Here is a 142,891-nt window from a genome sequence, read left to right as displayed (position 1 = left end):
TCCGCTTTTGTGTCACTCTGAGTGGTTCTACTTCCAATGTCTTCCCTGACAGCAGCGGGACATGTATCTGGTTGATGGTTAAAGTTGTTCTAGCTTCACTTCAGGACGTTTCACTTTGAGGATGATTTTTAAAAAATGAGTTAATAAAATGCTATTAAGAAAAGAAACCTGTCGAAACCGCGACGAGCCAACGAAGAAGCAAATTTCTGTCTGAATTTTGATTTTATTTTTTTTTAATGCAAATGACCTCAACATTTGCACAAAGACCGATGCAATTTATTTGAAAGCAATTTTAATTTTCAGACTGCAGCAGGTGCAAACTTTGGGTGCCTGCAAGCGCGTGTACGTGTGCGAACGCGCATCCATGACTGTGTGTACGTGTATGTGTATGTGTACGTGTTTTTGTGTGTGTGTGTGTGTGTGTGTGTGTGTGTGTGTGTGTGTGTGTGTGTGTGTGTATGTGTGTGTGTGTGTGTTAGTGGGGGAGCGCGCGCGGGGGGGTGTGTGGGGGGGGGGGGGGGGGGGTCAAAGTGGCACAGAGCAGGGATGCCCAGGGTTTAAAGATGCTCAAACATACTGATAATAAAGTGTGTGAATGAAATCTTCATGTAATACTTGATGTTCATGATATGAGAGTAATTAGAGCAACATTTGAAACACTATCAGCTAATTTCACTTTTCATCATACAATAATTTTGTTTCTCAGCATAATTTAAACAATTGGTTTCTTGTCATTTGTTGTCACTTCCATGGCCCACTACTTATTTTATTTCTCAGTATTGTCTCCTTAAAATGTCTTTAAAAAAAACAAAAACTTCTTGATAACTTCTGAAGATCTCTAAACTGACACAATAATCCATGAGTCACTGCAGTGCATTCCATTAATGTGACTGTAAATGAATAGTGCATTACCCTGATTAGTTCTCATAGATAAACATCATGAACAAGAACTACTTTTTCACATTTTATTTTGATAATAACTGGGCTGTTGCATTTTTCTGAAGCAGCTCCTGTCTTGTTCCTTAATGTTCATGCTTCATGCATCAGCTACACACATCAATAATAACTGTCTTTACAGCACTAAAATAAAAAAACAAATGCCTGATTTCTAATAAATCATTCAATATTTGGGGTTGCAGAGAAATTGAGTGTACTCTAATCTACTTCCCTTAATGGGTCCCCTGGTGGTACTACTGATGAGAAACTAATTACATGCTCAGCTGGAAGGAAATCCTGATATAACAGCGGGCCCTCTGGACCGAGACAAGGGAAAAAAAAAAAAAACCTGACCCAAATCAGAATACTGCTGTTTTGATCTTGGATCCTTTTGTGTTTTATCGCCTGATATGAGCATCTTTAGAAGTTTTTGTTGGATGCCAATGTAAGTTAATGTTGAGTTTTTTTCCACTTTCACACTGACAAACACAAAGGAGAGACCTTTCAATCTACATAAGTGCTTTTTTCTGTTTTTTTTTTTTTTTTTGTGGAGTTATGAATGACACAATAGAAGGCAGGTTTCCATTCTGTCATGAGTACAACCCTGCAGCAAGCCAAGAGCTACCCTGTGTGTTGATGGTTTTATTCTGAAGGGTGGGTCAGGTCAGTGAAGACAAGCAACAGAGTGGCAAGTAAACATAATGGGAGCGAGTTTGCTGTATCACTCCCCCAACACAAGCAATCTTTGACTGCAGAAGTAGTTCATGAAGTCACCTTTCAGTTCTGCTGTCTTGACGTTATACTGAGCTTTTTTTTACTCCCACTTACCTCAACTACTAATGTGTTTTTTGTGTTATGGCAACTCATCGCAAGTCAAACAACGTGGTTCCTTTTGGATTGCACTCAATATGCCTGCATTGTCTCCCCCGTTTGCAAACAGTGTGCTAACTATCTAAGAGCTATCGCTTCTGTGAAAAGCAGCCTGGGATGTTTTACTGACAGAAGCTGCTCAACTTTCCTTCAAGTGGCCATCGGAGCGGCATCACGCTCACCCTCTGCACCGCAGCAGTCTGCGGGGATACAGATCTGCACTAAGACAGGTTCATGTCTGTCTCTACTCGACCTGCCATGACATAGCCTGGCTGCACCCGCCGCCCCACCACCTCCTTTTCTCCTAGTCCACCCCACCTTAGAAGATAAATACCTAGAGGTGAAAGCTTGCCGCACATTCCTTTTCCCAAACATATTCTCTTGATGTCAAAGTCGGCTCCAAGGCCTCAGGGCCCACGAGTAAAGTGGTAATTCTAAGGCACCCTGCTTGGGCTTGCTGAAATATGCATTAAAACCTGCGCTGGATACACTTAGATGAGAGGGGGGAAGTCTGTGCTGAGACAAAAATTCAATGTCATATATGTTTTGCTTAAGTATTTATTTGTAACAGTTTTCACTAAAGTGAAACTGCGACAGCAACGTTACTGAAACCCTCCGTTTCAGTTATACTGAACTGGTCAGAGGAGATAAATCGACTTTACAGAAGGAATTAAAGAGGTCGAAGTCAAGAGCACTCAATGAATGCCTAAAAAACAAAAACGACACAGCAGTTAGGTTTAAATAATTGTTGCTGGTATCCAACAACATCATTCTTGATGCATTAGTGCCTTACAAAATCATAAATCATCCCTGGTGGAACATGCCCGGCCTCATCTCACAGTCCATTTCCTAACACAGGAAAAAGTGGCATGGATTACTCAGCCACACTGAGACAGACACAGAGACGCAGCCTGAGTACACTGACTCACCATGACTGTGTGGCACGGTTCAAGAGGATGACCTGGCAGAAATGCATGCAGTTTGACCCTTGGAGTCATAATAAGTTCTAATCATTAAAGACTGAGGAAACCGCTGTTTGTCAGCTGCTGTTCCTTCTGAATATGACCACTGACCTGCAGTGGTTTGAGATACATCTGGCTGTATTGTACACAATCTTTTTCAAAGATGCATTAGCTAAAAATTTTACATTTTCTTTCTCTGTCGGGCATGCTGAGGTGTTTCAAGTCTAGACTGACAAGGGACCAAAAAGATGCAGACCTGCAATACGTGGCTTTGCCATTGAAAACTCTCAATGATGGACCTCAGAGAAAATATTGTATAATACTTTCCTAGCATTTCTGCTCTGTCTATTTTATGTGTTGAAAGCAAGCCTAGAGAACACCTGTACCAGTTTGGGCTGCAGAGTCAGCTTAATGGTGGGACTGACGTGCGTCAGGTGGATGGATTGACAGGGACCAAAAAGAGGTCAATTTATAATAGAAGAGCTCTTGTTTACTGATGGTTGTAGCAGACAAAATGCAGGCAAATTTGATTTCCTCTGAAGTCGTTTTCAACTTGCCATTGCTCGCTCGCTGGATGTCTCATTTATGATTAACTGGAGCGGTTTAGTCTGCAGAAATTAGGCAAGAAATTCTGTTAAAACCAATGTGATGCATTACTCTGACATTTGCCCAAGGGAAATAACAGCGGTTCACTTACCAGGTCAGCTGATGGCTCACAAACACCTTGACACCCGACAGATGACATTAAAATGTAATAATCAGCCTTAAAGTTTCAAAACTTAATTGAGGTATTCAAGGTCAAAACGTTGAGAGCAATCAGAAGCTGTCAGCATGGTGTCATTTAACTGAGGAAATGTTCTTTAGACTGTGAGCTTTAAAAAAAAATCACCGCCTGAGGGTGAGTGTTAGGAATTTTGGTAATCTTGTTGTGATCAGCTATTAGTTCTTGAACAACGGTGAACAGGTCAGCAGATAGTGAGCTAATCGAGCAGGAAAAACACCACACACCTGCTCTGGAGCTGCCTGTATGGAAATGCTACAGTAGCTGTTATCAAGCTCATATCACTCAGGGGAGGATCATCAGAGTGCTCCTGCCAGTGTTCAGTCGCTAATAGACAGTTGATGTGAAATAAGGACTTGTCTGGATTGCCAACAAGCTACTTTGTAGCTACTCCGCAGGGCATTTGCCAAAGATAATAGGAACTCAGCTATTAAATAATTTGGCTCCTCTGTGACAGTCAGAAAGAGTCAAAATATTGATTTTGGTAACTTGTAACTGACGGCAAACACTTCAGGTCAGTGGTTCATGTATTTATAGACAATATGTAATTTATTTATATAAATCATAATTATAACATTTGGATCAAACCCATTAACGACTATTATATCCACAGCACAGGTTGAGGCACTAAAATCAAAGTGAGGATGCTTTGAGGAATAATGCCATGAATGGGTTTTAACACTATTAAGATTTTATTTGTTTCTTTTGAGTCTTTTTCATGCTGCAGAAATACTTTGGGACAGATCAGACCCCCCCCCCCCCTGATGGTTTTATGTGATGGATAAGAATCTAAACTAAACCTTTGAGCAGGGCTCTATATATATGTGATGCGGAAATACCAAAAGATTGAGGTACGAGCAAAATACAACAAAACGTCTCTTAAAATTAGTCAAGTTACTATGCAGTGGTACAATGGATGTGCCTTTTCTATGATTACTAGTTACAATAAGTCCTAATTGAGAGGACACAGAAAATAAAGACAGAGAAAGCAATAGAGGCATGAAGACAGAGAGATGTAATCAGTGAACCAAGTTTGCACTTGTTGTATCCGAGAATGCCTTCCTCAAAGGCAAAAAAAAAAAAAAAAAAAAAAAAGGAGTGGAGGTGGGGGGGTTCTGTGTTACTCTTAATACACTCTCTGAAGTTTCAATATAGGGTTTGCACTCTTATTACCCTAAGCTGAAGGCCTGTTAAGTGTGCGGGCAGTTAATAACAAGGTGCAGTTTTCCAAGTTGTCAGCTTAAGGTCTATGAAGACCTCTGGATGCATTGTGGACTTTCATCTTAAACAGAAACACTGCCTGCTCCTTCGGTGGCAGGGCTGCAATTTCAATACACAAAGGCCAGGTGTCTGCAGAGAGGATAGTGGAAGGGATAAAGGATGGATGCCTAATGGTAGCATCTGATACAGCAAATAAACACACACAATCAAGCAGACGTAAAATTATACTGCACCAGGAGGGAAATTGGTCTCCCGCTTGAGGGGTATTATATCAATAGATGAAGACCGAGACAGATAAGAAAATAAGATATAATTACGGAAACACACTGACAGTCTCACTTCCTCTCCTCTTGTAGGTCACTAGCAGTGGGCCACCAGTACTCATCACTGGGTACTCAACCTATCCTTTGTGGCAGCATACCAGGTCTGGTGCCCAAGCAGCTGCGCTTCTGCCGGAACTACGTGGAAATCATGCCCAGTGTGGCTGAGGGGGTGAAGATCGGCATCCAGGAGTGCCAGCACCAGTTCAGAGGCCGACGCTGGAACTGCACCACGGTCAATGACAATCTGGCCATATTTGGGCCAGTGTTAGACAAAGGTAATGTTACACAGCAGACTCACGGGAGTTCTGAGATGCTTCTTTTCTGTTGTCAGACAGAAGGTTTCAAACCTTAGTGTGCCATATCTCAATGGTTTCTTTAAGGCTGGATTCCACCTGGACTGGCTGTGATATGGCCGCCTTAACCGTTCACAGACAATGCTTCCACCTGACGCGTCGCAGCGCATTTCACAAGCGTCTGTCTGCACGGCTTCCATCAAAATATCAACCTAGTTTACTTTTAGCTGCGTCAAGCTGCACAAAGCAGATCAGCCAAACAAGTAGTCAGACACAGGAATGGCTTAGGGAATCCAGTTAATTTTCTAAATAAAACACCTTGTGCAGACTCCTGATTGTACATCACATCACTATATCAATGTCAACCCTACTGGTGTTTTAAATAGGAGTAAAAATATGTTTGCCTCCTGCTAACAGACACGGTATGTGAATTATGAAGATGAAGGTTTTTTTTAAACAACTAAAACACAGCCAACTGTAAATACTTTATCTGCAGGCTACACCACAACAAAGTGGGAGATAAGAAGACAAGTAAAACAGACAGAGAAGAAACTATTTAACAATGTAGCACACTTTCCCAATTCAGAAGCACAAAAATCACAGCAAAATGACCAAACAGGAAGTCAAGAAAATTGGACGAGCAAAACGTTTATCTCCTTGTGGGGTATGAACTTGTAGGGAAGACAGAATAAAACCACATCACAGATTAGATGTTATAGACCCTTTGCCCAGTGGAATACATGGATTTTCCTCAGTTGCGCTAAACAGAAGCTAAAATCTACCAACTAAATTCTCCTTTTCCCAAACACTTCACAATATGTAAAGGTCAGGCAAAACTAGCTGCTCACATAGGTGGTATTTGTAGTAGTGCTATTTGCCCATTAACAAGCCATAATTCAGTAACCACAGTGAGAAGCAGTCATAAACTTACATTAACAGGAAAATATGACAAACATTAGAGCAACATTCTGCAGAAAATGAGCGTACATAGTTTCACCAAGACTCAGTTAATCATGCTTTTCCAGAAAGTATGTCTTGCATTTAGAGTAGTAACTTTGATGGTGTTGTCTGACCCCAAACCCCCCCCCCCCCCCCCCCCCCCCCCCCGCATTTGTGTTTGAGGATGTTATACCCTCTGCAAAGTTCATGGACGTCTTTGGTTGTTCAATAAAAAATAACAGTGACTTATCGTGTCTCTATGCTGATAACTCTCCCATCAACGGTCCTATTTTCTCTGTCTTGTAATGGCATGAGAAAAGCTGTACTCCTCGCCTGCATCATTCATTATGCTGAATCAAATCCTTCTTTAAATAGACTGTAGACCGAAAAAGCTCTGAGGGGCCTGCATGCATGAAATAATGTACACAATTACCCTGAAGTCAAGGGAGTTGTGTCTTGTTGGAGTTGTCTTTAGGAGGGGATCCCCTGTGATTGCTGTACTTTCCTCTGAAGTACCTTACACAAGATTCACAACTGAACTGAGTTGTGAAATTTTTCTAGAATACGTTTTTTTCCATTAGATTATGCGATAATGACTTTCAGGTATGTGTCTGGTCTATTCATGGGCACCTACAGAAATCCCCTCTGTCCTATATACAATTTGAAAAAACAAGCCACAAAACAATGACAAATTATCTATAATTCCATATTTGAGTGTATTCAAGTGTGGATGTGCTTGATAAAAACTAACAAACAAGATATAACACGTTAACTAGTAAGCTACTAAAGTGCTGGTTGGCAAATTTTGCTGCTTTCAGACGGAGAAAGACTGGCAGTTTCCCTCTGTTTCCAGCCTTTGTGCTAAACTAAGCTAAACCAACCAGCTGCGAGCTTAATTTCTATCTTTCAGTACTTGCAGTCATTCTCTAAGGCCTTGAGAAAGTAGAGCAGATGCTTTTTTTGTATGTTTTTTTCCTCTGTGTTGCTTCTTGCTGATTTTTAAAATGAATTATGGGCCTCAAAATCAAGAAAGAGTGCAGGACAGAGTGGTTGAACGTCCGGATGTAAATTTGTCACCTTTACAGAAGATTGATGCAAACACGAGGAGTCGGAGGGGGTCAGTCAGGGTAATTGCTTTTAATAAACTCTTGAGCCTGTTGATAGAAGATGGTTGAGCTCAAGTAGGTGGCTAACGATAGGGGTTCTCAATCCTGACCCTATTGTGGTACAAAATGCCACCACATATTTCCCATTGCCTTCCCTCACAGGCCTAAATTGCAGGGGTACTTACTGGAAAGAGAAGGTAGCTACTGGGCTTTAGTAAATCATTTTGATTGGATTAAGGTCACTCGGGCCCTTCATAATGTGAGAGGTCAAAGTGGCTGGATTAAGTGTCTTTGTCAGAGGCCAAGGAGAGTGGCTCAGGGGCTCAGAGGCCTTTGATAGGGCTTAGTAGGAGAGGGCTTCCATTTCATTGGATTTGATTGATGCTAGTGTTTGTCTGTGCAACAGGGCCATTGTCCTCACTGGTGTCTGTTTGTCTGCAATTCAGACTGTTTTGTGTCGGTTTCCTCCTGCCTTTTTTTTTGCTGAAAGGGAGAGTGAGCACCTTTATCTGCTTCAGAGGCTTAGTCACTGACAGTTAGCTCGTCGCTGCCCATGTAAACCTCATCTTCACTACGGGCATTAGAAGTTTTACAGAGGTGGATTAAGATAGAGTACTGGAAGAATGGAAGATGTGGAGCTTTAAGGGAAGACAAGTTTTGTGAGATGAGTTGAGACTACAGCTAAAGGAACAAAATAACAACTGGAAAACCATTATAGGTTTTGCTTTTACAAACATACAAAAGCAGGAACATGCTCACGGCAAATTTGATCATACATTGGCTTGACCACACCAACATTTTTTTTTTTTTGCATGTTTATTTGTGTAGGGACAAGTATGTATCATAAACAACGTGACACACCACAACATGTATAGCCTACGCTAATTCACTTCAACAACTCACAACATATTCACAGGAGACAATCCAAATCATACACTCAACTATAGGTACTGTATATACAATCAAAACACAAAAGTTAACGAGAAATACAGACATTATATGACAAATTGCGATAAAACCACACCATAAAAAGGAGCACCACATCATTCATGACTACATGACTGGTCCCTCTTTAAAAACTGTTTCAGTTTAAGTTTTAAATGGTCCAAATCAGGATCCAGTTCGAGTTCGGTTGGCAGAGAATTCCCCATGCTGATCCCCCGGAAGGAGAATATTTGACAGAGCGATGAGATGTATGTAAAGGCAACTTGCAATTCCCGCTGGATGCTCCACGTGTTACTGACCCTGAAGCTCTGAGTGGAACCACAAGGTCACTGAGCATCTGAGGAGCCTCATTATTTATGCATTCATAGATGAGTTTAAGATTAAAAAATTATCAAAACTAAGAATATGGCAATGATGTGATCTTATCGGTTTCCGATCAAAGATTTTGATTCGATTGTATATCATCATAAGAGGTTTGGTTACTGTAGATGCTGCTTGTGACCAAGAGGATACACAATAACTTAAATGTGAAAAGATCATAGAGTGCATGAAACAATTTGCAGCATGAAATGGTAGACAGACTCTGATAAGTCTAAATGTAAGTTTGCTTTTGCAACCTTACTCACCATTTTAATGTGCTTTGCAAACATTAAGTTGGAATCTAATATGAGGCCAAGATATTTGACCTCCAACACCTGTTTACTGCATTGTCCATTCATCTTTAAATTTAAGTCATTAGCTTCTATTGAGGACTTTTCAAACCATGCTGCTATGGACTGTAAATGATATGCAGCTGTTTGGAAACTGACTGATAACTGTGTCATCTGTGTCATCTGTATACATCTGAAAACCTGCTTCTAGACATGAATGTGGTAAGTCATTTATACACAAACTAAAGAGAAGTGGACCAAGAACGGAGCCTTGTGGAACTCCTGTGTTAGGCTTTAAAAAAGATGATTTTTCATGATTGATGACAACATATTGTTCTCGGTTGGAAAGATAAGATCAAAACCACTTTCAAGTTTTATCAGAGAAATACAATTTAAAGAGTTTATAAATAAGAATATCATGATTTCATTTGCCAAATGCCTTTTTAAGACCCATAAAGACTGCCCCAACTACTTCACCTTTATCAAATGATGATTGAAGCTGTTCTATTAGAAAGCAATTCACAGTCTCTGTAGAGTAACGAGGTCGGAAGCCAGACTGTAAAGGACTGGTGATGGAAAGGTTGATGAGGTGAGTTAGAGGTTTTGCTAAAAGTGTCCAGGTAAAAGAGGTATTTTGAGTGACTAGTGGCAAGTTCATCTATTACTGCAAAGACATCAGTCTGATTTGTTTGTTGTTATGTAAAACTGGTGGTACCTGTATTTTTTGGGGGCAGGTATCTCTACACTGGGAGCTTTAAAATTACTGGCAAGATCCTCAACTGAGGAAACGAAGAAAATATTAAATTCATTGGCAATTTATGCATTGTCAGAGACGAACTGATTCCCAATTTTAAGGTTACAGATTGTTGTCGATTTACCCAGCAGTTCTACTATAATATTTATTTGCTTCCACATAGCTGAGCAATTTGGTCTGGCCTCTGTGATCACTGTAATATAATATTCAGCTTTTGCATTTCTTAAGTCTTTAGTTATACGAATTTTCATTTTCTTTCTTCTTCATGTTCTCTCCCTCACACACGTTCTAAACCTCTCTCTATGTTTCTCTCTCTCTCTTTCCCCACACCCCAAATCACGAGCCCTACCTCCAGGCTACATCTGCGTCAGCACTCATTAATTTACATTAACTAAAGTGTCAAAACATGCACTGCTGGAATCTGCCTGTGATGAAAGGTAATAGAAAGCTGCGCAGGTGTTCTTAGTCCACAGAGCCGATCCCAGAGCTGTTTCGGCATCCTTGGTATTTACTGAACTCCTACCTACTATATGGGTATAATCAGGCCGCAGTTTATGAGTCATATGATAGAAGTAGTGAGTGCAACTTTGCCACAAAAAGTGGACAGTCACAATTTCACAGGTGTTACCGCCCATACAAGTTTAGACATGCACAGCCAGTATTCTAATAGTAACCATTACAGTAAAATGACATTCATAGGAAACTCCTGTTACGTAATGTGTAAAGCATGTTAAGTTTCATACTATTATAGCTCTAGCTTATCTAACGTTCATTTACTTTAGGTACGTCTGCCCTGTCCAACAAGCTTTGTAGACCAGGAAATACACCTAATAAATTAACCTAAATCAAGTCCGATGTAAACTAACCAGGAAAAGGTCAGGGGATGTGGGTTACGACCTCTGACCTGAGGATGAGAAAGTGTAACTATTTAGGATGAGCTAAGAGGTCTCTGCTTTTCATGGGACGTATGTCTCTCCATGCTGGGGGAGGGAAGCCAGCACACCAGTATATCATTAACTCTGGGCAAGAAAGAAAGAAGGGGTGTGGTAAATGGAGTTGATGGGGGGACCTTAGCCCCACTCCCTGCTGGGCACTGCTCAGAGCACAATATCTTCGCAACCATGAGATTAAGCAGGAGAAAAAGTGCTTTTCCCCATTCACACGCCCTTTAGATTGTTTTATTAAACCATTTGAATAGGGATTTCCCTGTCTGCCGACAAGCGGGGTCCAGCCAATGCATAGTTCTCTGTTGCTATGACTTAACTTGGTCCCCACTAATCACTAGCCAGGGCAAATTTCATATAAAATATCTGGAGCCATTGTGGGACTAACACAGCGTGACAGTGGCAGCACAATAGGGGATTCAACCCCCCAGCAGGTTGTAGGGACCACTTGGCCAGCCAGGGCATGGCATAGTTTGGTGGAAAAGCATTGTCCGAGAAGTGTCCTTAAATACCATAAATTGGTCATAAAACTAAGAAAAGAAGTGGAACTAATGCCAGAGGTGGTGTCTCTTGGTGACATGCTATTACAGATGTACTGGCCCCAGATGTTGACAGCATGTTATATGAAATACCAAGCATGATATGTATTAATGCAATGTTTTGAATAATACCCGCTAATGACTTTTCGCTATCATGTGTAATTGGCCCAAACACACACCATATTTAACATATACTTGGGTATTGGCACCAGATTTACAATGCAAGGTTGAGGTAAATATTATGGCCTATGTCTTGGTTAAATATTTTTAGAAACATTTTTTTGGGGGGGAAATAAAGTGATTTAATGAACTCAGAACTAAGAGCTTGTAGTAAATGGTGAACTTTTCTGAGACTGTCCTTCTATAAAAAATGACCCCATATGTCTTCTTTGCGGAGTTACATTTTAAAGTTAAGCAACCCCTGGAGGTCGTATAAATAACAGCAATCTGGTGTCCTGGCGAAGTGTCGCTGTTCAGATGACGTACGTAAAATGTGAGTTTTTTCTTGTTAGGAAGAGCTGGGTTGGGTGGATGGTTCGATACAGCGGCGGGCTTTTTGCTTCCCGTTTCCAAACTCCAGTTGAGACTATTTAAAAAAAAAAAAAAAAAAAATGTCAACCATAAAAAAAATATAAAAAAATTAAATTGCGTTCATTGTTGCCACAATGGCAAAAGTTGCATATAGCTAGGTCCAAGAGATCGCTGTTTGCCTCCTGTTTCAACCACTCTCTGTTTACTGTTGCCACGACAATGATGGTTGCATAACGTTTCGGAAGTATAACGCACAACACAGTTCAAGTCATCAGCTAAACCCAAAGCATTACCGTTCGCTCACCATAACTGAGTTTTTAGTGCCTGAACTTCACCAGGGCCATTCATTTAGGGAACACTCACACTGTGAACAGATCGGGTCCAGTCTACATCCAGGACATGGTCAAACCTTACACCCCAGCCCGTTCACTAAGCTCTGCATCTGCCAATCGGCTTGTTGCTCCCTCACTGCGAGCTAAACACTACAAAATCACGACTGTTTGCTGTCCTGGCTCCTAAATGGTGGAATGAGCTCCCCAATGACATCAGGACAGCAGAAAGTCTATACATCTTCCGCCGCAAACTAAAAACACACCTCTTCCGACTTTACCTTCAATAGGTAGCACTTTAGTAGCACTTAAAATGGCACTTACTTATAGCACTTTAAAGTTTGGCTTTCTTGAAGAAAATTGTGCTTTCTTGATTGTTGTTGTTCTGAATTTGTACCCTCATGGTTGAAATGCACTTATTGTAAGTTGCTTTGGATAAAAGCGTCAGCTAAATGTAATGGTTTAGGGGACTTGTCAAATTTTCTGCAGTGTCAGTAAAACATTTATAGCCTAATGGATAGAAGCACCAGCTCTTGAAATAGGTATTTATTTGCTTGTCAATGTATCTCGTATGATATGTATCAATGGCTATGTATCATATTATAACTATCATGAAAAATACTGACCTCCATTATTAATTGGGTAGTTCATTCTCCCAGTATTTTAAGAACATCAAGATAATTTCTACAAAATTGTGGCCATATCACAACGTATCTATGACCTTAGACACCTCCAAAATTTTGTTTTCTAGGTTAGCCCATCAGGTCACACACAGAGATGCCAGTACATTTTTTTCCATTAGTTAATTTCATCCCAAGATAATGCTTTTTCCCATTTTCACTCCCCCACCCTCATATGCTCTGCAGTAAGGTCACACTTTCCAGAGACATTCCTTTAAGGTTCCAAATTAGGTCTAGATTCTTCAGCTATTTTCAGAACTAATGAAGTTCTGTGAACTAAATTAAATTAATGTCTATGTTGATGATAAAATGTTTTATAGCAGAAAAGAACTGACAGCCAAGTATTATTTCAAATGGTTATGATTAGTTGCATATGCAGGGTGACGTTTTTTTTCGACACAAATTTTCGTTACAGATCAGCACCTAAAACAGAATACATTTTATAAATAACTTGCCATTTTAGATTAATGTGAGTCCAATATCCACTTAATTTCAACCATAGTGAAAAAGTTGTAAACATAAAGCTCACTTTGTCGGTTTTAGATGATGCATGGTCATATGTGATTAATCATTGCAGACAGTTTCCTAATGTTATGATTTGCATTTTGCAGTCTTCAGTTGCCTTCACTGCCATGAAAATACAACAATATAAAGTAAAATGATATGCATTGGAAGTAGAAAGTGGGACTCAAGGAAGGACAGCAAAAGTTCAGATATATTGTGAACATTAGTAACCTCGTACATACACAGTAGTGGTATGAAATGGGTGGTGGAGGATGCCAGTAGACCTTTTCTCTTGCATCATTGTTTCTAATGCCCTTTAGTCCTCAAACTGGTTGGAACCTGCTGTAAGGGAGGAGCTCCTGCTCCCTTTAGCTTTATATGCCTTTCCTCTTTCTTTTCTTTCTTTCCCTATCATTTTTGTTCTTTAGGCAGAAACATCTCAAACATAATGAAACACATGCACACACCATCCCAGATTTCCCTATTGCTCTGTAACCATCTCTCGACATTTCTTTACTCTGTTTCATTTCATATTTGCTCCTTTTTTTTTTTTTTAATTTTCTTGCTCTCTCCTCTCTTTCTTGTTTTTTCTTGTGATTGTGCAAGACCATACGAGTACATATTTTCTTCAACCTCCCTGTCATAATGAATCCTGTTAAAGCAGCTGACAACGAAAGGACACAAAGAAAGTTTCTCCCTTTCATACATGCAGTGTCCTTTAGGATGCATATCGGGTCACTAAAGATTCATTTACATGTCGAGTCTATGTGTTGTCCCCTCAGTGTGAGGCTGTTTCCTAACCTTTCAAAAGCTTAATTGAGTCTCTTAATTATAGGCCTGTCAGGCACGTCTCTTCCTCTCATCTCTCTGGAAGATCCTGATCCCTCTGACTCATCACTTAGCTATGTCAGACAGAGACACAGAGGCCTTGCTGGCCTTATTCAGAGACAGGACGATTGATGTCTGGGCTGAATGAACCCACACAGTGGTACACTTTAGTAGATACAACCTAAACACATGCATCCAACAGTAATAATGGACAGAGTATGAGTAGTTTGTTTGATTTTGTCTTGTTACCTTAGGTTCAAATATTTGTGAAACATGTATTCATTTCAACAGGTGGTTACCTACATTTTTGTAGTAATTATAGCTATAACTTTTCTATACATTTAATCCTGACAATAATCATTAGCATGAAGAAACCCATCTAGTGACAATCAATGAGTTATGGGCTTCTGCAAAGGTGTTTCTCTGCAGGACGTTGCCCTCCATAATTGTTTCCAATGGTATACAGTATGACTGTGTCTCATTACATCGGATGGCATACTCATAACAATCAAAAAATGTAGTGTAAAACGCTGGTTACTTCTCACCCTTAATGCTCATCGTCTTAGCTACGTAGCAAAAGGGGAGGAGCCACCAACATATTTTCAAGCTGCTAAAATTGGTAAACCTAATGCAAATGTAGCTGTACAAATCCACGCAACATTTTTCACAAAGTACAAATACACTGTAGTCGGACAATAGCCATCAGTATGTTTATTGTGTCCGGGAAACAGAAAGCACTAAAATACATTCATTTTCTACTAACATGACGAAACAAATTCGGCAGATATGTTAGCAGCGATGCATTCAAATGTTGTGGTCGTCATTTCCTGTAAGTGCACAATGACCTAGTGCGACTTGAGATAACACTACTGTGTCCAAAATCATGCCTTACGCAAGTAAGTGTACTAACATGTAGAGTACTTATGGAAGAACACAAACACAGTTTATGTTTTACGGGTCTCTGTGATTCTCTTTCCAGCCACTCGAGAGTCAGCTTTTGTTCATGCTATCGCTTCGGCCGGAGTGGCATTTGCAGTGACCCGTGCCTGCGCTGAGGGTTCGGCCACCATCTGCGGATGTGACACGCGTCACAGAGGCCCCCCAGGTGATGGTTGGAAGTGGGGTGGCTGCAGCGAGGATGTGGAGTTTGGGAGCATGGTGTCCCGGGAGTTTGCTGATGCAAGGGAGAATCGCCCCGATGCACGCTCAGCAATGAACCGCCATAACAATGAGGCAGGAAGAATGGTTAGTTATCTTTAACCTCTTTTTGCTAATTGTGTTGTAGCTGTTGTTCTACTTTATTACCAAATTGCTTTTTTTTGTTTTTTTTACCCTTAGTCCCTGAACGAAAACATGTTTCTGAAGTGTAAGTGCCATGGGCTCTCGGGCAGCTGTGAGGTCAAGACGTGCTGGTTGTCTCAGCCTGACTTCCGAGTCATTGGTGACTATATGAAGGATAAGTATGACAGCGCCTCTGAGATGGTGGTCGAGAAGCACAAGGAGTCCCGTGGATGGGTGGAGACCCTGAGACCCAAGTACAACTACTTCAAACCCCCTACAGAGCGTGACCTGGTTTATTATGAAAGTTCACCCAATTTCTGTGACCCCAATCCTCAGACCGGCTCCTTTGGCACCCGGGATCGCATTTGCAACCTGACATCCCATGGCATAGACGGATGTGACCTCCTGTGCTGTGGCAGAGGTCACAACACCCGGACTGAGAAGAGAAAGGAGAAGTGTCACTGTATTTTCCACTGGTGCTGCTATGTCAGCTGTCAGGAGTGTGTGAGAGTCTACGACGTTCACACCTGCAAATAGAGACGTGGAGTTTCTCATCTTTTCTCACCAAAACTTAAAGACTTCAGTAGGCAGGAGATCAAATACAGGTTCTTACCGACAAGACGTGAGAGACTGCAAAGCTGTCTCACCTGTCCGTGGACACAGACACAACTGCCTTGTGTTTTGTGCTGTGACGCTACAAAGAGCCAGCCTCTGCCTAAATCAACTAAGACGTTTGAGTAGGTGTCAACATCCGAACGCATCACCCTTATGAACAATGATGGTGGTGACGACAACAATAATGTTGATATCTCTAGTGACGACGAAAGAGGTTTCATGTACTGATGTAGGAAAGGAGAACTGTTGGCTAAGTGACAAACACCATATTGGTGATTTTTTTTTTCCGTGTGGTCTAAGTAGTTTCTGTTGTTGATAATAGCACAGCACTGGCAATTTTTTTGAGTCCGTGGAGCAAACAACAAAAAATGAACTTTTTCTTCAATGTTTAAACATCAATTTTTTTTTTGCAACAAAAAGTAACATTTATGAGCAATTTACATGACCAGAAACTCAACAGCATGCGTTTGCAACACGTTGTCATCCCAGGACGTCAAATACGGCCGTTTTGTACCAGCTTGCTGGCGTCTCAAACATACGCACTGGGGGCCTTGAGTTTAGATAATAGACTGTATATAAAAGTGAACATAGCTTCCGGGTCTGAAAAATGACACCAATGTCGAAGTGCCTTAAACCGCAATACCACCGAGTGCCGCTATGGGTTAGATTTAAAAACGCTCTGACTCCGTAGATTCCCATTCAACTTCTCTTATGAAATGCTAAGTCAATAAACTTATTGTTAGGAGTGTCTAATTGATTGTCATCAATTAGATATTGAACCTCAAAAAGCTGTATTTTTAGGGGCGTGTCTGTTTGATTTACAGTCTTGTAGTGCAGTCAGGTTTCAACTATCTGTGGGCAGGTGACGAACAAAATCCAAACTTAAGGCTTCATAACAGCAGTTCAGAAACTAATGGGTGCCGTCACTTCTGGTTTCCGCTTGGTCTACACACCAAATAACTTCGTGAAGTTAGGAAAAGATCATGGTTTGGGTAAAAAAAAAAAGAAAAAAAAAAGAAGCAATTTTACATAAGTAACATTACGTAAGTAAGTAAGTAGTAAACTACTTTATGTAATTTATTATACTTGGAAGAAATCCATGTTGACAGACTTGAACCGGTCCCCCAGGTGAAACTCCTGTGTTTGTTCCATCCAGCCACCTCCCCCTATGTAGACTTTCTCCCTCTTTCTGCTCTGTCACATGACCTTCTCCTTCTACACACCAACGGCTTTGACAAAACGTCAGTTTTTGACACCCTGGGAATGGGAACGGTCCTGCATTCTCCTCCTCGATATTACTAGTAGGTATGTGTAAATCTGAAAACTAACATGACCGATGTGTGCGTGAGTATTTGTTTCATAGAGTTATTGATGTCTGGGTAAGAATGCACTTGCACCTGAGTGAATGTAGTTCTTTGCTGTAATGTGTTTACATATTCTCAAATTCTTAAGCTAACGAGTTAATATCCGCTTCAAACAACTAATTGTATCCGAGAGTAGACATGAGCCACATCCCCTGAACATCAGCAAGACAAGAATATACACTGTCTGCACATTTCCTGAAACCCCCGAAGCTTTTTCTAAAGAGCAACAACACGTTGAACAACATCGAGAGTTGTGACCAAAGACAAGAAAAGAAACCCCGACCCCCGTAAAGTCTGTGATGGTCAGAGAGCTGTCAATGAGTCTGAGAGGTCAGCACTTGTGTCCCGTTGAGAAATATGAAGCATGTTCTCCTTGTTTTTAACAGTATTAGCAATGTCTCATGTGACTCGGTGTGTGTGTGAGGGGAGGGGCAAACTGTTATTTATAAAAGGGATATTCCCCACTATATTGTTGTGTCCTTTTTAATATTCCTTTATTTTGATGTTTGATCAAATAGAAGTGTACCCCTTGGTAAAATAAAACACAAATGGCAAACGAACCGCAAACAAAGCTGTCTCATAAGCTGTGTGTTGTGCAGTATAATTTGCAGTTGCTGTAAAGTTATGACCAAAACCTGTGCATGTGATGATTCTCAGCTGTGGCTTCTTGTTTCCCCAACTAAACAGCAAGCAGCATCACTGAAACTATCAATATTTCCCTTATTTTAATGCTGCTAAGATAATATGTGTATGTATGTGTGTGTTTAGGTCCTTACGTACAGTATGTCTTTGTCTGTCTGTGTCAAATGTATAATCTTTGTATGTATTGACTCTTTCTGTGAAAGAAATCTATTATATGTAGTTTGGTAAAAATGTGAAGTTTGACTAATTCTTGCATACAGTAATTTCCATTTAACCAAATAGACCAGTTTGAGTATGTTATTTTAGTTGATTTTGTAGTCATGCTAAAAATCAGGGCAAAGATGATTAAAGTTTCTTTCCCTTAATTTGAGAAGAAAAACAAAACGGTATTTATTTATTTGGAAAGTGAAAAACTACTGAAAGCTGAGACAGAAAGTTGCATAATGTTTATGAAAATGTCCATATCGTTTCACTGAGGGCCTCCGCTGAGGATGAATGTGTAAAGTTTCTCCTAAATTAATGTTTACAGCCAATGTAATGCTACTGTATGTCTCAGGCATGTATAGTTCTCAGATTTTATTCGGAATTGCCCACCCATGATTACATCAGGTCTGAAACTATTAATAAACAGTCATAACCAGTTTCACAGTCATCTTTAATAAACTACACAGCAAACATTGTCAGTACAAGATCTGTTATCTTGCATTTATTACTGTACACTTTATATGTGAGTGATTGCTTGTGTGGACAATTTGGTTATGCTCTAATTTTTTTTTTTAAATCTTTAAATCCAAAGTTTTGTACAAAGTAGTTTGTGCGTTTTTATGAATTTCTAAAATTGGATTGTTTTTTTTATAATTATTTATTTCGTGTTATGTACATATTAGTAAGTAAAAGTATATATTTGCAGAAATACTTTTTTTTTTTTAAACAGTGTTGTGACTTGTAACGCTGTAGCCTTTTTACCTCATCTGTTTTTTTCACTGACTGCACACAGGTGTTGTTTGTCCCACTGCCTGTAGTAGATTTCTAAAAGTTAACTCTGTAACACCAAAATAAAATGACATAAACAACCAAACTCTTCGTTTGTTTTTGACAACTGAACTTTACATGTGATTTAAAAAGAAAAAAAAGAAATGTTGACTTTTGAGAATCATGAGGGTCAAGAAGCCCACGGATAGGTCAGGCCACTGACCAGGAAACTCAGACACTGCTGACCTAAAGGGCGACCCCTGGATACAGAGAATGTTAGATGTCTAAAATGTGGGCATAAATGTTGAACTTGAATCTGACTGAAAAGTATAATGCAAATAAGTAAATATTTTTGTCCTGTGTCTACAGGCACCAAAGACCTGAAAGAAACTGTCAACTTAAGATTTCGGTTATCTACAAGAGCGACTTTGCATTTTGGTTTGGGATGATAAAAGTAAAATAAATATAACATGCAACCTTTTAAAGCTATAACTTTGCAAGAATGTTTTCCAAAAAAGAACACAAATGTGTGAAAAAAAGATATCTTCTTTTACTTTTAGTAAATCATGTGTTTGGTAGGAGTGATAAATGCTAAATAGATATCTGTCAGATTCAGCTTTGGAAGGGTGTAAAGTAAAGTTGCTGCAGAGGGGAATCCAGTGATGCTCTGCAAAGGCTTGTAATAATATCGAAAAATCACAGCATGTTCTGAAAACTTGAATGCATCAAACATGTTTCCTGTGCAGAATTTGCAAAAATACTCTCAGGTTGAGCAGAATGGCAATGCTACAATGTATGTGGAATTTTTATTAGTTCCTGGTTGCAGATCACATATGGAGTTAGCATTTTTGTGTACAGTACTTAGTTTTGACTGCTTGTGGTGGAAATTTTTTCATGATCTTTCCTCGCAGGAACTCTTGCCTTATTTTTCCCTGAAACATGAGGCTGAATTAAGAGACATGTAGAGCAGGGGTGTCAAACATACGGCCCGCGGGCCGGATCCGGCCCGCCAGGGGGTCCAGCTCGGCCCGCCGGATGACTTTGCTAAGTGTGAAAATTACAGAAAGACATAAATTGCATTTCTATGAGAATATGGAGGTTTATGAGTACAAACGTTTTATTTATTTTTTTAATCGATCCAGTAATTGCTTCAAAAACAGCGTAAATGCAACGTCTGCTCCGGAGGCAGAAGCGCTCGGTGCCACAGACAGCCGCGCTCGCTGCTCGTTTTGTGACGGGTTTGACGTCAAACGTGTCACAAAGCGAGGGAATCTGCAGAGGAGAGCCGGGGCAGATAAACAGTGGGCTGATGTCTGAGTTTTTGGTCTTTATGTTTCTAGTTTATTGTAGAAAGACCTTAAAATCGGGTTTATCATCCAAAAACCTTCACCAATGATTTAAACAAAGAGAAATATTGTCGTTATGTATGCGTTATTATGCTATGATTTTACTGGTCTGGCCCACTTGAGATCAAAGTGGGCAGTATGTGGCCCCTTAACTAAAATGAGTTTGACACCCCTGATGTAGAGGATATGTAGACTTGAAAAAAAAAACTGTTTATGTCATGAACATTTTGTCTCAACATTTCGTTTCAGGTAATATTATGGGCTTATATAATATGCTTATATTTTGAAAGTGGACAGTCACGGTGACAGGTGAAAGAGGAGAATAATGTTCAGCAAAATGAAACAAAGGTCTTTGGCCCAAACTGACAGAGAATAGACATAGCAAATGACCAAACTGTCAATAAAATGGCACTTTGCACACAAGAAAAGTTTGAATTATTTTTATGTACATCTGTATAATGTCTTGTAAACAAATTTAAATTTTCTCTTATTTTGACTATATTTCACAAAACTTTTTTAACGAACAGGCAAATGAATGATGTAGTTTTAAATCCAAAAGGCCACTGAATTAGCCAAAGATCCTGTCTGCACAATAAAAAGACAAAAAAACGTCTCAACTTCCTGCAGACAATATAGGTGCATTCCAATGATTTTTTTTTTTTTTTTTTTTTAAGCACAGAATGGAAACTCTAATCACAGTCACATACCTAGTATATGAATGCGCTGTCAGTCATGAACACTAGTAGATTTAGGCCATAATGCCCAAACATGGGCAATGGATTTGTCATGGGACGAGAGAAGAAAAAATACGGCTGGACTAATAATTTGATTCCTTTGAGCGGCTGCAGAGGCCAGCTGTGCTTTTTGAGAAACAATAATAACAGAGGAAAAAAAATCGTAGTGATGAGAGTTAAGAAATAGATGGAGCTTTGTCAAAGAGAAAGACCTGATCTCAAGATAGATTAGGGGCTGGGTGTGAATAGAGCCCACCAGTGCTACAGCTCAGCCGCTGGACCCCTGATAGTCTTTGAGCCCTGCAACAATGTCACCACCAGAGGCCAGGTCTCACTGCTATCTAACCCCATTATCACACAGAAAGATTGATACACACCCCCTCCAGAGTGGAAGCACCACTAAAAGTGATACCCTTCCGCTCTCATTCATGTGGATTCATTAGTCTGCCCACCCCCACATCAAACTATATTTTAAGCTGTCTGCCACAGTTTGTCCAACGAGTAGAACTCATTACTTGGGTGCACTCATTCTCCCAGACATTCATAAAAATGCTGCGGCATTTAAACCCTGCCTCATGACGGGAAATGAATAAAGACGTGTTGAAGACTCTGTTGTGTATAAACTCCTGGGAGCCAGCCAGATTCAGGTTTGGTTTAGTGACTGGGAGGGTGTCAGCAGCTCATTCCACACCTCGACCTTTGACATTTTTCACACCATCTGAAAGGGTGAAAACAAGTACAAAACATGAAACAGATCACAGGATGGACGGAAACTCCGGCCCTGCAGCAACGCTGTGTTTCAGCAGAAGGAAATGGGCCCTTCCCTTCAGCCAGACCCTCCTCGCGGCTTTGTCACCCAAGTGAGATGAACATTGTTAGCAGATAGTTGCCAGAGGAGGCTGCAGCGGCTACAGTGAGAGAGATGGCATCCTGACTGTGAGAACTTTGATGCGACCAGACTGCAAGTGGCACCACCCAATAACCATATAAATAGGAGACAATGGTCCTAATTACAATCAGTGTCCTCTTCCTTAATTTGATGTCCCAAGTTTCACCCTGACATTCACTACAGACCACTGCATGCATTAAAAAAAAAAAAAAAAAAGCTATGTTGCCGTGGAACAGAGCGGAGCGACATATACACGGTGGAGTGGTGCAAAGGCCCACAGTTACATGACACAATGCAAATACTCCCACAGAAGTCACACTTTGGTTACAGCCAGCTACAGTCTCACTCTTCCTGAAGCCTTTTGATGTTCCAACAAGAAAATCCTTGATACCAAAACACAAGCAGCAATGATTATTGGTATGTGGCATGCTCAATTTGATGTTTAATCCTTGTGGAAAAGGCAGATTTCAATCCAAGATGATCTATAGCAATTAAACACTTGAACCTGAAATGTTTTTGAAGAAAGATTGTAGCTTTAAAGAATTCTCAAAGCTCCTCTTTATAGGTCACACACCCCAAAGGTGACAGGACAAAACTGAACTACAGAGACGCAGTGCAGTGTGTGGGCACTTCATTATGTAACTGACTTTGAAGCCAGTCTTTTGATGTCTGTGTTCTTCTGTCTGATCTTCTGTCAGATCGCTCAGAAACATGCAACACATTAGTGTGTCCAGATGTAGAACAGAAGGTGAAACACTACAGGGAAAAACATAATATTTTGGTCAGTTTTAAACTTCTTGGGCTATTTTGCTTCCATAATATGTTGTCTCTCAGACTAGTGGAAGGAAAACATAAAAAATAAACATGTAGGTGTTTATTTTACTACAACTTGTCTATTTGGCTCTGTAGATTTCTCCTAAATACACTAAAAGTTAGCATAAATAAAATGTTATATAAATCAGGCTATAAATAATGTATGAGCAACCCCCTCGGAGAAAACCTTCCGAATATAGAAGGGAATAAAACTGGGAAGTTTGGTCCTTGCAAGTGCTACTGAAGGAGAGATATCTGGTTCAGAATATGAGGAAAAAAAACAAATTTTACAATAGATCTTAAACTGCCATCGTCTAATTTGAGAAACCTGGGATTAATGTATTTGAGTCACAAATTAAAATTGTTTCATCTCACCAAAGGATGTAAAAATGATGTTATTTTGCCTTGTTAGTCCTCTATTTTTATGGCGTGTAAGCGATGATCTTTCTCACTTCTGTTTTTAAATAAATACATTCTGACAGCACTCACACCTTATCCCACACTTTAGCCACAATTCTAACTAAAGATTTACCAATGTGTTGTTTATCACACAGTAATAATCCTTTTTTTTTTTGCCACTTTTGGAGAAACATAAGAGTCACTACACAAGCAAAACAGTCTTCTACAGATAATTGTTTCACAGATACAGATGAAACCCTTCTCTCTTTACATTAATGGCCGTGTTGAAACATCCTTACATCTGCAGCAATCACGGCAGCATGTTTTCTCTTTTACAGCCGGAGGAGTAGAACGTGTAAAGTACGTCACCTGCCCTGAATGAGGATGGTGCGTTATCTGAAAGATTTCTAAAGAGCGCAGCCATCATGAGAAGAGATGTGACACCTGTAAAGCAGCCTTATCCCCTTTTGAAGTGCCTGTTTGTATTGTTGAAGCCAACAAAGGATTTTTGCCACCTCTGTACTTACGAGAGAACATTAGTCAAGCTGAGGAGATAACAAGGGGGAGGGGGATATGGGACACATACTAATACACACTCTGCAGGTGTGTGTTTCTATGTGAGCACATTTGATGACTGCACTGCCTGCTCTGACTCTTCAGTGCACAGTCTCAGAGGAGCCCCATGTATTCAGGTATGCTGCTGTAAGATGTGGTCTGGTAGTGGTGGCGGTGGTGGTAATGTGTGCAGAGCCTGGAGGTTGACGAGGGGTCATCCTCCAGATCAATGTGGGGGGTTGGGGGTGGCAGAGAGAAGGGGGGAGGTAGACATGATCACTCATTAGTCACCCTTTCACCTCTCTGTAGGTCAAAGGAGTTTAGCAGGTAGGATGAGAATGCATGTATCTCCAGCAGCAGTTTCAGTGCATTTTTTACTGTGATTATACTTTCTATTGTTTTGTTGAGTTTGTATTCAAGTTTCATTCCTTTAGTCCAATTTGGTGCTGCTGCAACAGCTGGAAAAGACTGATCTAATCTTATCTTTTCTTATATGATCTTTTTGTCCATATTTCTTGTGGGAAAATGAATCCTGTTTTTCTTCACTTATTCTATACAGTTATAAATCTGTCATGTAAAACAATGAAATTGTCTCTGTCATATTTATTTGTGCACTGGTACCAAAGACAGAACAGACTTTAGCTTTTTTAGGGCCCCAAGTATTGTGCTAGTCTTAACTAGTTATGAAGTGTGTCCAAGATTAAATCAAGTTAAACTGAAAATGTAGAGGAGGGATTAATTATTATACAACTATTTATTGCTTTTATCTTAAACACGGGAGAAATACTGTCAATCTCTGACAATTAATTAGCTAAACTTGCGTATTCCGACCCCAAAGAAAAGGATTAGAGATTGAAATTTGTATCCAAAAGCAATTATTTCTTGTCAACATAGTCAATAATTCAATATAGGTATTGTCGTTTATGCATTTTTCTGTTTATATTGTGCGATGACAGCTTATTGAAGGAAATTACGGAAAATAATGAAAGGGTCTCAACTCAGCCCAGGATTTACAGTCAGTGGTCAAAAGACACTTTTCCATTTCCGGTACCAGCTCGGCTTAACCGTACTTGCATCTAGGTTCCAAGCAAGCTGAGCTGATATTAAGAGGTGACGTGACAACACTGCAGAACACTGATCGATCAGAGAGAATCATCATAATCACTGTGTTGAACATACGCAACAGAGACCATCCTGCACAGACCTGCCATTGCTAACTATAGCAGTCGCAAATGTTTTTATTGACTGGTCAACTTGATTAATGGCGAGCCGCAAAACCAAAACTCTGTTTAGTTACTGACAAAAAGATCGAGATCGTCTGTGTCTCAGGTTAAAGATGACATCGAAGTAGTTTCACATAGCATGGCTATTGTAAAAACACTGCATTGAGGGGCAGTGGAAACAGAAACGATATAGGTACCTGGTCACAAAAGCGAGTTGAGTTCAGTAGAGTAGAGCCGGTAACGGCAGTGGAAATGGGCATCGAATGTTAATGCAACCATCACATAAGCATTAAGATGGTTGTTAAATAGGTAATTGCTGTAAGCGTCTCTTGGTTAACAGAGCAGGGTCAAGTTTAAAAACAGCTTACGCTCGGCTCTCTGTAAGTTGTGTTTCTGTACATGTGCCACAAAAGTCTTTGAGTAACTTGATGCAAATCCAGGTTTCATTAAAGAAAACCTTAATGGCTTTGTAGTTGCAACTAATAATGCAAGTAACAGAAACTGTATGTAAGTTAATTAACATAATAAGCGCTCACAAACAGCCTCCATTTCCCTGCTTTATTACTATTTCCCATTTGGCTTCCTTACACCTTTCCATACAGTAGCTCAACTATCACTATCAAAATCAGGTTAATTGAAATCATAATTGTAAATGATTTCATGAATTAGTGTATTACAAATTTGTGTTTTAATTCCTCTAAATCTATTTAAGACACTTGATGCTCAGTTTTAAGGTGAACAAATTTGAGCTCGTAGCAGTTGGAGGGTAAAATGATTTAAAAAGTCCAAATCTATCTGCATTATGTGGACATGTCCCGAGTAAGTGAGATTGGGTATATCAATTACAAGGTGACTGGCAGGGGAGAGGAGAGGGGTTATCATTAGCAGGGACTGGCGCTGGCCTCTGGTAGTTCCAGTAATTACCTCACAAAGGGTGGTGCTTGCCTTCCCACTGCTTTTCCCACACTGCACTGCAGGCTCAGAATTCCTGTCGGCCCCAGACCTGCAATCTCCTCGGTTTTAGACAGCAAATTACTGACAAGTCCCATTCTTCACAGCACTGTAATTGCTTTTTAGTGCTGTTTTTATTGAGGCAACCCCAACCCCCTCGTCCTTCCCTCAATAAAGCTATGTCAGGGAGGGGGCGAAGGGTTAATATAGATGACATTAGTCCCTAATTGGAAGGTCTCGAACCTCAGGAAAGTTTCATACAACTCCTGTCATTTTTTTTACGATCTTGTCTTGCATGTCTTCACTGCACATAGTTTTTCTGTTTTATATCGATTTTATAGCAATGTTTTCTGTGAAATTTGAAGATAATGAGTTCCACATTTGTTCTGAAGATACATACAAACTTCTGTAATAAAGCATCTGTGAGTGTTTGCTGCACAGAAGTGATATTATTAAGGCTCCTTACATCCCATACAAAGAGGCACTGAGCATCTTGGCTACTCTACGACTTAAATCACTTCATGTTGTCTTTCCCACCCCTGTGCATTACTCTCTCAATCTATTACTTTGTGGAAATCATTAGTCTCCATGTCAATACAAGCTCCAAGCAGAGAAAACATCTCATTATGGGACTTAAAGAGATCCGTAGCATTCTTGGCTCTGTCAAGCTGTTCTTCCTTTCTTCAGTATAGTTACTTTCCATTCACCGAGAGGACAAATTCTCTACGTTCCAATGCCGGACAACCAAACAGTTGCCATTTGAAATGAGAAAAAGAAAGAATGGAAAATGGCTGAGGGATTAGAGGATCTAAACAGGATAAAGGGACAGGAGATTCTTGGTGTGATTCAGTTTAGTTTGAAAGATGGAGGGTCTTAACAAGGATTTGAGACTTTAGAATTCATTGTGCCATTATTTCCATCCTGTGCAGTTTCGGCTAAATTGTTGGCCATTTTGTGGCCTTACAAGCCCACAGTTCTTTACATCTTTACAAGCAAGTGTACACACAATATTTAAAAGTACTTTGACAGAATCTGTTAATTATCCCTTTATTCTGATTGTTTAATATGTGTATGTTTACAGATTTGTTCTAAACACAAATGCAGAGATGCAAAATACGATTTGCTGATAAACTTTTCAAAAGGCTTTTTCCATTCAACTAGTAACTTTCTAAGGTGTTTGTACCCCTTGAAATGTTATAATAGCCATTATTTATGCCTTAAATAGAAACCAAAGAATTCAGAGATGATTACATACAGTTTAAAGGCCCAAAAGAGATCCACTTTTATCCTTTTTTCTGTCTATGCATCCAATGCAACTGCATCTGGGCTTGGAGGAGCAGCAAAGTGCCCAAGGGGTACAACCGGCAATTGACTCGGGCAGCAACCTAATTCGCCTGTGCCCCTGTGTGTCCATCTCCCTGTCAGTCTGAGCAGGTTGACACCTCTGACCCTGTCAAGAGTGTCAAATAGCTTGTCAAAGGTCTTCAGTGAAGTACAATGACAAGCCCTCTAATGCATTACCACACGAGTGCCAGCCAGAAATGAGAGGCTGTATCTTTCCAGCCTCGAGGCAGACAGGTGCGCTGTCGAGCAACACACACACCAAATACACACACACACACACACACACACACACACACACACACACACACACACACACACACACACACACACACACATACACAAGGAAGCCCTCTCTTGCAAAACAATGACCAGACAAATAACCTAATTTACTCTGGAAAAAAACAAAATGTGATGAGAAAAGAGGACGTATCAGTTGTCAGAATTATTAATTGTTTCATATGATCTGACACTGTGATGCCAATGCTTGCATGCAAAGATCAAAATGTCTCCAAATTCATTATTCAGTTAGTTAAGGATTATGTTTGAGGGGGTTACATAACTGAGGGAGATCAGTTGTCAGTAGCAATAAAAAACACTATCTGGACCACCTTGGGAGCATGTTAGACCTGTCACCATGAGGCCCCTCTAAAGGGCCCACAGGGCCACTTACAATCAACCTGTCAATGTCACAGATGCCTGAATGCTGCAGAAATAAGTTAAGACCGTGTTACAAATCATTTAACATCAATGTGACTAGATAAAAATCCTCAATTCCAAATCTGGACACTACCTTGGTTTTGATGCCACAGGTTTTGGTTGTTGCTGGTTGCCCTTAAGGCCTTGCTACAACATGCTGTGCATTCCAGCCAATTATCTACACCAAGGTGCAACAGGTTCACACTTTAATCTTTGATACCTCCTCCATTGGGATATAGCTGGATTTAAAACTGGGAACAGGGGTGGGACAACCCTGAAAAACTTGTATACATAGCAAACATGAATCAACTTCAAACCTTGTTTGCACTGAGGGAAACAAGAAAGTCTTTCAAAGAAATGCCTTTATCCTCACTATTGTTTCATCTTGCAATGGCTCGTCATTGCCCACGAGGATGCTTGAAGCAAGTTTCAAAGACAAGAACAGCAGATGTAGCCTCAAATATTACCAGTCATTATTTCACAGGTAGCAATCCTGGTCAATGTAGGTCATGAGGGTGCTGAGAAGAAATGGACCATGGTAACATCACGTACAACCAAGTCATCGTTTACCAGAAAATCCAGTTTCCTGGCATGGACTTTGTGTTCCATGGTACCCTTACACCTTGCCAGTATACCCATATCCTGCAAGCCAGCGATTCCCATTCTTAATACAACTCCCCTCCCACACCAGAGGGCCCCATGTCCTTTCTGAGGAAGTGCGTCTTTAAAGAGCTTGTCTTAACCATCTGTCACGGATGTTCTAGGACATCTCCCCTCGACACCATTGGCTCCCACATTGGAAATGAAAACCAATATTCGAATGACAACATATCACAAATGCTCTCTTCAGGGTCCAATTTTCAATCCAAACACACTCAACACACACCTCTGTTTCAAAAACTGCCGTCAAAATATTCGAAAACAATCTTCATCTAATAATGAGTCAATATTGAATCGAATACTTCCGTATGTACCCAGGGCGGAGTGCAAAATGTTATGTAAATCCCCTTAACGACCTTTTCAGGCCATCGACAATCACCATACAAAGGTGACTGGCAGGCGACACCAGTGCACATTTATCCTTTTGCCCTGGCCTGTCTCTCTCTGTAGCGCCCCCTACTGTGAGAGGCGTGGGGTACGGTGCCCAGTGGCACTTGTTGCCAATGGAAGAAGCCAGCATGGACCCTCTCATGGCAACGATGCAGGTCGTTGTAATAATGTTTGGTTTGTTTCTTGCTTCACACCTCCTTTGGGATTTTGCCCGACCTATAATCCAGTACATGAGACGCAGAGGGAGGCATCCCATGCCTGTCCATCCGAGTTCCAGCCTTGCTTAGCCCAAACCCACACTCCTTTGTACGACTCACACAGCAGTCTATTGGTTGCCCCAGGGACATTTCATAATGTGCACCTATTATCACGATTATTATGATTACTAAAACCCGACAACACAAACCCCAAATCCAAAATACGTTATTTAGCTTGATGTGCAAGCTCACGAAACTGCAGACAACACGTTTCTTAAACAAAAAACATAAAAACATATGCATATTCACACATTCTTTTTCGCTGCCTGTCTCACACACACACACACACACACACACACACACACACACACACACACACACACACACACACACACACACACACACACACACACACCAGATCAGCGTTCCCAAGCCCTTTACTGAGAGTTTTTATCCTTGCTAGGCCTTGTCTCAGAGGGGAGTCAGGCCCCTACTGAGATCCTTACCCACTTCCTACTGCAAAGCCTGTTTTGCCCCTTGGCAGTCTCCTTCCATTCATAAACTATAGACGAGCTTTGCTTTCTGTCTCATGAGCCATACATTTACTTTGGTTTGGGCATGACTGACTCAGGGATTTAGACAACGGTTCACAGGTAATGATGTAGTCCATATTTTCATCCCAGAAATTTTTATTTTTAACCAGAGCGGGGGCCACTTCTTTGAAAATCTCCTCAGTTCTACTGTAGCTGGCCCCTTGGAGGCCGTGGCCCCCAGGTGGGGATAAGTGTTCTGGAGACACATTTAACAAGAATAAAAGAGGGATTTTTTTTTTTTTTCTTTTTTGTTATTTAAAAAAAAAAGAAGATGTCTAAATGTGTGTCTGGTACGCGCGTTTGTGCACGTGTGGGAAAAAGTTGTCAAGGGTTTACAAAAGCGGTGTCATCAAAATTTGTTTGCGTGTTTGTGTGTGCGCTTACAGGGGGTGTGTGTGATATATACACCCCCTACTGTCCTTTTTCCTAGCGTCTGTCCACACATCACAACTGTCACTATCCAGTGAGATATGAAGCCGAAAAGGAGAAAGAAGGGGAGCTGTTTAAATGGATATTACCGCTGGGTTTGCCTGTGGAGTACGGTGGATTCAGCTTTAACTCTAGGACCTTTACTGTACCTTCGCTTCACTACATGGTATGTTGTAAATGCATATTATGATAATGTCAACCAATAAAGCCTTCTTTTTTTTTTAAGTTAAAATCCCTGTAGATTAAAGAATAGGTCAATTAATATTCTGATTTTTATGTTTTGAGATTATTTCTGCCTCATATATCTCATTTAAATTCAAAATGTTCATCTTTGAAGCAAACAATGACAAATTATCTACAGAAGTTTACAGACAATATTGTTTTCAGTCTGAAGGTATGATTTTCCAGCAGAGGGATTATTTTAGAGTGCAAATCTGTGAATTGGCTAAGACACGCTACAGAAGATACAGCAGTTATAAAATATTAATTTTGACAGGTTTCATTACAAGTGTTGGCCCTTATCTGTTATGTCAGACCTCAACACCTGCACCTGTGCTGTGATTCTGTGCAAAGAGGAGACTGGGGTCTGACTTTTAGAGGGTTTCAGGAGTATGGTGGAGGACCAAATAAATTTAAAAAAAAACTTTATGGCTACTTTTTACTTCTTATCTTCTCGAACTGTACTTTTAAAATGCCAGTTTTTGTGGACTGAGCTGGAATAGTTTTGCAGGGGAAAAAAATGCAGAACTGTGCACAGTTAAAGTCTTTGTTCTCCGCTGTTTCTGTGATTTAAGTCTGCTGGCGGATATTGGTCCATCTGCTACTGGTAGAAAAGGAAAGTCACTGACATAGATGCTCAACAGCGCCAGTGTTTACCTTGGATTTGAAGGATATGTTTTGCTTGTTTTTAAGATAATAAATAGGGGCATCCTGGTATGTCATTAGTTATCAATATTTCAAATGTATGTGCTTCAGATAATCAGAATGACAATGCAGTGGGAGAATGAAATGCTTTGTTATACTTTCTAAACCCGTGTACGAGAGAGACTTGGACAAACCTCTAATTTACTCATCTTCACAAACTACAGATAAAAACAGACCGTGCTGGCATTCATTCAAGACACATCCACAACATAATGAGCATTGCTACAATTATAACAAACATAACTCCAAAATGAAACTTTCTCTAGAACAAAGAAAACCAGACTGATCTTTATTTTCTGTTTTATCATCATTTTAACTTGAGTTTTGAAAAGATTTGATAACATTGTAGAATATTTTCATGTCAGAGAAAACTATGTCATTTAAAACGAGAGAATCGAGGATACTCGAAGATGTTTTGAGGACTTTGAAATCTTTGGTTCATAAACAATGTCCTTTTTTTGAGGTCGTCACTTCACAGTATGTTTTCTAAAACTGAAAAAGTTGCATCTTTGCAATATGCTCTTTCGGTTAAAAAAAAAAAAAAATCACTAAACAAGAAGGAAGAGAAACGAAGAGTGTGCTTAAAGAAAAAAAAAGTTCCGCTGCATTGATTTCAGATGTGCACCGTTTGCATATCGAGAAATGACTAAAACTAGACAAAAAAGACAACAGAACTTTGCTGAATGACTCTGAGTCAAGTGTGTGAATCTAAACAATTGCTATGGGTGTAAACACTGTCCACAAACTTAACAAAGACAGCAGTTGCTGTGAAAATATGCTGAAAGCGATTTCTCAGGCATTCAGCAGGGCAAAACCACAAATTATGGTTGCAGAGAGAGAAGGCATTATGAGCCTTTACTGTGTGGTCCATCACACTTCTCCCCTCCTGCTGTTCTCTTCTGGCCTTCTCCCCTCCTGCTGCCCCCTCTGCTGGGGTTAGCAGGCATAGTTGACCCTGGTTAAAATTCAACTGTCCCAACAATAACACGGTGAGAGTTTTCCTTTATGACCGGGTGATAGATAAAAAAAGAAGAGACAGTGGCAAAGTTTGAAAACACAAATACCCTAACAGACTAAAATTTAAATTGTACAGTGGGACAGTCTACGGCTCATCACCAGGATGCCCCTGTAGCATCTTGGAGAGTAACGAGAATAAAACTGGTAAATTGGTTCATAATAGGCCTCAGATATAAAAACTCTATTAGAGATGAGAGTTTTTTTTTTTTTACATATATATGTAATATATCAATATAACATTAAATCATTTTGTATATTACACACACACACACATATATATATATATATATGTAATGACACATTTTTAAAAACTGTTTTATGGTGTAATTTCATGATCTTGCAAATCCCCTTGTGTTATAAATGCTGTCATACTATTTGTGGCATGAGTTTACTTATACAGTTTTTAAACCCGTCTGTGAATGGTTTGTGCTGAGACAGATATACAGATAGATAGAAGGAAATTACTGTGTAAATAGGACTTGTTTATGTATCTATTCATGTTTCTCGTAGATCATTACATACAAATTGCTGCTTTTTTTAATCAATGATTTGCTTTAATTAAGGATACTGTTACTAGAAGCTATACTGTCGAAAAATATATTATATTTTCAACAACGAACAATTATGACGTGGTAATAAGACTGTTTATAAATGCTTAATAGAAAGATTAAACCAATGTAACGATACTAAAGAATGGAGCCTGTCAGCTGTAATGATCCCTTCGGCCACAGGGGGCGACTCCTCCCAGCCCGATGATCCCGGAAGTTTTGTTTGGCCTCTGACGTGTCACATTGTCGCCATTTTCTTGAGGAAGGAAACGCCTTGAGGGGAGGAAACAACTGAGTAAGTGTGTAAGAAAGACTAAACCGAAGCCTTTGTCGAGCAATTTTAGCAATATCCGATTGCAGTCGAATGTAAAGCTAAATATTTGCAAGCCAAATCATATAGTGTGTGTGTGTGATTGCGCTTAGGATCGTCAGAGAAACAATATGACTTGCAGCTAAGAGCTAACTTTAGCGGTGAGCTAACGTATCAGAGCCGACCAATCTGACCCTTTCCTGGTATTTCCTTATTTATTTTTTTTAACTCGCGTCGACAAGTCCGGTGTATTTAGTTGGCGTGGGAAAAAAAACCAATAAATATTAACTCTGCGAATAACTGCTAAACATCTGTAGTAGTTAGCACCTCACCATAGCCAGCTAACGCCGGTGTTTGTTTACGTAGTCGGACAACTTTTAGCAGCCTGACATCCTAAATGTCAAAGTACTCCAGTGAGCCGCCTCCGGTCTTCCATTGCGAAATTACCGGGGTCCAAACATGTTTTCTAACTGAGGAGGGCACCTCCACTGATACAGGCTCACGACTTGGTTAGTCCTGCAGGGTAGCGTCAGCCTCTCTCTCGTGTCCTCGGGTCCCCTTCGGTTTCAATACATTTTTATTTTTTTTTGGGGGGGGGGCAACTTGTCTGCACACCATCTAAAATATTGGGGTGTTTAAAAAAAACAAAACGTTGAGGGGCACCACAAGTGTCCGTTTGAGATGTGTGAGATGAGCCCAGACTAATGCATGACTGCATACAGTAATCACAAACTTGTGACAGCAGGAGCAAACGATGCTGTTCGTTGGGTGTGTTGGATATCATCTGTATGGGTGACAGAAAGTAGAAGACAATTCGAATTATTTATTTAGCCCATACTAGCTTTATGCATTAATTAGTAGAGGAATTAAAAAAAACAAAAAACTTCATCACTGCAGGTGGAGGATTTCCTTGTCTCTGGTTGAAATCCTGACAAGAGTTACGTACATATGTTGTGTGATCAACAAGGCTGTATGTGAATCCGTGTTAGAGACCAAAATTAAACGAGATGACTAAACAATAAAATGAGGACTTAATGTAGGATTATGACACTGGCCTATAGTTGTAAATATAATTAATTGCTCACAATCTTGGGGTCAATTTTTGTTTTTATGGGTATTTTTGCTCTTTGTCCCCCAAAATACCCGACACTATTTTCCCTCTTCTCATTATACATAGTATGTAGCATAGAATAGGTATAAAGGTAATTGTCAAAACAAATCCCTGAAGGCTGTTTAAAACACTTACTATTGTTCTGAAGGTATCTCTATAACCAGGATAATTTATTCTTCCAGATCTCAAGACACCTTAGGTTAGGTTAGGTTAGGTAGTTACTTACTTTATTAATCCCTGAGGGTAATTTTTTTTCGCTACAGCAGCATACAGAAGCAATAAGATAATAATAGAAAAGCAATAAAATAGCAGTAAAAATAGCAGTAAAAAATATAAATATAAAATGCACAGTATATAAAGTACAGTATATATCTATATATATTATATATATCCTTGAGGATTCTGTGAATATAAACGGCACCATGAACACAGGATCTTATAAACAATTTGGTTTTCTTAAAACTGTACAGTGTACAAGCACGGTTTGCAACTTTTCAACTAAAAATTACGATGAAGACATTTCTGGATCATGTTTCCAAATTCAACTTTTAGATGTTTTTCCTCGAGGTTAACATTTTATCACCGATGCAGGGATCTGTATGACGGTACTTTAAATACCTCAGATCCAGCTTGCAAGTAGGTGGAGAAAATAACTATCTTTAGGGATGAGTCACTCAAATAGCATGTAAATGATTTGTCATCTCGACAGCATCTAGAAAATCTAACACCAAGTGGGGCTTTGAAGGGGTTCCATTTAATATATCTGCTGATTATCATCTAGACGCTTAAATTAATTAATTGGCCAGAAAATGTGAGAAAATAGTAAAACCTGCAGAATCCCATCTTCAAGTAGTGTGTTTTGTGCGATCAACACACAAAATGATCTTCAGTTTACTGTCATGTAAGACAAAAGACGAGCAGCACGTTTTCACGTTTGAGAAGTTGGAACAAAGACATGTTTGGCAATTTTCTTTAAAAAAAATTACTTCAATGAAAAACAAATGATCAGATTTGTTGCAGATTATTTTTCCATCTCGTGACCAATTGATTGGCTAATTGTTTTAGCTCTACTATAAATTCTGCTCATCAGCAACACGCCTGACAACTGATCTGTTTCTCTACAGGTTTTTGGGGTTTGTTCAAGTGTTTTTTGTCAGAAGTTGGTTCCCATCAGCAGTCGCCATGGGGAATATGTTTGCAGGGCTCTTTAAAATGTTCGGGAAGAAGGAGATGAGGATACTCATGGTGGGTCTGGATGCTGCTGGAAAAACAACTATTTTGTACAAGCTTAAACTTGGAGAGATTGTGACTACAATTCCCACAATAGGTGAGTCAAGCATTGTGTTTTACATCACACAGAATAGGACATGCTGTCTCCTGCTGTTACTGGGAATTTAAAGTTTGTTTTTAGTGTAATTATTTGTTTCCCTCCCCCCCAGGTTTTAATGTGGAGACAGTAGAGTACAAGAACATCAGTTTCACAGTGTGGGATGTTGGTGGTCAAGACAAAATCCGACCGCTGTGGCGTCATTACTTCCAGAACACACAGGGTACCTTTTCCTTAACGCCTGACAAAATAATTACTCTAGAAATTACTGCTCATATTTCAAATATACACTCATTTGTCTTCCCTTTGTTTTTGCTCCAGGTCTCATCTTTGTTGTGGACAGTAACGACAGAGAGCGATGTACTGAGGCTCGTGAAGAGCTCCTGAGAATGTTGGCAGAGGACGAGCTGCGTGACGCTGTGCTATTAGTGTTTGCCAACAAACAGGTAAGTCATAAAAGGCTTTGATATAAGCAGGCATACATCACAATAACCATTTTTTTCTGTTGGCCGGCTCGATCTGTAATGTTTTCTCACCGCTTGTTTTCAGGACCTTCCAAACGCCATGAATGCAGCAGAACTCACAGACAAGATGAGTCTCCACTCCCTGCGCAACAGACACTGGTACATCCAGGCAACCTGTGCCACCACTGGAGACGGTCTCTATGAAGGACTCGATTGGTTGTCTAATCAGCTTAAGAACCATTAATAATCACAGCATTTAAGTAACTAATCCACTCCACCCGATCTCCGACCTTGCTTTTTACTCTTAAGGTGTCGTAAAACCGAGTTACCCTGTACTGGAAGCTGCCCTCACCTCAGCTGTTATTATCAAACAGACAGACCAGTGGTGGAGGGGATCAGTTCTTGTAAAGCTGTTGTTTTTTTTTCTTATTATTTTATGTAACTGTAAATATATTTGGTAACGGGGCAGCTTATTGCACTCTTTAAAATCCTACCGTGGTTTGTTGCTCTGTCTGGCTGTCAGGCAGCCTGGTGTGCATCGAATAAGAAAAGTGAGGCGAGGAATCAAACCAGCACATGTTGGCCCCAAGACCTCAATGCGACTTATCTGGTCACAAGTACTGTAAGGAGTGAACAACGAGCGGCGTTTCATTTTTAAAAACTGAATTACACACTGATGCACTACTTGCAGCTACGATGGTAACTTTTACCGGTGACAACATGCACCAGCCCCCTCGACGTACCATTTAGTAAACACTGGCATCGACTATTTTTTTCCCTCTGTACTGACATCACAGTGTCTGTGAACACTTACCAGCCTTTGTTAGAAAGTATGAGAGCTTAAATTGAGAAATGTTGCAGTGATCTCACATCTACCTGCGCCATTGTAGTTGGGGAGACAGAGTCTGCATTGGATCTTCGTATTTTAGCGTCTCAGGTTGATCATGTGCTGCCTTTGTTGTGCCCTACTTGTTAGCGAACCTGCATGATGTGGTCTGTTGGTCTTTAAGGGCATGCATATCTACTGGGTGTTTACATCATTAGGCAGCAGAGAAACTATTATCCCACTAAGTACTTATTTCCACAGCCCTACACTGTTTAAGTTTTGTGTGTGTGTACAGTGAACTAAGGAGCTGCTGAGAGTCCTCACTGAAGGCTCTAACAAGTCATGCCTTTTTTAATTCTACTTAATCTAGGAGGTGGCATTTCGATGGCAATACATTATCAGCTACATCTTCTCCATAGTGCCAGTATTTCTTCCTTTGCAGCACATTGTCCTTGCGGTAAACAGGAGGTCATACGAATGCCTTTTTATCCAAGACACGTTGCCTCTTATTTCTAAGATTTGTTTCTAAATGGTGTGGGTGTTATTTCTTCTGGGTGCATTAAACATTTTTTGATTTATAGTTGCATAAATGTTCTATTAACCCCTTAAGTTTGTCTGTTTTTTTTATGTGATGCTTTTGTTTTGTGAGGGAAAAATAAGCACTGTAATTAAAGTGACTGGATACAAAATGTTTCAGCAACTGATTTTTGTTGTTTCACACTATGCATTCAAATTTTATTGTAGTCTACTCACTTGGCAGGTTGTTTTTTTTCATACAAAGTCTACTTCTTTGATACTAAAATAAGCACAACAAAATAATGATTAATCTGTTGATTGGTCAATTAATTGAGAGACAACCCACAATTTTGATCATCCTTTTCTGTTATTAAGACATGAATTGAATATAAGGAAGTTTTGGACTTAAGCAAAAACTATTAAACATTTTACCAACATAATTGATCAAACTAAAACACAACACGCATTCAATAGTTGATAATCAACATAATTTAGTTCAGAGGATAGTAACACACTTTAGGAAACCCCAAACGCTGGTGTCAGCAACCTCTTAGGGCTATCGCCCCCTTGACCCAGGAAGAAATATGATGCCCCAAGGTGATGAAACCACCCAGCGTTTAGGTTATAGCAGTTATGTAGAGAGCACTGCCTGCTTCACATTGTGTAAGGGCGGCAATCTGGGACAGCATTCTTGCAGGTTGATTAGGCTGCTATGGTTAATGCAGCCAAGCCTATAAAACATGGCAGGAGAGTATGGTAGCGGTGGAAGGGGAGGTAGTTTGAGTCTTGGGTGCCTCATAGGGTGGCTTTGTCTCGCCTCCTCTCCTGCTGCTTCATCAGCCTGGTTTGTGTGTGGCGGTCTAACGGTACTCGGCCATATAAAAAGGACCAGCCTGGTTTTTTGCACTCTTCTTTATGAATGCCTTGCTCTTTTTTTTTAGTGTACCCCCCCAGGTGCCAGCCAGCAGAATACCCTCTTTCGGACCAATTCAAGGCAAATGCAAACACTACACTCTATTATGACCAGTGGAAAGCATTCCAATGGTATCGCACCAGTCAGGGAGCTCAACCTAGAACGATGAGGGATTAACGAGTGCTGGCTTGACTGGGAAAAGAAAAGGAGCGGAGTCGCTGGCTGGTGCGAGAGGTACAGTGGCATGGAGGAGATGTGCTAGGACGAGAAAGGAGTCAAGGAGCATCTTGGTGGCTTTTCAACAAAGTTACTAAAAGAAACAGACTCTATTCAGATGAAGGCTTAATTTAGTGAGACAGCTGTTAAAAAGTTTTAGGTTTCCTGATGTGAAAAGGTACCAGCTTATACATAGCACACATATATGATACCTGAGAATATTCAGACATGTTCAAGTCGTTTTCTAGGTCATACAAGGAGAATATGTTTTTTCTTCTTACAACAACAATAGTCTGAGTTTAAATGATCCTGTCAGATTTCCTGAGCACCGAATTTCCTTTCCAAAATATTTGATCTTGCATAGTATTAAGATAAAAACAAAAACAAAATCTGGTATTTGATTATTTAATCACATAAAAAGTATTTTAAAGAATACTTGAGAAACAGAACCCGTGACACCCCCCCCCAAAAAAAAACAAACAAACAAAAAAAACACCAGCATCACAGCCACATGACTAACTGTCCAACTTATTGAGTAAAGGAGTTAAAACATGAGGCTAAAGTATGTCACACTGACTTGTCTCCGTCTGCAGTCCGTTTCCAGGGTAAATGAGGTCTTCGGGGCGGTCAAGCTGCTGTAGAGCGCTCTGTCTGCATTATGCATCTTTGAATTGAGGGGGTGGGGGTGGTGGTGGGAGGAGGCGGGTTGTCAGGACACTAGTCGTCCGAGTCTGTGTCGTGGCGCCGCCTGTGGCTTTGTGCGGCACCAGCAGGGGCCTTCTTGTGGATGGCGGGGTTACGGGGGACAGGAGACCCCCCGTCAGAGGAGTCTGTGTCATGCCGCTGCTGTCGATGATGGGGGTGGGAGGGCTGTCGCTCGGCCTTTGCCCCCCCCCTTGAATGGCTGTCATGGGGTCTGGCTCCACTCTGACTGTGGTATGATGGATTATGATGATGGTGGTCCTTTCTGTGCCTGGAAAGTAAAAAGGAAACAAACACTCAATGACTTGGGTGTGGTGGGGATACGGTAAGATGTTGTGAGGCTGGGGAACAAGCAGCTGCCGCCAGCTTTATAGTGACGTCCACAGAAAACGACAAAGTGAACATAACTGGCTGCTGTGTCGACAAATTTCTGTTCAACACCTTATATCATGAATCCTGCACACTAACCGTCACGGTTCAGTATATTATGTTCCCTCTCTCACAAACATAAATTACTGAAGCATATAAATCATATTTTTCAATCTTGTATGACCCCATTCTTTCCCTGGGCTTTCTAAAAATAGAGGATACATCTAAAGTTTTGTGATACATGGCCCCCGAATTTAAAAAGGTCATTTTTCAAGTTGATGTCTAGGACAGTGTCTCAGTGCCCTCTAGTGCTGACAGACTGGTTGGCTGCAAATCACAGAACGTGGGCACAGTCACATCAACAAATGTGCAACACACACACCGATCAGCCACAGCATTAAAATCAAACAAAAGTTCAGCAATAAATCCTCCATTCATAAGAATCATAATGTTCAGTTGTTATTTAGTCGTATTGAGAGGTGTTGATTTATTCTAACAGTCATTTTGGAGACTGTAATCTGAGGTGCTGTTGAACTGCACCGATACCGAGAGGTGTTCTTAATATTTTGTTACTTCAATTTAAATGAATTGGGTTGATAAAATATAAGCAATATAACACAGTACAGTTGAACAGCACCACAAATGAACATTAAAATAAATGAAGACCTAAATCAGATAATAACAGCTGAACATTGTAATCCTCATGAAGAGACGGTTTATTGCTGGGATGTTGTTTTATACTTTATGCTTCACCTGTCAGTGGTGTTCATGTTGTGGCTGATTGATGTATTTTAGTAACAAATGACAAAATACCTCTCCCTCTTTTTTTTTTTACACACACACATTTCTGATATGCTAATACATTATGAACCGTCCAGCCACTTCAGGTCGTCTGGGAAAGGTCTGCTTTCTGCCCCCAGAGTCAAAACTAAAATGGAGAAGCGGTGTTCAGCTTTTATGCTCCACATATTTGGATTTGCAAGTCTCGGTTCTTTTAAATCAAGGATGAAAACTTTTCTTTTTGCTACGGCTTTGTATCAAATCAAAAAATTACTCAGTTCTTACACTCCACAGTGAATTCTACTCATATTTTTCTATGCAACTTTTTTTATTTTATTTTATTTCTGTGACTGTTGTTTGTCTTGCTCTGCTTTTACATCTTGTCTTGATGCCTTTTATGTGAAGCACTTTGAATTACCTTGTTGCTAGAAATAAACTTACCTTCCACAATACATAATGTTTTTTCAAGACATAGTTTATAGTATTCCTGTTATTCTGTCCTCCCTCAGGTGAAAGCTAATGCTGTAAGTTTTAAATGGAGAAATGAACCAACCTCTTTCTGTTGTCATCCGACTCGTCGGAGGACGAGTCTCGTCTTTCCCGTCTCCTCTTTTTTTCCTTCTTCTTTTTCTCCTTTTTGCTCTTCTTTTCTTTCTTTTTCTTTTTGCTCTCGTGCCTTCAAAGATAAAATAAAATCAAGTAGTGAAGATTACTTTTTGATGAAACTAATTATGAGAAGCTGGATACAGGGTCACATTTTGTCCAGTAAAGTTGAATATTAATCGTGTCGGAAACATTTTAGAGGGGGTAACTAAGATTACGCATCTCACCGTTGCTCCATCTCTTCTTTTCCTACAGTCTCAGATGTTCTTGGTGCTGAAGTGTCCGGCAAACCTTCAGTCTTGTGATGCTGCGGAAAAAGCATTTTTTTCTTACATTTTTTGCATGAAGGTGAAGTTCCCATAAAATGAACTGCCTAGTATTGTCACTAATATATATATATATATCTATATATATCTATATATATATATAGATATATATATATATAAAAACACTCAAAAGGCTAGTTTGATTATTACACATCACCTTTGGCAATCAAAATGCTTGGCACATGCATCATTAATCATATCAATAGCTGCATTTAAATGTCACATTATAACTGAAAAGATTAGCGGGAGCAAAAACACTTACTGTGAAAACAGGTAAGCCTATTTTAGCCGCCTCCTTCTCTTTTTGGGACAGCACCATTTTCCTTGACCCCGCGCTGCAGACAAAAACAAACACTTCACAATCATGTCGTTTGCTCTAAAACAAGAGTAGCTAATACAAGATTAAAAGAAAGAATAAAAATGATGACCTTGGTGAACGAAAATCCTCAAAATGGGGGACATTTATATTTAGGAAATGACACATGAATGGTATATTTGAAAGATGAAGAACTTGACATGATTCCTTCTAACATTATGGAGGTGATTTACACATGGTAATCTACAGAAATATTGTAAATGATATGCATATTTAGTACAGGATTATTTATTTTTACAGACTGAAGTTCCAGTTGTTCCTCTTTTACACATACTGTCCTTTTAAAACGTATTAGTTCATTTTATTTTGTTGCCATGTCTATCAGGTTGTGATATGCCAACATTGACAGTATTCTTAACGCTACAGTTTCATATGACGCAGACAAAAGAAAAAACCCTCACCTGGAGCTTCCCAAGCCTGAGACACGATCCACATTTCTCTCTTCACCATCAGCTTCTTCCCGCCTGCAAACTTCTACAAGGTCCTGGCATCAAAATGAAATTCGATCATTCTGCCTTTGCAGCAACGGCAGATTCTTTAAGGATGTTCACAAGCGATGTAACCGGGGGTGACAATCACCAGAAGTCCCGCGATGCAATATCATCGCGATACTTCAGTCACGATACAATATTTTTGCAATTTGAAACATTTTGCAATATGCCGAGTATCGCAATAACACATATTTATGACCTTTTTCCTATTTAAATTATGTCCCCAAAGGAAAACTTTGTCCACATCCGTTTTGATAAAAACAGATGTGGACAAAATGGGATTGTCAAATCGACAGACTTGACAATCCCATTTTGTGGTGTCATAAAAGTTGCACGCACCTGACAAATTTTTGTTTATTTATACAGTAAAATATCAATACTTGCATTTAATGTTAATATTGCCATTTAAAATATCGCAATATTATGCTGTATGCTGATTTATTTTTTCCTCCCCCCTACATGTCACATACCTCTTTGGTCAGGCCAGTTGGTTGTCTCTTTATATTCTTGTGCCCACTAGATTAAGAGTAGATAAAGGCAAACTGATTATATATTTTACTTGACAGTTTTGTAGAAATGTATTTAATGGGAAGTTATACGTACAGAGCAGCCATCAGTGCCTCGTGCTCTGCTGCCTTAACAGCAGCAAGTTCCTCTGCTTTGGATAACTCGCCGCCTTTTTTGTCTTTAGCGTACCACGACAGATCTTTGCCTTTTTGCCATCGTCCTACTGGTGCCATCAAGGAGTTGCCTGGAAAAAACAGAGAAGAAGTGATGCTGGTTGAGAAAGATGGTGGATGGGGATGCTTCATCAATATATGCAACTTTTCTTCTTTTTTTATTTTAAGAGGGAAATGCATTTCCTTTCAATTCCTACATGTTATTTTCTGAAATGTTGCACAGCTCAGTTTTACCCAAAACATTTGAACCAGCATGTCCTTGTTGGTGAACGGCAGGTCATATCTGAGACAAACCGTTGACTGCCCTCTGTTACTTTAGATAGGATTTTATGTGCGTCGAGTTAATAGGATTGATGGATGTAACACTTTCTGGTTCACAGCCTACATCTGAATACAATTCATGGGTTCAATACTGAAAATAATAATCCATTCCAGCTCACTGTAAGTCTGCGACACAATCTGTGGTTTAATGTTTCGTCAAGAACACATGATAAAACAGTGCAAACCCCAAAGACATTCAACAAAGTCGAACATTTAACAAGCTGGAACTGTCAAATATGTTGCTTGTTTGTTGGAGAAAGGACCCAAATGTCGATAGCTATTTTATAGATTGACGAATATTAATACATGTAGCTCTATGATGATACTGATTAGACTATGCAAAATGTACCGCGCAGCACAAAATAATGCTCTGTGGTGCAATTGTCCCTTTGATGTAACACAGTATAAGTAGAAAGCTTATAATGATGTTTCACTTCGGAAAATAAACATTCTGGTTAGCATCCTCTCTGCGGAGTGGCCTGTTCAAACCAGATGTTTTAAATCCCTGCTGCTCAGCGGACGAGCAATAAGTCTTTTTTTTTTTTTTACTGCACATTTAGATCCATATCCGGCGTTTACTCGAGTGTTCCCCAAAGTACAACTTGCATAAGTTGTGGGACGTTATTTTTGTAAAAAATAATAATAATAATACATTTAAAAAAAAAAAAAAAAAAAGAAGAAGCCTTGTGTGCCACATCTCTGCTGGCTGCTCCGTACTTTTTGTTTCGCATGCTGACCTGCTGACAGCTGTGTGTGAGCTCAGATAACGAAAAGGCTGCTACGTGCGTCTGCTCAGAGAAGGAGCGATGAAAGTTACCTGCAGCGTGTGAGGTCGGAAAACAAGACTAATACCAAGCGACTGGACCAGAGCTGACTCCGGTGTAATGAAGGATTCGACAACAAAAGGTACGGGGAAGTAGCATGTTGGGTCAGGGCGTGGAGTTGTTGTTGTTGTTTTTTTGAATTATCGTGCTTCGTTAGCAGCCATTAGCAGTGATGTCTCGCGCTGATTGTCGGGACTTACCCAGATAATTTTCTCGGTGCTTATCGACTTTCACGTCATCCCAGTTGAACTGGTCCTGGCCTCCTCGCACCCCTCCGGATCTTGAGGAACCAAACATTTTCGTCGGCCGACTCGGTATTCAAAGGCAGGCAGGGCAAGGCAACGTTAGCTCCTGCAGCTAACTTTAGCCGCGTTAGCACACGACCCGAACTCTTGGCCTTCGGCAGTCGAAGTCACTCGTCCGAGGGGGGGAAGGAATTCAGCAGGAAGTTAACTCCCTTGTTTTGATCCAAACAACGTGGCTGCGGGCGGTGGAGTTTTCTTTGACCACCGACACCTACTTGTGTCAAGTTATTTTCCGAAGTATCCGCTTCGCATGAGAACTAGTTGGCTGAAATAGAAGTCGTCTCGAGCCGGGCGACGTTGTCCGGATAAAGTCGCGGTCCTCCGCGTGCTCGACCCTGCGTATGCGAGTATCCTCTTTTACGGAAGAAAGCGGAGCCGCCACTTGGTGAAACAAATATATTTAAAACACCTCCGTTTTACTGTCTCCTCTCTTTGGCAATTTTTTTTTTTATTATTATTATTTTTTTTTTAAACTCTGCATTTCATTTTGATTTTGTCGCGCGCATTCTTGACGCTCGTGAACGTGTTGGTGTTTTGGCCCGCAGTGATGACGTAGGCAGCACGGCTTTAATCGAATGGCTCTCAGGGCAAAAAACAGCAGATGAGGGAGGAAATCCTTCGGACACGGTGGCAAAGTATTGGATTAACGTAACTCCCGATGTACGTGAGATATTTTTCCAGGCTACTTTCAGGTAGGAATGAGGATGTTTGATTTTTATCTATCTGCTGTATTACAGAAAGCTGATTGAGTCTGCCATTCATCTCTGGAGTCAGTTTGTTGTTGCTGCCTCGTTACAGAAGATGGTTCTTCTGGAGCTGGTTTAAATTCAGATGTCTGATGCTGATGCAGACACAAAAATACCTCCATCAATTTCTTGTAGTTCAATCGTTAGTATGCAAGATGGTAGGAAATCATTCTCTACGTGGGAGACATGCGTTTTCTTACTAACAACTTGTATACGCTTTTTAATTTTTTTTTTTTTTTAATCAAAATCCCATAGACATCCATTGTATTTATATCTAGGCAATGTGTATAGTACCCAATGTTACCGCCTGATAACATGTGCAACAGGTCACTAAGATTACACGTTGTGCATTTCAGTTGCATACTAGTAAACTGTACATCAGCTCATTATGATGAGCTGCAGTTAGTAAGTAATATAAATGTAATACAGCCTAATTACACAGTATTTTAAATCCCTGTATCTTTAACTCACACAATTACAATAATGTTAATTTGTTTTTATATGACTATAAAGGCATCAAAATATCTTTACCTATTTTCATGCAAATCATAACACTTTATTGCTCCTGACCCTGATTTAAAGTGCACTTTGCAATGCACGAGCTGAGTGTCTGTCTGTGTTAGATAATGCTGCCACAAGATTACTTTATAATCATGAAACGTATAAAGTCGTCCTTTTGTTGTTTCTCCATAAAGCTGCAGCATGTGAATATTTTCCATTCTGATTAGCCCACCAGATGTGTTTTCTGTTAATGTAAATTATTTTGTCTTATTAAATGGCAGGAAATTGTGCAAAACACCAGACACACTTTCCCTGAGACAGAGGTGACAGTCCAAAGCACGGACGATACAAAATGTAAAATCTTATGAGACCAAGACAGACATTAACTCATCATATCTAATGAGCTAAAACAGTGACCACATTAATTGTTGACTAAAATAGTTGCTGATCTTTTTCTTTTTTTGTTAATCGACTGATTGATTTTTTTTTTTATTTTTTTACTTGAAGTGTGTCAGCTCTCGCTCTGAACACCTTGCCGATTCTATCAGATTTCTGAAATTTAAGAGATCCCACGTGCTTTAAATTGTGCTTCAGCAAATATGAATCACATGAGGTTTAGTGCACATGGTTAAAGTCAAGGAGAACGCAGCTTCTAATCAGTCAGCCAATGCTGATTGTAATCTCACATGGCTCTCGTTTCCTGTCATGCAGCACCCTGTTAGGTACGAACGGTCTACTTCTCGCGTGGGTGTTGGATTGTACGTCTCTGCAAGTATCATTAAGAAAGGAAAATTCGATCTTGTTGAACTTGAGTCTAAAAGTTGCCTTCCTTGAGCAAAACACAGAACTGCTTTTTCCAGGGGGAATGTAAATTCCTCTTTGGCCTGCGCTCAAACATATGTATGGACATCCGGGAGGAAAAAAAAAAGGTTTTCCATGTGGGACTGAAGGTGCCACATAAATTTATAACGTTAATATTCAATGTAAAATATCAAAAATGATGAAAAATACCCATCCATTGTTCAAAGTGATGTTTTAAGATTGTACATTTAGTCTGGCCGTTAACAGAAGAACCAAAATTATCTTAAAATAATATGAAACATTATTAACGCAAACAACTCTTGTAATGCTTGGTGTTTTTATTTGAACTACAATTTCAGTAAATGTTCCCACACTAAATATCTTTACCAAAGTACAAAGTATTATATCAGGGGAATTGTTCCTTCCATCATACTTAAATGTCTTTATCAAACTATGTCAAGTGGTTTGAAGTCACTTATTTTATGATATAAAGCTATATAAATGTCTATCACCTTCCTTTTTTAAAATTTTGTTTGACTGATGACCATACAGTTTTTATTCCAAAAGTATAAGTAGCCTACATGACGTGCATGATGATCTTCTTTATATATGTGGCTGAAATGATTAATCAACTAAAATAATCTGCAACAGTCGTGATAAAAATTTAAAAAAACAACAACTTTGCACTATTGTTTAGTTGTTTTTAATTTAATTTAATTCTATTTTATTTTATTGTATATACTGTGCATTTTTACATTTAATATTTTTTACTGTTATTTTATTTCTTCCTGTATCTATAAATGCTGCTGTAGCGAAAAAATTTCCCCTTGGGGATTAATAAAATAACTACCTACCTACCTACATACCTACCTACCTACCTACCTACCTATTCAATCATTTAAAAAGTCGTTCAATCATTTCTCAAGCAAAAATTCCAAACTGGTTGCCAATCAAATGGGAAGTTTTGCCACTTTTGTCAGTTTCCCATTATTGTAAATTATCTCTGTTAGAAGTTGTCTTCTTGGCCTCTGGCCAAAAGTGTAAACAATTAAATACTTCAAAACTACAAAAATATTTGATTAATCAGAGATGTCAGTCTTAGATCAAACTTTTGAGAATCCTGTTCGAAACTCACCCATGGACAGGCTTTTCCTCTTACTTCTGAATAAGAAACTCCTGCACCTTTAAAATGAGCCGTGTTGCTGTTAATAGGATTCAAGAGGCAACGGAGAATGACTCTTGTCATCTGCACCTGCAAAGAAAATCTGGTGTGCCTGGAAACAGTGAGGTGCATAATGCTCGGATTTTTATTCCCGGGTTTTAACAGATCATAGAAGATTGATTTTTAAAGTTGGCTTAGATCTACATCGTTTTTTATTTGTAATTTGGTACATGTCATCATTCCTTATTGAATACCTAATTTTTTTTAACTCATTACCAAGCCGTCTGATATCTGCCGTTGATGTAAGTAATCGGCCTATAACCGATAACCATGAGGGTCGATAGTTTCTCTTCACTGAATCTCATTTATTTGCCTAATAGCACAAATATAGCTGATTTCTTACTGCTAATATGTGTAGTTTATGTTAATGGTTATAGAATTCTAGGTTGTTTGAGCCTTTGAACTAAGAATAAAACACATCCAAGTCTTTACTGCAGCATCAGATCATTACAGATTAATAAAATATTTACTTTACGTCAGAGAAGAAAATCTACTGGAGGGTAAAATTGGCCCTGCCCTCTGACCGTCTCCACTCCCTCCTACTTTTCCATACAGTCACACCCTCCACGCTCACTCGAATTCCACGTCAGCTTGAGCTCTGTGTGTTTTGACAGAAAGGTAAGGAGGAACATTACAGGCATTACTTTATTCTTCACTAATTACATTTCTCTTTGTTATTCAGTAACTAAAGAATTGTTAGAATTGAAATAAATGCTCTATTTCAGGGTAGAAAAAGTGAGATGTTGAGAAACAAGGAAATCTGGGAAAGATCAGTATTGTGCTTTTATGTTTTCAGGTATTAGATGGCTGCATAATTTAATTTGAAGGACTTTTAAGTTGTAGTTTAATTCAATGTATGCATGTCTGTATTAAAAGCCGGGTTTTTTTTGTATGTCGTAGCTCTTCTATTTCTTCCTACCACCGTGAGTAGAGTAAGGCTCTCTAATTTGTGCGTAATTGCTCCTCAACAGCACCATGGCAACCTCACTTTTTGCCAACCAGCTGATTGCCTTTGCTCTTGAGGGAGATGTTTTGGTCTCAAGCGTGTGGTCTATGTTTGGGCACCGCTTGCTTATCATTTTTCCCATCTGACCGAGGTTTGTCTGAGCCTGTCGGGAGAGTTCTTAAACAACTTGTCTTTTTACACTCGTATGTTTGTGCACAGGCTAAATTTGGCTCCTGTGATGGCTCTTGTAGGATTCCAGTGGTTTTTGTGTCGTCCTTCCAACTACACCCAACGTGTTTCCTATACTGAATTGCACTCTTTTCTCTACCTCTCTCTTTTTTTTTTCCAGCTATGGCTGGACCCAGGCCTGTGGTGCTGAGTGGCCCGTCGGGGGCAGGAAAGAGCACTCTGCTGAAGAAGCTCATGAAAGAATATGACGGTGTCTTTGGCTTTAGCGTCTCCCGTAAGTGTGCTACTATGTGTCCTCGACAATAAAGCATTTAACATTAATTTTGTTCAGAAGTGAGGCTTGTATAGTTAAAAAAAACAACTGCTCGTCATGAACATTTTCTTACAGATGTGGACTTGTTTAGTTTATTTTCAGGCAAACAAGGCTGCGACTAATCATTATGTTAATTAAAAGTTAAACTGCTGATTATTTTCTTGATTTATCAGTTCATAAATGTCATAAAAATCCACTTAAATTTACATAAAGTCAGTTTGTGCTTTGAAAATTTGGATTTTTCTACTATTTGCCAACATTTTATGGGAAAAATAATTAGTTCTATCAATCAAAAAAAAAAAATGATCTCGAGTAGTCAAGAATGAAATAATTTTCTGTCACTTTTGTGACAATTGTTTCAGCTCTAGATTTAAATAAAGTAGAGAACGTGACATAAATAATTTCTTATTTCTCAGATACAACGAGGAATCCTCGACCTGGAGAGGAGAACGGCAGAGGTACAGCTTGTAGCTCCTCTTTCAAGACCACTAAAGCATCTCATAACAGCTTCAATCAACACTGCTGCGGTTTTCTCTGTGTATTCTGTGTCCCCTTTTTTTGTGGGGGTGTTTCAGATTACCACTATGTCACGCGGGATGTGATGCAGGCTGGCATCGACAACGGCGATTTTATCGAGAGCGCAGTGTTTTCGGGGAACATGTACGGCACGAGTAAAGCCGCCGTGCAAGACGTCCAGGCCAAGAACCTCATCTGTATACTTGACATTGAAATGCAGGGAGTGAGGAACATCAAGAGGACAGACCTCAATCCCATCTACATCTCCATCCAGCCGCCATCCATGGCAGTCCTGGTGAGCACACAAGCGAATACATTTCAATCAATCCATACAGTGAGCATGTGTCTCTGCGTTTCCCACCAGACTAGCTTTGCACCACGGTGACCTGGTATTACAGGGTTTCAACTGCTCCCTGAATGCTCTCTGCCTCCTGTTTTTATTGTCTCAGGAAAAACGTCTAAGAGACAGAAAAACGGAGTCGGAGGAGAACCTCATGAAGCGTTTACATGCAGCCAAGGCGGCCATAGAGTTCAGTAAGTAGCTTCCTCACAACGGTTTAAAGTTTAATAGATGTTCAAATCATGACTGAGCTTAACTGCATCTCCTTCCAGGTAAAGAACCGGGTCAATTTGATGTCTTAATTGTGAATGATAATTTGGAAGACGCTTACGGGCAGTTAAAAAATGCTCTTCTTGAGGTGAGTCGCAATGATACTAGATAATCAACACGTCTTAAACAGTGTTTTACAAAACATTTCACTACCTTTGTATAGTGAATGTTTTCACATAGGCAAGATTCAATTAAAGCCAGACTTTGTAACTTTTGAAAGAAGAAAAGCAACACTATGGCAGAAGAGGACCCGCTCCATATGTATATATGAAGGGCTCTTTCTAAGGTAACAAAACCACAATGATTCTTCGCTTCAAATGTGAATATTTTATTCAGTTTATGCCAATAGATCCCCCTAAATTCTACACACTGTCTAAGGAGAATCTTGGGAAATCTGTCCACGTCCTGTAATTAACACTAGCGGCCAAAGGGGTCACTGTTCTTCAAAAGTTACATAGTCTCGCTTTAATTTTTCTTTGTCTATGGCTGTAAATTTGTCTGCACATCCTGACCAATATTACTTACTGATATTTTTTTTTCTTTCCGTAGGAAATTAATAAGGTCAAGAAAGTCAACACATCTTCATAGGAGACATCTTTTCAGTCCCGTCCAACCACTCCTCACAAAACCACAGACCTCTATTCCAGTTGTATACATTCCCTCAGATAGCGGTCTGTGACGCTCAGACAACATCCCTTAGCAGATGTACAAATACATAGTAATGTTTGGAAGTAGTTATTACCAAATAATAACATAGTATAAAGTGGACCACTAGTTTTTTTCCCCCGATAGGAAGTGCTATCTGTATTTTTACTTTCAATTGTGTAAAGAAAATTACTCCACTAATTCTTACTTGAAGTGTGACTGGCTGGTATGCAGGGAGTTCCCTGTTGAACAGAATTCAATGCACACAGAAAACCTGTACTGCGAGCAGCTTTTGTTCTCTCACCAACCCGGATTTGTGCAAACAGGGAGTCACAAAGCTCATCACATCATGTGGACAAACTGATCTTTCAAGGGTTTAAAAAAAAAAGAAGAAGCACATATCGGCATATCTTGGTTCGTGGCACAGAGTTGTGCCACTCTTATCACTTAAGTTTTTTTTGTGCAATCAGTCATACTGTGCTGATGATGAAATTGATTTTTTTTAGACAGTGAAATGCACTGGTGACAGACGCGGTGAGCATTTAGTGTCAACACTCAGGCCCCTGCAAGTTCAGGAGGTAAACTCAACTCTGGAAAACATTGCGGTCGTTTACTGTCAGCGGGTCCATGTGGGTTGACTGTACTGTTGAAACAATAAAAATATTCCAGTGCTAGTAAAACATTTGTCTTTTGAAGATATCTGTAAATTGCCAGATAAATGTGCTAACTACGTTTATAAGTTTAGTTTGCTGTGTAACCATAGATACAGTTGTGCTCTAGTTGGATTAAATTCCATCATGGAGGACGAACTCTTGTTTAGAACAAACACAGAAGTACATCTAATGTCACTTCGAGTTTTTTTATTTATTTTAACAATTTAACTGTTTGTTTTACAGTTGTAAATTTGTAAAACTTTTATATTGTGTAACTTTATCATGTTGCAGCTTCACCTGTACAGTAAAAAAGACATCCAGCGTACTGTTTCAATTCCTTACAAACAGAGAGCTTTTTAACTTTGAAGGGATGTTTATTTTACTTTTATATATTGTTGAGAATCAAGCACATAATTTACTAGCAAAAAGGAGATTTACTAACAAAACAAATTTACAATCCATTTGTAAATTGGAATGTTTGTTCTTTCTTTCTTCCATTTTTGAGTTTGGGAATATTAAAAATACCCAAACTTTTATTTTACAGCACCTTGTAACATTCCTTTTTTGCGCAAATGATCTATGGTTCCCGATATTACCATTTATTATTTGTTACATCATACTTATTAAATTAATGCAGTACTCTGATTTGCCATTTACAATTAAACCAGCTAAAATGTGCTACTCGTGGAAAAAAAAAAATCTGTTTTTCATAAGTCCATTAAATGTCCAACAGTAAAATCATGTTATGTGTTAAATCTTCAATAAACATATTACAGTACAGAAATGCATCATTTGTCTGAGCGCTACGGAAAGAAATTATGCAGGAGGCTGGTTATTACTGAGTCTTTGCAGTACACTTATTTAATTCAACACTTTGTACTCAAACGTCCAAAACTACAATGTACAGTCCAAGCAATTATTATCTGTTAGTGCTTTAATACTATTACATAAATCTTTTAACTGACACATTTAAACGATGCACATGCCACACATCTTTAAGGAGAAAGTAATTATACTCACTTTTAAACTGCATTCAGAAGGTACTATATTTTGTGAGCTCACGTACTTTGCACAAACATTTTGTACTTGATCAAATATGAGACAACAGTTGTGATAAAACTGAACAAATGCTTTAGAAAAGCAAATACATGCAGTCACTCATCTAACTATGTGTCACTGACATAAATATCCTTCTGATGGCCTGTTAGTCTGCAGATAATTGTACTGCATTAACAAACGCAAATGTCTAAAAAGCTTGAGTACAAAATACAGTTCGTAATTGAAGGTAGGAGAAACCTCTGTTTTACAATAATAACTGATGTAAAACAGGTTATCAGTTCAACTGCTAAATGATTTGCTCGTAGAAGTGTCGTATTTGTATAAGCTGCTCACCAAAAAACAACCACCAACGTAGTAGAGAACTATATATCTATAATTCAAACGCACATCTTTGATTAAACTTAAACAACAGCCCGTGGACCATAACAGTCACCAAACGTCTGTTGTTTAAATATTCAGTGTTGCTCATTTAAATTAGGTCATAGAAATACTGACATAGAAACGTGCATCACCTCATTAAACGCCATCATTTCCTGCTCCAGGAATCTGAGGCACTGAGGCAACATTTCTTTAAAGGTACAAAAGTAAAACTGAAAAAATATGAATACCTAAATGTATTTTAGACCTATAGTTTTATGTATATAAGAAGAGGCATCACTGAAAAATAATGCCTGGATCAGGTAATATTGGCAAGTCAAGTCCATGATATTGTGAAGGTATATATCATCGAAAACGTCTTTAAACAAAATTAAACTCAAAGTGAAACATTGAAATCGTTCGTCAATAAAATGTAAAATCTTAATTCCTCGGTTTCTGTCCACCACATATACTGTACAACAGATACTGTATAGGTCATACAGGAGTTGTGACAGAACAGTATGGGACGGAAACCTTCGTACAGTGATCTGATTAACTCGCCTCGTCCACCGTTTGTCACGAAAACAACTCGGAGGGGGAGCCCGTTTTATGATTGTCAGCTACAAAATGGAATGGTTTGTCAAATGTAGTGAATATATTTCAGGTTACAATTTGTCTTTATCATGTTAGTAGAAATGTCTCTATTTAAGACCAAGAAGGTTTGTGGTATCAAATTGAATTTGTTTGCTTCTACTAGTTCTGATAATGTTTATCTCTAATTTGAAGAGTGACAGGGTTGCCAACTGATGTGTAACCGTAGGTCTGAGTTGACACTTTAGTTTTAAAGCTCCGCTGCCCACCCTCGACTCTTTGCACCTCTGAGCAGTATGAAGGCTTCACTTCCACCTTCGCGTGGCTCACTTGGATCGGGACGTGCCTCTCCGTCCTGGACCGGGCTCCGCTGGATTGTGGGACGGCAGATGGGAAAAGGCTGCTGGACAGATGATCTCTGAAGCGACCCAACAAACCGCTGCGCTGCCTTGTCACCGCGTCGGGGCGCCCCACGTTCAGAAGCACCGGCTGTCCCACTGTGGACCCGCCAATCTCCCTCTGCAGCACAGAGATCTCACAGGGCTTTTCATGTGAAACATGGTGGCTGTCGGAGGAGCCATAAGTCTCTCCTTCTTCTGGGATGTAATCCTCCAAGTCCTCGAGGGTCAAAACATGATCCCCTTGTTTTAGCATCACCGGCTCCTGCCTCCTGAACAGATCACTTTTATCGTCTTCATCATCGGGTTCAAAAATGACAGTCTGCTGATCATCCAGGTCATCGCTGTCTTCTCCAGCTGGGATGAGGAGAGATGAGAGCTCATGTATCCCTCCAGAAACAGAGCCAGAGGCAGCCTCCTCTTCCTCCCAGGAGAGCGGCTGGCTGCTGATGTCTCCCTGCAGATCGGCCTGTGCCTGCTCCACCAGTTTGTTGTTGGAGTTGTTAGTGTTTGGGTTCTCCATCTGAGACCGTTTGGGTCTTGAGGGAGTGCCTGCACGCTCAGACACTGCTGGTGAGATACCTCTCCTCCTTGGCAGCCTGGGAGACCTATTAACCTTATACTCAATGACCTCCTCTACTTCTACCCACCTGGGCCTGCTCTCCATTGCTCTGGCTTCAGCTCCCTCCGGCTCGGTGACATAGAGGGTTGGAATAGTGGTCTTTCTCGGAGCGGGCATCCTTCTCAGCCTGGTTGTCGGAGGCTCAGGGGTGGAAGTCTCAGAGCGGTGGGCACCAGCTAAAGTCAAGCCGGGAGATCTGTGCCGCCTCATACGTGGGTTCTTCACCACAGTGGTTATAGTCTCCTCACTGGAGTAAAACAGAGGACAGCAGACATTACTAGAGCTACAGATAGACTGGGCTGTAGGTAAATTTCACTGATGATCAAAACTAGTGGTCTTAATGGCCACTAATAAATCACCCGCCCAAGTGACATTGAGCTATGTAACTACTTAGGTCGAGGTGACTTTCCAAAAACTTGAATGGAAAGTCTGACATACATCTATCCAGAAGCATACTGCAATGTACTGTGGATGGTTTAGAGGGTTAAAATCACAGTTGGAAGTCTTTCTGATTGCATTTTTGCCGTTTCAGTCTATTCTGTACGTTCATTTTATGTCTGTCCATACTGTAAGCACGATTCCTCCACTGTTGTACAGAAAGTAAAGCCCCTTTAGGTAAATATGTGATCTCAGATATTAGGCTATGTAAATAATATCTATTTTAGTTGAAGTATTGTCCCGGTCTTTAAAATATAAAAGCTGCGAGATGAGCTGCAATAATCAAGTTGCCACTTTAAATATTAGCACCCTGATGAAAACAGCCCATCCTTTCATCATCCTTGTGATAAAATCCGTTCTCATTCAGGCTTTAAATACTACACAATGCATACAACACATGGGGGCAAATAGAGAGACACATTCAATAGTGCTCCAAATTCCCTTTTCAGCCCATGTTATCTTCCAGCTTATACACAACTACACAAAGCCAGCAACTGCAGAGCAGGTTTGTCCTAAAACAAATACCCATGAATATTTTGTATGTTGATATTATCAGTTAAAATATGCACAGATGAATTTAGTCAACATACTGCAGTTACAAGAATAATTTGTTTAAAGAATGATTTGGTATCTGATGCTACTTACATTATGATGGTTTTCTTTGGTATTTTAGTCTCCTGCTCAGTAACTGTGGAAGAAACAGAATACATGAGATTTAATAGACAAAAAAAGTCTTAAAACTAGAGCTGAATTTTTTTTTTAATTTTGAGTATGAGGTGCATTAACTGAGTGTACATTTTTAAATCTGCATTAAAAGCACAACAATAATATTTTTTCTAGTTACTACTCTGAACTTGAAAAAAAATTACAAATATTATGCAAAGACTCTTTAGGATAAAGTCAGCGCCCCTACCTTCAATAGTGATGGCCTGCTCACCAGTGCGAGCCACAGCAGAGGGTAGGACTAAATCAGCAGCACACTTGGCATTGCCCAGGCGGTTGGACAACTGGCAACAAGAAAGTACGTATTTTTAGAGTCCTAAATATGACACTATGATGCTAATTGTCTTGAAATAATTTCTTAGGTGCAAAAATAATTGTGAGACCACAATAAAATCTCCCCTCAATAACCCATCATGACAAAGCGAAAACATGCTGATAAAAATATTTACTAACCTCACACTCATAGTGTCCGAGGTCTCTCTCCGTCAGGTTTTTGATTACTAGAACCAGAACCCCACTACGGAGCTCACTGTAGGTCTGATACTTTTCCTGGTCAGTCAGCAGCCTGCCGTCCTTGAACCACCTGGAACACACAGAGAGCAGAGAACTTGTGAAATTTGTTCAAAATGTTTTGGCATTTTAACATTGACAAATGTAAGTAAGGCGTTCATACCTGATCTTGGGGTTCGGTGCACTTTGTATTACACAGGTGAACTGAGTGTCCTCACCAGCAACAAAGATAGCATTCCTCATTTTATTCACAAAACGAGGAGGTACTGCAAGAAACACATCAAAATGGTTTACATGTTTAACCACTAGAGAAGTATAGAAAAGTTTAATGTACTGATGTTTTAACTCTTGATATTTGATCAATATCATCTTTTGATAACACATTAAACTGGCAAACGTAGTCTATGAATTACAAAGGGTCTTTCTATTGAGTCTACAGCCGCACTCACTATGAATATTTCTAGGGATGCAATGTACTGTTGTTATAACAAAAGACATATAGAATTGTGTGACATTATCTGAAGTCACTTACCCTGCACAGTGATCTTTCCAAGACTGCTGGCATTGCCGGCTGAGCTAGTGGCGAAGCACATGTACTGTCCAGAATCATCTGCCGTCATATTATCCAGGATCAGCGTGCAGGAACCATCGGGGTCCTCAATAATGATGTGATGGGGATCTGCCTCCACTGCGCGGCCATCTGCATCCAACAAGTAAAACAATTAATTGATGTCCCAATAAATAAATAAATAAATGGCCAATAATAAATGCCACTGTAAAGCAGCACAATGACAACAAACCATAGTGAAGAAGACTTACCTTTGTACCAGGTGACCACAGGTTTGGGAACTCCAGTGACTTTGCAAGCCAGTTTTAAAGTCTGACCCAACTCAGCTGTGCAGTTTGCCAGAATCTCAACAAAATCAGGGGAACCTGGAAACAAGTTGAATCATGACAGTGCAGTGTTGGAAAGTGTTAGAATACGAGAACATACTAAAAGATTCTATCAGCAGTAAAACAGAGACTGAAAAAAGTGAAACAGTGTGTGTGTGTCCCTCACTCCATGCAGGCAGGCTGTAGCGCTGCTGCAGTTCTCTGAGGTCTCTCAGCCACGAGTTCTTGATGGTAACAGTTCGGGCCTGTAAAGTGTATTTTCTCACAGAGTCTTCCCGTTCATGCCAGATCTCAAAGGCGCGGTCATCACCTTCCACCGTTTCATTCACATCGATGTTATTCAACTGTAACGGGATGACGAATACAGCGAGGATCATTCAGGCTGCTGACCATGAAAAGAAATACCAGCCATAAAGGGAGTGATGATATTTAAAATGCTTACCTTCATCATGTTCTTAAAAACATATGCCTGTGTATCAACGTTGCTGTCTCTCTTGGGTTTGCAGATGATACAGTAGTTCCTAAAGAGGAAGACATGGCGGTGGTGACCTCTAGAGGACGTTCTGATTCCAGGAGCTCCCTCCCACACTTGGAAAGGTCCCTGACGCAAGAAGAATGGAAAACATACACAAACAGTCAAACGCAGACAACCAATTAAACGTCTCATCACTGCATCAGACAGTCAGTAACTTTACTACCTGTCTAATAGGCTCTCCAAGCACTTCCAGAGTGGCAGGATAGTTCTCGATCATGGAGACATGGTGAGTGTTCTCAGAGCGCTGAGGGAGCGCAGACACCATCGCATAAGCTTCTTCCAGTAGGCAGCAGTTCTGTCCGTTTCTGGCTTTGTTTCGAATGAGCTCCTGAATGTGTTAAAGAGAGGAAATTTCAGCAAAACTGCGGTGATGCTTTCCATTTGCAAGTCACATATGTCGTTCCAACTGCAACGTAAATAAATGTTTCTAAACAAGACTCTGTGCATATTCTATGTCAAAAGCTGTCACCTTGAGGATGGCCTTGTACTTCTGGATCCTCTCCAGTGGCTGTTGGAGGTGGGTGCTGATGCTTCGTACAGGAGGACCTGCGGGGTCTGCACCAGCCTGCTCTTTTTCAGTGTACTCCTGTAATACAGAACGTCTTTAATTTAAACAATTCTAGCTATTTTACTGGTAAATAGTTCATTCATAGTCTCCTAAATGTTTATGTATTCATAAGGCAGCAGCTACATAAATGTATGGTACAGATAACAAGTATACAGTAGTAAGTAAATAAATACATAGGGCCTGATTTACTAAAGGTTTGCATGTGTAAAAGCACGTGCAAACTTCACATCACCGCAAAGAAATGTCCAAGCTGATCTACTAACGACCTGCAGTGAGGACTGCGTCGTTCAAATGTGCTATTTAACACACGTTGTCCATTTTGCGTGTTTACCTGAATGCATATGTAATATTGGGCGTTTCTACTCAAACGTGCAAAATTCTGGGAGGGGAAATGCAAAAAGATAAATTTAGCACCCACAATGATATTTACCAAACCTGAAAGTAGTAATAGGAAAAGTGATTGCATGTGTTTAGTTCGACTGAAAGGCACGTATTAATCAGGTTCGCAAATCCGGAGAGACGGCTGCTCTTATTGTGGTGAGAAGTAGACGTTATTGAATGAACTGAATGATGATTGACAGCCAACAACAAGGAGGAGCCACGAAATACCAGCAATTAAAAAACTTCTTACGACTCAGCATTTTCCTGCCTCTGGGTCATTCCAGTGTATCGCTTTGGGAATATCCCACCCAGTCCCGTTATTCATGTGTGCTGTCCCAGGTCCTGAATGTGTCCCGCAGAATTCACAGGTACATTAGGTTCCCGGGCAGTCGCGAGGCACTGAATGAAAAGTCACCTGCTCATCAAAGAAAGCGCTGGACCTGCTGATCAGTTTTTGATAGAGGCATCTCATCCACCGTCCCTTCCGTTTTATTGTTTTAAACACAAACCCCTCATTTGAATACAGCGATTTGCACCTGATATCAGTGACGCAAATACTCATAGTAAATCACCCGTAAAACGGGTGAAAAATAAATGTGCAAACTTTTGGAAAAAAACACACAATTTAGTACCCTTTATTTGAGATCTTAGTAAATCAGGCCCACAGTGTGTAAGGTGACTGTAAAAGATTATCTCTTTTATGCGTTAGAATACAACACATTTTATTGTCCAAGAATGACAGGTGTTGTGTTACCTTAAAGAACCGGTGGACAGTCTTGTCACTGATGGCAGATTCAGCCTGACTTTGACCTAAAAGGTACTGCAGGTACTCCTCAAAGCCCTCCTTGTTCTTCAGGAAGCACATTGCCACGTCATCATCTGTGTCACAGTCATTCAACTTTGGGAGGAATGCCCTGCAAACAAAATAGAGGAGAGAAATGATTCTGTGACAAATATAATCTCACTGTTTTCTTCAATATCTGAGAAAGGAGAGTGACAATATTTCTGTGGGTATGACACAAACACACATTCATACTTTTTATTGTTTACAAATAGCTGGCAACAATGACTTGTAATTAAGAGGTGAGCTCACTTGGTGTGGAAGGATTTGATTTCATCAATGTTCCTGAAAATGGTGTCCTTCTGGCCGCTGACATCAGATGGGACACCAGGGCTGTCTGCATGCTTCAGGTGATGGGAGGTAAAGAAATCCACCTCCTTCACAAACTCAGATTCTCCGTTTATCAAGTTCTGAATCAATTGGCTGGCGGTATGAAAAAAAAATGCTGGTTATGATGTGTACACATTTTCTTTTAAAATTAGTTATGATGTGACTATAGCTATGCTTTACTTACGATAACTTTCTCTTGTATTCTCCCTCGGACACTTCCTCTACACTTGTTTCTGGAAGTTCGCCAGTATCAGCAGAGATCTATAATACACATTTTTAGACAGACATAAAGTAAATGAACTAAAGCTGATGAAAAAATAAACAGTTTGCAACATTCATTGGCAAATCAGCTGCTACAGTCTCAAGACATACTTTGAGTTTTTTGTCCAGGTAGGCAGGTGAGACCCAGCCTTGGCGAGACGGGGTAGTTTTGGTAGGTTTGGTCCGAACCAACCATTTGAGTGGATGAGCCGAGTCCAGTACCTCGACATACTGTCCCTCCTTCAGAGAGATTGAATCTTTGCTTGCCATGGTGGGGGTGTAGTCAGCCGTTGCCACGTAGATGTCGAACATCTAAAAAAAAAAAAATGTATATTAACAACGGTGCACATAGGGTCTCACAAAATTACACAATGACATCACATATATCTATTATTTTTCCAGTTAAGTCTATTTCTATTTCCACTTTACTGTTGTGTGTTTTTAAAAAGGTGCACTTGGAAGGATTTTTCCAAATTCTTTGATTTAAAATTTCATGTTGCAAATGAAAATTTGCATCAGATACCCCTTATTTATGACTTATACTAATAAGTTATGGTCCATAGATTCTTGGCCACTATAAACTAAATGGATGATTTCCATATATCTCACCTCTCCCCTGGCATCGCCTTCATCAGACTCGGAGGAGGAGTCTGCAATGAGGGAGGGAGGACGAGAGCGACCGTGATGAGGTGATGGAGATGGGGTCTTGGTCTCATCATCACTGTCACCGCCTGGTACACGTAATGAAGCTGAGGCAGCAAGGACGAAGGAGGCAGTCAGGGGAGGACAAAGAACTAGAGCATGTCCCTTTAGTATTAACGTTTGTCACAGTTATGTATAGTAAAACTGTATATTCGACAAAGAAGTTATCAAACTGCCAGATGTAAATACATCATGTATCATTTGGCTTGAATTTAAGTAGCAGGTATTAGTTCCCACTCCATTTAGTCAAAGCTTGACTGAGGTAAGACCATTCAGCTTAAATGGCCATTTCAAGCAATAACTCTGTGCTAGCATCTACTGGTGTTGTATTTACCTGTTAATGACATCAGTACCCTCTGACAGCATTTCGGATTATAATTCAAACTACAAATTTGTATGACCTGTAAAAACAAATGCCAAAAAACAAAACAAAACACGGCACAATATAATACTACTGTGTTAGTATAGTAACAACATGCAAGTACAGATAGCACTAATGTGAGCTCTCCACATACATGTCTGTCGGTGAGCATGTATTCCAGCTATAAACTGCTATTTTAAAAAGACGGGAACATTCATTAATGACGAATCAGGAGGTTTAAAGGGGCACTGACACGATGAAAAGGGAACATTTTAACAGTTGACACAGAAAAAGAGGAAACTCTTTTGACTACACTTATATATGAACTATATGTGTTCTTCCTATATGTAGAAGTAAATGTGAGGCAAAATTGTTTCGCCATGTCATCTGCGAAGCCATCTGATGCTACCAAAATATCTTAATTGAAAAATGTATATTAACTGTGATGCTGATGCGCTGTGAATACATACTGGTGGTTTTGGGCCAAGATTTCATCCACTGGAGCACTTCATGATTCTGTACACTGTCTGAATAACAAATCAATGATTGGATGAGAATTTAATAGGTGGGACTGATAAAGTGATGGGTGTAAAAGTGGTTAAGGAATTATGTCTGCATGGAGCAATGAGAGGTTTTAGGTCATAAAAGCATGAAGAAACCAAAGCATGCTGAAAAACACACACCAGAAGAGCAGGGGAGGAACATTCCTGAGGTTTGGCATATATTGGAAAGTGACGATCAATAATCTGAGTGTTAAAGCATTCAGGTTAAACAACCCTTTTACAATTCTTGAAGAATTAATTCACAGAATTCAACCAAAACTGACTGAAATACAACAAAACATGAAACAGAAGCAGTGTATCCAACAAAACATGTCAGTTACTTTCAGCATCTTTAGCAGTGATAGCAGAGGGAATAGGGATGGACAACCTGCAGATTTTTATTCCAACCACAGATGACAGATGTTATTTAAGAGATAGTGTGTCTTCCTCTGGATGAAGATGTCGTCAAAACGGAAATCATCTGGTCTAAAGTTTGGCAGGAATGAAAATCTACAATCTTAAGGGGATCAATGGTCTTGGTTGAATATGTTGCCAGTTAACATATTTCATGTAAGATGACAACAGAATTACTTGTTTCATCACACCTTAACATAACAGTTGGATATTAGTTGTACATGCAAGTTGAGTGTCTATGGAGACACATCTGGTTAGGTTCTTAGACAGTCTAAAAGATCGTCCTGTGTTTTCTTGTCCATATTCTAAGCTCAATGATTTATCTACTACTGTACTAAATATCATACTTGAAAACCTATTCAATGTAACCAAGCTAAAACAATGTATGCAAAAACATCTAATTACTCTAAGGCACCGGCACACCGTCAAAACTTGAGAGTGAGCTCTCAAAATCATTGTTTTATCATGTTTTAAAACAGACTTGAATAAGCCTGATTAGGTAAACTGGCCCCTGGTCATATTAAAACTGAGTAACTGAGTAGAATTTCTTTCAAATTGAAATAATAACAGAAAATTTAACTGCAAAGACATAATGGTCCACAGAATACACTTACCCTGGGTGATCTTCGCTGATACCATTTCAGTGATCTGAGAGGTGAGTTTCATGAGGAATTCCTCTGTCCCTACTTCACCTAAGTAGGTCATTGTATTCTCTTAAGGCGTGCACAAAAGGGAAAGAGCACCATAAATATTGTAGCATTTATTACGACACTAAGATTTTATGCTGAATAACAAACAATATTACTTGAAATAATATATGCCAATGTATAAGGTGATATGTCTTGCCTTTTCCTTTGCTAGCCACCTCTCCTGTAGGACTAATTGTAATTCCAAGAACCCTTAGGAGAAATAAATGTTAGTTAATTTTCATGTATTGGTATTTATCTAAACTGTATTTTAAATATGTTCCTTTATATTTACAAGACCTCGATCTCAAAGAAAAACTTACTCTGAGGCGATGGCCTCTTTCTTCGGTTGTGGTGCTGAAGAAAACGGGGGAGGGGGCAAATACAAATTATAAACTCATGGCAGCAGACTACTAAATGTTAAATGTTTAAGTATATACTCACAAATATATAACTTTAATATAAAGTGCCAGAATGTTTTCCTTACTGTCATCCACCTCGAGGTGAGCAGTGCTGATGGATTGTCCGGCTCTATTTGTGGCAATACAGGTGTAGGCGCCAGTGTACTCTGCGCCCACGTCCATCAAGATGAGGCTGTGCTGGCGCCCAGAGCTTGCTATTTTGTATCCTTTGGTATCAGGCTTGATCCACACGACATCTTCCTGAGATTCCTCCTTTAGCCAGGAGATCGTAGGAGTAGGAGACCCTGGAAGAGTAAAGGCAAGTACGGATAACTTATAATAAATGCCACATGACGGACAGCCTGGGAACTGGGCTCTGATCCTGTTAAGAGCAAAAACAGATTGTGGATCTAGTGTTTAAGGATGTTTACAAAAATTAAATAAACAAACCTTCTACTTTGACAGACAGAGTGATGCTTGCTCCTTGTTTCACTTTTCTGTTGCTGAACCGCTCAAGGAAGCGAGGTGGCACCAGGGGTCCTTTGAAGTCTGAAGATATAGTGTAGAACAAGAGAATAGTCACTAACAGTTTATTATCATATCCACTGAAGTACCTGTAGCTTTGTCATGTTTGTAGGATAAATGGCAAATTACCTTTTTTATCTTGTGGCATAATCTCCCCTGGACCTGTTACAGAGGGCAATTGTTAGTCTATCTGTATTTTGGAGAATTGTAAACAAGTGTTTCTCATGTTGCTTTTGTATGAGATATTGTAGTTACTATAATCAACTATTCAGGCATTTGCATACATACTCAATACTATCAGTCGGGCGGAGGAGTAGGCAGAACCTGCTACATTGCTGATGTAAGCAGAGTACTCCCCCATATCCTCTCTCTTCACCTCCCGGATCTCCACGCCATGAACATCTTTCTCCGCTGACAACATAATCCTTTGTGAAGGTCGGAGAGGGTGGCTATCTTTGAACCAGTACACTCTGGGCTTGGGGAAACCTGGAAGACAATAGATATTTCACAAACATCATTCTTAAATCATGCGCGGTGTTAGTCGGGGGTTGAACATCAATATTCATAAACTTACCCTTTACTCTGAGCCGCATCTTTGCAATAGGCGAACCTGGACTGACATGAACATCGTGAAGCTCCTCCACCACCTGTGGCAGCTGATCATCTTCAGCCACAGACTCAAAGGTCTCGGTTTCCCTGCTAGAGGAGAGCACAACAGTGCAGCTTCAGTATTCAATAACTATAAAGATTAAATATATTCATCAATATATTTTTAAAACATTATAAAACACTGTTCATAGTAAATTTACCTGGACGCATAGCCCTTGGCACTGACAAAGGAAGATGTCTCAGTGGCGTCAGCGGCAGTGTCATAATCTGAGCTGCAAGACACTGATGGGAAGGATTGACATACTGTGTTATACAAAGATGTCAGTGAAATCACAGACAATGTGAGTGTCAATGTGCTTTTGCAGAGCAAGGACATTTTGGCCACTCTGCTTTTTTCAGATGCCGGTTTTAGGGTTTGGAAATTGGTTTCCCAAATAAATTTTGAACAAATTAATACTATAATTTAACTCTCTGGTTTCATGTCTAGAAGGGAAGAGCAAGAGTTAAGGGTTTTTAATTAAGAAAGACAGAGAGATTTGCAAGTCTAAGGAAAAAAAAAAATTAAAACACATCCTTGTTTGCATTGTAATTTTCTAAGCCCTGCTGTAGTTGATGGAAAACTTTTTTCAGCTCGGTATTTTTCTTGTATGATACAAAATGGTGAATTTAAAGGACTAGTTGTATATTGAGCCAATTTTCCATAAACAAAATAAATTGTCCAACATATAAAAGAGACATTGCCAAAAGCTATTGGTATTTGTACATTTGTGAGTGTAATGTATGTTCACTTACTGTCAACCCTGAGTTCAGCTTTAGTGGCTGTAATACCACTGCTGTTTTCAGCTGTGCAGCGATAGACACCCATGTCAGTGGGCAACACAGTGGTGATGATGAGTTGGTGGCAGCCCTCCAGGTCTTCATTGATCATGTAATGGTCATTCTCCTCCAGCAGTTTGCCATCCTTGTACCAGCGAACAGTGGGAGGGGGCTTGCCAATCACAACACAGTCAAAGCTGACTGGATAACCGTCTGGAACATCCTGACTTTGTAGCTCCGTCAGGAAGACCGGGGCAGCTGGGAAACAAGAGCGAATAATATGTTAAAAAAAAACATTAATCGGACCACATAGAGTCTGAGTTATTGATAGACTACATAGAAACTGGTAATCCAAAATGTTTATAAAAAATTGTATAATGATCAGAACAGCAGAGCAACCACTCCCATGTGTTTCTCACCGGGGGCTCCAGCCAAGAGAGGAGGAGGCTGTCTATCTTGTGTGGGGGTCTCTGTGCCGTCTTGCGTGTAGCCCATCTTTCTAATTCGCAGCTCCACTTTGAGAGGCCCAGCTGCTTGGATGGTGGTCTCCACAGGGACCCCATGGACTGTAAACATCTCCTGGAACCTCTTAGAGGCGACCTCAGCCTCTGCCTGAGAATCAAAGCGAATGTAGATGTAGTTGTCATCCTCACGATAAGAGTGAGGATCCGGGGCACGCAAGTCTCCTTCGTCTGCGCTGACAAATGGCTCTTCCTCAACATCTGGAGGGAGACGTGTGCGCAACAGGCGACGGAGGCGTCTGCTGGCCTGCCTCAGTGAATCATCCATCTCGCTACCGGAGGAGCTCTCGGGCTCACTGTCTGCACTGTAACCCACTGTCAGCGGCCGACGGCCCGATGACTCTCTCACTGTTCCCACGGTCACCTTACCATTGTGAGAAGCGACTCCAAACTTGTTTGTGACCTCACAAGTGTAAACTCCGGTGTCCTTTGTGGTGATTGCGGTAATGACCAGAGAGCAGGTGCCATCATTGTAGATATCAATATGATGATGTTTACCATCAGTCAGCGGTTCTCCATCTTTCATCCAGCATACCTTATCAGGTTTACCTTCTGTCACACATTCCAGATGTATGGTGCCGTTAGGTTCTTTGGTCTGATCTTTAAAGGACTGTTTAAAGACAGGACGCATGTCCCTGCGAGCCTTGTAGCCTTTGAAGGCAGCTTGAATCTTAATGGCAGCATCTCTGAGGTCAGGCTCATCCTCTTTACTGATCTCCATGATTTCCTCTGTACACACCTGTTCCTCATCTGTTGTTTTCACTTCAGTGTGCTGCACCGTTTTCTGCTCTGTCATCTGGAAATGTGCAAAGAACCTCTCAGCGGTAAGAGACTCAGACTCATGGGTTGCTGTAACAGCAGTCTCGCTGCTCTTTTTCAGGTAGGAAACAAGTGTTGAACCCCCAGAAACTGTCTGCTCCTCTGAGCGGGCGCACAGGTTGGATTCTATCTGCTTCTTCGACACGATGACCTGCTCCTTCTCTGCTGTTTTTACTTCCACTTTCTCTGATGCTGTAACCTCCTTCTGTCCTGATTTGTTTTGACCACGTTTACTGTCGTCCTCGGGGTGTTCAGTGATGGAGTCTAGAGTGGGCTCTCGACTCATGCGCCGTTTCTTGGCTGATGCCTCCCACAGCTCATGGACATCACCTTCTTCAGCAGCTTCGGGAGGCAGACTGGGCTGCCCCAGTGCTTCCAAATCTGCCTGTTTTGCATCTATACATACAGACACAATAGAGTTATTCTTAGGGTCCACACTGCTTATCCTCACTATTAAAATATCATCCAATTTAGCATGATGGATATTTCTAAATGCTTGGAATTTAGCTTGAAAAGGATAAGTGTGCAGGGATGTTTATATACAGTAGAACTTGAGGGATAAATACAGAAAACAACAACACCAAACACACAGGGTCTTACTTGGAGAAATTAGTGGTGGCGTAGGTGCCTCTATACAAAAAAAAGAGGAAACAAATGACATTGAAGTTTAGAAAACATCAACATTTCTTTACATATCACATATCTTTGGGTAGAATGCTACAAATGTGTGAAACTAGATCTCATAATCCGATGTCAAATAGAAAAGAAAACCATTTAACAATAATAAGCAAAATGCCATGGCAAACAATCAAGCACTCCACTTTCTTTAACTAATTGCACATCCACTCACCGAGCTGCACAGTCTGAGGAAGCTCAACAGGCTCTCCAGTCCCAGCTCTGTTGATGGCTGACACTCTAAACCTGTAGCTACTCTCTGGAGTGAGATTTTCAACCACAAACTCTGTGTTACACACAGCCTCTGAATGACATGGAAGCCAGAGGGCACTGTCTACCAGTCGCATCTCCACCCTGTAGCCCAGAATGGGACTCCCTCCATCGTGAAGAGGAGTGAACCAAGAGAGGGTGACAGACTGTTTAGTCTTACTGAGGACCTCTGGGTCCTCCGGAGGATCAGGTACAGCTGTGGGAAAAGAAAAGAACCAGGAATCCGATGAACACTAATCAAGAACTACAGTGATTGCAAAATGAATCTGACATCCTGTTCCCTCTCCTATCAACACTACCTCTCCATGGACTTGCTACATGGAGCACATAACTTGAATAAATAAGTAAGTGGAGAGGTCTCTTAGCTTAAATAACAGTGGTTACAAGAGAACTTCTACAGTATGATTTTCTCAAAATAGAAAATTAAATTTTTACAATCTAAGAACAACCACTAATGAGAAAAGGCTACAAAAATCGTATCTCATTAAACACTTACTGATGATGGTGAGCTTCGCCAAAGAGAGAGCATCCCTGGCTGCAAATGTAATTTCCTGCTTTGGCAAAAGAGGTGCCTGTCTGAGGACTAGACGATAAGAACAGCCATCAGCCCTCATAGCCCAGAGGTCACTGGGCTTGAGCTCAACTCCATTTGAGTACCAAGTCACTTCAGCCACAGGAACAGGCTCAGTCAGCTCAACGCAAAACTCGACCTTCTCTCCTACTGCAGCCACTTTGTCCTCCAAAGCCTTCACAACTTCCAGCTGCCAACCTTATGAGAGAAAAGCCACAAAATGACATGTAAAATGTGGAAAATTCAAGTTCAAAATTCAGGCCAGAGAATGTTATGACTACAGCTTCACAGTCTTATGGTGTTCATCTGGATGACTCACCTTTGACAGAGAGCTGGGCAGATGTTGACGCTGTTCCAGCTTTGAAGGTCACTGTGCAGCTGTCTTTAACGCGCAACTCTTTCAGCAGGAGCAGATGGCGACGACCACTCTCGAATGACACAATCTCAACATTAGGAGATTCTTTCACCGGTTTCCCATCCAGAAGCCAGCAGCAATCTTTGCTCTCAGGACGAGAGAGGGCACACTCAAACAGCGTTTCACCTCCATCAAAGGTTTCTGCATTCTCCAGGCCCTGAACAATGTTGATGGGTTTGGCTGCAGAAGGCAAATGGAAAACAAAGAAAAAGAGCACAATAATAAAGATTTTAAGAGGACTGCAATGCTTAGATAGTCAAATCCTTTAAGAATTTGTCAACAAAGGTGATGATCAGTTCATTTGGACTAAGAATTATTTGCTTTGAGAGGGAGCAGAGGAGAATCCTTAAAGCTTAATGCTCTCTCCATGTGGAGGGAAGCTCACCTTCCACATGAAGCGAAGCGACCACGCAGGTCCCCTCCGCCTCACAGGAGTATGTGCCCCTGTCCTCAGCGGACACACGGCTAATGTACAAGCGAGCCACATTCCAGTCCTGCTCCACTACCACCCTTTGGCCATCAGGCTGCAAAGGTTGCTCATCTTTCTTCCACTGAGCCTTGACTGGCCTCGAGTACTGGCAGATGAACTCAGCCGGTTGGTTTTCAACCACCCGAAGGTCCTCCATCTCGCTCACCACTTCAACTGTGGGATCTGAGGTTGGGGTCAGGGGGGGGGGGGGGGGGGGGGGGGGGGGGGGGGTCATAGGGTCAGGGCTTGGCCACGAGAGATAAGGACACGAGCAGGACATGCCGAATGACATGTGGCCTTTTTAACCCCCATAAGCATGTTTAATGTGTTCATGCGAGTGATTTTATTATGTTTTTATGAATTGTACAGTACAAATTTCAATGTGGCATGGTACATAATCGTAATGTATATTTTAATGTTCTCTGTGACCCATGCATTGAACTGTGTGAGCTGTCAGGGGGTCAAAAAGTCCATCAGTCAGTAAAGGTCACAACTAAGAGCCAAAAGGCAGCTGATTCGGTGTGTGTGTGTGTGTGTGTGGGGGGGGGGGGGGGGGTACCAAACTCATGGTAGGTGTAGGAGAGTTAGAGGTTTTAGTGTGTGAAGGTTAGGGGGCAGGGCTTGGTGGGTTCGGACTTATTAGGTGAATGGAACATGAGTATCTGAAAGCAGCCGGCCTGTATGGATGGGTGGAGCAGCACTTTCATTCACTACTCTGTGGTTCTCTCACTCTATACAATAACACATGGCTCAAACTTTAACATCCCCGAAGCCAGGCCAATTGTATGTTTTTTACTGAATCCAAACACCAAATATGAATGGCTCATTATTAACAACAAGAAGGCATATATATAGCTAGGGCTGCACAATCAACCAAAAAATAATCACGATCATGCTTTTGGCACTTAAGAGTGCCTGGCTTTCAACAACAAATGAGGAAATCTCTTGTTTTCAGCATCCTTCTATGAACTGGTTTCCATTTTCCCTGTTATCGCAGGCAAGATGGTTTACACTGCATAATGAAACATACAGCCAGGAATTTAAAAACAACAGCAAGATATCAGGGCAGCAGCATGAATCACAGGTTGATATATTGGACTGGAGGCACCACCCAACTTACCCATTAGGAATGACATCCTGAATCATAAAGACTGACCAAGGCATCAGGGAAGGAAGTAAAAGACTACACCAATACAATTAACAGTTCTCAGCAGCAACTCAAGTGAGTTTTAGTGCAGAGCGTCACTGATCAATATGAAACTACCATCAAATGACAACCATGGACAACTGACAAATGGTTTATGTAACTATGTTTTACAGTCAAGTGGCAACCGACTGTGCCATTTTTAAGCCTTAAATCTGGCATTTTGCCTGTCACCATCTTGGTTTTATGGAGCCACAAGTGACCATACTTGGACAAGCTAGGGAGGAGCGAGGAACCCAGGACACTACGCTTGCCCACCTAGACTGTAAACCTGCACCTCAGGCATGTCAATCAAACCCGACACCCCACCAAACATACCGCTTTCTGACAATACCTACTTATCTATGGAATTATTTTCAGAATGATCACCAGAATATGGATCAGAAGAAGTGAATTTAGCAAATGACACCATAATGACTAATAAGTATTTTTATTTCATGAGAGAAGTTGATCTTTTTGAACGGGAGTCTATTGGACTCAGGTTTTTTGGAGCCAGCCCCTATTGGCCCTCAGTTGTATTGCACTAAGGCACTTGCACATTGGCTTTACTTTCAGACCCAGAGAATACATCCTCATCGTTACAGCCAGCAATGAAACAGTATTATTAACTCGCATTTTTGTACCTGATTTTTGTCCATGTGCAGGATTAGTTCTTGAGTTGTAAACATACTATTAAAGTTACTACATTGCTCCACAAAATGAGAAAATACTTATGAAGTGATCTCAAATATAAGAAACATAATCGTGATTATCACTTTATCATTTCAGCAGCCCAAAATACAGAACATAAACATGATTCAAAGTTTTTTTTTACCACTTTCCCATTTAGCCAGAAAGTTTCAGGTGGTAAGACTCTTCTCTTCTCTAATAAAACATTGTTGTGGTGCTACACCCAGTTGTATGTTTTGAATATACCAAAGCATACAGAAGAAAACTATTATTTTCATTATTAATAAAATGCTCATGCATGATGAATCACTACAATGTCGTAATATCTACTGCTATTAATCGATCTATAAACTTCACACTCTTTTTGGAACCCTGCAGAAAATAATCATAATTCATAGGATATTTACTGATATGTTTTTTAAGAATTGTACATTTGCATCTCTTGCCCTTACTATTTATTTCAAAATTACAAGAAATATTGCCAGCAGTTAAATTGTATATTCTACTGACAACATCACAAAATTAGGTTTAAAACAAGCTACAAATATTGTGTTCATATTAAATTCTGCAGGGTCTAAAAAAGTACTAATCTCAGTCTGTAGTGAATAACCAACGATACCTTTGACTAAGAGCTTGGCTGTTGACATTAAACTGCCAACTTTGAAGGTGACAGTGCCAGAGTCATCGGTGGCCAGGTTCTTTAAGGTGAGTGTGTGGATGTGGCCCTGGCTCAGCCCTATCTCACTAAACAGGCTGTTGTCCAGCGAGGTGCCGTCCAGCCACCACTGCACCTTGCCAGGTGCCCTACCAGACAGCTGGCAGGAGAAAGTTGCCCATTCCCCAACAAAGACGTCAGTGGTCTTAAGACCAGAAACAATGAAGACTTCTTTCACTGTTGAGTGAAAAATACACATGCATACACTGAGCCTCAGCATTATGCCACAAAACAAAATGACAGACAAAATATACAGTGGAAGACGGACAGAAAAGCACTGTAAGGAGGCTACCTTGCACTGCCAAAGAAGCTGTAGTGAGCTGGTCTCCTGCATCACAGGTGTAGTAGCCACTGTCTTCAGGCTCCAGGTTGCATATACAGAGCTCTCGAATGCACCCTTCCTGCCTCATCTCATACTTCTTACTGGACTGGAGGACAAGGCCTCCTTTCCTCCACTCAACATGAACACCTGGCTTAGACAGCTCACAGTGTAGGGTAATATCATCATCCTCTATGGCGTCCAGGTTCTTAAGCTCTTTCTGGAAGAATGCTGGGGCACCTGGTGAGAGTTTAAAATGGGACAGTTGGACAGAAAATATTTAGATGTCAAGTTTGGCATCAGATAGATGGATAGTTGATAGAAACATGTCCTTGAGGACTGAAAGTTTTGCTGTGATGCCAGACTCGGTGTGTGGTTGAGAGAAGTGAAAGTTCAAGAATATTTTAGTTGTCCTTTTCAATCCTATTTTGATCGAGTCTTGAATTTGATCAACAGGAGAGGTTTTTTTTGTTTTGTTTTTTACACAGGTGGCATTGTTCTTTACCTTCCACAGTCAATGTGACATCACACTGCACATCTCCAGTGTCACAGGTGTATGTTCCAGAGTCCTCAGGCACCAGGTTGTGGATACGAAGCTGATGGAGGGCTGCATTCTTCCTCAGGTCATACTTGAGACCTGCTTGGATGGCCACGTTGTTTCTGATCCAGGTGATTGTGGCGTTGGGGTCAGAGATGGTGCAGGCCAGGGTGACAGTTTCACCCTCTAATGTCACAGTGTTGTGCGGCTTCTCTAATATTAGCACTGTAAATATGGGAAACGTAGCATTTATATGCAGTCTTTTCCCTTCCTTTACAGCCCCGGCATTAATGTCATCATTTCATCAACTGTATATATAAATACATGAATGCATGCACTGGTTACTGGTCTGGTTACTAAAATTTGACATCTTGAATAATCAAAGTTCAAGGTTTAAAAAAACAACATAGAAACTTTGCTGTGAAATTAACATCTAATAAATGAAGTTTTGAGAACAATTTACAGTATTAAGTAGTTAATCTCTTCAAATATGTTTTTTGTATCAGTAAATTCTTTTCATAGCAAATGCTATAAAATGTATTCAGACAAAGGAAAACAATTTTTAAAGCTATGGTGATGATGATGATGATGATGATGCCAGTAGATTTTCAATTTAAAAAACAAAGCAGTTTGGTTGTTGATGGAGATGCATTTTAGGATGAAAAATCTCTTGCAACCATGCCATCTCCTTTACCTTTGGGTTTTTCCTCCACCAGAAGACAGGCCACACTCTTCTCTTCTCCCACTACGAAGGCAACATCCCCTGATTCATCCGTTGTAACCATCTTCAGGACCAAACGGTGCACTCTGCCCTGGCTACTCATTTGATTCAGATCATTATTTTGAAGGAGGTTGTCTCCAAGCCACCATTCTCCGTTGGTGATGCCCGAGTGGGACAGCTCAACCTCAAAGACGGCATCCTGCCCAGTGGTCACAGTAATGTCACAGAGTTCTTGGATGATGCGCACATGCTCTGAGGGTGAATGGGATGATGAGAGATCAGATCTCAGCAGAGATTCCACGAGGCATCAGTACAAGGATGCATCCGTCACCAAGAATCTAATTTCAATACTTACTTAATACTTCTTTCCATACATTTGAATGCAGGAACATGAATGTAGTGGCATGTGGCACCCTGAATAGAACTGATTTCAATAGCACTGGTTTGTTTTTTAAAGTATATCAACTAAATGATTTTACTTTAAATAAACAATCCTTCATATTCTCTGTACATGTAACCCAAAGTTACACGTGCAGTCTCCCACCACATATCATATCAGTTCCACTAGGCTCCAGCGTGTTATGTTTAGTGGATTAAAAAATTTACATATTCACAAACCTATAATAATGAAAATCTAGGAGAATTGGAGGCTGAGTAGAAGACATAATTTCATCCAGCATTTGATAATAGGATGGATGAATGTAAAATGAACTTCAAGAAGGATGAAGATGAGAGAAAACAAGAGACATAGATGAGATGAAGATGTGCTCCGTTACCTTTTACAGTCAGGGTAGCAGCGCTTTTCTTGTCTCCTGTATCGCAGGTATATTCTCCACTATCCTCTGTGACCAGTTTGTGAATAACCAGGATGTTAGTAGTAGCTTTCTGCTCCATGGTGTACTTCTCCCCATGGGTGAGCACTTTTGTGCCCCTCCGCCAGGTCACCTTGCAATCAGGGCTGGATGTCTCGCAGGACAGGGAGGCATCGCCTCCTGCGGTGGCCTCTTGACTTTCTAGCTCCTTCTTGAAGGAGACAGGTGCAGCTGCCAGAAAGACCAATTTAAGAAGCTGAATAACTTTACATTTTTGAGAGGGGGAAACGACTACCACAACACACAATGTAATCAATAGCGACATTATTTACACTCACAATTCCAACAATTCCATACCATCAAGACGCTTAAAACAGAACATGCACTCAGCCCACTTTAACGTTTGAGGGAAGACATAGTTAGACTGAAACAGAAAAACTCAGCAATCATGTCAATGAAGTCTTTTGTTCTTGGATGAAATTCGAAGTTGTATATAAATGAATATGAAAGTGAGAGGAATAGAAAACAAGTCAGCACAAATGTAAAGAAAGTTACAAAAAAAAGAGAAAAAAAAGGAGCCTCATGAAATCACAAGCATCAATGTTTTGTTTTGTTTCTGAGAACTTGTTGAAAAGATAGAGGGAAGGTGTCCCACAAGGAAGATGCAGGAGAACAAATGAGAAGAAGTCCACGTTATTGTGGAAGCAAAATGGCAAGAAATATAATGCTAAATATTTCCCTTACCTCTGACTGTCAGAGAAGCAGTGGAGGTGTTGTTTCCCACGGTGAAAGTGACTGTCCCCGAGTCAGCTGTAGTGACACCTCTGAGAGTGAGGCTGTGCACCCGGCCCTCAATCTTGATCAAGTTCATCGCATTGTCCTGTAGTGGGACATCCTGCAGTTTCCACTGGGCCTGAGGTGTCTCCTCGTGAGAAACCAGACACTCAAAGTGGACATCTTCACCCTCATATACAACGCAGCTCTCCAAGAACTTCAGTATGTTGACGTCGACATCTGTTTGACAAATACAGTCCAGCAGCACACGTAGTTTGCTGAAGTTAAGTTGTGCAGAAGTTGATTACGTTTATGAAAGATTTCTGCTGAGCTGATATTATAAGTAGCAAGTGAAGAAAAACAGAGTGGGGTGTGTTAATGTTTGTGAGGAGACATGAGAGACGAGCACAAATGTGGAGACCAGTGATCATGCTCAACAGAAACGTGTGCAAAAAACTAGAAGTGCTTTAAAAACAGGGAACTGTAAAGCAGAAGGAAGATGAGACGAGAAAGAATACTGAAACGTTTAGATGAAGTTAAGAAAAGCCCAAACAGGACATTTAGATGAAAGGTTGATGGACTTCATGCTCAAGCTTTGTGAGAAGATAGTGAATAAGATGGAGCGACGTAGAACATGAAGAATGATTGGACTCAAGTGGGTGAATGAGAAGAACAGCCTCGATTAAAAAGTCTTACCCTTCACAGTGAGGACAGCGGAGGTCTTCTGACAGCCTGTATCACAGGAGTATTCTCCAGAGTCACTTCCCTGCAGTTTATAGATGACAAGCTCGAATACAGTTCCTTCCTGTTTCAGGTGATACTTGCTGCTGGACGTCAGAACCATGTTGCCACACTTCCAGACCACAATGGCTCCTGGCTTTGTGGTTTCACAGCGAAGATTAGCACTCTCTCCTGCCTGTCTTTCAATGTTCTGTAGCTGGGTTTTGAAAAGGACGGGCTGGGCTGCAGGAAATCGAGGAAATGAAGAGAAAAGTTTACGAGAAATGACAGCACGCGTAAATTTGATCCAAGCTTCAGCCTTCCAAAAAGTAAGAACCAGAAGTAGAAGTCATACTGTGCGTATTCAAGTCTCTAGATTTGACTCTGAAACCGAAAGTTCAGTCACACAGTTTCAACAAAGCTAAAGCAAAATGCCACTCAAGTAGTTCAACTACAAACAACAGGTTGCAGCAAGCATACCCTTCACAGCTAGATGTGCAGTGCTTTGATGGTCACCCGTGTCACAGGTGTAACTCCCAGAATCCTCTGGGTCTACATCGTGGATTACTAGTGTAGCCAGGTGTCCTGTTTGTCTAATTTCATACTTGGCACAAGGACAAAGACCAAGTTCTCCTTTTCTCCACTCCAAAGGAACACTGGGTTTAGAAAGCTCACAGTGTAATGAGACACTGTCTCCCTCATCAGCCGTTTGACTTCCCAGCTCTGTTGTGAAAACAACTGGGATTGCTGATGAACAAAAATAAATCAGTAATTAACGATGAAATAAGGAAAAGAAGTGATGAAATATAGTGAGATAAAGAGAAATTAATTCATGAATGAAATCAAAGACTTGATGGAAGTCGACGACAACATGAGATAGATGCCTCCATCCTACCATTTACTACAAGAGATGCTGAGCTTTGCGTGTCCTCTGAGCAGCATGAGTAGCTTCCTGTGTCTTCAGGTCCCAAATCAAGGATCTGTAGCTCATAACTGAGTCCTATTTGTTTTATCTGGCATTTTTCTCCATGACTCAGGACTTCAGTTTCTTTCTTCCACTCTACATGGAGTCCAGGTTTGGAGAGCTCACAGTGCAGAGTGACACTACCTCCCTCCTCAGCTACTTGGCTCACCAGGTCTTGAATGAATACAACTGGAAAAACTGGGGATTGAATACATTAAACAAGGTGTTGATGTGTATCGTTGAAAGCCACAGGCTTTCAGGTTTGATACCAGATGAAGACAGAAGTTTGCTCTGTAAAAAGGCTAATTCTTTACTTACCTGACAGATTATAGGAACTTTTATTGTAAAAACTAAAATAGAAACCAAAACAAGTCTAATGTCTGTTTTAACACATACACACATACATACACAACACTGATTCACAGTCAATGATCATTGTGCCCATTCAAGAGTATCCAAACATTTACAAAGTCTGTCAACTGTTATTTTCTGAAGGACAACAATAACCCAAAATACAGCAAATCCATCATTCACAGGTGAATAACAAGTGAGCAACGTCTAAGCAGGCTAAATACACACCATACAAAAATCCAAAGGGAAAACAACAACAATAAAAGGGAAATAAACATTGCGCAGGTGCCACAAATTCTACCTTGTCCTTTCACTTTGGCATCCAGCTCTTTAGACTCTGGCAAGAGGATGACTTCAGAACCAATAAGATTTTCTTTTTCTGCAAGTGCAACTAATTTAATAGACTCTTAAATATCGACTGTGATAAACACAATGCACAACAAATACAGGTTTCAGATGAATGAAGCAAAAAAGGCCTGTTGCTAAACTTATAAACTGCACAAAAAATACCAACAATACTGAACGTGAGTGATTAACCGGCAATGTGCAACTTCCAACTCTTCAACCAACAAATAAGGCAGACTGTAGACCAAACCCTCAAGACACGAGGACGTCTGAATGTTTAACACAGTATTGCAGCATGTTTGTTTTTTTTTAGAAAAAGCCTAACAAACAAAAACCCACAGTACAAAGAGAACAAACTCTCTCAAACACCAGCACATACCTTCCACTTTCTTTTTGGATTCCTGCTTCTCAGCTTCAACTTTGGAAGTTATTGCTGAAGCTGGTGACTTCTCTGCTGTAACTGCAGCAATGCAGACATATTTAAGTGTAGGTTTTAATTAAACTTATATAAACTGGAATTTGATAAACAGACTGAACGATGCAACAAAAGCAAGATCCTTCACATGTTTTAAAGCCACAATGTCCAAGACAACACATTTACACTTGATTCTCACTGTCTGAGATTAGCAGTGGTAAAAGCCATTACATGATTCAGATGATAAAATAAACTCATGCAATACCTGGGGAGAGCAGTATCTTAATGTACAGACAGTGCCATGACCAAGAGCTTCTTCAGCAAAAAAAAGTAGCACAGTCGCGAAAGGCAACCAACATCATCACATGGAAACATGGTGACTACAGATCTGACAATCACAAGGCTCATTTCATAATGTACTGCATTAATCCAAGGAGCAATTGCCAAGTACATATGCAATATGTATTCATCTCCAACATTAAATTAGAAAATAACTCAATCATAACATCAGCAATCACTGCACTAGCTTGAGCTTTTCAAAAACTGCACAGGACAATATACAGATTGAAGCCCAAACCACAACATGTTGCATGTCTCGCAAACCAACATATTTTTTCGGGTATCATCACTACTGATGACTGGCACTGTACCTACTAGAAAGATAACATCTGCTGACAAAGCTGTTCTTTGCTACTGTATTTCTGCCTGTTAACATACTACCACAACCGTGAGAAGCACAGTCAACAAAAGGAACCAGGAACAATGAACTGCGGTATGTTTGATAAGGCAGGGGAAAAACGTCACATGGCAGGATAATATTATGCAAAGAATGTACCAAAAATGTAACAGACTAAAAGTAATGATTTGTCTAGTAAAGTAAAAAAGTATGCAGCATCAAAAACATGAAATACATTTAACCAAGTAAATGTAACTTGTTTCTGCCCACAAGTTACATGCTTTTATGCTACTATTAAAACCCTCATTATCCGTGTTGTTTAAAATAGTTTTGGATTTCAATCTTCAAATTTAACCATAAAAATCTATTTAAATGTTTCAGCCAAACATTTAGCAGAGCAAAACTCCCCACATGTGGCAGCACAAGGACTGTGGCAGTAATGTGTTCTATACAGCAAAGAAGCAGGAAGTCAACAAAGAGCTAAAACTCTTGCATACCTTCTACTGGCTCTTTGGTGCCCTGCCTGTGGGTATCTTGTTTGGCCGCTTTTCCAGCAATCGTCTTCTCAGCAGGGGTAAAGCACCTCATTAACCTCACAATCTTACAGACGTGAGTCTAATAACTTGAAGACAACAGGCAACCAGAGCCAGTAAAGCACACAACCACAAAGGATGCAAACTCCACTGCCACCTGCTACTGCCACCTGCTTACAACTCTGAATAATGTCTTTACATTAAATTAAATATGCTGATGGCTATATAATAACTGTCAAAACAAGTGAAATCTGTAACAACGAGAAGCAATTAAAATCTTTCAAAATAGAAAAAGCTACAATCAAAGACAATAAAGCCTTTGTGCCCTCTCAAAGATCATCATATCAGCAATTGAACACAGCAATAATCCAAAACAGTACAAACAAAGTGCCAAATATACAGCAAACAAATGTTTGCTGTTCAACACACAACTGAAGAACAAAGCGTCAAACCAAACAGCCAATACAGTATTTGTGACAGAATGGAAGTGACATAATAGCCACATACAAGAGAGCCCCCAAGAAAACAAAGACCATCTTCATTATTGTGTTTCAGCCATTCACCTTGCAACATGAAACTGAACAGACACTGAAGCCAAACTGAAGTACAATCTCTTTACATATTTTCCAGTCCTGTTTTTGTTACAAGCCTCACATGACACATTTGCAACATTGATAAAGTCACAGAATCCAACAACAGTCACGCAAACATGTGTTGCATTACCTTCACCTCCCTCTTTGAGCTCTCTTGAACCTCTCTCAGTGTCTTCTTTCAGCAGCTGCTGTTTTGGAGTCTGTCCAGTAGCTGGCACTGTCACGGCTATAACAATTGAACACACCATCGAGCCCACAATTTGAATTTGCCATAGGAAAGTACCAGCCACATGCAATACTCAAGTCTTATGGCGTAAACAACAGAGCTTTCTCATTTTGCCATACCAACAGTCAGGCTGCATGCAACGAAATGACCCCGAGACCACAGAAATCCACAGATGTTGAGACTGACATTTTTTTTCTTCAATAGTAGCACCAGCCGCGAAAATGTGACACAAATCATGACATGATTAAATAAGGAATAAAATCACCACGTTTGCCAGCAGGCACATGAAATAGAGCAGATTAGGTCAAAAACAGAAAACAACAGCAAACACATGTTTAGCCTGAAAGCAATGACACATTTCATGAGCCAGCAAGTTTCTGTTTGATGACAAGAGTCAGCAGCCGGCCGAGGAGAGACAATATTTCAATTATTTTTCTTAATTTTGACTGCCATTTGACAAAGCACTGCGCTGCACAGACTTAAATGCACAACACAAATGGACTACACAAAAAGGCACAGCTGAGAACCCTCACAAAATTACCTTCTACTGTTTCATTTATCTCTTGCCTCTTGTGCTCGTCTTTAGAAGCTATGGATGGAGATTCAGGCATCTTGGCTGAAATGCAAGTATTATACAGTTATAGAAATACTCAACAAACCTTCAGGGGTCTCTGACCACACATATAACAAAATGGACAATGATTTTATACCACACACACAAGTAAACTATAGACATCCAACAGCAGGTATCATTCTTAAACCATTAGCAGGATACCACCACAACAAAGACTGCAAAAACACAGTGAAAATCCATAAAACTGAAGGATCATTTGACACAGCAGAAACACATAAAACTAAAGCCCAAAAAAAATCTGGTAAATTTATCAATCATAACTTATATAGACGACAAGGTACAGGCCCAATTTAATGGAAGACTGCACATGGCAACACAAAGTCCATTGACAAGATGAACAGAGTACATACAGCTGAAAGTCAAACTAGCACATCAACATCTTCCCTCCATACCTTCCATCATTTCTTTGGTCTCCTGCCTCTTAGATTCTGGTTTAGCTGCTGAAGGAGAAGTTGACAGCTTCACAACTGAGAGGAAATAATTTAAATTCAGTTTGCTGTAACATACTTGATCATGTGCAGTTATATGAACGGAAAACAAAATATCACCGAACAAAATGGTTTAAAAAGCAGGTTCAGGAACGATTAAACAATAAAACACAGCAACTCTAGTAAAACAAGAAAGAGGATCAGTTGGCTTGTCTGAATAAATACTGTCAACAAGAAATGTTTATGGACCAACAAACATATATTGTCCATGACCAAAAAAAACATAAGCCACATAAAAGAGCAGCAACAAGTAAGGTCTGGTAAACTGTGAAGTAAAAAGAGAAGATTTCTAACTGTTTTATGAAGTGCTCATTAGGAAAAGGTCCAAGAAGGGATTCAAAATCTTCTCCGAAATATCAAAACTCGAAGTGTCACAGCACAGAGCGCACAAAATAAAAGCGATCCAGACCAAGACAAAGACTTTCAAACTGTTGGACCACTACAATGTGAGGAAACCATTGGATGAATTTGATGTTAGACACCCACAAAAATGAAATTTCATGAGCCAGCACAGAAACAAAACAACAAAAAACAAAGGAAAAGTGATAGACATTTCAGAGCCACAAGCGCTTCAGTCAGACAAAATATACAATTCAGACAAATTTTATACAATTATTCCTCCAAATTAAGTCATTCAATATCAATTTCAAAATAATCTGTGACTAAATGTGAACAATAAATTGCCAGTAGTGACAAAAATGAAGAGGAAGAAAAGCTACGCCATAACACGTGAGAAATATTACTGTATTACAAAGACAAATGTAAATATACAGTAGAGGTTTAAATCACAACTCTCCCTACCCTTAATCTTGAGGCTGGCTGTGGTCTTCTGGTCTCCACACACACAGCTGTAGTCTCCACTGTCTTCTGGCACCACTTTGTTGATAAGGAGTTCATTCACAGAGGCCTTCTGCTTCATCTGGTACTTTTCTCCAGACTTCAGGACCTGTGTTCCCTTCTTCCACTCCACTGGGACTCCAGGTTTAGACAGCTCACAGCTCATAGTGACACTGTTTCCCTCCTCAGCCTCCTGGCTCTCTATCTTCTGTTTGAAGGTCACTGGTTGGGCTGAGCATTTATTATTTGGTTAGTAACCATTGGCATGCAATGATATAAAATACTTATAAAAAAATTTTTTTAAAAATTGTAAAACCCATGGAGAAACTGCAATCCATAATGACATGTAGGATCTGTAAGAAAAATATTTACATCGAAAAGCTGCTCTAAACAATTTTTACAAAACACAACACTGACTGACTCTGAAAATCCTCTCCCTACCCTTAATCTTGAGGCTGGCTGTGGTCTTCTGGTCTCCACACACACAGCTGTAGTCTCCACTGTCTTCTGGCACCACTTTGTTGATCAGCAGTTCATTCACAGAGGCCTTCTGCTTCATCTGGTACTTTTCTCCAGTCTTCAGGACCTGTGTTCCCTTCTTCCACTCCACTGGGACTCCAGGTTTAGATAGCTCACAGCTCAGTGTGACACTGTTTCCCTCTTCAGCCTCCTGGTTGTCCAACTTCTGTTTGAAAGTTGCTGGTTGGGCTGAAGATTTATTAGCTGGTTAGTAACCAATGGCTTGCCATTACATAAAATACAAATAAAATACTTGAATAAAAATATTTAAAAAACAAATAAGAACACAAAAAACAACAACAACACTGACAGTTCACAACCGGTGATAACACGCAGACTCCCCAACAAATGTGTCTAAATATGCACCTAAACAGTAAAAACTTGCTCCATTCAATAAAAAAAATACTCGAACTAACTCTTTGAAAATCCTCTCCCTACCCTTAATCTTGAGGCTGGCTGTGGTCTTCTGGTCTCCACACACACAGCTGTAGTCTCCACTGTCTTCTGGCACCACTTTGTTGATCAGGAGTTCATTCACAGAGGCCTTCTGTTTCATCTGGTACTTTTCTCCAGTCTTCAGGACCTGTGTTCCCTTCTTCCACTCCACTGGGACTCCAGGTTTAGATAGTTCACAACTCAGTGTGACACTATTGCCCTCCTCATCCTCCTGGTTGTCCAACTTCTGTTTGAAAGTTGCTGGTTGGGCTGAAGATTTATTAGCTGGTTAGTAACCAATGGCTTGCCATTACATAAAATACAAATAAAATACTTGAATAAAAATATTTAAAAAACAAATAAGAACACAAAAAACAACAACAACACTGACAGTTCACAACCGGTGATAACACGCAGACTCCCCAACAAATGTGTCTAAATATGCACCTAAACAGTAAAAACTTGTTCCATTCAATAAAAAAAATACTCGAACTAACTCTTTGAAAATCCTCTCCCTACCCTTAATCTTGAGGCTGGCTGTGGTCTTCTGGTCTCCACACACACAGCTGTAGTCTCCACTGTCTTCTGGCACCACTTTGTTGATCAGGAGTTCATTCACAGAGGCCTTCTGTTTCATCTGGTACTTTTCTCCAGTCTTCAGGACCTGTGTTCCCTTCTTCCACTCCACTGGGACTCCAGGTTTAGATAGTTCACAACTCAGTGTGACACTATTGCCCTCCTCATCCTCCTGGTTGTCCAACTTCTGTTTGAAAGTTGCTGGTTGGGCTGAAGATTTATTAGCTGGTTAGTAACCAATGGCATGCCATTACATAAAACATAGAAAGACATATACAACAAAAACAAAATGACAAACCCAGAAAAACTGCAATCCACAATAACATCCCAACTCTAAAACAGATGTCTCTAAATATGAACCTGAACTGAAAAGTTGCTCTGAACATTTTCCTTAAAAAAAACCCCACTACATTGACGAACTCTGAAAATCCTCTCCCTACCCTTAATCTTGAGGTTGGCTGTGGTCTTCTGGTCTCCACACACACAGCTGTAGTCTCCACTGTCTTGTGGAACCACTTTGTTGATCAGCAGTTCATTCACAGAGGCCTTCTGCTTCATCTGGTACTTTTCTCCAGTCTTCAGGACCTGTGTTCCCTTCTTCCACTCCACTGGGACTCCAGGTTTAGATAGTTCACAACTCAGTGTGACACTGTTTCCCTCTTCAGCCTCCTGGTTGTCCAACTTCTGTTTGAAAGTTGCTGGTTGGGCTGAAGATTTATTAGCTGGTTAGTAACCAATGCCATTACATAAAATACAAAGAAAATACTTAAATAAAAATATTCAAAAAACAAATAAGAACACAAAAAAACAACAACAACACTGACAGTTTACAACCGGTGATAACAGGCAGACTCCACAACAAATGTGTCTAAATATGCACCTAAACAGTAAAAACCTGTTCCATTCAATAAAAAAAATACTCGAACTAACTCTTTGAAAATCCTCTCCCTACCCTTAATCTTGAGGCTGGCTGTGGTCTTCTGGTCTCCACACACACAGCTGTAGTCTCCACTGTCTTCTGGCACCACTTTGTTGATCAGGAGTTCATTCACAGAGGCCTTCTGTTTCATCTGGTACTTTTCTCCAGTCTTCAGGACCTGTGTTCCCTTCTTCCACTCCACTGGGACTCCAGGTTTAGATAGTTCACAGCTCAGAGTGACACTATTGCCCTCCTCATCCTCCTGGTTGTCCAACGTCTGTTTGAAAGTTGCTGGTTGAGCTGAAGATTTATTAGCTGGTTAGTAACCAATGGCATGCCATTACATAAAACATAGAAAGACATATACAACAAAAACAAAATGACAAACCCAGAAAAACTGCAATCCACAATAACATCCCAACTCTAAAACAGATGTCTCTAAATATGAACCTGAACTGAAAAGTTGCTCTGAACATTTTCCTTAAAAAAAAACAACTACATTGACGAACTCTGAAAATCCTCTCCCTACCCTTAATCTTGAGGCTGGCTGTGGTCTTCTGGTCTCCACACACACAGCTGTAGTCTCCACTGTCTTCTGACACCACTTTGTTGATCAGGAGTTCATTCACAGAGGCCTTCTTCTTCATCTGGTACTTTTCTCCAGTCTTCAAGACCTGTGTTCCCTTCTTCCACTCCACTGGGACTCCAGGTTTAGACAGCTCACAGCTCAGTGTGACACTGTTTCCCTCCTCAGCCTCCTGGTTGTCCAACTTCTGTTTGAAAGTTGCTGGTTGGGCTGAAGATTTATTAGCTGGTTAGTAACCAATGGCATGCCATTACATAAAATACAAAGAAAATACTTGAATAAAAATGTTTAAAAAACAAATAAGAACACAAAAAAACAACAACAACACTGACAGTTCACAACCGGTGATAACACGCAGACTCCACAACAAATGTGTCTAAATATGCACCTAAACAGTAAAAACTTGTTCCATTCAATAAAAAAAAAATACTCAAACTAACTCTTTGAAAATCCTCTCCCTACCCTTAATCTTGAGGCTGGCTGTGGTCTTCTGGTCTCCACACACACAGCTGTAGTCTCCACTGTCTTCTGGCACCACTTTGTTGATCAGGAGTTCATTCACAGAGGCCTTCTGTTTCATCTGGTACTTTTCTCCAGTCTTCAGGACCTGTGTTCCCTTCTTCCACTCCACAGGGACTCCAGGTTTAGACAGCCCACAGCTCAGAGTGACACCGTTTCCCTCCTCAGCCTCTTCACTCTTTAGCTTTTGTATGAAGGTTGCCGGCAATGCTGCACAAGCAAGTTTTTATTACTTTATGCACATGCAAAATGAATAGTTGCACAAAGGTTTAAACCTAATATGACAAAGTTTAGGCAACTGAAGTAAAACTCTTGTCAAAAAAGACATCATGAATCCGTACCATTGACTTTCAAGGTTGCAGATGTCTTCTTGTCCCCACACGCGCAAGAATACTCTCCACTATCTTCGACCTTCAAATTTGTAATCTGAAGTATACACGAGGTCTCCTTCTGCTTCATGTGGTACTTCTCTCCTGGTTGGAGAATTTCAGAGCCTTTCTTCCACTGAATGGTGGCTGCAGGTTTTGATAACTCACAGCACAGTGTCACAGTCTCCCCTTCCTTTTTATCCTGGTTTTTGAGCTCCTTGTTAAAACTGGCTGGCAGGGCTAAAATAAAATGAACAATGACTTAATTATATGAAATACGGGGTTGGATTGTGTTTGGTTGTAAGGCGGGATGAAAAATCATTAGGAGGCGTAAATGGTGGGTGAGTTGATGTGCCACAGTTGTCCAGCATTTCTCTTTGGAACCTAAATATTATTCCAGAGTTGGGCTGATGTTCCCTTTGCTAAAGGTTTATCTACTAGAGGCATCTAATTACCAAGGGATCAAACCTTTTGTTACTGTACAACAGAATGAAATCCTTTCTTAAATTCACAAAGGATAGCAAGACAATGCATTTGAGTACAGGTCACTTAGAAACATCAGCACATGCTAATGGATCTCATTCAGTTTGCGGATGTGAAAACAATCTCAGTCACACAAATCTCAGGACAAAGAGGACTGAAATCACACTGAACACAAAAGTAAAGCTTAGCCTTCAGTGACACACATAATGCAAATGATTTGGAACAAATATCTATTCAAAAAATAGGAAGGCTTTAGCAACAATTGTTTGGATCTGTAGCAGTTTCAACAAATCTACATCACTGGCCAAAAGTTTTGAGAATGACACCAATATTAATTTTCACAAAGTCTGCTGCCTCAGTTTTTATGATGGCAATTTGCATATACTCTAGAATGTTATGAAGAGTGATCAGATGAATTGCAATTAATTGCAAAGTCCCTCTTTGCAATGAAAATGAACTTAATAAAAAAAAACTGCATTTCAGCCCTGCCACAAAAGGAGAAGCTAACATCATGTCAGTGATTCTCAAGTTAACACAGATGAGAGTGTTGACAAGGACAAGACTGGCGATTACTCTGTCATGCTGATTGAGTTAGAATAACAGACTGGAAGCTTTAAAAGGAGGGTGGTGCTTGAAATCATTGTTCTTCCTCTGTTAACCACGGTTAACAGGAAGGAAAGGAAACACGTGCAGTCATCATTGCTTTGCACAAAAAGGGCTTCACAGGCAAGGATATTGCTGCTTGTAAGATTGTACCAAAATCAACCATTTATCAGATCATTAAGAACTTCAAGGAGAGAGGTTCAATTGTTGTGAAGAAGGCTTCAGGGCGCCCAAGAAAGTCCAGCAAGCTCCAGGACCGTCTCCTAAAATTGATTCAGCTGCGGGATCGGGGCACCACCAGTGCAGAGCTTGCTCAGGAATGGCAGCAGGCAGGTGTGAGTGCATCTGCACGTACAGTGAGGTGAAGACTTTTGGAGGATGGCCAGCTGTCAAGAAGGGCAGCAAAGAAGCCACTTCTCTCCAGGAAAAACATCCTGGGGTAAAGTCATTTTCTCTGATGAATCCCCTTTCCGATTGTTTGGGGCATCCAGAAAAAAGCTTGTCCGGAGAAGAAAAAGTGAGCGCTACCATCAGTCCTGTGTCATGCCAACAGTAAAGAATCCTGAGACCATTCATGTGTGGGGTTGCTTCTCAGCCAAGGGAGTGGGCTCACTCACAATTTTGCCTGAGAACACAGCCATGAATAAAGAATGGTACCAAAACATCCCCGAGAGCAACTTCTCCCAACCATCCAAGAACAGTTTGGTGACGAACAATGCCTTTTCCAGCATGATGGAGCACCTTGCCATAAAGCAAAAGTGATAACTAAGTGGCTCGGGGAACAAAACATCAAAATTTTGGGTCCATGGCCAGGAAACTCCCCAGACCTTAATCCCATTGAGAACTTGTGGTCAATCCTCAAAAGGCGGGTGGACAAACAAAAACCCACAAATTCTGACAAACTCCAAGCATTGATTATGCAAGAATGGGCTGCCATCAGTCAGAATGTGGCCCAGAAGTTAATTGACAGTATGCCAGGGCGAATTGCAGAGGTCTTGAAAAAGAAGGGTCAACACTGCAAATATTGACTCTTCGCATAAACTGAACGTAATTGTCAATAAAAGCCTTTGACACTTATGAAATGCTTGTAATTATACTTCAGTATACCATAGTAACATCGGACAAAAAGATCTAAAAATACTGAAGCAGCAAACTTTGTGAAAACCAATACTTATGTCATTCTCAAAACTTTTGGCCAAGGCTGTACACTGTAAGTAGATTTGTAAGTGGCTGGAGAATATAGCATTAGATCTGACAAAACAGGATGTTTATCTAGTGATATTCAGCAGCTTCAGAGATAGTGAGTCTCAGGGAGCAAGTATCTAACGGGCAGAGAGTGGACACCACCCTCTACAGCTTCAATATTATTGAGGGGGCTTGGTTGCATTGGGGAGTGCTCTCAGGACATATATACATTAGGCAGATCGGTAGGACTGACACACAAACATACGTAGGAGATTCCCCTTCAGAAACAATGAGCATCCTCCGGCTTTCCCGCTTTCACCACAGATGGACTTTTAAAGCAAAACCAAACCTCAGTATGAGCTACGTGAACATGACATTCTCAAAGTACAGCATGAACAAACTGAAATGGGCACAAAAAAATCGGAATGCAACAAAATGTTCGACAGCATTCAATACAGGGAACAAAAACCATGCAAAATGTATCAACAGTGGGAGGAGAAGATAAATTCTTCAAAATATTCATATGGCTGATTTTGAGTTCGTACTTCATGCTAATATATGAATGTTTACAATTTTTCTTTTTATGAAAAAATACTGATCACTTGCTAAGTAATAATAATAATATAGTAATTAACATCATCTTCCACACAAGTCTTATCATATCTAATGAAACCGGACATTCCACCAACTCTTTAAACAGAATTTGTGAACGTAATCAGCTGTGTAAAACAAAAACTTACTCCAAACTCATGTGTAGTTCAGCAAGATGGAAATAAATTTAGAATTTTCAGCGTCACCTTATTCATTCTTAAGTTCTCACCTTTGACGGTCACCTTTGCCATGCTCTTGGCAGTGCCCACATCACAAGTGTAGATATTGGTATCTTCCTCCTCCAGGTGTTTGATGGTGAGAGTTAAGACACCCTCCTTCTGGGACATCTCATATCGACCTCCAGCCTTCAGCTCTGTGTGCCCTTTAAGCCAGACCACTGTGGATGGGGTTTGTGCCGTCTCACATTGCAACGTCACAGAGGTCTTCTCATCTGCTTGGCTGTCCTTCAGTGCCTTAGTGAATTTATGGATTGGTTCTGTAAAACAAAAACATCAGTGTTGTAATTTTAGGGTGCTTTCAAACCTACGTTGTTTGGGTCCCAACCTTCTGACTTTTCAGTTTGGTTCAAACCAAAATAGCAGGTGTGAAAGGTGGCATGGACCATGGTCCGTACCAAAGAGGTGGTCTCGGTGCGAATCAAACTGAACCACGGTTCAGCAATTTGCAGTATAAAAACACTTTTTGGATGATTTGAATTTTCAAATCAATTAGAGGTGGACCTCTCATTAAACAATAGAAAGAGAAAGACCTACAAAGGAAGTAAAAGTGAGCTGCAGTGGCCCACTGGTTTAATTGGAGACAAAGTATTTAATCCCATGGAGAAATCAAAAGTAAACTTAAACCAATGCATAAAAATACCAAAAGTTATAACTTATTTTCTGAGAGGAAAATAAGTGCTGATAGGAATGTCATAAGAATAAGAATAAGAATAAGAATAAGAATAAGAATAAGAATAAGAATAGTATAGTGGCAATTAAGTGCATTTTTTCATTAATTTTCTCCATTCACACAGAAAAGGCTACTGGCTAAATCGACAACACACCGATGTCAGATGCACATCTGTCTCCAAACCAATCACAATCAAGTATAGGGAGACGCAGCCCACATGGGTGAATATGACAGGACGTAGGTATGCACAAAATTGCAATGTGAAACCAAAACTTAACTGAATCAAATGTATACAATTTTACAAAAACATGAACCTTGGTTTGGACCATGGTCCGAATTTTCAGCTGTAAACACCCTTAGGCACAATGTGAAACTCTAGGATTAACCTATAGTCACTTAACATAAGATTATCCAAGAGCACATTCTATATTTTGTAAAGATATTGGTCAGCTTTTCAAGAAAATATTAGACGTGTTGTCGTAGGTAAGTCTCATAAATGCTTGTCAAAGATGAAAGGTGCAGTAAGAAGTAAATTTGTCCTTTTCAGTCCTACCCTTGATTTCCAGCTTGGCTTTGATGGTTGCGCCTCCAACAACTTCACAACTGTACTCTCCAGAGTCCTGAGCCGACACATTATGGACGGTCAGCTTCATGACCTTATCTTGTTGGCTGATATTATACTTCTGGCTCTTTTTGATGGCTTTGCCCTCCTTGGTCCACGTCACAGTGGAACTAGCCTGCGTCACCTCACAGGTAAAAATGGCATCCTCCCCTTGAACAGCACAAATATTCTCTAGTCCCTTTGATACAGATGATGCTTTGCCTGCAACAGAGGTTGATAACATTTTATTTTAACACCTTAATATTTGGGACAGCCTTTTAAAAATTGATATGTGGCTCACCTTCAACTGTTAGTGTTGTTTTAGAGCTCAGGTCTGTAATGGTGAAGACCACCTCACCAGCATCAGCAGGGGTGACATCTTTAATAGTCAGCGTGTACTTGCGTCCTTTAGTGGAAATGTTAAATCTGCCTCCGTTTGTGATTGTTTGGCCGTTAACCGTCCAGGAGCACTCGTCTGTACTTTCTCGAGACAGGATGCACTCAAAGCTGCACATCTCTCCCTCATTTACCTCAGCTGACTTCAGCCATTTAGTGATTCCAATACCAATTTCTAGAGTAGAAAGAATAAGGTGTTTTATTGAACTGTATATTTCAACAGCTGTGTCAAGCAATACTGCATGTACAAAATCGGTAAAAAAAAAATACCCACCTCTAACTGTGACCTTTGACTTAGAAACCTCGGTGCCAAGATCACAGCTGTACTCCCCTGCATCTTCTTTGGTGACATCCTTGATGATCAGACCCAAAGACTTGCCTGTGTGAAGGAGCTCATATTTTGGTCCAGCTTTTAAGACTTTGCCTTCTTTTCTCCATGTGGGGGAAACTCTTGGCTTGGACGCCTCACACGCCAGAGTTATCATGCCTTTCTCTTCTCCAATGACATCATCTAGAGACTTGAGGAACACAGAAGGCTTCTCTGCAGGGAAAATGAAAAAGCAAATAATGACTGAGGGTCAGCCGCATTGACAGCATTTAAAAATCTAAATATAGACGACTTTTGGCAGTAAATTCATTTCTGAATGGTTCCTTTCATCGAAATAGAAGAGACAAATCATTTTAAGGTACTTGTAAACGTAGTGAATAGCAGTCCTCACCTTTAACCTTGAGTGTGACAGATTCTTTCAGCTTGCGGACCTGAAACATGATGGTCCCCCCATCCTGAGGTGCCAAATTCTTCAGTGTGATTTTGTGAACTTTCCCATCATGAGTGATGGTGTTGACTTCATTAGTGAAGAGCACCTTGTCATTGAGAAGCCACTGCACCTCTTCATCTGCATAGTTAATCTCACAGGTGAACACTGCATCGCTGTCTTCACTGACCTCTGTGTCAGACAGGTGCTTGGTAATCTTAATTTCACGCACTGATAACAAGTATCAAGACAGAAGATTTAGTTTGAAGACCAGACACATACCATTTATGCTTTATGTGATGGTTCATGCATACATATTTGCTGCGCTTTCTTCAGAGGTGCAAAATGTACCTTCAACAGTGAGTTTGCCTTTGGTCTCAGCCGGTCCAGACTGACAGCGATACTCTGCACTGTCCTCTTCTGTCAGCTTATGAATGGTAAGTTGGGCTCTTGTAGCATCTTGCTTCATGTTATACTTGTCAGATGCTGCCAGAGGTGCCTGACCTTTGAACCAGTAAACCTCTTTAGGTGGGGCAGAGAATTTGCAGGAGAGTATGGCTGAGCTTTTCTCCTTTGCCTTCACTTCTTTGATAGGTTCTGCGATCTCAAGTGGACGCTCTAAATGTGAGGAGCAATATGTGATTAGACTCAGACCAGAGAATCACTGCACAAAAGTTATTGTGTGTAATTTAAAACATTTACCTTTCACTGTGAGCTGGGCTGAGGACTTGCTCTTCCCAGCTGTAAACTGCACAGGTCCCGTCATCGATGCTTTGGTCTTTTTGAAAGTGAGACGATGCATAGTGCCTTCTTTCTCCATCTCAACATCTGTACCCTCCTGCACAGCAACTCCATTCAAAGTCCATATGGGAGGTTTCACCAGCTTCATACTGATTTCAACTTCAAAAACAGCTGCAAACGGTTCAGTCACTTCTACTGAACTAAGCTCCCGTACAATGCTGATGGACTGCTCTGGATGGATCATGGAAAGAGAATGGTCTAGTTAGAAGTCAATGATAAGCTTTCCTAAAATAAAAGTCATTTTGATTTACAGTAAACTATTATATCAAAGGTTTACCCTTTTTAAGACACAAACAAAACACCAATGGCCTGATTTACTAAGATCTCAAATAAAGGGTACGAAATTGCGTGTTCCTTCCAAAAGTTTGCAAAAATTTGTTTGCACCCGGTGATTTACTAAGACTAATTGCGTCATTGAAATCAGGTGCAAATCGCTGTATTTAAATGAGGGGTTTGCGTGTGTTAAAGTAACTCCAGCATTGGAAAACAGCGAACGCAAAAGGAATAGGAAATCTGATCCCATTGAAATTAAGAAATATAAATATAACAAGAACAAAACGCTATATAGGAGATTAATAGCAAGAAAGTCAACAGTGTGGGAAAAACAAAAAGGCGAAAAAAAACAAAACAAATACCAATCAGCAGGTCCAGCTCTTTCTGTGATAAGCAGGTGAATTAGTCTCATTCAGTGCCTCGCGAGTGCTCGTGAACCTTATGAAGCTACCTGTGAATTCTGCGGGACATCGCATTCAGTACCCGTGAAAGCAGACCTGAATAACAGGACTGGGTGGGATGTCCAAGCAGCGATACGCTGGAACAACCCAGCGGCAGGACAATGAGTCGTAAGAAGTTTTTTTAATTGCTGGTATTTCATGGCTCCTCCTTGTTGTGTTGGCTGTCAATCATCATTCAATAACGTCTACTTCTCACCACAATAAGAGCAGCCATCTCTCCAGATTTGCGTAACTGATTAATACATGCCTTTCAGTCGTACTAAAATACATATGCAATCATGTCTCCTGTTTCTACTTTCAGGTTTAGTAAATATCAATGCGGGTGCTAAATTAACTATTTGCAATTCCCCTCCCAGTATTTTGCACCTTCAAGCAGAAACGCCCAATATTACATATGCATGCAGGCAAACACAAAAAAAAGGACAACGTGTGTTAAATTGCACATTTGAGAGACATAATCCTCACTGCACGTCGTTAGTAAATCTGCTTGGACATTTTTTTGCAGGTGGTGTGGAGTTTGCACGTGCTTTTACACACGCAAACCTTCAGTAAATCAGGCCCAAATGTCATACTTCACAATACTGTCAGAAATCAAGAAATGGCACTAAATATTTAGCATGTGCTATAAAAGTGAACTTGGAAGAATTCAATTTCAGAAGTTAGTGAAAATGTACATAGTATAGCACAAATGATACTGTAATTTTGAGGCTGATAATGATATTTGGAAGTTTAAAGGACCAGATACTGTTATACAGAAACAATACAAATTTGTCAGTCCTCTCTGGTGGACCAATTATGTCTTGGTAAAACTGCCATCCGACCATCTGCATTCATCTTTCGCTGTGTTTAAGCACTATAGCAATAGTAATGTAAATACGTGAATAATATATGATAGTTTGATCATATTTTTACCATTATTTCAACATATCTCATCTTAGCACACTATTAGTGTCTTTAAACTCAATTACATAGTGTATTCAGGGAATTCTATCGGGAGCTACAGCTAAAGCAAGGAACGTATCTTTAATACTGTATTATCTGCAACTATCATGATAATCCACTTTTAGTAATATATTTTTCAAATTATACAATGTACTCAAAATGTACATCCATACATCAAAAACAACTCAAAGGACAATCTAAAGCCTCTACTCTGATTATCTTTAAAGCCTCTCACACTTGTCGCACATTCAAAGAGTTTTCTGTAATGACCTCATCAAACGTCACACTGAGAAAAAATCTAATCAGTCAAAACAACTAAAACACCAGCATGGGTCACTTCACCTGCAGGGGCAACAACATTTTGTTGATTACTTTCTTGCCTAAATACTTTGAAATTTCAAGTTCTGTGTTAATTAATTAATAAGTCAAGCTTTTTATAAAATGGCCAATGGCTAATGTTCCCATATTTCCCATTAATACATTATTTGAGCAAAATAAACAGATAGACAGACAGATACCTCATTGACTAGGAGTCTGATGGCTTGTTTTTGTGAGAACAGTCTGAGTATGCATTCGCGACACTAAGCTTACAATCAGCTTTTGTCATCATCTGCTGTGTTACCTTCTACAAGCAGTTTACAGGATGTCTTGTCATCAGTGGCATCACAGGTATACGTGTCTTCGTCCCCGGAGTCCACATCGTTGATGGTGAGCTTTCGGTACACATCTTCACTTTTGATCTCGTACTTCTTGCTGGACTTAATCTCCATCTTGTTCTTGTACCACTTCACCTTCGCACTGGTGCGTGACACTTGGCATTCAAGATGACCTCGATGCTTATACATTGCTATCTTATCCCTGAGTTTCTTCACAAACTTGGCAGGCAGCTCTACAGTAACAACAACACTGAATCAATGAAAACTATCATGTGTGCAACAAAGTAACAAGAAAGACTATCAACGCCGAGACCTTGCCAAAGCCTTTGCCCAAGCACATTTAACGGCAGGCAACTTCCATATTTGAATAATGGTGAAGTCCCAGGAAATGGGACTGAGGTATAAAGCATCTTGACTTCCAAAATTTATTTTGCAAAAGCTAAAGCAAATAGCAAGAATCTATAATACCACAAGGTGTGGGAGTCATTTCTGACTGCATCCAGCCAGTCATTAACATAGAAACCAGCCAATAAGCGCACTTTGAAGCAATTTACAGCAACTTATCATCAACTAATAGCAAAGTGTACTACCGATCATGTTCTAATGCTTCTAGAGATTTCCAATAATCCAATGACCCCGAAATGTCCAAAATCTCTGGACTAATAATGCCATCTTTATAAATCATCACACAAATGCTTACCTATATTTTTTTTTATGAGAAAGCTATGACAACACTGCTGGAAAATAATCCTAAACCTCAGATAGTAAAACCAAGTTGTGCTGTTGTGATGTGTTTGTTTTGCCATCAGGACTCAATGAGGAATAACAATGTAAATGCAAGTTGCAAACAGGATTTTCTATCATACCGGACTAAATACTGTCAGAATGATGAACTGTATTTTTACAATTGGATCACTAAACTAGTTGAAATGTTTAAGTCAGTTTTCAAAATCTGTCAGTAATTATGTGATCCGATTTCTATAATCATCATATGATCATAATCAATTTACAGTCACCAAACAGTTAAAAATTTTGAAGGTTTCAGATGTGAGTGTTGGTTTAATTATTTGCACCTTTTGACACAGTGAATAGAAATGATCCATTTGCAACCACATTAAACATTGTAACATAATAGTTAAGTAATTCCATGCATCATTGCATACTGTATATATTGTTATCTGATCTTCAACAAATAGCTCAAAGATTTGCTTACCTTTTACTTTAAGTTTTGCAGATGAAGATGCCTTCTCAGCTGTAAATTTAATCTCACCCATATCTTCTGGGGTAACAGACTTAAACAGCAGTATGTAGGTTCTGCCTGGAATAACAAATACAAATATTATTAGTCATAAACATTTTCCATTTTAAAATTAATATATAGAAAGATAAAGCTAGTTTTCTTGAGGCCTTACCTTCTTGTCTCATCTTGAGGTTGTCACTGACTTTGAGTTTGGAACTTCCTTTGTACCACTGGCACTCCACTTCATCATGTGAAATTTCACAGACAAATTTTGCACTCTCCTTCTCCATCACCTCCAAGTCCTCCAGCTTCTTAACAATCTTGATGTCTCTGGCTGCAGAGAAAATGTTTGTAAGAACCCATTGAGAAATACAAAAAAATTGTAGTACTGATTAACAGTTTACTGTGTGACATGATTAATAATTACCATGCACAGTGAGCTTGGCGGAGGTGTTATCATCAGTAGTGCGACAGATGTAAATGCCGCCATCTTCGGGGGTGCATCTGTTGATGATCAAAGAGCGCTTTCGGCCCAAAGAATGGATGCCAAAGTTCTTCCCTGGTTTCAGTTCCACATCATCCTGCAGATTCATTATTTTTCAAAATGCTGTACGATGTACTGCGTACTTTTAAATCACATTATTTCATACTGCAGGCAATCATTTCTCACCTTGAACCATCTAACGTCTGCATTTGTTCTGGACAGTTCACATTCAAAAGTAACCTTCTCCTTCTCAGCGACACTGATATCCAAAATGGGTTTGGAAATCATAGCAGGAGGTTCTGTAGAATCAGCACTTGTTAGTCAAAAAGAGACTACACTGTGAGAGTATGATTAGCGAAGACGCTAACAAGATTAACAGGAAACAGCCCTTACCAGTGACAATCAGCTTGGCCGATGTATGGACTCCCTCTGCTTGGAAGAAAATAGTTCCAGCGTCCTCCCTCTTGAGATTGGACAACGTCAGAGCATGCTTCTTTCCCAGAGCTGTGATGCGGCAGTTTGCCCCTGACTTTAGCTTGGCCCCATCTCTGGTCCAGGAGCCTTCAACATCAGCCTGACTGAGCTCAACCTCAAGTGTTACTGTCTCCGTTTCAAGTCCCTTGGTTTCTGTTAGACCCTTTATGACCTGAGTCTTCTTCACTGCAGAGAGAAGGAAATCTGTGAGTTTTGACACGCAAGCATGAAGTAACGATTAGGTTTGTTAGCTTGTACATTAAAATAATTTCAATTCATACACACATTATTAGAGCATGACATGGTCAGATACAGTATGTACCGTGTTATCCTTAGAATATGTACACTATAAACTGCATGTTAAAAATGTCAATGCTGATCAGTCTTACTCTCCACACTGAGCTTGGCCTGGGTCTTGTCTACCAGAGTTTCACAAGAGTAGATTCCACGGTCAGCGTAAGTCACACTCTTGAAGACCAGCGCCTGCTTAGCTCCATCCACTCGGATCTCCACATTTCCTGCAGACTGCAGCACTACACTGTTCTTCATCCACCTGACTTCCTCTGATGCCTTACTGAGCTCCACTTCCAGTTTCACTTCACTTTGCTCCTCCACTGTCAGGTTTTCCAGCTTCTTCTTAAATGTCACAGGTTCATCTGATAAAGACACAAAGAAGAATGAAGAGAATAAGGAAATTGCAGTATTTCTTCATAAATACAAGTAATTTAACAAAGCATTCCCTTTTCTTACGTTGGACTTGCAGGGTAGCTTTACAGCTTTTGCCTTCTGCATCAACACTAATCTCTCCTGCATCTTTTTGAGTGACAGAGGTGATAGTAAGTGAGTGACTGCTGCCGCCATGCTCCATCTTGTACTTGGGCCCAGCAATGATGGGTGTGTTGTTGTGGAACCATTTAACATTGACGTCTGCTGGATTGACGGCACACTTGAAAATGGCGTCTTTTCCCTCCATTGCAGCCACATTGTTCAATTTGGTGGTCAGCCTCACTAGTCTCGGTGCTGAATGGAACAAAGCAGACTGATAAATAAATAGCTTCGAAGCCTGAAACTATGAATTTTTGAGTTAAACTGGTTATTTACCTTTAGAGGAGACCTTTGCAGAGGTCTTGTCATTTTTACATGCACAGCTGTATTCTCCTTCATCTTCCTTAGTCATGCCAGTCACAGTGAGAACACGTTTAGCACCATCTGTTCTGACAGTGTTCCTGCCTCCAGGTTTAATCTCATGACCATCATGGTGCCAGACAACATCCCCTGAGACTTGATTTAGTTCACAAATCAGGCTCAGAGTACCTCCCAACTCCACTGCAGCAGGTTTCAAGGGGACAACAAACTTCAAAGCTGAATCTGAAATGAAAGCAGGAAAGTTAAACATCAAAACAAAATCTTGCATCTGCAGAGGTCTACACACCAACAGTCAGTTATGTTTTCAGCTTTTCTGTGACATACCTTTAACCTGAACTTTGAACTCCAGTTTGTCATCCGTAGTTTGACAGGAGTATGTTCCACTGTCTTTTGTTTCTGTGGATTTTACTATGAGGGTGCGAGAAAGGCCATCTTTTTTCATTTCGTACTTACTGCTCTCCTTGAGCTCCACACCATCTCTAAACCACTTCACACTACCACTCTGCGTGGTCAGCTCGGTGGCTAAAACAATGTTTTCACTTGCTTGAACAACACATGCGTCTTTGACAGGCTTCTTCTGGAACTTGACAGCTACATCTACGAAGAGGAAATTCTTTTCAGTTCTTTGTCAGAGAATTATCAATCCAGTGGCAAAAATTATTATATTTAAAATGTTACCTGTCAACAGCAGCTTAAATACCAGCTTATCTGCTCCAGCCTCACAGCTGTATTCTCCAGCATTCTTTTTGTCCATTTTTTCTATCACCAGCTCACGAGTCCTGCCCTTTGACTCCATGCGGACTCCTTTGCTGGAGGTCATCAACTTGCCATCCACGTACCACTTTACCTCTGTCTTGGAATCTGAAACCTCACAACTCAGAGTAGCTTTCTGGGAGAGAGAAGCTTTCACCTCCTTCTGGACAGATGCCTTGTTAGAGAAACCAGCGGGGGCTTCTGTAGAGCAAACGAAAACAATTGTTGTAAACATATCAGTCAACTCGAAATGCATCAACACAGCCAAAACTTTCAGCCAACATAAACCAACGAACATGCAAACAAAGGAACATTTTAAAACAATAAAAATCAATGAACAACTGAACACTAAAAAACACCAGCAACATTTTATTTCTCCCACCTGCCACCTGTATCTTAAAAGCCAGCTTCTCAGTCCCAGCCTCACAGATGTACTCTCCAGCATCCTTCTTCTCCAGGCAGTTGATCACTAGCTGGCGACTTTTACCCTTCGACTCTGTATTTATTGTCTGGCTGGAAGTCAGCAGCTTGCCGTCCCTGTACCATTTCACCTCTGTCTTGGTATCAGCCACCTCACAGCTCAGGGTGGCTTTCTGGGAGAGAGTGGCTTTCACCTCCTTTTGGATCGACTCCTTGTTGGAGAAGGCTGACTTGAGTTGGCTCTCTACAGAGGTAAAAAAGGAAAATGTCATGGCATTGTAACACCTTTTTCTTTTAATGCAAAGTGGAATATAAGCAACATATGAGCAGACAAATTACATATAACATTTACATATCAATAGACAGGAAGTAAAGAGGGCAAATATACATCACAGCCAAAACTCAGGCACATTATATGGTTCACAAATATGTGACACCAGTGACACACTACAACATTCACAAGTGAATCAAAAACAAAAGATTCTGATCTTCCATTGAGGCTTTTTAAAATGTTGCTCAATTAAATTGTCAGACAGGCAGGCATCAAATCTAAACAAGATATGCACAAATTACACAACACTGACCTACAACATTCATTTTCATGTCCTCATACCTGTAACCTGCACTTTAAACTCCACTTTTTCACTTCCTACTTCACAGATGTACCCTCCAGCATCTTTCTTCTCTACACTGTCAATCACCAGTTGACGGTTCTTGCCCTTTGATTCCATGTGCACTGCTCTGCTGGGACTTAGCAGCTTGCCGTCCTTGTACCATTTCACATCTGTCTTGTTATCAACAACCTCACAGCTCAGGGTGGCTTTCTGGGAGAGATTGGCTTTCACTTCCTTCTGGATTGAGTCTTTGTTGAGGAAAGCGGATTTAGCCTGGGTTTCAGTAGAAGTAACTGCAAAGAAGTAAGGTGCCAGTACCATTACCTATACAGAAACTGCTATTACACTGCAAGCTGCCACAGAGTGGCACAATGAATACAAGCAATTCAGAAAGAAAGAACAAGACCACAACCTGACAAAGAACAGAGCCACACAACACCAGAGCCGCGTACTTAAGGAAATGTCACAGGAGATCAAAACATGAAGCTCAGAGGTGGAAACAAGCAACAAAAGCTAAGATTTTGTAACACCTAATAACATGAAACTCAAGACCGGAAACACTAGTGTTTGATCAAGGCATTAAAAATAGATCATAACTGAAGCAACCAACAGTGCAGGCAAAATTGATCATTTATGATGCTTGCACACACATCAGAGGAGACACAAAGTATTAGTTTTAGTTTTTAGTTTTACCCCTATTTATATATATATAAAAAAAAAAAAAAGCTAGAATAAAACTGAGTAAAATGCATCGAGAGTAAAATATTGTTTACCAAATTCTAAAATGTTGGATGTTTATGAACCAAACTAAGAATTACATATAGGATTTGAACTTTTAAGACGTATTTGAAAAGTGTTGTCATTAAAACCAGGTTTCAATTGAACTTGCATCTCGGCTTTATGTTTTACATGCTATGCCTAAAACGTAAACAGTAATTTCAGATTTGAAAAACACACCGATGATAAGACAACCACAGATAAGACTTATTCACATCAGTTCATTAAACATAATGCATCCTCCTTACCTTCCACATGAATCTTAAACGCCAGCTTCTCAGTTCCAGCCTCACAGATGTACTCTCCAGCATCCTTCTTCTCCATGCTGTCTATCACCAGCTGGCGAGTCCTACCCTTTGATTCGGTATGGACTGTCTTACTTGAAGTCAGCAGCTTGCCGTCCTTGTACCATTTCACCTCTGTCTTGGTATCAGCCACCTCACAGCTCAGGGTGGATTTCTGGGAGAGAGTGGCTTTCACCTCCTTTTGGATCGACTCCTTGTTGGAGAAGGCTGACTGGACCTGTGTGTCTGTGGAGACCATGAATATAGATGACAAAAATGTTTCCCTGTTCCTTGATGTGTATATGAAATACCAGTATATAATATTTTGAAAAAACTATAAGCCGGTTTAGTCCTTGCTCGTACCTGCCACGTTAAGCTTGAAGAGAAGCTTCTCACTCCCGGCCTCACACACGTACTCTCCAGCATCCTTCTTTTCCACGTTGTCTATCAACAGCTGCCGACTTTTGCCCTTTGACTCTGCATGTATTGTCTTGCTGGTAGAGATTAGTTTGCCATCTTTGTACCATTTCACCTCTGTCATGGAATCAGAAACCTCCCAGCTGAGAGTGGCCTTCTGGGAGAGAGAGGCTTTCACCTCCTTCTGGACTGACTCCTTTTTGAGGAGTGACTGGGTCTCTGATGGTGGAGTCATTACAGGGAAAATATCAGATCCCATTCATTCAAAACTTTCTAATATCCGTCAAAAAAGTAGTGGTATTGTTTTGAAAATCCATCCTTACCTGCCAGGTGCATCTTAAAAGCCAGCTTCTCAGTCCCAGCCTCACAGATGTACTCTCCAGCATCCTTTTTCTCCACACTGTCAATCACCAGCTGGCGACTCTTGCCTTTTGATTCGGTATGGGTTGTCTTGCTTGTAGTCAGCAGCTTGCCGTCCTTGTACCATTTCACCACGGTCTTTGTGTCAGCTACCTCGCAGCTCAGGGTGGCTTTCTGGGAGAGAGTGGCTTTCACCTCCTTCTGAACTGACTCTTTGTTGGAGAAAGCTGACTGGGCTTCTGAGAGTTACATCAACAACAAATACTTCGTTATTACGAGGACTTTTAAGATCATCAACGACTGACACATAATAGAAACAGTATAACTGACACATTCTTGAGTGAACCTTCTTGAGGATGTGCGCCTAATTTATGATGATTCTAAAGTTATTAAAAATCAATTGCGGACTCTCCAAGACAAATCATATCAGTCAAAAACTGGTAATATGTCCTGTAAATGTAATGTACAAAGGTGGTTAAATGTGTAACACTTAACCTTCACCAAACCCTTAACTCAAAGTGGATTTTTATCCAGTAGCTCACAGACAAGGGACGGAATTTTATACTTGTATAAAACTGAAAATATTTGTTATATTTTATATATAAATTGATCAATAAAGTAGTCCTACCTGACACAAGTATCTTGAAGACCAGCTTATCCCCTCCAGCTTCGCAGGTATACTCTCCAGCATCAGTCGTCTCCACCTTTTCAATCACCAGCTGACGAGTTTCGCCTTTAGCATCCGAGTATATCGTCCTACTGGATACCAACAGCTTGCCGTCTTTATACCATTTCACCTCTGTCTTGCTATCGGACACATTGCAACTGAGAGTTGCTTTCTTAGAGAGAGTGGCTTTCACCTCCTTCTGGACTGACTCCTTGTTGGAGAAGGCAGCTACGGCTTGAGGTTTTGAGAAAAAAAAAAACAAGGCTTACAAAAATCTCAACGGAGCACTAATTCCATGTCATGCACAAGTATCACATAGTCGTACCTTTTATCTTGACCTGGAATGTGACTTTATCAGCTGCTGTCTCACAAGAGTACTGTCCTTCATCACTTTTCTTAGCACTCTTGATAATGAGCTTCCTTTGAGTCCCTTTGGAGATGAAGGTAGTTCTTTGGTCCTCAGTGATCTCCATTTGATCTTTTCTCCACACCACAGCAGCACTGGCACCAGATACCTCACAGCTCAGCTCCAGATCTCCTTTTAGGGACGATGACAATCCCATAGTACCTCGGGCTTTGTTTATAAACTTTGCAGGTTCATCTTAGAGAAAAATCAGATTGGAATGGAAACTTAGTCATGACATTTTAACTTATTATGTTAAATAATGTATTTATTATGAATTGTATTTTTAAATACATGACTGTTCAAGTTTATTGGAGAGGAGTGTAGTACATGTGACATATATATGATAATAAAAATGTCTCTGTTCTATTATACATTGGGTTAGGTTGTTACCCAAGAAGCTCATGTGAGTGAGTTGGGGTAAAAGAGATACACTGATATGGACAACATGATGACAGACATCTCTATCCACTGTTTGATGGCTCAAAGCATAAGATAGCAGCCATTACAGCAGGTCACGTTCCAGAATATCATGTGGTGTGTTTTACACACTGAGCCCAGTTCCTCTTTACAAAATCATCTTTGCACTCAGCAGGACACATTGCAAATATTTAGCAAAACTTGTTTGCTCTGCAATGAAGTTAAATTTCAAAACTCTTTTTAATCGCTACAATTTTGATGAGTATACCTTTGAGAGTGAGTTGCATGGATATCCTGTCATCAGCTAAAACACACTCATAAATGCCCACATCTTCCTCTGTCACATTGTGAACCATCAGGATCCTCTTGCGGTCGCTCATCACATATTCATACTTCTTGCCCATTTTTAACTCCCGCCCATTCTTCATCCAAACCACCTGAAGAAGCAAATACAGAGCAGTTAGACAGAAGAGACATGGCAAAGTGAGTGTTAGGATTACTTGAGTACTTGACGAGTCTACTCAAGTAAGTACTGTTACTGTAAATTTACAAAGTAGAAATATTGGTGTTTAGAAGTTGTCAAATTCTGTCTCCTTTGCAGACTTTTTCTGAGTGACAGCAATATATGGTTTAAGTTAAAGGGAGAATGTGGCATAATGATTACACTCATTTCCATCTGAATAAAACGGAAACAGAAAGGAGGGTCACAGCAAAGTTGAATGGAATATCCTTATGATACCCTGTTGCAATCTATGAAGGTCAAGTAAAATGCGTCATTAAAATTTGCTTCCACTTTGTCATCCCTACATACTCGTAAAGTTAAAGATATATAAATAGAATCAAGTCAAAGGAAACAGTAAATGACATATGACATATGTTTCCATCACAAACCTGTGTATCGTAATCTGACACCTCTGCAGTAAACTGAGCAGTGGCTTGGGCACTGCAAGTCACCACCTCCAGATAATCTGATTTGCTGGTGAACCTAACAGAAGGGGCTAAAAATACAGTGGTCTGGTCAGAGGGATTTGCTCCTTACAAAATCAGACAAAAGAAAAACTTACACAGCTTTAATACACAAAAGCAAATATCCTGCAATATATAATATGATTGAGTATATGAATATGTACTATGAGTATTTTTCTTGAGTATACCCTTCACAGATAGGATGCAGCTGCTCTGGGAACCTCCACCCACAAACTTGACTTCAGTTCCATTCATTTCCATGGTCACGACACGGATGAGCAGCGTGTGTGTGTTCTTCGACCTGGTGATGAGGAAGTCAGCTCCACTGCGCAGGAGGCGGCCATTCAGGGACCAGAAGCCTGAGCACATAGCAGACAGCTCCACAGAGATAGAAAACTCCTCACCGGAGAATGCAATGCTGTTCAACAGGCCTTTTCTGATTTCTGCAGTGGGTTCTGAAGGAAACAGGAAAACAAGACATGAATAAATAAGGCCTACAACAGCAGAACATATCCATAAGTGATGAATATCAGAGACATCAGTCTTACCAAGGTAAAAGCTTCCAGGTACCTCCAAGTAGGGACTCTGACCAAAGTCATTCATGGCAGAGATACGGAATTGGTAGCTGGCTTCCTCAATGAAGTTGCTGATTGTGATCTCTGTTGAAACAATGGTTTCTCCAGGATTGCACCTCTGCCACGTCTGATTACCAACCTTCCTCCTCTCTACACTGTATCCCTTGATGGGCACGGGACGATCGCTGTCAGGAGGAGACCACTTAATGGTAATGGTTGAGTCAGTCTTTTTCTGTACCACAGCATCGACTGGGGGATCGGGAGGATGCTTCCTTGCAGCTGGAGTAGAAAAAGTGAGGCTTTATATTGTGTCACAACCCATTAAATGTCTTGCTTTAGGCCTTAAACGAGCTGGTGGGGTAAGATTTTAAAAAAAGGCCACAAATAAAAAGCAAAATACAATTAAAAAAGATGGGTACTAAAATATTAAATACGTTCAAGATAGTTATCAGTTCTTCTAAATCATAAATGCTGACCCCAAACATTATGCATACATTTTTGCAAGCAGGTAAAAAAATGTTTTATAAAGGTATTTGGCTCACCAGTGACAGTATAGCGTGTGGAAGTCTTGCAGTCTCCAGCCACAAAAGCCACTTCTCCTGAGTCATCTGCCTGGCAATCTCTAATTGTGAGTGTGTACTGTCTGAGCACGCAGCCAATAGAAATACGGGAATCTTCCTTCAACTTCTCGCCATTGCGAGTCCAGTAGGCATCTGGGCAGGGGTGCTCCAGCTCCACACAGAAGATGACAGTGTCACTGACAGGAACTACTGTCCTCCGAGGAAGCTTCTTAGTGATGTTACCTGGGATAGAAAAATAAATCGATTTTTCATGAAAAAAAAAACGTCTTCAGTAGCATAGAAAACCGTATTCACAGTACAGAGACAGGGTAGTAAATTTTGATCTAAATATAGCAAACTTCCAAGGATCAGGTCATATCACAGTAAATTAAAGTAACTAAAATATGTAATATTAACACAAAAACATTTACAATAGCAATTAAACTATTCACTTTTTTTGTGATACCAGCACAAAGTAAAGAACAACTGTACCTAAGACAGTGAGCTCAGCCACAGTGCGGCTGCCCTCGTTCATCTCGCAGATATAAACGCCATCATCATTGGTGGTGACATTGTGTATGGTGAGACGCCGCAGGGTGCCTTCCTCCTCCATGCGATATTTGGTATTTTGCAGCAGCCCTGTTTCCTCCATGAACCACTTGGTATTGGTGGCGATAAGAGGCACCTCACACATCAGGGTGGCTGAGGATTTCTCTTGTACCTCCACATCCTGCAGCTTTCTCCTGAATGGCACCTTAGGTTCTGAAACAAGGAAGAATAACAGAATCTTCAAATTACACAACCTTATGGATTGTTTTGGAACATGTTAGTCCATCAGCTGAATTACAGCACATTCTTAGTACGTTTAACCATTTTCCAAATGTTTAAATTTATTTACCCCTGATCTCAGCTGTAGTTTAGGCTAGTACAATATTAATAAAGTCAGAGAAAAAAGAAACTCACTTGAGATTATTAACTGGAAATTGAATCTGTGTTATTTTTGAATGCTGTAGAAATTTAAGCGAGATTAGACTTTTGGCTATTCACACATCATCATTGTCAAAGACTAAAGATACATCATTACATATTTGATTTTGCAGATTCTTTAAATTACATTTATAATGACATGAAAGTTAATTAAGAGCTTTTTGGTAGTGAACTTTAATAATGGAGGTTTAATAGGTAAACAGCTGTTCTATGAAAGGTAGGAAATGAATCAAAAAAACATAAAAAAGCATAATAAATAAATGTGTAATATACTATGTGCCACACAAATAATGTCACCAAAACAGTTCTGGAAACATATTTTATATTTACATGTGTTTGATATGAAGTATATTTTCAATGTGCTTTCTACACCCACTAATTCAGAGGAAGCTGCAGAGTACATCTTGTAGGTTTCCACTACTTCGGTGATCTCAGTTTTCTTGCTCCACTGCGCTAACATGGGTTACCGTTTCACTGCATCTATACTTTGGATGTCAACCGTTTAAACTTCAGGAATCAAGTGTTGAAACATGAGGAACTCTGGTTTGCGTCATGGAGGAAGCCGACTGGGTGCAACTAATCCCACAATGTATCCATGAAAAATAGTATAAATAAGCATTACAACATTTCCAATACTGCACTTTCCAAAGGAGAAGTGAGCTGTTTTCAGCCTGTCATACAACATTTCTTTGGACTATATCAGGTTGCAATTGCAGCCATGCATTAGAAAGAATCAAAACTTTGCCACAGGCATTAACAACCCTTAACGGTTGTTTTGTTCCTAAATATTCAGTTCTCATATAAGTGGGTTGAATTATTATTTTCCAAGGAATATGACCGACTTCTCTTTTTGCCTGGACCCCTCATTTGATCTCTAAGTGATGTACAATAACCCAAAATGAAGATGTTAAATTAGAGGTTACACAATATGCAAGGATTTTATTTATTTTGCTGAAAATAAACCGCCAGCCTTTACTCCAGTTCCCATTGATGTTAAACTTCAGAAGTAACAATTCAGTGTCTGTAACTGGGCACCCCTTTTCTTTGTTACATTACCATTTCTCCCCTATTTATTGTATTTTTGTTTTCATTCGGTGCTCTATTTTTGTAATCCACCCATGTAACAAACTGCAAGGAAAACATCAAAAGTGTTGATTTTCCTGCAGCTTTAGTGAACAGCTACATCAGAGGCGCTGCCCTCATTATCGGACTGAACGGAGATTAATAACAGACACACAGTATATCTGCAACTCTACACTTTCATCCCTTGGACCAACTTCTTCGCAGGGGAAGTCACTGTAGCAGGGTGCCAATGTGATCCAGTAAGTGAGTGACCATCTTAGCAACTGTGAACTACTCATCACCATCAGAAAATAGATGCAACACAACACCTTCGTCCAGATGATGAGCCGGAATTCAGCCCTTGAGAAAAGCCACTCACATCTTGAGAGAATATGAATGACTAGTTCTGTATCGTGATTACAACACCTTAATGAGCCACTCTGCTGCACTGATTGATATGGTTCAGTTCAATGAACACAATCACTGCCGATTATTTTGAGTAAATTATACAAACACCATCCTGGTATTAAAAATGTTCATTAGCGCATCAAATGTATATTAATCTGCAGCTCAAATTACACCATTTACTGCTTTTAGAAAATGATTCAGGCCTTGTTAAGAATAAATGTCTATGTATGACCTATGTATTTAAAGCATTATGTCTTCAATAGGAACAACTGGGTTAGCAGCCGCAGACACAGACAGTGTGTCAGTCAGTTTCCTGCTTTTCATGGGATTTGTTGACATCGCTAGAATATAGAATGAAGACAGCCTTATTCTTTAAACCACAATGTGCTCAGAATATGCTGTGAATACTGAATACTAAGTGGTCAACGGTGTCAGCCTTTTTGATGTAATGCATGCTGTTAGGTGATGCATTTAATCAAGTGAAGAGGATTGTCTCAAATATGATTGCTGGAGATGGTAAAAAGCAGTTTGCATGTATAATCATGTTCAGATTTGACCATTTTAAAGGCTTACCTTTGACTGTTACTAACACAGCACTGTAGGTCTGCCCAGCCATGTTGGTTGCATTGCAGGTGTAGAGACCATTATCAGTCTGCTTGCAATACAGGATCTTGAGGATGAAGTTCTCAGCGTAGTCCTCATAAATGACATGCCTGCGGCCCTCGCCAATGTTTGAGCCATCCTTCCTCCAGATGATGTGGGGCTTTGGGTGACCTGTCACAAAGCAGCTGAGTTTGGCGTGTTTGCCCTCAGTCACTGTGCAGGTACGGGTGAATACACCTTTGGGAAGCCTCGCCAGTGCAGATGCCCTCAGCTCATGCTCCAGACTCAGAGAACTCAAAGCATCTGTGATGTTGGCCATGGAGGAGGAAGAAACGGAGGAGCTGCTTTCTTCGGTGCGATAGACCGAGATGTCCTTCTTCATCTCCTCTTTGCGCTTCTGCAGGTGAGAGAGGAGGGAGGTGCTCTTATCTACAGCCAGGTGGCGAGAATCCTGAGCATCTACAGCAAGAGCTGCTGCAGCGTGCGCACGGCCAACAGGGTTCTTGGCCCTGCAGGTGTAGGTGCCGCTGTCCAGGTTGCGTACACTCTGGATCTTTAAGGTGCTGCTGTCGGTGTCAGAAACAACCTTGATGCGGTTACTCTCGCCCAGGTAGCGCCCATCCTTCTCCCAGTCAAAGTTGGCCTCGGGGTAAGCTGCAATTCGGCAGTGGAAAACAACATCGCCTCCCAGACCCACGCGTGTGGAGGTAGGCTTCACCATGAAAACAGGGGCCCTCTGAGACATCTCTGTTGGCAGGGCCACTTTCAGGGTCACAGCAGCATAAGCTTCCCCAACACTGTTTTTGGCTCGGCACATGTACTGTCCGCTGTCCTCCAGGGTTAAATCGTAGATGGTCAGGCGGTATATGTCTCCATCCTCGACGGTCTTGAAGCGGCCCCCAGATGTAAGCTTCAGCTTTTCTTTTTCCCAGGCAATCACTGGGGTCGGGCTGCCAACAATAGTGCAGCTAAGTGTAGCATCTTTGCCCACACACACCGAGAAGGCCTTTGGGCGGGTGAGAAACCTGGGGACTCCTCCAAATAAATTTGGATCCATTGTTTGTTACTGAGATAAAAGAAAAGGAAAATATTAGAATACCAAAAATAAAAATGCTAAATTTAAGTGTCTTTTGTCATAGTCCTTAAATATTTTCTGGAGTAAGGGGAAAAAATAAACACATCATAGCCTCACAATATTTTGTACCAATATTGTCTCAATTCATGGAAGCCATGTATTGATGTTTTGTCCAACTGTATAAACAAATTTGTGAGGTTTTTATGACAGTTTTGTCAGTCTGTCTGCTTGACAATCCATTTTGCTTAAATTAAAATGAAAATAATAATAATAATCTATCTTAAAATATCTTGCAATACTCAGCATATTGCAAAATGTTTAAAACTCACATTAATAACGTATCTTGATAATTTTGTGTCGGACCTCTGATGATTTCCACCCCTAATATTAATTAATATTAACCAATATCATGGCGAGCAAAAAACAAGTACAACATGTACCTTGACAGTTATTGTCATAGCTGTTGGATAACTTAAACACAATTAGGACAAAAATGTAATGTTAAATCAGCTCATAAGCAGGGCACGGTTAAGAAATTACAATTTTACAATTGAATTTTATCAAGTCAGAAAGAAAAAATTCTGCAAAATAATTAGATGTATTTTTATGCTCCTACTAGGGTCACTAATGTCAGTAAATTTATCTTACTTCTTGCACATTAATGCTCACAAACAATTGTAAGATTTGACAGTTTGCCATGCGTCCTCTATAAATATTTTATGCTATGAAAATAGACATAAATCCAGATTTCAGAATGGCATATTTATAGCTGGCAGTTACAGTACCTATCAGTGAACCTAACCCTCTCCTGGCTCTGAGCCATTCATCAATACAGAGACTCAGTGCCACATAGCCTATTCAATAGTAGGGGAGTTTAATAACACAACAAATAAATTCCCCTGTAACAAGGTCAAATAGAGCCGATATGTGCCTTTCAAAGAGTGACATTTACCAGCTTTGTCACCTCTGTCGCTTCAACTGCCTATCCCAAAAATAACCTCAGCTGTCAGAGCCCGTCTCTGTCCATTGCCATTTGTAGAAGCGAAAGGGGACATCAGCTGTTTGATAAAACTCCCACTTCAGAAACATACTTCATTTTAAGCAGTCTTTGTTTCCTACCAGCTAAGGAAACGTTTTAAAAAAAAATATATTGGAACTTAATTAATAATTTGCGGTTTGTAAAACTACAAAAGTTTAGATAAACAAGCTTGCAATAACATTTACATTTGCCACAAACGTAGCCAAACTGAGACTGGACGTTGGTGGCTAACTAACGTTCAAAAGCAGCAGATGTGAAGATTAAAAAGTGAAAAAGTGCAGTAATTATTTTGAGTTTAATTTGAGTGAAAAAAATTACCAGATACAACTTTGTTCAAGGTTCAGTGTAGTTACCACTGTAAAATTTGTTCCTACTATTAATACTTGTCCTGACAAAAATTATTCACCTTGAGTCGTCAGCCACTCAGGTAAAACGGCAGCTCAATCATGTGACAGTCACTTGGCCGTCCAGATTTCCGGATAATGGCCCACTCCGAAATCGGTGTTCAGAAGTCCCAATGAAAAATGTCTTCTCTGTGTTCAAATATCAATGAAATGGGTTGTAAATCCAGGATGGTGGAAAATCCCTCAGTCTCCTGCGGTGAGCGGTTGACTAGACTTATTTTTTCTTTCTTCTCCGGTGCCTCATGATGCCAAATAGCTGACGTGCCTATTTTGGATCAGCCTCCTTTCCAAAATAGACCTGTCATTTGCTGTGGAGATAGGAGATGGCCTGCAGACTGGACTGGCCTCTTCCGGGCTGCTCACTGCTGCAGGCTGCACGCTATAATACGGAGACTTCAGTCGTAAACAACTCATAACCTACTGAATATTTCGATACAAACTTTTTTAACATCTGCAGAGTGGAAACTTTCAGTATCGACATGTTTTTTTTTGTAACGGGTAAGAATATATTTATAAATAAATTAGATTTAATGGGAACAACAAAGGCCATAATCATACACCAATTTAGCACCTTTTTTTTTTTTTTTTTAATTCCTATGTAATTTTTCCTGCTTGTCTGTGCTGAGGTCGTTTTCTCCTCAGAACATTTTTACCAGATAAAGAGTAAACAGTTAACAGTGACAGTAAACAGTTCAATTGTATTTTCCGTCAATTTTCTCTTCCTACATAAAGCTCAAAATGCAGTTTTAAGGCCTTCTCCACCCAATAAAACATATTAGTATTAAGAAGAAAGAAAGAAAGTTCGATAGATAGATCTATTTCAAAATTATTGTGTTACAGAAGCAAGTTATCCAAGCAAAGTCTATTGATGCATGCAGATATAGCCAGAGAATCAATAGAAAGCACAACAAATACAAAATCTAAAGCATATACTAGAATATAATAGAATACAAAATATAAACAGAAGATAACATACCACAAGTGTGCCAAGTTGTAACTGCAATGAGGTACAGTAGTAGTATGAAGGCGTGCAAATTCACTATGACCAAAGTTATTGAGGAGAGTAAACTATAAAGCTGGCAGTCCAGAGAGCTGACTTTCAGACAGAGGTGAGGTATAATTGCCTTGGGCAGGAAGCAGCGGTCCTTGTGATAGTAAAGCAGTAGTGTGTCAGAGAAGGTGCCCCACTGTCTGTCCAGTAAGAGGGAGGTCAAGATTTTCCATAACAGATAACCACAACATAATTATCACAATATAATCAAGCTGTGTAAATGCAGGGTTTTTTCTTTGTTTATACACATACGTTGCTCTAAAATAGTTATTAAAATAGGTTATGTATATCTACAAGTATATAGCAAAAAAAATATTTCCCCCTCATTTGCCTCAAGATTTTGAGAGTAATTATTGTTTATTTTTATTTGTTAAAATAAATACTTTTTGGGGATATTTGTTTGCTGTACTAAAAGGCCAGTCAAGGTTACTGATCACTATCTTTGTGTGGACTTAACTTGTACTGGCGTCACTAAGCAGTAAAATGGAAATTTTGAAAAGTATAGGACAAATTCAGACTCGGCAAACACCAAAACAGAATTGCACCTTCACTTGTAGCCTGCTTTAGCGTGTGTGTGTGTGTGTGTGTGTGTGTGTGCAAGTTTGACACTGGCACATCAATTTCTCGTCAGCTCTATCTGTATCTAATGATATTTCGTCTCAGGTTACCACACAGGGACCTGAACTTCAGTGTGTGCCAGGTTAAATGTCAAACTAATTTGCACACTGGACTTGACCAACACCGCTGAGGCACCAAGACTCCACACAGCACATCAGATGTCCTGTTCTCATCATGACATTACCAGTTTGGCACACTTTGCAACCCAGGTTAGCAGCTTGGCGTTGTTAAACATCTCTGGCATATTTTGTCACTGGTGAGGAAGACTTAAAAATAATATGCATTACTTATATATGTTCAATGTCCAATCAGTGCTAATGTCAACTGAAGCAAGAACATTTCTCAATATTTAGCTTCGCATCTGCAAAAGCTGTTATTCTTCCACCAGCGCGGTCATTCAGCGTGAACAGTGAAGTAGCCCATGTGTTTGGTAGCTCTGCATGACATCAAACTTACAGTCCGGGGACAAATCGAGCAATTGATTGTTGATCTGTGGGTGACCTGTCTGCTGTTGCTTCGCTCTCATTGTGCATGGCTGTGGTAGAGATATGCTAACTTTACATGTCAAGAGTTTGCGCAACACTTTTTCCTTGACTTTTTTTTGAAGGAGCCCCACACATGGCTGAAGCAGTGTTTGCATGTTTATCCTGTTTCAGCTGTAGCGTCTAACCTCAGTGCCACCCACTATTCAACGGGAGCCTGGTAGAAACGTGGTCTCCTTCTCCATGTGGATTATTGAGAGTTGGCAAACAGCTTTTAGGTGCGTAACCGCCACCTTCTGGCACTACTAAAGGCACTAAGGCATTACTAAAAGGTGCTTGTAAACAGTGGAAAGTATATTCTTGAAGAGAAGATGATAATCTCAATCATTTTTGATTAATAAAATGAACATTCAAAAACTTGAAAATCATGTCCTACCCCCTATTTGGTGATGCACAATTTCGTAATTCATATATTTATTTAAGCTACACTAAAATAAACTCCTTTTCTGATTTACATTCTTAACGCAAGATGAAATTGATATTATTCTTTTAATCAGATTATAGGTGACAAGCAAGCATACTCCAGGTTCCTTTTAACTTTTATTTTGTGCTTTTTCATTTCTTCAGTAGGATCAGCAGCATAAGACAGTCAGTCATAATTTAAATTGTTTCCTAAATATTAAAAACATGATGTGTAGTCATTGTCTGTTTCTTCATGTAATTAAGTCTATCCACTCTTGACAACTATCAACTATATGTCTCACTGTTGTTTCTCATATTGTACATGTGATTGTGCTGTAAGCCTGACTGAACTTGCACTGGAGTTTGTAGCAGACTGTATTCCACAACAGCTGCTTTACCCAGCTGGTCAGGCCCACAATTAAATTATGACCTCATGTTGTACAATGCAGTAATACTCTAAATGTTTCCTCCATGACATCTTCACCATAATGAAAACTCTTGATAAAGCATGACATTGCAATCTTAAAGGCTGCGGAATATTAGTGCACATTTTTAATATACTCATTTAGAGCATGGATTAAAAGTCACCAAATTCATTTCTTAAATTAACAGCACCTTTTGCTTATAGTGCGAAGAACTAATGTGTAGCCAGTCTTGCCCCTTTTGTCCCTATTATTCAGCTTCCGTGGTATTTCCTTAGTGTTCCAGTGTGGGCTTTCCCCCTCAGTGCCAATGACTGACAGCAGCAGGTCGCCTGGACCCTGATTTAAACTCCCGAAACTCTAGCAGACTGTAATCCACTGTTGCTGCTTGACTCTGCTTCATCCTGTCCCTGCTACTGTGTTGTTTCCATATTCCTGAGAGCATACTGAGAAAAAGAAAAAATTACAAGAATTGTGTCTGTGTTGTCACCACATGCATCCAAACATTTTAGATCAGTAATGTTTATTATGTGGGGAAAATAAATTCAATTTGCGCGAACCTCAAATTGTTTCCCTCCTCATTAGTTCTCCAGATGACATTTCTTGACACTGAATCTGTTGACAGAATCAAAGCACGTCATATATAGTATTTCCACAACCTTTGAAACAGTTACCAACATCTCCTGGCACCTGTTACCACAACACAGCAGAGGCCCAACTATATCGTGTTTTATCAACCAAACTACATGTAAAATATTTCTTTGTGAGAATACAACTTTCACAAATTGGATGCAATGCCTGCTTTTTAACCCGACCTACCCAGACCTCCACCTGACCCCTCAGCCATTTCAAGAATGAGGTCATGGTTGTATCATGTTTACAGCCCAAAACACTTGAGGTGTTACCTCATGAACATAGCCGATGACAAGTGAGACAAATGGATGTTGTACCGAAGACTGATTACCAAGACTGAACTGTAGATGGCGTGTATGTCTCCCCTAAAATGGCATAGAAGGACTTGGACAACACTGGCAACCATCCGGGAACAACAACCAGATGAGACAAAATGGAAGCACATAATGTTTATTTACAATGTGGATAAATATGTACAAGTGTTATACAGGACAACAGGTGTAACACAGGGCAATGTGGTGCTGTGATGGAAAACAATGAAACTACAGTCACCCTAATAATCCTAACCCTCAAAATGAAGGAACAAAAATGTCCACAACTTAAAAAAAAAAAATGTGACAATGAGGGAAACCACCATTAAACTAGTGCATATAAGAGAGTTCACCTCAAGTCTTTCAGTGCCCTTTCACCACCAAAGAACTCCTCATACAAAGAAGTCCACATAAGGTGCAAATCAACTGATATAGATATTCTTACCGATTGGTTTTGCAGATTGAGAGGAATGAGCTGGTTATGGTTTGAAGTCAGTGAGCAAGTGAGAGGGGGGGATAGAAGAGGGCAAGAAGGACATAGCACAACGAATACTGATACTCTTTAGTCTCTTAAACAAAATATGTTCTGGATTAAATCTCACTTTGTGAAGATTTGTGCTAGTAGGTTTACCCACTGGGGATAATTGATTTGGCTTCAATCAAATTATATATAATCTTAAAGTCTAGAGGTAATAATTGCAAACAATAGTTAGCTAGCATGAACCTCCAGTCACCATTTTCACAAATGTTAAATATTCTGCTGTTAGTTCTGCGACAGAATCAGTCAATAGTTCATCAGACTTGTTGAACGAGAACTAATCCTTTGACTGTGAACATCTGATGGTAATCCATCCAATAGTTATTAAGGTGTTCTACCCTTGAATGATATGTTGGGTCAATTGACTGGCTGGTGTCAAATATACCAAAAAAAAAAAAAAAAAAAATTTGAAATTGTTGTTTTATTATATTAAATGTTTTTGTTTTATAAAAAAAAAAAACAGCATCATTACCAATAAAATGTTTGTCAGAGGTTGGACTAAATACTTCACATGAATCTTTTACAAGCTGATGCTCTTCACTCAGCCCTAGCAAATTAAAACAGAGAAAATTAAAATAGATTTTTATTTCAAATAAACATTACATAATCAACCACACATGAAATGATTAAATACACTCAAAATAAGATATATTTGCCTCTCTACTCACTCACAGAAAACCACAAGTATTGTAAAGCTGTGCCGAAAACAAGTTCTTTTGGCATGTTTCATTTTTCAGCTCATGTTTCTTAATTTACAGAACAAAACAGACAAACCTTTGTAACAACGACGACAACAAAAAAATGTCTGAAAACATATTCAACATTTCAGGATGAAAACTTAGCACCTTGATCCAGTCACTGTGATTCTTCGACTGGTAGTGGGTAAGAAACCATAGTATGATGAGAGGTTTGGCCATGATGACGCTGACAATCACAAGGCATACTCCTGCTTCTTTAGGATAGTGAAGACAGTGCAATCTTAGACACCATTACAAGATGAAGTGTGCTGCCAGACACAACAGACTGAGACAAACTCTCAACATCAGTTTGCAACTCTTCTTGCAAGCCACATCCACAGTTTCACCACATACTTGATGTTATACACAATGACTTGCCAAACAGAAAAACTGTACAATAGCATGTGCTGCAAAATCTGTGAAAGTAAATCCGAAAGGTGGCTTGGGGATGGCTTCTAAAAAGAAAGAGCAAATAGTAATCCTTAATACTAAGGCACTGCTTATAATAAAACATGAAACACTACCGCGGTGAGTAAATGTGGAGACTGTTAAAACTGTGTACACAAAGGTGAGCTCCAGTGTGTCTACAACATAAACTCAATGCATTTGTAATACACACCACCAATAAATGGTGACCACAAAACCCATGTCAGCATATTTAAAGAGTGTGACAGGAACACACATGATCCCCCCCCACAGGGAGAACTTTTACTGACCAGAGTACGACGACCTTATTTAATTGGCCACAGTGTTGCTGTGGACAACGACAGTACAATACATGCTGATGCTATGCCTATGTACAAACAATGTTAAGAGATCAACCAGGATGGAGACTGACTCTAACAGGCCTGGCCTTTCTTAAATGTCACGGATGCAAGTTCTGTGTATATTTACACATATTTAATGAATTGTTTTCTGTCAGTGCAAAAGTCTGAGTCATGTTAGCATAATTATGCAGGCAGATGTTAAAAAGGATTTCCTTCCACAGACACACTCAGCCAAAAAAGAAAAAGTGGAATAGTTCCTAAACACGCGAGAGAATGAAGACACATTTCTAGCCTGTAAAGTGTTGCAGTGGTTTAGAGATTTATATTACTGTGATCGACTGTTTGACGAATGCAATAAAAATGGTCTTAGTGATTATTTTTTTTTGCACACTACGTCAACAAGCAGATTTAGTCCCAGTCTTGTTTTTTTTTTTTTTTTTTTTTTTAAAGGTGTAAGTCACATTCAACGTCATGCATCAGGGCATGTTATCTTTGCATTAATAAAACGTTGTTGTTTTTTTTACATCAAAATCAAAATAAAATTTTAACTACTTTTGGTGTGGGGCAAATGTGATTTATTTCATTAATAAGATGAATAAGAGCTTATAGTTTTTTGACAAAACAATCCAAATATTTGTTTTAATAAATAATATATATATATATATATATACTGTATACCAGTATCAACTAAATATGTGGGGAAAGAAAGGAAATAAATACTCCTAAACATAAATGATTCTGCCTGTGGAAACGCTTTTTTCCCTTAATGATTTTACTTTGGACAAATAAAGTAGCAGAGGAACTGCTGCGCTAAAATCTGAATCTAAAGATGCAAAAGCAGCAGGGCACACTAACATCAGCCCTTATGACGAAGATCCATTTTTTTGTGAGATTTTTGGGGAAAATGTACAAATAAAATGTTTATAAGCATATCAAAGATTTCTTAAAGCAATATCACCCTGTTTTATTCTTTAAAAAAAAAATGATTACAACAATTTTGCGACATCAACGCTCGACTCACAACATGCTCGGCAAGAAATAAGAGCGAAACAGAAATGGTTTCCATTTACACCTGCCTTTGAAATCTAAATGCAGTTAAAAGATGCAACTGTGCACTGCAAAAAATCCATATGTATAAATATTTACACAAGAGTAAATACACTGCCGAGGTATTGATTGGAGTATTCGTTTTTCTTCACCACCACTGAGGTAATACGGAAAACTAGGATTTAAATAGATTTTGTATGGGTGTTAAGGCATACAGCTGACTTTGTGTCCAGCTTGAATAGACTTAAAAGACATCTTCTATCTGCATTGGGATTTTGATGCCAAGTGTAGTTGGAGTCCATGTTTTCAGTCCTGTTTTTAAGGAAAGGCAAATGTCTCGATACATCAGCCGAATAAATATTAATACTGAACAAAATCTGTATTCAGGACCACAAAACACAGATAGCAGCATCAAAGCATGTGTGTGGTTGGACATGTTATATCATTTTATCATGACCCAATGAAGACTTTTCCCAGATACTCATGGTATTTTAGTAGTACGGCTACTGCACATTGAGCTCTTTATCATATCAATACTTGGTATCTTTTTCAAGGATTAGATCTGGTAGTAAAATATGTTACCTTTTAAAAGGACAAATAAGACGCAAAAGTGTATTTACATATCACAAGGGTCGAACAGCACAACTTGAAATACAGATTATTTTTTCTTTTCAGATGATCAAAATTGTTCAGGCAGCTAAGATACAGATTTGCAGTCTTTGTACTGTCGCACAGATCGAGACACCGTCCCGTGGGAAACTTACACTCGCACTGAAAAACCTTGTGAGGCACAAATAACTTGAATTGTGCACACGGAGGCAAAGCAGAAGTTGTGATGAGCCTTATTGCGTTTTACAATAAAACCACCCACAATCACACAGTGATCCTATGAATACACTATACTGTCCCTCTGTCATTTGAGCTTTAGATGCAGTATGTACACGTTGATGACAAAATCATGATAACATGGACGGAAGACGTATGGTTTCCCTGATGCCATAGTCTGCCTGATATGACAGGATGAGGCGTGGAGGTGCAGCAGAGACAGTGGTTATTCAATGAGCCCCTCCTACAACAAACACTGACTGATGTCTTAAAGGTCCATGCTAAATTCTCCACGAAGATCATCTAAGGCCACAATGTTCATTGAAGAAAGTAAAATGTAAACACTATAAAAAAAAAAGAAAAAAAAAAAAAAGAGAGAAGAGAAGAGAAATTATCATGGCAATGTATCCATGTAGGATAAAAGGCCATTATTAGGTTCATTAATGTCACAGAAAACATGTGTCATACTAGAGTTTAAATGAGAGCGTATACCTTATGACAAAAGGCACTTCAACAACTACTCCCAGTGCCTTGTTTCGGAGTAGATCCACTGTTAATCTCCTCATCATTTTCATCGCCCTCTTCTTCTTCCTCCTGCCAGCCACCAAGGTGGACGGGGGTGGGCATGGAAATGCTGGAACCGAGGCCACTATGTGCCTGGTAGTCTGGTGGGAATGAGAGTACAAAGTCTAGTCAACACTGGGGGATGACCTGCATTTGCCCTCTAACTTTAAACACGGTAGATCTAATCGTCATTTTTTTTATAACTTTGTTTGCTCATTTTGGTTTGGTTTCATGGCTTCAGTTATGTTACTGTTGAATAACAAGTTGTCAGTGCAGTTTTGCTTTCTATAACGAATGTTGTATTTCAAAGTCACACAGTGTTTTTTTTTTTTTTTTTTTTTATTATCACGAAGGACTAAAGGAAACACAAAATATTCACATTTAAGAAGCTAGAATCAGAATTTTAGACTTTTCCCCATTAGAAAGTGAATGAAAACAATGAAACAACTATCTAAATAATAATGTTCTGTCCCTGAACTAATCGATTAATCAACCAATAGTTGCAGCTTTACTCGAGATGAAAGGTTCTTTAAAGTCTGTTTTCGTTTACCAGTGTTTGTGTGCAGATCTCTCATTGGCACGAGATTCTGCCACTGACCTGACGCTCTCTGTGGGTGGGAAGTCTGCTGGTGGAGCTGGAGAGAAAAACAGTTTTTGGTGTACAGCAAAACGAAACATGAGACTGGAGGTCAACAAAAGACTCCAAAATGTGTTCCTCTGCCTGAAATCTGTCTTTTCAGTATTAAATTTGTAATCCACTCATAGAGAACTGGCCAATGATGAAATCTGACATGAATTGAAGAAACAAACTTTTGAAGCCTACACATGGTGCATGTTTGATACTCACAACGTACATATTGAGGAAATATCTCTTTGAACTCCAGATAAATGGAGGAAGAATATTAACAATCAACATTACTGTCCACAGGCCACAGTTCGTGGTCAGGAAATTACCTCATGCATGTAGATGGCATGGAGACTCATCTCTGCTGAGGCAAACTCTGAGTGTAGCGCATTGCTCCTGATGTGAGAGTCACTGTTAGTCATACTGAAAAAAACACAACGTGTTAATCAAAGATGATGATAAGCCTTTGCATTTATTTATCAATCTCAACAAAATAAGTATATAAATACTGCAGTGTGAAACGTAACGTTTCTAAATACCTGTCGATGATGGTGCGATCGCTGCGGTACATGGTGGCCTCGGGGTGGACGGAGGACGGCAGGAGGCTGTGTGAGCGCCCTCGACCGACATGTGCGAGCTGTGAGGTGGACAAAGAGGCCAGGACGCTGGCTGCAGCAGAGGCAGCGGTGCTCGGCGGGATGAAGCCGTGTTCTCGTCCTTGTAATCCAGATGCAGTCAGAATGGGGTGGGCCAGGACACTGGCCAAAAGATTATCAGGCTGGAAAACAACAACACACATCAGAGGGGAAATGCATTTTATCTTTTAACCAATATCAGGAATCAACTCTTCTGGGGGTTTATGCATTAATAGCCTATGAATAACTGAGTGTCTAAATAAATCCGCCAATAATAATTACAGACATTATGATTCTGATGATGTTATGAGAGTAAGAGTTAAAAGCCTAGTTCTTGGTGCTGTGCGATCGACATGGTTCTCACGGTTCTTACCCCCGTGCCAGACTCATGGGACTGCAGTGAGGTGCAGAGAGGAGCCTCTGAGAGCAGCAGCTGGGCGGAAGGGCCGCCCTGCGCATCATGCTGCACCTTCTCCTTCAAATGGCTGATGAACACGGAGCTGTCCTGAGGTGGCTGCCAGCGTGGGTTCTTTATGGTGAAATGCATGAGGGACAACTCGGTCTTGCCGTTCTCAGCCTGCTGGTACACGGAGGCCTCTGTCTGGCCCTCTGACATCCACTGCAAAAAGATTCAAAGATGCTCATAAAATTCAAGACAAGCCACTAGTAGAAAGCTACTGAGTAGACAGGCTTCAATCCTGCCGTACTACAACCAACGAGTCTTACTGTTGGGTTTCCATGGCGTCTGATGTCCATCTGTGCAAAGGAGCAAATGTCTCCAACTCCAACCACCTCCACAGTAAAGTTCCTGAAGAAGTCAATGATTTCTAGAGACTTGTTTCTCAGGAGGAAGATGAGAATGAAGGGCGTGACGATGGGACTGAGCAGCTCCTCCAAGATAAACACCTGATTTGAAGAGAGAGCATTTTTTTCAAAAATATACTGATTTTATAGTCTGATTGTACTCGATCTGACAAAGTCTAAGCATTGATTGGTTCTACATAAAAAAAAACCTCAAATCAATCACAACCAATGATTGCGACAGTGTGGCAAAGATGTTCCAATCCACTGAATCTCGGTCTCCTCACCGCTTTGTACTGGAACAGCTGTGCCACCTCATCACGGGTCTCGCCCTTGTTAGCGTTGCCCCTCCAGTGGTCTGGCATGTAGTGAATATGTGCCAGCACGCACTGCAGCAGCTGTTCTGGACACCACACCATATGCTCGTCTGGAATAAAGGATCTGGCGAAGGAGAGATACAAAATGTCAACATTACCATGATACATTACCTGACAGTTCAAATTTTGATTGAGAAATCTTTGACCAAAAAGTTGCCCGTATTCTTAGGGAGGTGAAGCAGGATAACTTCCTTTATAATTAACTTCCACCATGAGACAATTAAAGCTTCTGCGCAACAATACAACTGAAATGAAGACTCACCTGGTGATAGTTATAACCACCCCCAGCACAGTGATAGCGGTCAGAATGTGCTGCACTGTCAGAACGTCCTCATCATAAACTGTCAGTGCAATGAGAACAGCCAACACCGAGCCTGAGAAGAAGGCGACGTTCTTAGCAAACACAGTGAGCAGCGGCGATGTAAAGGAGTTCATGTATTTGGAAGTGGGCTTGTAGCCACGACCTAAACGTCCATGCAGCTCGTGGTCCAGCTCGTTGAAGTGACGCAGGTAAAAACGGCCGTACAGGGACCAGCGGCGTGCGCCCAGACTTCCGGGTTCTCTGCGGATCACTTCGGTATAGCTGAAGAAAGCATAGAGCACCTGCCACACCAGGATGAAGGGACACAGCAGCAAATTGGTCAAACCCATCAGCAGGATGATTCTACTGAGCTGCTGGGCGAGCTCCAGGCGGTTTCCACTGCGCTTGTACTTGGGGTGCAGGTTCCACTTGTTCTGAAACAGAGAGCCGGGGCCCCAGAAAAGGATGAGCTCAAAGTTGTACTTGAGGCCCTGGGTGAGGAACACCACATTGCCCAGAAGGGGGAGCTGCAACTGCACCGGCAGCAGTGATTTGTTTATCATGGCCACCATGTAGTTCTTAAAACGTAGGATGCGGTGATAGATGTCAAGTTCTGTCAGTTCTTTCTTGTGTATGCACATTTGCTGCTCTTTCTGCAGGCTGATGAGACGGTCCTGGACTTCCTGCCATGTGAAGTTGCATAGTTCATCCTGGGAGAAAGAGGCAGCGAACATAAAAGTTAACCAATACTGAGACAATGCATGACACCATCTCAAATCATTGACACCAATAATATCTATTCATAACAATAAGCTCAAGACATTGGTCAGAGGACTGATTTGGATTACTTTTTTCTGTAGCATATTTTGATACAGGCCTCCCAGTGTAGCACTTACCATTCTGATCTTCAGTGCTTTGATGTAAAACTGCCTGATCTCCCAGTAGCTCAACACATTGCAGAAGACTTTAACAAGACGATAAACCCAGAAGATGGCAGCCATAATGAGGAGGAATATGATCCAGCTGTCCTCTTGAATCCTGAGAAGAAACAAAAGCCCCTTTCAAACATGGCTGACTTTATATATCAATTAAAGTAATGGCCTTTTGTCATTCAGACATGGATGCATATGTAAATGGTATTTAAAGCTATACTCAAACAAGTCTGAACAGTTACGGAAAGACCTTACAGGATATTTGAAGAATTTAAGATCAGCTAATAAAAAAGCTTGACACCTGACAATGTGGTTGAGAGGGAGCCTAATTTCACTCACTATGAAATGATTAGCATTTTTAGAGAGATATCAGAGGCACACATATGACAACCCCTTTGCTCTTATCACGTAATAATCAGATGAGAAAATGTCAAATCTATTTAACTCCTGTTTACAGGTTTTGAGTTCGGTGGCCTACTTACGCCATTCCAATAGTAAACCTGTCTTGTATAACTTTTACGTATGTTTGTTACATTCAAGCCTTTGCCAGATGAATACACACAATGCTGATTAAGCCTTATCACCACCTGGTGAATCTCCCTGTATGTCTGGTGAGACATTCCCACGCTAGCTGGATGAATGCATACTGAGCATGCTCAATGGGCATAGCATGCGCACCAGAGACTTCCAACAGCCAAACTGGATAATTTAGGGCTTAATCCTATGCTAAATTGAATGGCGATAAAATAATTCAACGGAGCGCATCTTCTAGACTTTTCAAACGCAATCAGACCGAGTGGATCAATTTCTGAGTGAAGCACATCATGTCCGGGGTTGCGAGGTTCAAAACAGTTTATCCACAGAGTCGGCGACAGCGGAGCCCTTAACGTAATCACGTGTCGAAAGTGTTTTCGGAATTACTCTCACTGAGAGAAAGGAGATGAGAGCTCTACACGCAGGTCTAAGCAAGCTTCTGAATTTACCCATGTGTACAAAAAAACATCAGACAATACTAGTGCAATTGTTAAAGATCTTTAACATTGATATTACATACTTTTATATTTAGTTACTTTCAAATATAATAAACAAAATACAGTGTTTTCAGTACAATCCTGCTTTAAAGCTGCTTTAAAAGTGAAATTAGAGATGGGGTACAACGAGGAAAGAGACATTCCAAATGGTGGAACAAGCTGTTCCCAAATTAGAATTTCAAGAGGTCCGATGTCATTGACTTTGATATAAACAACTATTGAGCCACAGTCAGAATGAAGATCTCAGCCGATGAGCTGAGAGGAAAAACAAGCTGAGTCTGGGATATATGCTGTAAAAAAAAAAATATGACAACACAGGATTGGGTGGTTGGAGGGCTCTGTCCCTTTCAGCCAGCCTACGAGGTGTCATGTGGTAGTCAGCTTGCTGGCCCAGCCGAGGAGTCAGTATCTCGGTTGGCTTGTTGTACCTCACCAAAGCTATCAATTACACTGCCCTGTTCTCTGAAGCCAGTCTGAACACCGTACACCAACACCTTCCTCCAAGTCACCATTAGCTGCAAGAGTGTCACAACTTGAAGCTCTCAATCTCAGGTTGAAATAAACAACAAAACTGAGACTGAAAATCAATTCAGAAAACGAAAACCTCACTTGTACTTTAAGCCAAACATAAAGATAAGAAATAAATCTAATCAAACCTCATGTTGTTTTGACAGAATTTGAGCATTTCTTCAGTAAAAACATTACTTAAAACGAGTAACCAACATATCAGAGAATTGATTATTTTGACTAATTGCTGCAGCTCTATTGTATACACAAGAGTTCTAACAAATTTCCAGGGTAAATCCAGAAACTTGTAGGGTACTACTAAATCGGCTACTCCTCCATATTTCTTTCCTGTGAATCCGACTGTACCGTGCAGTCTCAAGCCACATCCAACATAATCCAATAAGAAATTAAGTTTGACAGCTTAATTGCAACTGTATTAAGTCGGACAAATGAAATCTCTCCAAAGGTCTCTAATCCTGCCATGTTTAATCACACTGGCAGGAATGAGGGGACAAGGCACATCAGACTTCACTTTATCAGACTGCACACTTTAATATATATATATATAATATAAAATTTTCCACAGCTACAACCGTCTGTAGTATTAAACAGTATTGAACATCACTACCTCTGAGTGCACTGCTGGCCCGGTAGGATGGCATCAGTCAGAGTGACTTTGTTCCTGTCCAAAGGGTTCTGGCCTGTCCCGGTGTGGTTGACTGCTCGGTTGGCAAACAGGATGTCGTACTCCACGCAGTTGACAAGGAACGTTGTGAACGTGACGACAAACAAAAACTGACTGTTGGGATGAGAAAAAAAGGAAAAGAGACAAAAGATTTCATACAAAATGATGGGCAAAAACACAAATAATAACAATAACATACGCGAATAATGCTGATGTTCACAATTAACACAAGTGACTATATTTATTTTAACCATCAAGTCACATGTGGTTTGCAGTTCAGTTATTAAATATCTTAACAAAGTTGTTTTGAGCTGTCATTATGAGGCCGAGCTAATGGTGAGCCAATATCAACAAAGGCCACTGTGACCAGACTCAGACAAACACCAGACCAGAAACCAACAATAGAGATGATCTAGTGGCACGATAGCATCACAGTAAATATCTCGGGCAGCAGTGGGACGATGAAAAAAAATATCTTGCACTGACACCTTGATCTGGTGAAGCGATTCAGGCAAACTATAACAGGAGAAATAGGTACAGAAATGTAGCATTTAGAAAGGAGATTTTTTTTTTTCTCATGAAATTCATGTACAGCTTCAGCTGAACTCGTATGGCTGAGCTTGTTTCTGCTGAAGCCTGAGGCACACTTCACTGTCATAACAACTTGAAAACCTACCAGTGACATAAGCGAGAACCAAGTCTTTCTGAAAACAAGAATCTTCTTAGAACTGCAAACTCCCTTCCTTGTAATGGTTTTAATTACAAGCATATTAATATATCTTGTGATCCATCCTTCAGGCATCTGAACCCATACTGGGTTCCTGTAAATACTTACACAAGCTCGAAGAACTCTGACAACATCATACAGGCAAAGCCATTCTTTTGATGAAAATGATAGATGTGGACAGCGTGGTTGAGGAAAATCACAAATAACCTTACAATGTTAATTAATACTGGGACACTCACTGAAAGTACATTTACCAAGTAATGACAATATTCAAAATAACACAAAATATTCACATTTGACTTCACCAGTGATTCTTGTGGTGGCACAGTAACATAGCAAACATTGTGAATTTTATCATTCTAAATGTGAGCACTGACTTGCAGCAGTTTGTGTCAGCAAAGCGTGTTTTAAAAGGATATTCTTGTGAAGAAGTTATCCAGGTTCTTTATATGGTGCCATGAGTCTGTAACAGAAATTGAAGCATTAGACCTCAACGACTTTTGACCCGGTTTCAGATGAACAACACATCGTGAACATCATGTCCACAGTGGACACATTGCCGGTTAAATGAAGCACCATTTTCTCGCTTTAGTCCAAGTACTCTTGTTTACCTTTCAGGCCTTCGGGGACATGCACCAGTAAATCCTCCTCCCCGGGTGGCGAGTCCTCCTCGAAGTCCTCAATTCTCTGATACTCCTGGTATGCTTCGAAGTTGGCCATTGTGCTTCACATTCTCCAGGTCGCTCCCTACTGACGAGCTACTTGCGGTAAAACACTGAACGAGAACGACTGCAGACTCTCAACCTCAGCTACATTCTGCTGCTAGCCACTTAGCAGCTACAGCGTTCCAAGTAAGGACAGCTACAGCTAACACATTAGCGTGCTAACTTGAGACGGGAGAGCGCTCGTGTGTAACCCTGCACAACCGCGATGACATGGAAATTAGTGCGTTTGGGGGGTTTAAAAAAAAACAAAAATGCAGTACGTGAAGCCTCGGTAGATGTACGAATGAATGTCGGTTACATTCATGAAAGCTTTACTGCCTTAAGCCAGCTGTGTGGTGGCTGGGCTAGCCTGTGAATGATTCAGCCCGCTCGTGTCGTCAGGGTGACACGGTTTGTTTTGTTCCGTCCATCTGCTGATCTTGATCTTCTTTCTTCTCCGCTTTGACTCCAATCTCGGCCGGAGCTCGTTGAATGCGCTCGGATGTGTTTCAACTACGGGACGGCGGTCTTCGGTCTGTCCCGAGGTCCGTTAGTTGCCTTCCAAAAATACACTACCTCTGCGTGCCCACTGTTTTCGTCTTTCACAAACAAATGTCAACAAAACGCCGTGACGTCACTTCCGTTTGAACTGTCGTCATTTCCGAGTACCAATTTTGTAGTTTTATAAAGATTTTGGGAAGAAAGCCCGCTTTTTGTCGTTTGCTTTTCAAACAGTGTGGCGCACACGTAGCTGAAAATACGTCAGTTTATCGCCTGTTTGTAAAATAAAGAAACTCTTTGTTCTCACAAACCAACATTCAAAGTGAACCCGCGGTTCTCTCCAGCCCCTGAAATGCACTCTGGGTCAGAGTCAGTATGGCAGCCTGCATGGTGCCTTTGGATTACCGGAGAGTTTAACGAATACTTTAAACCTTCTTGTTATCACTGAAATAAGAATAAAACATGTTCCACTTGCTCTGTTGTAGAGCAAGTATCGCGGCGCCATTGCGGCCGGTGTCGTTATACTCGCGATGCAATAATACAGCAGACAAATGGAAGCTCTCACGGTAGGTTAAAGTCACCGGTAGCTCGTTGAGCTAATAACGCTCGACCTTTTATCTGTTGTAAAAGCCACATGTTGGGTTACCAACCCTGGCAGACTTGGCTAACTTTGATTTTCTACACAGTGCACATGTCTTTTGAGTTTATAATCCATGCTAGAGCAGAAACGTAAATTTGATTGATCAGTCAATAGACAGAAAATGAATCGACAACAATTGACATACTAAGGTTGATTTGTCTCTTCTATACAAAATCAACTATCACACGATTTTTGACCAAATACCTCTATTGACATTGCAGCAATACAGTTGGGATTGCTTTAACACAAAATTTACGCAATGAGATTTTTTTTTTTTGATAAGTAATCATCTGTGATGTAGATATAATGACTAAATAAATAAAGTCAAATAATAAAACAGCTATAAGAGTCTGCAAATACATCACTTGACTGTGTTGCAGTCTTTTAAACCAGGAAAAGACATCACTTATGCCACATCATGATATTACAATATCCTCAGATGATATCCAGTGTCATATCAAGATGTCTCTGTTTATAGTATTGTTATGATTCCCAGCCACATGAAAAAAAAAAAAAGTTTAAAAAGACCTAATTAAGGCCAATGGTGAAAAGCTGAAAAAATACATTCAAATTTTTTTTAATGTTGATAATCAAGCCGATTCATTGCTCAAATTGTTCAAAAAGCTGCATGCAGAAGCTCCCTACATGTCAGGATTTCCTTTGTTTCACTGTAAATTGAATAACTGAATAGCAATCTGGTTTATACTAAAGTGTACTCACATCCCCGTGTACAGTGAAATAATTATTGATTGCCAGAATATTTTCCTGGTCACATGAGACATAAGCAATAAATTGCAGGTTTGATATAATGGCAGACCTTTGTAGATGTATCTGTATTATTTATGTGTCAGCCAATAACCAACCATAAATTGGCAAACTATGTTACTAATTTAGTAAGTTTTCCATTCTAAAATGTCTCTATCTATCTTGATCACAAATTTTAAAATACTGAATACCAATACTGAAATTGGTTGTTATGTTGTTATACTATTGACTGAAATATTGTTACCAATAGTAGTGACAGCCTCTAAAATCCTTCCTCGTGAGCTAGAGATAGAGAGTCAGTTAATTAATATTGATTAACTGATAAGAAGGTAGGCAGGTTAATCAATAACAATTTTCTATCTGTTGTCCTAATTCAGATCAACTTTAACTGTACGCCTAAAAATGTTATGGTTATACCTTTCGATTTCTTAGAGGCATTGCTTTTAAGATGTTAACTTTACAAATCCTAGTTTAGTTTACTGAATCTCTAATTGTACAAATATTGTGGTTTATTTCCAGGTTCTACACATGTCCAGCGTCCAGCTCCTCACAGCAGCCCAGCAATGCTGTCAGTCGCATTGTAAACCTGACTCGGCGAGCTGCCCGCCACTCCACCACCCGCTCATCCAAACCCCCAGGGGTGGCTTTGAAGTTCATCCTGGGACCAGCAGTGCTTACTGTCTCAGCACGACTGTTCTGCCATGTAGCTCACTGCGATTCAGATGTAAATAACAACACCCCAGTGGAAGTTGGTGGCAAAAACCCTGTGCCTGAGTTCAAATGGCATATCCTGTGGGAGTTTGTCAAACCTCAGATGTTTGCTCTTATCTGTGCTGTTGTGGTGAGCCCAAATAAGTTATTGAAAGGGAAAGCAAAATACAATACTATGAGGGCATTTATGCTAATCGGTTAAATTGATGATTTGTCTTTCAGCTTGCTTTTGGTGCAGCTATCTTGAACATTCAAATCCCCTTGGTCCTTGGGGATCTGGTGAATGTTGTGGCTCGCTACCTGATAGAACATACTGGGAATTATGTCCGTGAGATAAGAGGACCTGCCATGAAACTACTTGGACTGTATGCTATCCAAGTAAGTGCACAAGAAATCTGTCCATGTCTGAGGCAGTTGCACAACCCACAGTGTTTCACAAAGAATCAACTACAACCAGCCAGTGATGAGCTGCATAAGCACACACCAGGTCAAACGGACATCCAGTCTACTTCTGGTTTAATTACAATTGCCTGGTTGTTTGGTTTATGTCCACTATTTTGTATCCTGTGCTAAAATACTCCATATTTATAAGTGTTAAATTGAGGAGAACAATTATACATTTATAAATGTATTAATTAACTGTTTAAAATTAAATTATTATTAACTGCTAAAAAAAATGCAGGGTAAGACAAAATTCCTGTACAAAACAAAACGACCAAAAAACAACCAATTCTTTTAAGCTTGTATTATATAACATAACCTCATCATTCAACTTTATACACCATCAATTTTTAAGGGTTTAGTAAGTGATTTGTCTATTGGTCTACATCACATTGTAGCGTTCTTATAAATAATGCATTTTCTTTTTGTTTATTCCACTTACGTACCACCTTATGAGATCTCACTGGATAAAAAAGTTTGTAATGCCTGTTTCTCTCACACATCTGCACGCTCTGTTTCGCTCACTGCCACTCAGACGAAACATGCATACAAACTTCCGAATGTCACAGTTGTTGCATGCAAAATTACGTATTGCTTGCATGTATTGATTCACCTCCTTTGTGCAGGGCTTGCTAACGAGTGGCTACCTCATCCTGCTTTCAAGGGTGGGGGAGAGAGTGGCGGCAGACATGAGGAAGACCCTCTTTGCATCCTTACTGAGGTACAAATTCTTCAGTGTTGACTCAGGAAAATTCATGTATATTTTAAATAAAGCAATTACAGTGTTTCTGTTATGTACCAAGCCTGCCGTCCAGTAAACTGCTTTATGTTGCTATTCTTTTTCCTCAGGCAAGATGTGGCTTTCTTTGATGCCAATAAAACTGGGCAGCTTGTAAATCGTTTGACTGCTGACATTCAGGAGTTCAAGTCATCCTTTAAGTTGGTTATTTCTCAGGTACTTTCACAGACACAGTCAAATTCTGGTGTCAACGTGTTGTTTGTGTTGCTAAAGTGTACATGCTGCTTTTAGCCCTCTAATTCTGATTTTTTTTTTTTTTATTATTATTTTTTTTATTTCCAGGGTCTGCGGAGTATCACACAGACAGTCGGATGTTTTGTCTCTCTCTATGTCATCTCCCCAAAACTGACAGGTTTGACTGTAGTTGTCCTCCCATGTCTTGTGGCAGCGGGAGCTCTCATTGGCTCATTCCTTCGCAAACTGTCCCGTCAGGCTCAAGAACAGGTGACCCCATATGTAGCATTAACGCAGCATAATTTTGCTCAGAACATCTGTTGGAACTGCTTGGTGTATTGGATGTATTACAACATCAGTGCAGTTTTAATGTTCCATATAAAGTCATCACAAAGCTTTCAAAATGATACAAAGCAAAGTGAGCAGAAGAAAAGAGCTTCTTTTCTGAATGTTGCAGACACACTGCACCTTCTCCTCCTCTTCTCTTAACACGGCACAGATCTGCTCGCATTGCTGCCCACAAATGTCAAGATGCTAAGTTTCTTAACAACATGTTGACTCCTACTTTGACTCATAATTTTGTGGACTGATTCACAAACAGCAGGATGTACTGCATATGTTTATGCTAATTATATTGTGATATATGCCACTGTCACTCCAAATAAGCAATGAGAAACAGTAAAATGATTATTTTTATATTTACAAAATGAGTTTAATGTGCTGTCTGACTGTGTCTTTACTTAACGTTTTCACATTCAAGGTGGCTAAAGCAACAGGAGTGGCAGATGAGGCACTTGGTAATGTGAGGACAGTGAAAGCTTTTGCTATGGAGGAACGGGAGCTCCAGTAAGTTAGAGTCTTTTTTACATTTTGATTTACTTGTAGCCTAAGTACTTTCAGAGCTGCAGTAGATTTATGTCAGAGATCATTTGTTTTAATTTCCATTGTCTATCTCTCAGATTATACGCATATGAAGTTGACAAATCTTGTGAAATGAATGAACATCTTGGTACTGGAATAGCTGTTTTCCAGGGCCTGTCTAACATCGCCCTGAACTGTGAGTGTGTTTTATATTGTTAACTGATGGACACAATGTGAAGCAGATTGGTTCTGTAACTCAGAACTTCTGCTAATGTTTTTGTGTTGTGTGCTGTTTATACAGGCATTGTACTTGGGACTATTTTTGCTGGAGGAACTTTAATTTCAAGCAATGAAATGTCTCCAGGAGACCTCATGTCCTTCTTGGTTGCATCCCAGACTGTTCAAAGGTAAAATTACAGTCATTATTCTCGCAGTGATTTCTCTGTATTACCCATTTACAGTCAAATGTATCGGTTTAAAGTAATTGATTTCACAGTATAATTAACGTTTTCTCTTTATGCTCAGGTCTTTGGCGAGTGTCTCTATCCTATTTGGACAGGTGAGTAAAATTGACATTATATATGTTATGTAACCGAATCAAGTCTGTGAAAATGTAGATATGTGTAATATTATTTCGTTAGAGATCAAATCTAACATTTGCTACAGGTGGTGAGGGGACTCAGCTCTGGGGCTCGGGTTTTTGAATACCTTGCCTTGCAGCCTACGATCCTCCTCTCTGGAGGAGGACGCATCCCGTACCACTCTCTGACCGGAAGAGTGGACTTCATGAACATTTCATTCAGGTTAGTGCGTCATCTTATTTCAAACGTAAAGTTGATTTTTATACAGTTTTAGACCTTAACTAAACACAAATATCAGAGATTATTATGTGTTGATTTTTTTGTTTTAAATATTTTTATAGTTATCCAACGAGACCTGGCCATCAGGTCTTAAAGAGGTTCAGCTTGACGCTGCCACCTGCTAAAACTGTTGCCATTGTTGGAGAATCTGGAGGAGGTGATCTCTGAGATAATGTTCCTAGTTTCAGTTGTTTGACATGTCAACAGTGTGATGGTGAGCTCATACATTTTGAACCCTGCAGGAAAGTCCACAGTGGCGTCCCTGTTGGAGCGTTTCTACGATCCGACCAGTGGCGTGATCATGTTGGACGGGCTCGACATTCGTACACTCGACCTGTCCTGGCTCAGGGGGCAAGTCATCGGATTCATCAATCAGGTAAAGACTGCCCGTTATTGATTCATTCACTTTTTAAAATATAAATTAGTTTGATAAATCTAGTTATTATCAACATTAGTTTCCACTTAAGTTTTCACTGTATTTTTACATCACTCTCTGTAGGAGCCAGTTTTGTTTGGATCTTCTGTCATGGAAAACATCCGCTTTGGGAAGCCCGGGGCTACAGACACTGAGGTCATCAATGCAGCAAAGCAAGCAAATGCTCACGGCTTCATTACAGGTTTCCCAGACGGCTATAGCACCGTGGTCGGTATGTACTCTCGTTATAAGCTTTCACCGGTGATAAGAAATGGTGTGCCGTGTAAATTTTAAGCTCTAGATCTCTAAACCCAGGTGAGCGAGGTGTGACGCTATCAGGAGGGCAGAAACAGCGCATTGCCATTGCCCGTGCCTTGATCAAGAACCCCGGCATCCTGGTACTGGACGAAGCCACCAGCGCTCTGGATGCAGAGTCAGAGCGAGTGGTGCAGGAGGCTCTGGAAAGGGCCACAAGGGGTCGCACTGTGCTCATCATCGCCCACCGACTGAGCACTATTCAGGGAGCCGACCTAATCTGTGTCATGAGCAATGGCCGCATTGTGGAGGTGAGGAAGCAGAGTATTCAAAGAAATGGAGACACTCTTATCCCCTGTTAAATGTGTCAGCTAATTTTTTGCATAGAAGCACCAAAAAAAACAACATCAGTCCATCTTCAGTAATCCATATGGATATATTGGTTGCTTCTATCTTATTGTATGGACTGTGCAATCTAATTTTTAACCATATCTAACAGCTTCTCCTCTTCTTTAAAGGCTGGGACACACTTGGAACTGCTGAGCAAAGGAGGACTTTATTCTGATCTGATCCGCAGGCAAAGAGCTGAGGGGAAGAAATAACCACCGCCAAACTTGTTTACAGTCGATCTACAATAAATAATAGAGTTAATTTTATAATGCAAAGGGAAGGCTGGCGCGAGCAGATGAATTATGTAAAATTTATCATAAATGATCTCAGCTCTCTGTCTAGTTTTATGGCAAAGTTACAGATTTATATTTTGTGAATGTGAATGTAGAGGTGGACCAACTGGATCAGTCTGTGATGATTAAGAAATTACACTACTGAACAGTCTTTAATTTAAACAGGAATTTCTTAATACTATTCATGTTTTTCTGTATAGAATGATAAATTACAATATGAAAAAAATGTCAGTTTGTTTTGATGAGAGTGCTGTATTTTTCATTTTTATGGATTATAATACTTTTTTTTTTTTTAAGTTTTACCAATGTAAATATGACTTTACTAAATATACATCAAATCTTTTGAGTCACTATTGTGACTCAGCTGGTGGAAACTACAAAACTTTACAGCCACTATTCAACCCTACAGAGAGTGTGAGATGCCCAACATTTTGAGTGCAGTATCAATTTAATGTTCCTATTCAATGTGGCTTTTATCTTCCCCTTGTGTGCTTCTACACTTTGTGTACTGATACAAAGTCTTGCACATTTCTGAATGTTACCGATCAATAGTCATTAACTGTGTTTATGTTTTATGTTTGTGGATTATTTGCTGAATGGAATGAGAATGCTTCACACCATTAAAGAGATATGGGAATATCTATATATCCCATGTGGGAAATATAGATAACAAATTAACATGTAGTCTGACAGCTTCCGAGAATCCATTTACAGTTTGAGATTAGAATAGAAATGGATCATTTTAATGGACGGAAACACATTTAAAAGTCTACTCAGATATCACATAGTCTACAGTAACACATCTCTAAAGCTGTGACCTTTAAGTACAGACTATAATGGGAACTGTTCTTTTATAGAGCTACTACTGCTGGGAATTTGCTCCCCATCTACATCAGTCAGATCAAAGCAAGAATTTCTTTCAAAAAGTCACTAAAACAAAATTTGATGAATCTCGCATAAAGGTTACTATGATTATTGCTGTCTTTGAACTTTTGATAGTGGCTGTATAAATTCAACTCAATTACCTTTTTTTTTTCAAACGAAAATCAACATGCAACATGGCCCAAATACATTTTACAAACACAAAAAACAACCACATTAAAATATCGATGGCAAGGAAAATTTAGAGCAGAAAAGTGCAAATAAAAAAAATGTACAACTAAGTTATGTACCATGTAAATGCAATGAATATGACAATAGGCAACCATCATAAATTAGCAATTTTAAATACCAATAACAGTAAAATGTTAATCCTAAAGGTGATGTTGGAATAACAAGTCGTAGTGGCAAATGCCAATGAAGCACTTGGGCGAGCATAGGAGGGGATAGTTTAAACTACTTTCAGTCCTCAGTTATTGTAAGCTTTGACAAAAAGATGTTTTCCAAATAATGAATAAAAAAAAAAAAAAAAATACCCATGAGGTCAAATGGACATGAATGCAGCAGTAATATTAACCCCAAAACAACAGTAAAAAAAAAAAAAAAAAAAAACCCAAAAGGGGACATTTCTATGCAGTACGAGTACTTTTTTTTAAATTTTCGATACTTTAAGTACATTTTGCTGATAATACTCACATGCTTCCATTAACACAAACATTAAGAGGAGTACTGTTACAGTGTGCAACGAGGACTCTTTATTTAAGACCAGAATACTTGTTTCATCCCTGGAAATGGTACGTAAACGAGATGTTGCCGCATCCAGCAGCAGCTGCAGTTCCTCTTTCGGCCTCTAGATGGCCGACAAAACAAGCTCGGTCGCAGACCGTGTAGGGGAGCAGCTACTGCAGCTCGATTTAAGGGAGCACCAGCTGTCTGCACATTTTTTTTTTTGCCCCAGTCTGGGTTTTTTTTGACAGTCATTGGTGTGGGTGTAGCTTGTTCGGAGCTGGCTTCACTGGCCAAATATGCAGAAATATGAAAAGCTTGAAAAAATCGGAGAGGGTAAGTTGCATGTGTTTTTTTTTTTTTTAAGTTGACGTGAGCTAGCCTAGCATGCTAACCTAGCGTTTATATTGATGCGAGGGCTTAGCTAGCCCTCAACCCCGACGATGCGCTTCGTGCATTTGTTAACTCGTTTCTTTCTCTGCCGAGCAAATGCAAAGCAGCTTGTACGGCTTTTTACTCACACGAGTTCTTGACAACAACAACAACAACAACAAAAATCTGTCGCGAACTTCTGCCTGCCGGTTTGTGCGGTATAACCCCCCCCCTCCTCCCCCCTAGCTAACGTTAGCATAGCCTTGCTGTGCCATTCATCGGCAACGTTGACCGAACCACTATCTTACTCCGCAGGGACGTACGGGACCGTTTTCAAGGCTAAAAACAGAGAAACGCACGAAATCGTGGCTCTCAAAAGGGTCCGGTTGGACGATGACGACGAGGTTTGTTGTGTGCACGCTGCCGACGAGCTCCAAAGTATTTGCTAGCGTTTTGCTATAGCAGGCTAGTGCTGAACGAGCCTGCATTTCATTTTTTTTTGTTTTGTTGTTGTTGTTGTTGTTGTTTTTAATTCTTTCAGGGGGTGCCGAGCTCTGCACTGAGGGAAATCTGCCTTCTGAAGGAACTCAAGCATAAAAACATTGTCAGGTCAGTCTACTTAGCCCGAGCTACATTGAACTTGTGAATGACAGGCGGTGTTTCGCTGTTTAAGTCAGATGAGTAAAATAGCAAATCGGTGTGCATTTAATGCTGATGAGGCTTCTCTGTCTCCTCCAGACTACACGATGTTTTGCACAGTGACAAGAAGTTAACCTTGGTTTTTGAATACTGTGATCAGGTGAGTTAGTCACCCCGAATCTACGGTGTGTTTTATTGTGTACTTTCTAAAAAAACCTAATGCTGTTTCTTTCCATCACTGCAGGATTTGAAGAAGTATTTCGACAGCTGCAATGGGGATTTAGATCCTGAAACTGTGAAGGTGAGATGATGAACACCCTGGATGATCCATTAAAGAGAGCATGCCCAGATCCATAGTGTGTATACATATTTTGCTCTTATTGTCATCAGTAGGTCAGTTAAATATTTTGAAACTGGAATTAACTGCTTAAATATCGTTTCGTCTCTATTTTTTTTGTTTGTTTGTTTTGTTTCCCTCTGCAGTCGTTCATGTACCAGCTGCTGAAAGGCCTCGCTTTCTGTCACAGTAGAAACGTTCTTCATCGAGATCTGAAGCCGCAGAATCTCCTCATCAACAGAGTGAGTGTAGACTTTAACCTGACGGTTGGTAAATATTCGCTGCTGTGTGAGCAAATCATTTAGCTCCGTTAGTGTACCTTTTTCCACAGCGGTGAAACCAAGTGTAACGCTAAGTGACGTTTAGGTCTGTGTGGCTCGCTTTGTGGCTTTTAATACAAACCAACAACAACAACAACAACAAAAAGAGAGCTCATTAGTACCATATTGTGTGAAATGTGTAGCTGAGTCTGTTGCACTGCAGGGCAAATTAGTGTTTGTTCAAATTATGTAGAAAAATAATTTCTTTCTCTCTGCAGAATGGGGAGCTGAAGCTGGCTGACTTTGGGTTGGCTCGAGCGTTTGGCATTCCTGTGAGGTGTTACTCAGCAGAGGTAGGTTGTACATGATTAACACAGCACCTACAAATAAACTGTCTCCAGCGAAACATGCTTGACCAGTGAACTAGCATCATTTTCAGCACCTTCTATATCTAAATAGAAACCAACTGAGGGACTGATTTCTGAGCCTTTTGACTGCAAAATAGGGATTTTAAACCCGTTGCTAATTGATCGTGTAAAATGTCTCTTTACATCCTGAAGTTAATCGATTAAACTGATGATGGGACAGAGAAGAGCACACAGCTGCATGTGATGTTTGATTTTTCTTTTGCTGATATTATCAGAGGAATGACAGGCACAAAGGTTTTAGTGGCTTTGGTCGGCTGACCTTAAGGGCCCGCTGGCCAGTCTCATGGGTGTGTGGGAAGTTGACCCAGGGTGACACTGCTGATCTGAAAATGTAGGAAAGAGATAACCAGAGGGGAACTGAGTCTGAAGCACTGAGAGTTTCAAGTAAGGTCATTTCAAAAGGTTGTTTGACATTCAGAGGATGTATCGCCCTGAGACTCTAAGAGTGTCAGAATCAGTTTTAGCAAAAACAAAAGAATGATACTCCAGTTTTTCACATGACATAAATATACTGTTAAAACAGCGACTGCTTTATGGAATTTTTTTTATTTTATCATTGTTCGGCTAATCCATGCAAAATTCAACCGAGTCAGATGACTACAAATTTAGGAGAAAAAAAAAGTGCATATACAAAAGTTCTGTGCTCAATTTTACTTTTTAAAACTATTCATCCAAATTAATGTAGGAATCTCTCACAACCCTCGAGTGGGTGATGTTTGAAACAAAGCACTCTAGGATGTGTTGCAAAAGTACTGTACAGTCTTTTTGCATATACCACATTACTTACAAGTAAAAATCACTTGTGAGCGGGTGGTCATATAATTAACATCTGTACCGAGTTGAACTTTTGTACTTTTCAACCTGAAACTCAACTTGCAGCTGCTCTCAGCCTGCCCACACATTCTCTATGGGAAACGGAACTTTTCTATAATTGCACTTCAGTTGACGCCTTTTCAAAGACGTGGAGAAAAGTGTGTGAAATACCTGACTAAGGAGTTGTTTGTAAAAACACCAGAGGCAGACATATGTTCACTATTTATTATTTGTGATGCTGCTGCCAAATCCAAGCATTTGTGAAATTACCGCAAGTACAAAATGAGAACTGCCATGACACTGAATGCCTGAACGGTTGTGTTAATACTAGTTGCGTAATTGTTCTAATTCTTCTGGTTTGGTTGTAGGTGGTGACGTTGTGGTACCGGCCTCCAGACGTGCTGTTTGGTGCTAAACTTTATTCTACCTCTATTGACATGTGGTCTGCTGGATGCATATTCGCAGGTGCGTTTCTGATTGTTGACACAAATAAGGATATAAATTGGTCTATTCTTGTCTTTATAACTATGTTCTATCATCTGGTGTGAATACGATGCAGTTAGAATTCCTACTAAAAATGTATAATTTATTTATTATTATTTAAGTATAGGACACTTGAAATTATTACTGTGTTGAAACAGGGTTCAGTCTCTTGCAAGCTACGCGTATAAAATCCTGAATGGTCTGGTACCAGACTGTTTACAGGTGTTTGAGAGTGTTAGAGCACAGCTCAGGGACAGCAAGGCAAAATTCAAAGATACTTTTGGAACTAAATCCCTTCACTGTGTGGGGGTGAAATTTTTTTGTAAAATCTATCTTAAATTAAATGTGAGAAATAGGGGAATTCAATATTTTAATAATATCACAGTTTTTATAACTGGGTGGCAAAGAACCAGGTATACTAGTTTTAGTTTTGTGTTACTATGTGTTCATGTCTAATGTTGAATTGAATCTCTTGAGTTGTTTTTGGTTGAATATGTGAATAATCACTCACATTATATGTTAAATGTCCTGTTACAGAGCTGGCTAATGCTGGAAGGCCCTTATTCCCCGGAAACGATGTGGACGACCAATTGAAAAGAATCTTCAGATATCCTTTTTGGCTTCGTCAAACGTCTATCTGCAACTTCGAAGTTGTAGATACGAGATGAGCCCGCTACTTAAAAATGTGTTATGTAGGACTAAGCCCATAGAGGTTTGCTCAGGCAGAACTAACAATTTATGTGCAGTAAGTCTTAAAGTTTTTCTTTCTTTAACCACTTGGTACATTGTTGGGTACACCAACTGAAGAACAGTGGCAGACGATGACAAAACTCCCCGATTACAAGGTACATCTTTCTTTTGTAAATCACACAGGGGATGAAGCTTACATTGTGTTTGAACTGCAGTCTCTAACTGAATGCTTCTCTTTCTTCCTCCAGCCATATCCCATGTATCCAGCCACCACCTCACTGGTGAATGTGGTCCCCAAACTAAGTAGCACAGGACGAGATCTACTCCAGGTACTTTGATTTTCAGCTTTAAATAGATTTCTTTTTTTTTTAAGCTGGTCTGGTGGGATTTGCGCCGCTGTAATTAAAACCAAAATGTTTCTTTTTATTGTTGTTTGTGCTTATATCTTATTAACGACGGCAAAATGATGCAAATCAGTTGTTGCTGACAGTTTTGCTTGCAAGAAATCTGCTGCTGCTGTTCACTTATTGAAATGTTTCCTTTGATCTCGCACAGAACCTGTTGAAATGTAATCCTGTCCAGAGGATCTCTGCAGAGGAAGCCTTGCAGCACCCTTACTTTGCTGATTTCTGCCCACCCTAAATGTAAAATTGCCTCTCTACTGAACCTTAGCCGCCAGAATCAATCATCCTTCACTTTGCTGGGTCATTAAGACCAATCCCAACAAGACAAATCCCTCACCAGTTTTCTCACACTCCCCTGTCTCATTCTGTCGTGCCTCTCTGTGGAACAAAGTCCTAGTGGCTCTGCAAGGTTTTAGGTTCTTTTAAGTCAAAAGCCTGTTTAATTCGGTACACACTCGCCTCCCAGTTAATTAGCGCGAATGTGAGAGGGTGTTCCATTGAATAAATTTATACCTGTGGAAATGTTTTGGTTTTTTTTTAACAAGAAGCCCTTCTGCTCCAAAACTAATGAAATTAACATGAGCTATTTTATTTCTGACGAAACAGGAATCCACCCTGAGAATCTGTGGTAATCTCATTGGGTGAATACATTCAAAGCGCTTGTTCAAAATGCATCACAGGAACAGAGACCAACATTATGGGTTCTGTTCTTGTAATGCGCTTTAAAAAAGCAGTTTTGCTAACTTGCATCCTTTAATACAAATATTTTTGTTGCAGACTAACGCAGGAGTTTTAATGGCAGTCCAAATATTTATATTTGAAGGTTTAGAAAATGTGACATTGTAACAACCAGTCAACACAAAGCATTAACACTTCGTTAATCATTTAAATTTAGTCATTAAAGATTTGTAATGATGGCACTATTTCTGAAGGATCTCGTATATAGTGTATATGTGGCATCTCTGTACTGCAGTCTGTTACTTATACTACCTGTGAAGAGTTAACATTTTCCAATATATTGGTTATCCACAGATTCCTGTGGCAGCTAAAGCTACAAAGTTGGTATTAAATTAGGGTTGCATTAATTGATCTGCCAGTTTTAGAATCACTAGAGATTTATTTGAAAATGATGAAGGCTTGAGGCAACATTTCCCCTCCTTTTATATCTTTTTTTTGTTTTTTTTTGTTATACACACGAGAGGTTTCCTAGATATACTGATGCCATTTGGTCCAAATCACAGGGAAAGAGGAATTTCCTTTAAATAACTGATTTGATTAAATATCAAATATAATTATATTTCTGCCTGTACACAAGGGATGTTGCTCTTTAGGTTTTGTTAGCTGATGAGCAGAATGGTTTAACCATTACGTTTACCAACTCAATGATGTACCTGTTTTTCTGACGATTGGGGCCAAATGACAAACTTCATTTATGTCCTGGAAGCAGTATTGAAAACAATGAGGCAACTCCATACTGTTTTTACAGCTTGGACTACACATGTTTACCATTTCTGATGTTTCACATACCAACTGTTTGTCCCACTACCTATTATATGATTGTATAATAGCATGGGAGGCAAATTTATCATTTTCCTTTTCTCAGGCTTTTATTTCCCATTTTGTATTTGTCTTTTGTGCACTTTGTAACTGATGGTTTTATTTTAAATTGTTCAGTTATCAATATTATTAAATATGTTGAACACTGACAGCCAGGATTATAGCCGGTTATCAATAAATGGGCCAATATATATTATACATGTTAACAACTAGTGGACCATTAGTGACACATTACTATATTTTGACATTTTTAACATTATTATACTAATGTCTCTTAGCTTTTCTGAAATGCTTTTGTAATAGTCGAGTTAGAGATGAAAAAAAAGTCCAGATAATCCACTGATAATCTGTATTTTCATATAATGATTGTTTTGCACCATTAGCTGTTTCCATTTTGGTTACTTATTATATTACCATTGTTAACAGCTTGCAGTGTTATTTTACTCCAGATTGTTACAGTGCTACTTATTCCATAAAAAGCCAACATAATGAGCTTTGTTCAAAGTAGCTGTCTTCATGGGGAAAGGATTTATTTTCATTTTGTTGATGTAAGACAAGATAACGGATGCCTGTATTTATTAATGATGGAATGTCTGCTTTTGTTTTTGTTTTGCATTTTTTTAAACCTATCACAACCTCATTTGGTACAGAAGCTCTACTTTTGAATGATTTAAGTATCCTTTGATTTATTGCATTTAGCAGGCTCTTTTTAGGATTTAAAATGTTTGAAGGTTGTATGTGTGTGGATTAAGTTATAATGAAAAAAAAAAAAATCACAAAAGCTCGTAGTATTTTATTATCCTGTTATAATAACAGGACATTTTACTTTATACGGCTTAAATTTTTAATTTAAATGAGTGGATTTTGCACTTTTTGAATAGTATATTTGCTTTTGCTGGTAGAATTTGGGACAAATGTTGTGATGGTGTATATTTCAGCCAATAAGACTCTGCATTCAGTAAAGTCAACATAAATGCATGTTTGATTTTCTTTACAAATAGTTTATCACCTGTTTATTCACTCTTGATCTTTAAAGTACATTGCGAACACATTGCTCAACATTTGTACTTTTTTATATAGCAATTGATAAAACGGTCCCACAACAGGGCCAGTGTCGGCTGAGGAGACAGAGACATAATTCAAATTTTAGTATCTGCTATTCCATTATAATCAAAAGCAAAATATAATTAAATACATGCACTACATTACTGTACAGTTTTAATGTACTATTATTATTAACATTTTACACTACTTAAAATTTATATTCCGATACATGTCAGCCATGTATCATTGTGGCTTAACAACCATGATGACTGCAATTCAATCCCCAAAACTTCTGCAAATAAAATAAATTTTTATCGTCCTACTAAATATAATTTAAATTCCCATGTGAAGGAAAATGGAATCATACACAATGTTTCAGCGCTGTCAGCAGAAGTTCAACGTTTTCTTTCTTGCAGTCTTCTTTACTGCCTTTTTTTTTTTTTTTTTTTTTTTTAACATTGTTCATTTTTGTTGCACATTATGAGCCTGGTTCCGCCGACCTATTGATCACAGCTTTAACTGCAGCTGTGATTTTAGTCTGGAAACCTTGTTCATGCTAAGGTTTGCTTGGCAACTCTGAAAGAAGGACTAATCAGCAACCCATAGGGGTGGCAAAGTGTGATGACGTTGAAGTCAAGCATTTGTTTTGAAATGTAGTTCTAACAGTGGCGATGGTAGTATAGCTAATTGAAACAACACAAACAGTTGTAGCAATGCTAGCAAATATAGAGGAACTGAAGCCGCAGCCAGAACAAAACTATTTGTATCTTTAAATCTCTGTTTTCAAATTGGTGAGTTTCCATGGACAAAATAAATCGTGGTGGTCAATGCTCCACCAGACTATTGTTCATAGCTTCAGTTTTCTAAAGTGTGATTACAGTCTGGAAATCCAGCTTGCATTAAACGTTCCCTAAGCCACTCTGAAGGGCAGAGCAATAAGTCATCAATGTCAATGGTTAAGTGTGATGACTGAAGTCAAGCGTGTTTTTTTTTTCTTAAGTGTAGCTGCAGGGTTGCTAGTCTCAGCACGTACCGATTGATTAAAACTGCTCCTATATTTTTTTTAATTAAATCATTTTAAAATTAAGGTGTAAGCCCAGTAAGATGTAACGACTGGAACGATTCCCTGTGAAGCGTTCAGACCCATATATTCATGCAGTAAACATGTCTCACAGTTGATCAGTGGAATGGCACAACATAAGAATGTGTAAAAAATTACTTGCATGTTTTTTCACAGAAACAATGCTCAACAGTACTACTAGTGGCCAAAAACTCCTTTAAAGACACCTTTAAGTAAAGCAGCTTAACACTTACGAACAAACAGCTCCTAAATTAACCTAATGATGAGCCTTTTTATGTCAACTATTTTTTCCCAGGTCAGGAATGAAGTTTAAATCTCCAGTTGTGACCAATGGCTTCATCACCATCTTTAAATTTAAATTGGCTTCAGTGTAACGTTTGTCAGGTTAGATTTAACGGGGGTGTCACCACTTTGTTTA

At 40.0% G+C, this 142,891-nt stretch overlaps 8 protein-coding genes across 40 annotated transcripts in view; 5 read left to right on the top strand and 3 right to left on the bottom strand.

The window, feature by feature from the left end:
• The window catches only part of wnt3a (wingless-type MMTV integration site family, member 3A), a 19,310-nt gene extending 207 nt beyond the window's left edge, over positions 1 to 19,103 (top strand). Inside the window, exons 2-4 of the mRNA XM_069157598.1 lie at positions 5,127 to 5,368; positions 15,115 to 15,380; positions 15,474 to 19,103. Coding sequence (XP_069013699.1) covers positions 5,127 to 5,368; positions 15,115 to 15,380; positions 15,474 to 15,953 — 988 coding nt within the window. The 3' untranslated portion in view covers positions 15,954 to 19,103. The remainder of the gene's footprint in view (positions 1 to 5,126; positions 5,369 to 15,114; positions 15,381 to 15,473) is intronic.
• Positions 19,104 to 30,272: 11,169 nt separating this feature from the next.
• guk1a (guanylate kinase 1a) lies at positions 30,273 to 51,644 on the top strand. 6 transcript variants are annotated; one of them, XM_069157595.1, is made up of 7 exons: positions 44,747 to 44,869; positions 48,743 to 48,856; positions 49,312 to 49,353; positions 49,471 to 49,706; positions 49,861 to 49,945; positions 50,024 to 50,109; positions 50,571 to 51,644. In XM_069157595.1, the coding sequence occupies exons 1-7, from the start codon at positions 44,836 to 44,838 to the stop codon at positions 50,607 to 50,609; spliced, it is 636 nt and encodes a 211-aa protein (XP_069013696.1). In that variant the 5' UTR covers positions 44,747 to 44,835; the 3' UTR covers positions 50,610 to 51,644. The 6 variants fall into 6 exon arrangements, with proteins under 6 accessions (XP_069013694.1, XP_069013692.1, XP_069013696.1 ...); XM_069157593.1 differs by lacking the exon at positions 44,747 to 44,869 and adding an exon at positions 30,273 to 30,394 and having other exon boundaries at positions 49,312 to 49,706; XM_069157591.1 differs by lacking the exon at positions 44,747 to 44,869 and adding an exon at positions 43,652 to 43,954 and having other exon boundaries at positions 49,312 to 49,706.
• On the top strand, positions 32,908 to 37,444 carry arf1 (ADP-ribosylation factor 1). The gene is made up of 5 exons (XM_069157597.1): positions 32,908 to 33,012; positions 35,263 to 35,465; positions 35,578 to 35,688; positions 35,787 to 35,911; positions 36,015 to 37,444. Exons 2-5 carry the CDS (start codon positions 35,321 to 35,323, stop codon positions 36,171 to 36,173), a joined length of 540 nt encoding a protein of 179 aa, XP_069013698.1. The 5' UTR covers positions 32,908 to 33,012; positions 35,263 to 35,320; the 3' UTR covers positions 36,174 to 37,444.
• Positions 36,343 to 44,638, bottom strand: cunh1orf35 (chromosome unknown C1orf35 homolog). The gene is made up of 8 exons (XM_069157589.1): positions 44,073 to 44,638; positions 42,651 to 42,798; positions 42,518 to 42,563; positions 41,958 to 42,040; positions 41,443 to 41,515; positions 41,082 to 41,161; positions 40,805 to 40,927; positions 36,343 to 39,373 (listed from the first exon to the last, which is right to left on the bottom strand). Exons 1-8 carry the CDS (start codon positions 44,167 to 44,169, stop codon positions 39,118 to 39,120), a joined length of 906 nt encoding a protein of 301 aa, XP_069013690.1. The 5' UTR covers positions 44,170 to 44,638; the 3' UTR covers positions 36,343 to 39,117.
• Positions 51,645 to 52,151: 507 nt separating the features above from the next.
• obscnb (obscurin, cytoskeletal calmodulin and titin-interacting RhoGEF b) lies at positions 52,152 to 113,529 on the bottom strand. 27 transcript variants are annotated; one of them, XM_069157558.1, is made up of 89 exons: positions 113,469 to 113,529; positions 110,850 to 113,354; positions 109,876 to 110,252; positions 107,326 to 108,421; positions 104,788 to 105,057; positions 104,278 to 104,538; positions 103,709 to 104,014; positions 103,349 to 103,615; positions 103,086 to 103,192; positions 102,463 to 102,631; positions 101,697 to 101,972; positions 101,333 to 101,605; positions 100,668 to 100,943; positions 100,291 to 100,563; positions 99,892 to 100,173; positions 98,866 to 99,159; positions 98,215 to 98,496; positions 97,758 to 98,033; positions 97,404 to 97,676; positions 97,035 to 97,301; positions 96,684 to 96,953; positions 96,323 to 96,589; positions 95,853 to 96,119; positions 95,646 to 95,758; positions 95,403 to 95,556; positions 95,148 to 95,309; positions 94,949 to 95,053; positions 93,702 to 93,968; positions 91,305 to 91,574; positions 90,954 to 91,220; positions 90,567 to 90,833; positions 90,122 to 90,388; positions 89,753 to 90,022; positions 89,404 to 89,673; positions 88,171 to 88,437; positions 85,053 to 85,319; positions 84,655 to 84,921; positions 84,136 to 84,402; positions 83,640 to 83,921; positions 83,128 to 83,394; positions 82,631 to 82,897; positions 82,115 to 82,381; positions 81,599 to 81,865; positions 81,122 to 81,388; positions 80,225 to 80,299; positions 79,740 to 79,814; positions 79,103 to 79,198; positions 75,991 to 76,257; positions 75,576 to 75,842; positions 75,072 to 75,338; positions 74,346 to 74,615; positions 73,566 to 73,832; positions 72,763 to 73,041; positions 72,036 to 72,293; positions 71,504 to 71,770; positions 71,116 to 71,388; positions 68,540 to 68,806; positions 68,059 to 68,334; positions 67,665 to 67,937; positions 67,074 to 67,364; positions 66,824 to 66,853; positions 65,303 to 66,619; positions 64,860 to 65,141; positions 64,268 to 64,349; positions 64,033 to 64,157; positions 63,747 to 63,944; positions 63,588 to 63,620; positions 63,384 to 63,482; positions 63,020 to 63,238; positions 62,856 to 62,889; positions 62,693 to 62,745; positions 62,461 to 62,559; positions 61,361 to 61,417; positions 60,437 to 60,576; positions 59,939 to 60,139; positions 59,751 to 59,827; positions 59,489 to 59,659; positions 59,150 to 59,309; positions 57,916 to 58,032; positions 57,610 to 57,774; positions 57,354 to 57,512; positions 57,078 to 57,255; positions 56,837 to 56,950; positions 56,550 to 56,717; positions 56,181 to 56,283; positions 55,961 to 56,090; positions 55,698 to 55,791; positions 55,430 to 55,472; positions 52,152 to 54,593 (listed from the first exon to the last, which is right to left on the bottom strand). In XM_069157558.1, the coding sequence occupies exons 4-89, from the start codon at positions 108,410 to 108,412 to the stop codon at positions 53,489 to 53,491; spliced, it is 20,661 nt and encodes a 6,886-aa protein (XP_069013659.1). In that variant the 5' UTR covers positions 108,413 to 108,421; positions 109,876 to 110,252; positions 110,850 to 113,354; positions 113,469 to 113,529; the 3' UTR covers positions 52,152 to 53,488. The 27 variants fall into 27 exon arrangements, with proteins under 27 accessions (XP_069013659.1, XP_069013661.1, XP_069013660.1 ...); XM_069157560.1 differs by having other exon boundaries at positions 83,640 to 83,906; XM_069157559.1 differs by having other exon boundaries at positions 109,876 to 113,354.
• A 446-nt stretch (positions 113,530 to 113,975) lies between these two features.
• atg9b (autophagy related 9B) lies at positions 113,976 to 126,263 on the bottom strand. Of its 2 annotated transcripts, none has more exons than XM_069157587.1 (14): positions 125,563 to 126,263; positions 125,371 to 125,414; positions 125,060 to 125,124; positions 124,168 to 124,338; positions 121,966 to 122,107; positions 121,031 to 121,779; positions 120,679 to 120,832; positions 120,317 to 120,496; positions 119,964 to 120,209; positions 119,495 to 119,733; positions 119,285 to 119,378; positions 118,881 to 118,965; positions 118,259 to 118,431; positions 113,976 to 118,110 (listed from the first exon to the last, which is right to left on the bottom strand). In XM_069157587.1, the coding sequence occupies exons 1-13, from the start codon at positions 125,669 to 125,671 to the stop codon at positions 118,277 to 118,279; spliced, it is 2,433 nt and encodes an 810-aa protein (XP_069013688.1). In that variant the 5' UTR covers positions 125,672 to 126,263; the 3' UTR covers positions 113,976 to 118,110; positions 118,259 to 118,276. The 2 variants fall into 2 exon arrangements, with proteins under 2 accessions (XP_069013688.1, XP_069013689.1); XM_069157588.1 differs by having other exon boundaries at positions 118,929 to 118,965.
• A 273-nt stretch (positions 126,264 to 126,536) lies between these two features.
• Positions 126,537 to 134,084, top strand: abcb8 (ATP-binding cassette, sub-family B (MDR/TAP), member 8). The gene is made up of 16 exons (XM_069157557.1): positions 126,537 to 126,722; positions 128,081 to 128,402; positions 128,495 to 128,650; positions 129,340 to 129,434; positions 129,563 to 129,668; positions 129,795 to 129,956; positions 130,447 to 130,532; positions 130,646 to 130,743; positions 130,849 to 130,954; positions 131,073 to 131,106; positions 131,214 to 131,350; positions 131,470 to 131,564; positions 131,650 to 131,783; positions 131,907 to 132,054; positions 132,138 to 132,388; positions 132,596 to 134,084. The coding sequence occupies exons 1-16, from the start codon at positions 126,619 to 126,621 to the stop codon at positions 132,677 to 132,679; spliced, it is 2,118 nt and encodes a 705-aa protein (XP_069013658.1). The 5' UTR covers positions 126,537 to 126,618; the 3' UTR covers positions 132,680 to 134,084.
• A 430-nt stretch (positions 134,085 to 134,514) lies between these two features.
• On the top strand, positions 134,515 to 141,326 carry cdk5 (cyclin dependent kinase 5). The gene is made up of 12 exons (XM_069157556.1): positions 134,515 to 134,701; positions 135,053 to 135,141; positions 135,279 to 135,346; positions 135,476 to 135,536; positions 135,621 to 135,677; positions 135,860 to 135,955; positions 136,252 to 136,326; positions 137,583 to 137,679; positions 138,235 to 138,306; positions 138,484 to 138,542; positions 138,636 to 138,716; positions 138,943 to 141,326. Exons 1-12 carry the CDS (start codon positions 134,665 to 134,667, stop codon positions 139,027 to 139,029), a joined length of 879 nt encoding a protein of 292 aa, XP_069013657.1. The 5' UTR covers positions 134,515 to 134,664; the 3' UTR covers positions 139,030 to 141,326.
• The last annotated feature ends 1,565 nt before the right edge of the window (positions 141,327 to 142,891 follow it).

Source organism: Embiotoca jacksoni, unplaced genomic scaffold, assembly GCF_022577435.1.
Source record: "Embiotoca jacksoni isolate LCO1_2020_lvr unplaced genomic scaffold, fEmbJac1.0.p SCAF_22, whole genome shotgun sequence".
Classification (NCBI taxonomy): domain Eukaryota; kingdom Metazoa; phylum Chordata; class Actinopteri; family Embiotocidae; genus Embiotoca; species Embiotoca jacksoni.
This window is presented reverse-complemented; position numbering and strand designations above follow the sequence as displayed.

Bases quoted from the DNA above. Each gene is read 5' to 3' on its own strand.
- arf1 (XM_069157597.1), top strand. From the start codon at position 35,321: ATGGGGAATATGTTTGCAGGGCTCTTTAAAATGTTCGGGAAGAAGGAG. The intron at 35,689-35,786 runs GTACCTTTTCCT...TTTTTGCTCCAG, and splicing joins TTACTTCCAGAACACACAGG to GTCTCATCTTTGTTGTGGAC. The intron at 35,912-36,014 runs GTAAGTCATAAA...GCTTGTTTTCAG, and splicing joins TAGTGTTTGCCAACAAACAG to GACCTTCCAAACGCCATGAA.
- cunh1orf35 (XM_069157589.1), bottom strand. From the start codon at position 44,169: ATGTTTGGTTCCTCAAGATCCGGAGGGGTGCGAGGAGGCCAGGACCAG. The intron at 42,799-44,072 runs GTAAGTCCCGAC...TGTTTTTTCCAG, and splicing joins GCACCGAGAAAATTATCTGG to GCAACTCCTTGATGGCACCA. The intron at 42,564-42,650 runs GTACGTATAACT...CTCTTAATCTAG, and splicing joins GAGGCACTGATGGCTGCTCT to TGGGCACAAGAATATAAAGA.
- guk1a (XM_069157590.1), top strand. From the start codon at position 44,836: ATGTACGTGAGATATTTTTCCAGGCTACTTTCAG. The intron at 49,946-50,023 runs GTAAGTAGCTTC...ATCTCCTTCCAG, and splicing joins CAAGGCGGCCATAGAGTTCA to GTAAAGAACCGGGTCAATTT. The intron at 50,110-50,570 runs GTGAGTCGCAAT...TTCTTTCCGTAG, and splicing joins TAAAAAATGCTCTTCTTGAG to GAAATTAATAAGGTCAAGAA.
- obscnb (XM_069157559.1), bottom strand. From the start codon at position 108,412: ATGGATCCAAATTTATTTGGAGGAGTCCCCAGGTTTCTCACCCGCCCA. The intron at 95,759-95,852 runs GTAAGGGCTGTT...CTGATTCTACAG, and splicing joins GGCCAAGCTGATTGTCACTG to AACCTCCTGCTATGATTTCC. The intron at 63,239-63,383 runs GTTTGTTTATTT...TTACTCTTCCAG, and splicing joins TCTGTCTGTCAAAGTAGAAG to GGTCTCCTACTCCTACGATC.
- atg9b (XM_069157587.1), bottom strand. From the start codon at position 125,671: ATGGCCAACTTCGAAGCATACCAGGAGTATCAGAGAATTGAGGACTTC. The intron at 125,415-125,562 runs GTAAACAAGAGT...TTTCTGTTACAG, and splicing joins TGTCCCCGAAGGCCTGAAAG to ACTCATGGCACCATATAAAG. The intron at 121,780-121,965 runs GTAAGTGCTACA...TCTTTCTCCCAG, and splicing joins AAGCACTGAAGATCAGAATG to GATGAACTATGCAACTTCAC.
- abcb8 (XM_069157557.1), top strand. From the start codon at position 126,619: ATGTTCCACTTGCTCTGTTGTAGAGCAAGTATCGCGGCGCCATTGCGG. The intron at 129,957-130,446 runs GTGACCCCATAT...TTCACATTCAAG, and splicing joins CCCGTCAGGCTCAAGAACAG to GTGGCTAAAGCAACAGGAGT. The intron at 131,351-131,469 runs GTTAGTGCGTCA...ATATTTTTATAG, and splicing joins TTCATGAACATTTCATTCAG to TTATCCAACGAGACCTGGCC.
- cdk5 (XM_069157556.1), top strand. From the start codon at position 134,665: ATGCAGAAATATGAAAAGCTTGAAAAAATCGGAGAGG. The intron at 138,307-138,483 runs ATCCTTTTTGGC...CACTTGGTACAT, and splicing joins ATTGAAAAGAATCTTCAGAT to TGTTGGGTACACCAACTGAA. The intron at 138,717-138,942 runs GTACTTTGATTT...GATCTCGCACAG, and splicing joins CAGGACGAGATCTACTCCAG to AACCTGTTGAAATGTAATCC.